At 32.0% G+C, this 142,308-nt stretch overlaps 16 protein-coding genes and 1 pseudogene across 25 annotated transcripts in view; 7 read left to right on the top strand and 10 right to left on the bottom strand.

Annotated features, from left to right (window-relative positions):
• LOC113853674 (nucleoside diphosphate kinase III, chloroplastic/mitochondrial-like) overlaps nt 1-267 on the top strand; it is an 11,068-nt gene extending 10,801 nt beyond the window's left edge. Inside the window, exon 16 of the mRNA XM_027484185.1 lies at nt 1-267. This exon is cut by the window's left edge and continues 196 nt beyond it. The gene's annotated coding sequence lies outside the window, so the exon portion shown is untranslated.
• Nucleotides 268-3,145: 2,878 nt separating this feature from the next.
• LOC113853704 (long chain acyl-CoA synthetase 4-like) lies at nt 3,146-10,226 on the top strand. The gene is made up of 19 exons (XM_027484248.1): nt 3,146-3,297; nt 3,542-3,605; nt 3,691-3,780; nt 4,016-4,072; nt 4,462-4,510; nt 4,897-4,973; nt 5,094-5,133; nt 5,224-5,318; nt 5,654-5,821; nt 6,427-6,537; nt 6,655-6,742; nt 7,189-7,255; nt 7,470-7,545; nt 7,643-7,760; nt 8,023-8,268; nt 8,369-8,508; nt 8,798-8,980; nt 9,432-9,551; nt 10,114-10,226. Exons 1-19 carry the CDS (start codon nt 3,146-3,148, stop codon nt 10,159-10,161), a joined length of 1,989 nt encoding a protein of 662 aa, XP_027340049.1. The 3' UTR covers nt 10,162-10,226.
• A 1,718-nt stretch (nt 10,227-11,944) lies between these two features.
• Nucleotides 11,945-17,243, bottom strand: LOC113853702 (systemin receptor SR160). 2 transcript variants are annotated; one of them, XM_027484246.1, is made up of 7 exons: nt 16,913-17,243; nt 16,655-16,812; nt 16,350-16,567; nt 15,152-15,755; nt 13,045-13,548; nt 12,795-12,952; nt 11,945-12,664 (listed from the first exon to the last, which is right to left on the bottom strand). In XM_027484246.1, exons 1-6 carry the CDS (start codon nt 17,086-17,088, stop codon nt 12,840-12,842), a joined length of 1,773 nt encoding a protein of 590 aa, XP_027340047.1. In that variant the 5' UTR covers nt 17,089-17,243; the 3' UTR covers nt 11,945-12,664; nt 12,795-12,839. The 2 variants fall into 2 exon arrangements, with proteins under 2 accessions (XP_027340047.1, XP_027340048.1); XM_027484247.1 differs by having other exon boundaries at nt 12,482-12,583.
• A 1,154-nt stretch (nt 17,244-18,397) lies between these two features.
• LOC113853854 (endoglucanase 6) lies at nt 18,398-24,100 on the bottom strand. 2 transcript variants are annotated; one of them, XM_027484531.1, is made up of 9 exons: nt 23,605-24,100; nt 23,313-23,521; nt 22,967-23,167; nt 20,671-20,760; nt 20,294-20,458; nt 19,894-20,178; nt 19,436-19,784; nt 19,276-19,344; nt 18,398-19,148 (listed from the first exon to the last, which is right to left on the bottom strand). In XM_027484531.1, the coding sequence occupies exons 1-9, from the start codon at nt 23,810-23,812 to the stop codon at nt 18,850-18,852; spliced, it is 1,875 nt and encodes a 624-aa protein (XP_027340332.1). In that variant the 5' UTR covers nt 23,813-24,100; the 3' UTR covers nt 18,398-18,849. The 2 variants fall into 2 exon arrangements, with proteins under 2 accessions (XP_027340332.1, XP_027340331.1); XM_027484530.1 differs by having other exon boundaries at nt 23,313-23,525; nt 23,609-24,099.
• A 25,015-nt stretch (nt 24,101-49,115) lies between these two features.
• LOC113855756 (ethylene-responsive transcription factor ERF061-like) lies at nt 49,116-50,054 on the top strand. The gene is made up of 2 exons (XM_027487387.1): nt 49,116-49,263; nt 49,396-50,054. The coding sequence occupies exons 1-2, from the start codon at nt 49,116-49,118 to the stop codon at nt 50,052-50,054; spliced, it is 807 nt and encodes a 268-aa protein (XP_027343188.1).
• Nucleotides 50,055-54,050: 3,996 nt separating this feature from the next.
• Nucleotides 54,051-54,649, top strand: LOC113855755 (subtilisin-like protease SBT2.5). The gene is made up of 3 exons (XM_027487386.1): nt 54,051-54,136; nt 54,256-54,403; nt 54,587-54,649. The coding sequence occupies exons 1-3, from the start codon at nt 54,051-54,053 to the stop codon at nt 54,647-54,649; spliced, it is 297 nt and encodes a 98-aa protein (XP_027343187.1).
• Nucleotides 54,650-68,133: 13,484 nt separating this feature from the next.
• LOC113855754 lies at nt 68,134-68,910 on the top strand. The gene is made up of 2 exons (XM_027487385.1): nt 68,134-68,251; nt 68,286-68,910. The coding sequence occupies exon 2, from the start codon at nt 68,308-68,310 to the stop codon at nt 68,908-68,910; it is 603 nt and encodes a 200-aa protein (XP_027343186.1). The 5' UTR covers nt 68,134-68,251; nt 68,286-68,307.
• A 605-nt stretch (nt 68,911-69,515) lies between these two features.
• Nucleotides 69,516-71,751, bottom strand: LOC113856457 (KAT8 regulatory NSL complex subunit 3). The gene is made up of 6 exons (XM_027488275.1): nt 71,536-71,751; nt 71,367-71,428; nt 71,148-71,280; nt 70,974-71,046; nt 70,297-70,362; nt 69,516-70,076 (listed from the first exon to the last, which is right to left on the bottom strand). The coding sequence occupies exons 1-6, from the start codon at nt 71,673-71,675 to the stop codon at nt 69,864-69,866; spliced, it is 687 nt and encodes a 228-aa protein (XP_027344076.1). The 5' UTR covers nt 71,676-71,751; the 3' UTR covers nt 69,516-69,863.
• Nucleotides 71,752-76,458: 4,707 nt separating this feature from the next.
• Nucleotides 76,459-78,873, top strand: LOC113855753 (annotated as a pseudogene).
• Nucleotides 78,874-97,034: 18,161 nt separating this feature from the next.
• LOC113854566 lies at nt 97,035-101,454 on the bottom strand. 3 transcript variants are annotated; one of them, XR_003502780.1, is made up of 4 exons: nt 101,025-101,454; nt 100,892-100,909; nt 99,457-100,803; nt 98,195-99,334 (listed from the first exon to the last, which is right to left on the bottom strand). XR_003502780.1 is itself a non-coding variant. In XM_027485627.1 (3 exons), exons 1-3 carry the CDS (start codon nt 101,374-101,376, stop codon nt 100,649-100,651), a joined length of 525 nt encoding a protein of 174 aa, XP_027341428.1. In that variant the 5' UTR covers nt 101,377-101,454; the 3' UTR covers nt 97,035-100,648. The 3 variants fall into 3 exon arrangements, 2 of the variants coding, with proteins under 2 accessions (XP_027341428.1, XP_027341429.1); XM_027485627.1 differs by having other exon boundaries at nt 97,035-100,803; XM_027485628.1 differs by lacking the exon at nt 98,195-99,334 and having other exon boundaries at nt 100,642-100,798; nt 101,025-101,452.
• LOC113854564 (probable WRKY transcription factor 41) lies at nt 98,487-100,353 on the top strand. The gene is made up of 3 exons (XM_027485625.1): nt 98,487-99,145; nt 99,254-99,382; nt 99,486-100,353. Exons 1-3 carry the CDS (start codon nt 98,811-98,813, stop codon nt 100,111-100,113), a joined length of 1,092 nt encoding a protein of 363 aa, XP_027341426.1. The 5' UTR covers nt 98,487-98,810; the 3' UTR covers nt 100,114-100,353.
• Nucleotides 101,455-103,795: 2,341 nt separating the features above from the next.
• On the bottom strand, nt 103,796-104,933 carry LOC113854565. Its single transcript, XM_027485626.1, has one exon. The coding sequence runs from the start codon at nt 104,801-104,803 to the stop codon at nt 104,159-104,161; it is 645 nt and encodes a 214-aa protein (XP_027341427.1). The 5' UTR covers nt 104,804-104,933; the 3' UTR covers nt 103,796-104,158.
• Nucleotides 104,934-107,087: 2,154 nt separating this feature from the next.
• LOC113854562 (probable GABA transporter 2) lies at nt 107,088-113,567 on the bottom strand. The gene is made up of 7 exons (XM_027485622.1): nt 113,324-113,567; nt 112,979-113,209; nt 110,629-110,726; nt 109,068-109,254; nt 108,397-108,527; nt 108,082-108,318; nt 107,088-107,760 (listed from the first exon to the last, which is right to left on the bottom strand). The coding sequence occupies exons 1-7, from the start codon at nt 113,397-113,399 to the stop codon at nt 107,371-107,373; spliced, it is 1,350 nt and encodes a 449-aa protein (XP_027341423.1). The 5' UTR covers nt 113,400-113,567; the 3' UTR covers nt 107,088-107,370.
• A 1,958-nt stretch (nt 113,568-115,525) lies between these two features.
• Nucleotides 115,526-117,726, bottom strand: LOC113854561 (high mobility group B protein 6-like). Its single transcript, XM_027485621.1, has 9 exons — nt 117,346-117,726; nt 117,138-117,257; nt 116,787-117,058; nt 116,596-116,701; nt 116,419-116,484; nt 116,143-116,313; nt 115,953-116,053; nt 115,771-115,855; nt 115,526-115,683 (listed from the first exon to the last, which is right to left on the bottom strand). Exons 1-9 carry the CDS (start codon nt 117,724-117,726, stop codon nt 115,546-115,548), a joined length of 1,440 nt encoding a protein of 479 aa, XP_027341422.1. The 3' UTR covers nt 115,526-115,545.
• Nucleotides 117,727-118,559: 833 nt separating this feature from the next.
• LOC113854563 (protein trichome birefringence-like 23) lies at nt 118,560-122,816 on the bottom strand. The gene is made up of 3 exons (XM_027485624.1): nt 122,296-122,816; nt 121,847-122,124; nt 118,560-119,790 (listed from the first exon to the last, which is right to left on the bottom strand). Exons 1-3 carry the CDS (start codon nt 122,585-122,587, stop codon nt 119,017-119,019), a joined length of 1,344 nt encoding a protein of 447 aa, XP_027341425.1. The 5' UTR covers nt 122,588-122,816; the 3' UTR covers nt 118,560-119,016.
• Nucleotides 122,817-124,774: 1,958 nt separating this feature from the next.
• LOC113854560 (COP1-interactive protein 1) lies at nt 124,775-130,780 on the bottom strand. 6 transcript variants are annotated; one of them, XM_027485620.1, is made up of 7 exons: nt 130,681-130,780; nt 130,442-130,558; nt 130,260-130,337; nt 129,858-129,924; nt 128,474-128,647; nt 126,742-128,322; nt 125,002-126,357 (listed from the first exon to the last, which is right to left on the bottom strand). In XM_027485620.1, exons 5-7 carry the CDS (start codon nt 128,565-128,567, stop codon nt 125,186-125,188), a joined length of 2,847 nt encoding a protein of 948 aa, XP_027341421.1. In that variant the 5' UTR covers nt 128,568-128,647; nt 129,858-129,924; nt 130,260-130,337; nt 130,442-130,558; nt 130,681-130,780; the 3' UTR covers nt 125,002-125,185. The 6 variants fall into 6 exon arrangements, with proteins under 6 accessions (XP_027341419.1, XP_027341417.1, XP_027341416.1 ...); XM_027485616.1 differs by having other exon boundaries at nt 124,947-128,322; XM_027485619.1 differs by lacking the exon at nt 130,681-130,780 and having other exon boundaries at nt 125,070-125,918; nt 126,087-128,322; nt 130,442-130,647.
• Nucleotides 130,781-135,051: 4,271 nt separating this feature from the next.
• Nucleotides 135,052-140,251, bottom strand: LOC113855752 (COP1-interactive protein 1-like). The gene is made up of 4 exons (XM_027487383.1): nt 140,127-140,251; nt 137,385-137,564; nt 136,561-137,156; nt 135,052-136,422 (listed from the first exon to the last, which is right to left on the bottom strand). The coding sequence occupies exons 2-4, from the start codon at nt 137,473-137,475 to the stop codon at nt 135,052-135,054; spliced, it is 2,058 nt and encodes a 685-aa protein (XP_027343184.1). The 5' UTR covers nt 137,476-137,564; nt 140,127-140,251.
• Between the last annotated feature and the right edge of the window lie 2,057 nt (nt 140,252-142,308).

Raw genomic sequence — 142,308 nt, 5'->3', positions numbered from 1 at the left:
TAAACGGCAATACTGAACTCTAGAAGCCTCAAATAAGCGCGATTGAGAATAGTACACTACACTAGATACATTTCACTCTAATAGGAATTCCATTATTTTATTAGTCTGGTGAAGACAACCTGTGACATGATTTTGTTAGATGATTATGCCTTTTAAGTCAAAATTGGTCAACTGTCTTTTTTAAAAGAAATAAGGATCATTCCTTCGTCTTGTAAAAAGAAAACAAAATTGATAATTTAAAATAAATGTATTGGTATGAGTTGGCAGCAATGATGCGTTGATGATGTAACAAAAATAAAACGAAAATGCTCAACATTACAAAAATCATTTTATGAAGTCTAATACAAATCAAGGTAGCACGATTTATATTGAAATTGATTTTTTTTTCTATTTTGACTTTTCGATCTTTTTTTTTTTTTTACGAAAATGATTATTTACACACATCCAAATTGCATCAGATCTCGCGTTGCATCCTTCAAATTGATTTATTTGTCCTTTTAATTAGAAATAATATCTAAGAAACAATTAAGAGGGATATGTTATTATTTTAAAAATATGTATTGATAAAGCATGATACAGTTGGTAAATAGTTGAGTTTTTTAAAAACGTTGATTAGGTCTCATTCTTGATCACGTGTATGAAAGTACTTTATTAAAAGATGTAAATTTCACTTTGTTGCTCGCTATGCTTTGAAGGAATTCATTTTCTACTGTTGATTAAAGTTCTTAAGGCATGCAATATATTTTTTCAATTAAAGAGGTAGGAAATGTGATAAATAATTCAAATCTAACTTGTTCCTCTGCTTAGGTGTATTTTAGATAATAATTTTTGTATGAACACAATATTTACAAATAGAATACAATAAAAATTTAAATAGATTAAAATAATTAGAATAATTGCTGCACAATTCAAACACCTTTGTATTGTGCGTTATTTAATATCCATAAATGTTAGATAAAAGTATGCACAATTTATTTTGTGTTATGAAACATACAAGACAAGATTTTGATACTTTTTATTAAATGTTTCAATATTTAGTACTTTTACTAATTAGTTACGTCGTTCTTACCTTGTATAATATTTTTTTCCAAATAATTCCTCTTATAATACTTTCAAAGTGTCATATGCACATATAAATTATAATTTTAGTCATACATACAGAAACGTAAAATTTAAGTAAATTTTATTGACTGGACATGAAACAATGATGTTTTTTTGGTATTACGGCTAGAAAAACTACATCTCAAGTTTCTATTTTGGTATTGAATGAGGTTTCCTTTAAATCATAACACTAATAATAACAGTTTTTGGTCCAACACTAATAATATATTAAAAATATCCTGGGTAGAAAAGGTTTAACAAGTTTAAGATATGGGTATGCGCTTTCAATTTTGTGTTTTTGACCCAAAAAGGTAACACACAGATACTTAGAAGCTGTTATTTAAAGAATAATATCAGCGATATACTTTTTTTAATATATATTTTATTATTAGTTAAAATTTGTTAAAAACTATAAAAATTATGTGCCTTTTGCCTTTTCTCACTTTTAAATTAATACTTTTTTCATATTTTTGTTTTGGTTTTTAATAAATTTTAGTCAATAATAAAAAGTATGTTAGTAACATTTCTTTTTTTCTAAATTATTACTGTAACATAAAAATAAATATAAGTTTTTATGATTAAACTTTCTTAAGTCTAAATTATCACGTTTTTCTTTGTAATTGGTTTTGATTTTATTGTTTAGGACTTTTCATTAACTTGTTTATATATTATATGGGATAGTGCTAAAACTACTTACAAACGATGTCCTTGTTCTTACGAAAAAGTGAACATGACACTAGGTACAATTTATTGTTTGTGAATAAGTGTATTCGTTAATTAGTAATAAAAAGAATTTTTATATATCTTATTTTAATTAATTAAGAAAAAATTATAGATTTAATATAATAAATAAAAATATTTATCATGAAGTGAGAAAAACACAGCTTCCATGCAAAACGAAGTACGTGTGAGAATTATTTCATTCTACAAGAGATTAAATTTATAATATAAGAATGAATCCTAAATGATACTAAAACAAATATTATTTAAACAAAAAGTATAAAAACTTAGTATATTAAAATTTATTGATATTTATTTTAAAATAATTAATATCATATATAATAACATTTAATGACAAATAAATATGTATTAATATTGTTGAGAAACTCATTGATAAACAGGCCGTTGTGAATGTGGGTATCAGTTCCCAAATATTATTTAAGAAATTAAAAGATAATTATTCATCCTTAAATACTTAATAAATATTAAAGGCCTAAAATTGAGTAACTCTGTACATTCGCACATATTCATCCTTACACTTTAATTTTGTCACTTCTCTAGTTCTCTTATGTGCACCGTAAAATTTGTATAGCATTATTTTAGCAAACATCAACTTAAAATTCTAAGCAAAATAATTTAAATTAAAAAATTAAATATAGGGATTTTTAATGTATATAGCTAATATATTTTCAAAATATAATACACCATGTAAAAAACAGTAAATGTTTAAATAATTTTTGAGATAAAAAGTTTTGATATGTGCTTGAATTAAATTAGTTTATATTTTGTATTTAAAAGTTCATAATATAAAACCTATTGACAGAGTTTTAAAAAAATATTAATTTTTTTATTTAACACCGGATATGTTATTTATGTTAAAAATTGTTTATTTTATTATTCTGATTAAAACAAAATTGAATACATGATAATATTAATCAAACCCCTTCCCTCTCCCACACGCCATTGCCGCGCGCACCTTTCTGAATGCAAATAGATAGTTGTTTTCTTTTTCTCCGATGAAAATTAGAAAAAATAAAAGCCAAATTTGTATGAACGGATTAATTTCTACCTATTTTTAATAAATATAAGAATGGATATAGTTAAGATATTAAAAAATTGAAATTGAAATTAAAAAATTAAAAAAGAAAGAGTATATGGAAACGAGTAACTAACTAGCTAGTTCACGGAGGAAAATATGTGTAATGATCTGAAATTGTTGACCAATAAAAGCGGTCTCATACGTAACGAGTTTTGATTGAGGTTGCGAGTGAGAAGAGAAGAGAACAAAAGAGAAGCAGTGTCACCATCCCCTTGTTAGTGAGGGATGGCAGAAAAGAGGTTCATCGTTGAGGTTGAGAAAGCCAGAGAAGGCACTGATGATAAGCCTTCAATCGGTCCTGTTTATCGCAGTCTCTTTGCCACTGATCCACTTCCTCCTCACATTCAAGGCCTTGATACCTGCTGGGATGTTTTCAGGTTTATATGCATGCACCATGCACCATGCACCATGCATATTCATTTTTGTTTGTTTCATGCACAATGCTTACCAATCACAATGTTCTCTTCTTTTCTTAATCTTGTTAATATTTATTGTTATAACACAACCCAACACCAACGGTGTCAATCACATGTTCCACGTCCATTCAATGCTTCTAACCGGAGAGAATCCGGATCCGTTATTTCATTTTATTTCTGAGTGCTTTTGTGTTTATATATACAGGATTGCTGCTGAGAAATACCCAACAAGGCCGATGCTTGGTCGCCGTGAAGTCGTGGATGGGAATGTAAACTCTCTTTTCTCACTCTCACATTTGTCATTTTGCACATGTATTTCCTCTTCTGAAATTGAATTGTCACACCCTTTTGTAGCCTGGAAAATACAAATGGCAAACTTACCAAGAAGTGTACGACTTGGTGGTAAAAGTTGGAAATTCCATCCGAGCTTGTGGTTATGGGGAGGTAAGTTTCCTTTGTATGCTTGGTAATGCAATGTTGGATTCTTACTACATAATGTGTTGTTCCCTTGTTTTGCTTTTTGTTTATTTGCGATTCACATTGATGTGCTTGGTAATGCACTTAGATATCTTCATGAATAGCTTGGTCATGAATCCCTTTGATATTTTACTTTTCATATTAGTATCTTTTCTTGAAGTTTGTGTATTTAAGCTTAATTTTACATAATGCTGGCTTTCAGGGAGTAAAATGTGGTATGTATGGTGCCAATTGCCCGGAGTGGATTATGAGCATGGAGGTACAATTTATTTTGAGTTTCTTTTCTTTTATGTTGTCTTTTGTCCATATTAGTTTTCTTTCTGCTCTGTTCTATGGAAGTTACTATTGTATTCATATTTTGATCTTTGCCTGTTCCTTTGTGTTGTATTATTTTTACTGTATTGTTATTATGATAGTTGTAGTCTGTTTGTGATCATGTTTGAAGGAGAATAAGGATTATTTTTTTTTAAACTTTGATTTATGACTTCTATCCATTGAATGTTTGCTAACTTCCACACAAAGTTTATTTTCTATTATTTGGTACTCTATATTATATGGTTGGTGGGTACCTAGTCGTGATCATTTTTATGTTGCTAAACTAGCGTATATCCTCTCAATATTTTCTGACATATTTAAACATAATTGCAGGCCTGCAATGCTCATGGACTTTATTGTGTTCCTTTATATGATACCTTAGGTATGTGCAAGGCTTCTCTAGCATGTTTCTACACTATGATGATGGATTGACTCAACCACGTATTGAATTTTGTTTTCCTTTTAGTACATAAAATTTTCGAACACCAATCATCTCAAAAGTTTAATTATTAAGTGAAGGAACATGAATGGTTTTTATATCTAACACAACTATTAACACGAGTCCTTCAGGCTTGAAGTGTTTATTTTGGAAAGAACAAAAAGTCTCATCGAACACACATATTGACAATCCGTTATAGGTTACAACTGAAGTTTCTTAGATCCTTTTCAGCACTTTACCATAAATATTTTCCGTCCTATTATTTTTAATATTTGTTTTTCTAATGTTAATTATAGTGGGTTTTGACACTGATATATATGACTTATTAGGTGCTGGGGCTGTGGAGTTCATTATATGCCATGCAGAGATCTCAATTGCATTTGCCGAAGAAAAGAAAATAGCTGAGGTTCACGTCTAATGAAATTATCCATGTTGTAATATTGTTAAGAAGGATTAGAAATTGTGTAGTACAATTTTCTCTACTAGTCAATCTAATAATCCATATAATATCTTTGAAACTTTTCAGCTGTTGAAGGCATTTCCAAATGCAGCAAAACATCTTAAGAGTAAGTTTCATTGATTCTCTCCATTCTTTGTTAAAATATGCATTCATTTGGAAACAAGGAATCACCTTTATCTATTTATTTATTTTGTAGCAATCGTGAGCTTTGGAAATGTTATTCCTGAACAAAAGCAAGAGATTGAAAAGTTTGGGTTGACAATATACTCATGGGATGAATTTTTACAATTGGTGGGTTATTCATGTGACATATTACTCTTCTCTTACTATTAGTTTTTAATTTTCACTTAAGACATTCTCCGCTATAATTCCTTGGCTCCATCTACAATTACTCTTCAACACACAAAAAAATGTTATAATGGTGTACTAGTGGCATATGTGGTAAATATTAATGACAAAAAATAAGGATGATTTCTTGTAAATATTCCATTCAGTTCAAAATGTGTAGATACACTTACATTATTTAACTTTCTAACTCTCACCTAAGAGAAGAGAAAGGAAAGCAATGTGGTTTTATGGATATTTTGGGTTGAATGGTTGATTCGAGTTTTTGATGTCTAGAGCAGGGTCATGAGAAGAGTTTTGATCTTCCCGTGAAAAAGAAAAGTGACATATGTACGATAATGTATACGAGTGGAACTACTGGTGACCCCAAGGGAGTGATGATATCCAATGAGAGCATTATTACACTCTTGGCTGGGATTCAGCAAGTGCTGGGAAGTTGCAATGAAGAAGTAAGTACTTTTCTCTCACAACTCATCAATCTTACTTTCAAGGGTACACTTGTATAAAGAACTACTAAACTGCAATTCTTTTCCTTTAGTTATGCTTATTGGTTTTTTTAATTAAGCTTAACTATATTTATAGTTCTTTTATTTTAACATACGTGTAGTTTTAATTTTTTTTAGCTAATTAAGTTTCTTTACTTATAAAATTGCGCAAATTTAATTGATTTGATGATATTTTTTTTTTACTTAAAGCACTCAAATTCTCAATTTTTTTTTTACTTTTAAACATTTAAAATTATTTCATATAATAAATTTATCATAAATCCCTCAAATATTTGAAAAAATTAATAATATAAGGTTTTTATGTAAAATAAAATGAATGGAAGGACCAAATCTGTACAGTTTTAAAATGGTATGACTTAATTGGCTAAAAAATTAGAAAAATCAAAATCACATTAAAGTAAAAAAAAAGACAAAATTAAGCCTTTAAATTATTTATGAAGCACCAAATTTTTTTTATTGCTCTAGAAATCTTTTCAGCTTTAGGATAATGAATATTTAGCTATGCTATCTTTGGCTTTCTTAATTACCCCCATTTTCCCTGGTTGCAGCTGCATGAAAACGATGTATACATATCATACCTTCCTCTTGCACATATCTTTGATAGAATCGTTGAGGAGGCAATGATATGGCATGGGGCCTCCATAGGTTTCTGGCGTGGGGTAAGTGTGTCTGCTAAAATCTTTCATCACTGAATCATGGCATTATATGATTATCTCAAGAAAAGTCAAACTTTGTATTTGATAATAATTTGAATAAAGTTCATGCAATGGCTGCAGGATGTCAAATTGTTATTGGAAGACACTGCGGAGCTAAAACCAACTATTTTTTGTGCTGTTCCCCGTGTGCTTGATAGAGTGTACACAGGTAAACTTTTAACATTGTTGAGACAGTTCAGTAATATTACTAAAATCATACGGATTGATGATCAAAGAGTGTTTGGCAGAACTTAGAGGATATTATAAAAATAGTTTATGACTTTGGTAAACTTTTTTCAGTAAACTTATTCGTGCAGTTAATTAAAATAAGCTCTTTTTAGCGTGTGCTAATAAATTTAATGGTCAAATTTATCGTATAAATCTCTAATACAATAAAGTTTATTGAACATGTGCTTGATTAAAAACTGTTAGCTAAAGGCCTCCAAAATATGATTTCAGGAAGGATAAAACAACTTTCTAAATTGTTCTTAGTAATTGGTGTGACCTTTTGCATTAATTCCTTATCTCTTTTTCATCTTTTTGAAGAATTTCTCCTCTCGTCACAAAAATAAGAAAGGGGTGTATTAAAAATCTCAATCTCCATCTGATATACAGGTTTGACACAAAAGATTTCTTCAGGGGGCTTCGTAAAACAGACCATGTTCAATTTCGCCTACTCATAGTAAGTAACATGTTTCTGTATATCTCTGCTGTCTTGGCTAAAACCAACCATTCCCTGTCAGGGGCTCTCTGTAAGATATGGGTTCCTATGTCAATCAAATCACACAAAAAATCTGTGTTATATTGTTATTTTTAAGTTAAATACCGATATTATTGTTGTCCCACAGTACGGCTTTCAATATTCTGATATCATGATCATCATTATTATTTTGTAGCAAGTTGCATAACATGAAGAAAGGGCAATCACATGAAGCGGCATCTCCACTATTTGACAAAGTTGTATTTAGTAAGGTGGTGTAACATCTTTAATTTTAATTCCCACCCCCCTCGTTACGAACTGCAACTATAACAAAATTTCTGACTAATATTCTTTTTGCACCATGATCAGGTAAAGCAAGGTTTAGGGGGTAATGTACGTATTATTTTGTCTGGTGCAGCACCTCTATCTAAACATGTGGAAGGTTTCTTGCGTGTGGTGACTTGCGCACATATCCTACAAGGATATGGTATGCTCTCGTTAAAAAATTTGAACAATCTCGTCCACACTATAACATCTTTTCTTTTCAAAATCTTTTTAATTCATAGAAGATTGATCTTGTTAATGTAGGATTTCAGCTAAGTTATAGCTTTGTCCAAAGCACTTCAAACAATTGAACTTGTTTACCCTTGCTTATATTCCTTTTACTTATCTCATAAAGATATATTGCATTACCAATGTACATTACGTATATGGACTTGATTAATGTGCATTTATTAAAATGATAATAGGTCTAACTGAAACCTGTGCGGGATCATTTGTCTCATTGCCAAACGAAAAGGACATGCTTGGTACGGTGGGCCCTCCTATACCATATGTGGATGTGTGTCTGGAATCTATTCCTGAAATGGAATATGATGCGCTTGGAAGCACGCCAAGAGGAGAAATCTGTATAAGGGGAAGTACTGTGTTTTCAGGGTACTATAAACGTGAAGACCTCACCAAAGAGGCTATGGTCGATGGATGGTTCCATACAGGTTTGTTCATTTATGTTTATTGTTTTCCAAACTTCAGATAATATATGGTTCTATGTTGGCTGCATGGTCAAATTCTATTCATGCATTATCTATTAAACAGGTGATATTGGAGAGTGGCAACCTAATGGAACCATGAAAATCATTGATCGAAAGAAGAACATATTTAAGCTTTCACAAGGAGAATATGTTGCTGTTGAAAACCTGGAGAATATTTATGTTCAAGTTTCTGCTGTTGAATCTGTATGTCTTGTGAATCCTTTTTATGGTTTTGAAGCCCTTTCTTTTAATAAATTTGTTTGCCTTCAAACAGACAGAAAAATATGAGGAAGACGATTTGTTGTTCATATAAAAAGGAGGAAAAGATTATATTTGCTCTACTATTGTAGTAATGCCCAGATTTTTGAATGATATAAAAAGGTTTAGTTTAGAGCAAATATAGTAATAAAGGGTTTTGGTTTCAGCTTCTTTTCATGAGCAGACAATGTTCTGTAACATGTTGATATTACCTTTTTTTCCTCCTCTGTCTCAGATATGGATCTACGGAAATAGTTTCGAGTCCTTCCTTGTTGCTGTTGTTAACCCCGACAAGCAAGAGCTTGAAAAATGGGCAGAAGAGAATGGTATAACCATGGACTACAATTCTCTCTGTGAAGATTCTAAGGCAAAAGGTTACATAATTGGAGAGCTCACGAAGATTGCAAGGGATAAAAAGGTCTATTTAGTTTCAGTCTTTTGATGTTTCTCTAATTTGTTATATTATAGTACAATATATATAACTTGATGAATTTGATTCTCAGAAAATTCACAGTAGGATTGAAATTTCACATCTTGATAAAATTTCACATTAATCTGAAGTGTTCTATACCATCAAAATTATATATAATCAGCAATTCAGCATACATTATTTGCTTTTCAAGCAAAAGATAACATCTACAATTTGATCAGATACTTCTTTTCTTATATTTTTAATTTTGATTTGAAATATTACTACAGTTACTTATATTTGAATAGTTGGATGGATGAAAAACATTTTGTATAGGGTGACTGAGTGTTGTGTAAAGTGATATTCCAATAGCAATTGATCCCTACCTTCTATGTGGCTGTATGTATATATGTACATCACCTGAAGCATTATGGAATGCTGATTATTATTATTTTGGCAGTTGAAAGGTTTTGAGCTTATAAAAGCTGTTCATCTTGACCCAGTTCCATTTGACATGGAACGTGACCTTATCACTCCAACATTTAAGAAGAAGAGGCCCCAGTTGCTTAAATACTACCAGGTATAAATTATCAAATACTCTGGATTGCTTTATGCTTAATATGCCATGCAAAAAAGATGAAAAATAGCATTCAATTTCCATTGGATTCATTGACTGGACTAATAACTCTGATCAGACCAGTATGGTAACTGAAACCTCAACACGATATCTGAGCTCCTATGTATATGGTCATGTGTATATATATAGAAGTTCATCACAAACGCATGTGAAATAGGACAATTGGACGTGGTAATTGAATTGTAAGCAATTCTGAATGTCAGATGTGACCGCTTAAATACACATGCATGCATTAGGATTTGACTTTTAATTTGAAATGAGTTATGAGAGGTAACTCAAATCAAGGGTAAATAATAGATATCCTAATGCTTATGCATTATGCAGAAATAATAGGACATTCGAATTGGTGTAGGGAACTAGTGATTAGGCTCTAAGTAGTTGCCAAAATAAATATCTTTCTGATTCCATTCCACCCTTCAATTTGTCAATTTCATTGCCGGTTTGCCCATTCAATTGTTAATTTCTTTTGCAAATTTTGGTATTGACTTCACTTTTTTGTGCACAGAATGTCATTGACGGAATGTACAAGACAGGAAACAAATCCAGCTCCTGAGATATCCTTTGAGAGGTCGCGTCATGGAGGCATTTCCCGCTACAAATTCAAACGTTTATTCTGTTCACAATATTTAATATGAATTTTATTTATACTTTTATTCCTGGAACGTATTTTTGTGATAAACCAAAATATATTTCACGATAGGCGAAGCAGAAAAAAAATAATAAATCCGTAATTATAGGTATTCATTCTAAAGTTATGGTGGCGCTTACGGTGGACCTCATAAAAATTGATCCTCCAAAACCAAAATCGTAGATCTAATAATAATTTTTATTTTTATAGTGTAAAGTGCTTAACGCCCAAATTAGAAATATTTTTTAATTTTTATAAAAATAAAATTCTTTTAAAAATTCAAACAAACATAATCTTAATCTTTTAATACATTTTATTTATTCGAAAATCCCTTTAAAATCAAATTGGAGAAGTCAAACCTGTTTATCTCCTTCGGCAACGAAATCCGGTCCTCCTCTTCTCTACTCCCACTAAAAGATAATGTGTAAAAGAGAAAGAGTTATAAATATTCATGCATTAAAGGAAGCACAAAAAAAAAATGATGAGAATCATTGTGTGAACCACCGCTATCCCTTGTGACCGACGAACACGAAGAACTGTCATCAAACCCCCGCTGTGCTATCCACCACCATGAAAGTTGGTGTAGTACTCGACGGAGACGTCGAACAGATCGATTGCCACTCTTTCCGTCGAGAAGCTTGCCGTAGTAACTTCTACGTTGTTGACGTATACGAAGTGCTTGATCCTTCGGGCACTTCGCGGCACGGTGGTAGACACGAAGAACACTCTCCTTGCGGCGGCGACTCTCAATTGAAGATGCCAACGATAAAGCTATGCAACCGAAGAGGGAAAGGATTGAAGTGCAAATTATTTAATTAGGTGTATCGATATACCAACAAGTAGGTGTTTCAATCTCATTAGATAAAATGGGCCACCCGTGGGGGCTGTAATTATCCTGCATGATGTCTGCGAAATCGCATTAGATAGAATGAACTTTCTGTTGATGTAGCAGCAGTGTCGTTATTGTATGAATGCTATAACTGCTAAATACTTACATTCGCGATACACAACATTCAGTTCAAGAATTGAGATTTGAGGGATACGTATCAAATGGGTGTATTTTTTTTGTCCAGAATCGCTGCTAGAATTACACGAATCGTAAGTATCGATCCTGAATTGCAATTATCGTGTGTGGCACACGATTCAGCCATGAACCAAGTCGCGCACCAAACGAGTCGGTTAGCACGACCCGGTTCACTAAAACTCAAACTTTTAAAAACACTTTTAATGCAAAAATTACTATTTCCACTTGATATTCCCTATGCGATACTCACCTTACAAGACCCATTTTTTTATATTAAAAGAAAATCTTTATTTTCTCCGTCCCCGAACGTTGTGCTTCTTTTCTCCGCCCTTCTCTTGATTTAATGTTTTTTACTTCATATTTTTAATAGTCCCCTCAAGTTCTTTCTCATTCCCACGCTCTGCCCCTCTCACTCCCCTGCCTCTTCAACTGTTCCTATTTTATAATTATCTTCTAATTTTTTGGTTAAAAAGACTATAAAATGTCATTACATAAATGTATTTAATTTTTTTATATTAAAATATTTTTATTATATTTTTAACAATAATCATGAATCTTACGATTCACGATACAACTTAATTTACGAGGTATTCCAATTCACAATTCAAATCTCTGTTTAACTACCATGCCTACGTCCACAAGTCGAGTCGTAAAAAAATCATTTGAAAACTGAAACAAAATACGAACAATTCCTCTTGATTTCCCTAAAATACTGATACCACGAAAAGGGATAACATGATTTACCAATTCATGTTTAGCTTGGAGTCACAAGCACGTAGCATTGGACTGCCCTCCGTAATCGCACTTAAGAAATTTTGCTAAACAAAGCATAAAAATTCGGACAACCAGTATCATTCTTGTCAAAACACAACTGTATAGTGGTGAATTCTGATTAGCTGAGTATGAAGAAAACACAAGATTCTGTTTCTCTCAATCTCTCGTCTAGTGTTCCTTCTGGTCTAACTAACCCCCAAGATACACCTCCTATCCGAGTACCCTAATACAATCCCATAAAGTGTCAGCTTACTCAAGACGTGCTTAGTTAATGCCTCCCTCCAAGTAAGACCGCCCTGATGACTGCAATCATTTTTACTTAGAAACCTACAGAAACAATGTTTCACGTGCTATGTGACACACCCAAGAAAAAAATCCATGTGTCAGCCAAATTATATTACTAAAAACGCTTCTTTATCCACATTGCACATCTACATGTAAGCCAAACTAAGTTGGAGCCAAGGCCCGCCATCACATTCGAATTCTCCATCAGAAACACGATTCAGCTTTCACCTCGTGCAGTTGAGTTGCACCTTTTATTTTGGTGAGCTGTACTTATGAAACATTAAATTACATCGGACTTGGGCTATGAAATCCTAAAGCCATATCTATTCATATCGCGTGCCTTCCCTACAAATCAACAAAGTGCACATACCCAGCATAAATGGGAAAGATATCATTCAAAGAAAATCAAAGTAAAATAATATTTTAACATTAACCACAATTAAGGAAAAAAAGAGAGAAATGAACAAAAAATTACCAAAGCCATCAGTGCACACAATTATATGGAAGGAGATTTCTCCATTCAATCCAATTCTTTCTCAAATATTGAATTGCCACTCTCACTACTAGATGCAAGAGGCAAAGACGTAAACTGCAATGCAAGTAACTCATCCCTGCTATACTTCAATCTTTGATCTATGCCAAAATAAATGAAAAATTAAAATAATACAATGATATGAAAGAGTTAAAACTAGCAACTTAAACATTAGAAGGTAATTAGCAATTACCTATAAAAAATGGAGATATGAGAATTTGATCTTTCTTCTTAGCCATTTGCATAATCCTGGAGGTTAATCGAGATGGAGAAGAATGATTGAGTCCATTTTTGTCTAAAGGAAATACAGTAACAAGTTCATGCCTGACTTCAACTTGGGGATGATTTCTACAGAACGACATGATAGTGTCGTTAGTTAGGAGCCAACAACCTCTGAGGTCCAGCAATTTCAGAGTTTCAGGAACCTTAAATATATCAAGCCCGTAATTTGTCAATACCGCATCACAGATACTAAGATTTGTCAATTTAGGAATTGATGATAAATAGTAAAGTGAGATGTCTGCCAGTGAAACACTTTTAAGAGATAAATATCTCAGCTCTTGGAAACTTGACAAAGGGTATAAAGCTTTGTCCCGAACTTGCGTATGCTCCAAATTCAACCTTTCTAATTTAAGATTTTGCAAAGCCACTAGAGAGAGCGGGGAATCCATGTCAGTCTTTCCTTGGTGTATAAAACCTGAGTCCAAAATACAGATAGGAAGCTTAAAAAATATTAAAACTACAAGCAGAAAACAGAGAGATATAATATAGACAAAATGAGAGAATGATGCAGTAATATAGTATTTTGATGAATTTATTATTTAGGCATTTGGAAAAACAAATACACAAGAAAATAACAATTTATTAAACTGAAATAATCCACTATTATAACATTTAATTAAAAGCATAATCAGTGAAAATATGCATGAAGTTTTAGAAACAGCTTGATCAATTATTAAAGTAATTAAGTAAGATGAGAAATTAAGAACATTTTCTTATTTGAGATGTTTTCTGCTTTCACAAACCATTACAAAAAGATACTTTATTTTGTTTCCTATAATTGTAAGTGGCAATAGAAAACATTTTCTGAAAACAAATAAGCCCTAAATTAGCAATTCATGTGCAATAATTATGAAAGAACTTAGGGATTTTAATATTGAAATTATATAAAACTGGTCAACAATAACAGCGATAATGGAGTGACGAAAGACCTTCCTGGAAGATGAGTCTTCTCAAGCCTAAGCAAATGCCAAATTAGCAAGCCTAACCCCCCTCATATGCTACCACCCTTTTTGTAATCACCCCACAAAGTCACACATTCTCTGTAACAAAGAACCACACACACCCATACATTCTCTCCACAACTAACAACTTAGGTAATGATGAGAGGGTAGTGCCTGCATCCTATGCCAATTGTCCCACTGATTTGTGCCTCCTAGAATAGCCGTGAGTGAATAATCTTGGGACTAGCAGTTTTGGGCTGTACTGAACAGTCTTTGTTCCTGGAATGGTCCTGGGCAGTAGATCTTACAAATTATGAGGGAAGTTTTATCCAAATAGCAATTCCTTGCAAAAGCTCTGACTAGTACCAAACCCTACATTTACAGTTCAATAAATATCCCATGCCTCAGCATGACACTACAATAGTACAAACCCTTTAGCTTATGTCAACCACTAAATTCTCTTAATATGGAATGCATCTTGTTGCTACTGCGACAGTCTCTTATTAATTGCATTTCTTGATTTCTAGGACCAGAACCAACTATTTAAATCTATTGTGGAAACAACCAACACAAGTCACTTGATTCTACAAGGTAACTTTAATACAGGACAAAATATTGGAAAATAAGCAGTCCTCCCTGACATATTAATGCAGGACATACAAGATAAGTTGAATAACTGGCTTAATAAAGGATAAGGTTTACTCTTCATGAAAGTAAGGTTTGAAACAACTTCTAGATCAGATCATCAGTGTATAAACAAATGTTAATCTAAAATAAACTAAAACAGAAGAAGAAAGAATAGTTAGCCTCATATGTTAATGTCTGCAAGCACAAATCTTATTGTTCTCCCCAAAAAATGCAAAAAAGGAAAACAGTGATAAATGCAGACAGATTTTAAAGCAGTCTAACATAGACATTTCCTAGTGAGGAGCAGCTCAGTGGTAAAGTAGAACGGCTCACCCAATGGCTGAAGAAATAGCAGGATTTAACTAGAGTAGCATCTATATCAGCCACTGCAGTTACAACACATGAATTTATAAATCACAATAGCAACAACTATGTCAAGTAATCAAATACCTTTAACGTTTGTATTGCTCAGGTCAACATCTTTCAATGACGGCATCATACTGATAAATGAGATGGCAGTGTCATCCACTTGTGTCTGAGATAATGACAGAATTTCAAGATTGGGAACATGTCCATCTAAAATGCCTAATCCAGCAGAACTAACCCTGGTACAACTCAGATTCAGACTTTTCAAGTTTCCACCAACACATGCAATCATCTCAACAGAATCATCCCCTATCATGCATGAGCTGAGATTGAGATGTTCTATTACTTTCATTTTCATTAAGAAGAATAATTTGCAAAGGTTGGAATGGGCGACATCCAGAAAGGATAGGAAACTTGTATTTGCATATAATAAGGCTTCAGCTTCATTCAGGAATGTGGCCCCAGAGAGAATAAGCTTTGCCAAGGGAGCTTTATTATCCTCAAGTATAGAATCAATAGTACAGTTACTCATGTTCAGGCATTCAAGAGACAATAAATTAGGCAATTTTGTGACACTGGTCCAAGCAAGATTTAGATAGGTTAACTTTGGGAACGAATTGAGAACAGCAGCACCTTCATTTGATATTTTACTACCCCAGAGATCAATATATTGTAGCCTTTTCAGTACCTAAGAGAACGGCGTTTAAAAGGAAACAGTAAAGGATATATAAAAAATATATATAAAAATATTTACAACTAGAGAACTAAACACAGACCATAAGCAAAACACACACACTAAAATTACAATATATAGAGCTCCCAATCGAAACAAACAACAATGTCAAACAATGAATTCAAGCCAGTCATTTGAGAAATAGATGCTAACTGAACCCAATTATATATGAATGGAGCCATAACTAATCAGCAACAATAGGAAGCAATTAATAATGATTTCACCAAGAAGTTATTACAAATTTAGAATCGGAACATGAGCAACGACGTTAACAAAAACAGTCTTGGAAATAAAAATCAATGGTGTAGCAAACAATGCCTTGCTTTAGGCATAAACTCTACAAGAAAAGGGTTTAGATCCATTAACAATAGCATAAGAATTGACACAATCACAACATCTAACAAATTTCATAAAAATAATACAATTACAAGAAGGTAGTCAAGTGGTATACATCTTCATCAATGTAAAACAAAACATACTGTAATTTTAACATGATTTGGAAAAGTAGAAATCCTTAGTTGATGCAGTATAAAGTTGAAAAGGGAATACCTGTAAGGAAATCAATGACATGTCATCTACAGGCAACCCACCCAAGTCAAGAAGAGCCAAGTTTTTAAGAGAAGCGAGAAGCTTGACTCCTTTGGCTGTGACGCTTGTTTCTGAAATGTGCAACTTTTCCAGATTAGGAATGGAAAGAATGTGGTTAATTCCAGCATCATTAACCTTGAAGCATCTCGAGAGATCCAACTCTTGAAGGCTAGTCATTCCTAAAAGCCAATTAAGCATCACGAAGGTGAGTGATCTAATATCGTAAATGGTTATATAAATCCAATATCAGTTACAGAGGAAGCTACCTGTAATAGGCCAAATAGCAGAAGTGGTGATTCGACGATGACAATCGGAAAGGTTCAAGTAGCGCAAGTGCCGAAATGCTCCCAAATAAGCCATCCACTCAGCATCCACGGAGTTGTCGCCTTTCAAATCAACCTCTTCGGCGCTGTGTTTGAAAACCCTAACACAAACGGAGAAAACAACAATGTGAACGGCACAGAGAGAGTGATGTTGAAAATAAGGGAAGAGAGTAGAGAGAGGGGGAGAGAGAGAGTACTAACTCGAGGAGGGAGGGGTTGAGGAGGCGGCGAGCGATGAGGCGGCGGAGGAGAGCGTCGGCGAGAGGAGAAGGTAAGCGATGGAGAGTGTGCCTCTGCATCCGCCACTTCTCAACGCTTTCTCTGCTCTCACACGCCGACTCTAAGCAAAGTGCAACCAATTGGCTTTCGCTCTTCATCTTCCACTCTATTGCTCTAACTTCTGAAACCGGAGATCGAGACTAAATGAAATCAAATGGAATTATGCTGAGTCTGACTTTTGATTCTGATTTGGCTAAAGTCGGTTCATGATGTTGAAGACGAACCTTCCTTCTTTCTTTTGCCTTCTCTATCCTTTTTTTATTTTTATTTTTTGTCAAGAATAAGCTTTTCTTTCAAAAACCAAAAACAATACTTCACTTGGGCCTCGCCTTGCATTTTTTGAGCCTAAACATAAGCAGAATATAAGCGCCCACGTTTTACGGAAAACCATTTGGGCTTATTCTAAAATAGGATATATACATATTATATACATGTGTCTGTAATTTCAACTCCTAAATTCATTGACCCAAAAATGGAATTCCAAAATGACAGGATAAAAAATATATAATAGTACATGAAAACCACCGGACAATTATTTCAGAAGTATGTTTGTAGCTGCAGCCCGCCGGTAACAGAACCAATTAATTTTATTCGGAGAAAGAATACTATTGCAAAATTAGGGATCGAAATGACCAAATCTTATAAATTGAGGGGCTAAAGTTAAAATTTTCTCATATAAAATGTCTTATTTTACATATTTACGCATTAATTATATGTTAAAATTTATTTATTTATAATAACACAATTTTGTTTATATTCTGCAATGAACAAAATCAAATTTATTATGCATTTATAGTACACAATATAACATTAAAGTGCCCGTGCATCATACGTCTAGTATTATTTTTAGTTACACAATTTGAAATGCTATCCCTTCTGTGTCCGTCTCAATTCAAATAGCGTTTTATGTTATATTGTGTAATACTAGAGTAAGAAAGTATTTCTTTTTTTTAATAATATTGGAGATGGCCTTAAAAGAGAGACAGAGCATCTGCTAAGCAAGTATTGTTATTTTTAAGAAAGTTTATTATCATTATTATTTTGGAGATGGCCTCGTAAAATCTAACCCTGGAACCTAAAATGACCAACAAATAATAACCTTTCTGAGATTGGACAGGACAATGAGCGACTAAAAGTTTGAAAGACTTTATACGCCGCCCTTGACCCTTGTTTTTGGCCACTTATTTTGTGGGCTATGTGAGATTATGGTTGCATTTAACATTACCCTTGGAATAGGATACGAACAGAGCGCATGTTAGAATTTATATTTACACATCACAGTCTGCATTAGACTTCACATTCGCATATACCACTAGCCTGAAAATTTTCAAATATTCAATTAACAATAATATACTTGCAATCACCAAATTCGCAAATTAGCAATGCACAGCACAAGGACATAATAATATTGCACAAACTGTTATCTGTAGAAAGTACAAAATGCTGCAAAGCTTACAACATCAAACACAGAAAAGACATCCAAAGCTGTTGAAAAATACAAGTGATGACTCTTCTCTGAAATATTGAGAAGTTCATATTTTTTTAACTTCTCAACAACGCTCTTTCGCTGTCTGTCTTGTATCACACTGTATATAAGTTGTAAAGCGGAGAAGAAAGAGGATGAGCACTGCCTTTGTCTCTTCACTCCTTTCTGCTCCGATCCTTCCATCTTATATAATCTACCTATTTTGATCTAACCTAATAAAATTCAAAATACACAAGAGACGAAGAAGATTTGACACTAAAATATAAAAGGGAAACATAAAGAAGCTCTCCTCACTGCACATTTGTATGGCTAGACAGTCTTACACAATACAGTAGTAAACCATTCCCATCTCTTTAGGCCATATTGATCGTTCTTAGGCCAATACATAGTTTGCGACCGAGACATCGGCTTGTGAAGCAGAATGGATGTAGACAAATTCGAGGCTTTTACCTGCTGATAATGAGTTAATCCATGATGGGAATGTGTATGAATCACCGGACTTCGTGAGGCCCCAGATTGGACCATAAAGCTTGGATATTGAAAGATTGATAGAATTTAGACTCTTGTTAGATTTGTTAGTCACCACTGTTGAGTATCTGTAATAAGTTCTTCCATCGGCAACCCATGAGGTGGTCATTTTCTGCTCAACGGAAATTGGGCCTGACCATGAAGCTGAAAGAGAAATTCACCGGTTAGATTTTGATCTCAACATCTCATTTTATTCTTGCAGTTCAAATATATCGAGGTAATCAACCAAACTATATACAATGTGCAAGTGAAGTTACTTGACAAACAGTACCTGGAGTTGGAGTTATTTTGGGATTGGGGGATGGTTGAGGCTTGGTAACAGGGTTCGGAACGGGAACAACTGTAAATAAGAAATCAAACCTGATTACTATATTATCAATAGAAAATTTTACCAGGAGAGGGGTAGAAAGTGAGAATAATGATGACAATACCTGGAAGGAGCTGGTTGTAACCACCATGACCTCCACTTAGTCGTGCTAGAATACCAATAAGAGGGGCATTGTTATAGGTTGCTGGCTCTGTTTGCTCATAATTATCTCTTTCATCAGCGAAGTCATCATATGCATCAGGTCCTCCAACCAAAGCACCAGTAAGTAGGTTGGGATCGCTCCTTTTGCTGCTAAACCAAGTAGCATAACCTCCACGGCAGCTGACAAATGAAGGGTTAACCTTGATCGAGACAATGGATGAACCACGGTGGTGAACTCTTTGGGGGAAGTTGCTTCCATAGCCCACCATGTAACTTGTGGCTCTTGGGTTCTCCCCAAGAATGTAGTCCACCTGAAGATTAAACAGGTAAAGTTCAAACCCTGTTGATACTTTTAATGATTGAAACATCAAAGTTTTAATTGAATGAAAGAAAATGAATGCAGGAGATGGAATTAATTACCTGAGAGTTTGCAAGAGAGAGAAGCTCAGCAGGGGGAACATTGCCTGAAGAGCACCTCAAGTATTTACCAGATGAAGCAAGGTAGTCAGAGTAGACAGTGGCTAAAAATGAGGCACTTGTGACAAACTGCATGTTGTTCCATCTCTGGCGGAAGATGAGACCACCAGGAGTTTTCTGAACATTGCGAGCACCCTTTCCAAGGCATGAACACATGAAAGACTCAGCCTTCTGCTGATATCTCTCCAACACTGGTGCATGATGACCTGCTTTGCCTTGCATTAGGAACTTTGAGGAAGAAACATGGAAATCTGCTTAGCCACTATTCACTAATGTTGGATATTACATTCTATAATAAAAGAGGCTAACCAATGTTTGATTTTAACTTTTTCATAAGTGTTACCTTGGCAACTAATGTCTGAACCCCAGCATACTTGACATCCCAACCAAATTCAGTCATGCTCCAACCAGTTCCACCCATGGAGTCACCATTTCTTCCAAGGTAATCCAAGTAATATTGATTGTTAGATGCTTGATACAACCAAGCAGCAGCCCAGAGCAATTCATCCTGTGCATACAATTACCAACACTCAATTAATTGCCACTTTTGATTTCCTTTATCACGAATTGATTGTTAATTCAAGCAATACTTATTCGTGCACATCAATTTCTCCAATTGGGAAATTTTTGTATTTTTTCAGATTTAATCGTGATGGGGGCAAATTGTTCAAATTTTTTTTTGTCGAGGGCAAATTGTTCAATTGAACAAGACAAACTTACATTGTAGCCACTGATGGATCTGTAGTACTTCTGTGCAACCGTAATGCTGCCGTCATATTTGCCTCTGTATTTATCCGCAAAATCAAATAACTGAAATGAATCAAACCCATTGTCAGCTGAGCAGGTGACAGTGGAAATGGAATGGAGGAGTCAATCGTGTACTATTACTTGCATTAAATAAACTATTTTTCTATAAAAAAAATTAATAAATAAATAAAAATTATTAGATAATATTCAATATTATTAATATATTGAATATAATAAATTTTATACTTTTTAATAAAAATTTATATATGAACTTTTATTATATGTTTATACTAAAAAATTTTGATAAATTAATTAGCCTTGTGCTAAGTTGGTGAGCATTTATTAAATCAACTTCTTGGTATCTTCATTTATTGGATGCAACTAGAATACAAGATCGAAGAGGGATCAGATTCAGATCTTGGACGACAGTATTTACTATAGGGCCTTACTGAGATCAGAATTTCGGAGGCATCTTTCTTCATCTATCCAACAGTAATAAATGAATTATTAAATGCAACATGTTTTTCACCTATCCGGAACAGTGACAGAAACAGGAGAGGGATCGAGAAACCAGTCAAAGAGTAGAGTAAAAGGTAGCACGACAGCGGAAAAAGAGCTCCAATGTTAACTGTAATACTAGCAAAACCCGATACACATTGATGGCTGATGGTCGTAAAATAAATGCATGCAACCAAACAACCAAAGAGTGTAATTTCACCCAAAAGTAGGAAAGAGGAGTGTCGAATAGCACTGACACTGTAACCACGTGACATGGCATAATGGCAAATAACGAAGTTTGATTTTTGTGTGATGAGAATCCCTTCAAGAGGAAGGCTAGGATCTTAATCTGTACGATTGAGAAGGGTCTACCGTGACAAAAGGGTAAGAGTGTCCCTTGGGAAATCCACGAGAGACCCGGCCACTCGTTCTTTATTTTAGGATCTATGTTCTCGTTTAGACATAACAACCGAATTTATTTTAGGACCACAGCCATTATTAATAAGGAGAGGAAAAAAAAAAGAAAAAAAAATAAAGAAATCCGCTACTTTGGTTATTATAAGAAAAAGAATTTAGAGTGAGTTTTTGCTTCAGTCAAGAAAAACTATGGGGGCTAAAGGAAAAAAAAGTTGGGAAAATATTAGGAAGTGTACAAAAAGTATTTTCATGGGTCCCAAAAATATTAAATATTATCTTCGTTCTATTGCCTTTTTAGTACACGAATAAGTCATAGTGTTTCGGAGATATGTTAGAGCAAAATAAATTTAATCTTATATTCAGTACATTTTAATAAAGTGAAATTATAAGAGTTAAAAACAATATATTATAATTTCATATAAAAAGAAAGGCATTCCGAATAGCTCTAACAAAAAATGTATAACTTTCAAGTCTACTTATAAAAAACAACTATCAGTATTTTTTAAAAATATAAAAAATAAATACTCAATTTTAAGATATTAATTGTTAGATTTTTTTTATACCCTTAGTTATTATAAAATTTATGTTAACAAGATATTCACGTTTTATTTATATAAGTAGACACATTCATTGAAAATAAATATTTTTAGTAAAAAATTAATAAAAATTTAAAAATATTAATATTAACCTCTAAGATTAATTTTAATTACAAGATTTATTATTAAAATTATTTAATACATTAACAAGATAAAAATTTAATACTCTTTTCACTTTTGATTACTTAAAATTAACGTTTTATAAACAAAAAAAGCAGAAAAAAAATATTTTGAGGAGATAAAACGTAGCTTATTTATTATACTAGAGTGAGTAGGAGTAATAATTAGGACAAAGGAATGACGCTTTAACTTATTTTTACTAGTTTTTCCGGCAAAGTTTGGGCAATTGCATAAATGCCGCTCTAACCTATGCGGCCCAACTTGCTCGCAATAACGACTCTGACAAAAGAGCCGTAAGTGTAACTGCCTATTAACTCCAACCGTTTCAGTTTCACTCACATATGCAACAACTCATGTGCACCACGCATCAGCGTTTGTCCCCTCTCTACAACGCCCCCTTTCACTGTGTTAAGTTTTCACATTCCATTATCGCATAACTCCACTTCTTTGTCTCCATCTTTCTTCATTAGTAGTAAGTATTTAGTAGTTAAAAAATAGTAAATAAGTAATCAAATTTTCTATCATGATAAAATAACCAGTTGTTATCTCAAAATCTTAATATATTTAATGTTTTTTATCATTTGTATTTTTACGCATATTAATAAAAAGATAAATAAATAAAGCGTAAAAGTGTGTACCTGATATGCATGGCGAAGGAGTTCGGCGGAATAGGCAGGGTTAGAGTGTCGGAAAACAATGGAGGCTGCGGCCATGGCGGCGGCAGTTTCTCCGGCGAGATCCGACCCGGGATTGCTTGGATCGATCTTGTAAGCATGACGGTCAGTGGTCATGTCCTCTGGCCTTTGCCAACAGTAATGGTCAGTGTTCCCGTCTCCCACCTAATTATCAAAAAGCCACAACAACATTCTTTATTCATAAATTACACATTATTTAACTTAAGAGCAAATTAAAATAGTAGTCTTAGTATTAAAGAAAAATTAACCCCCAACAGAATAAAATAGTAAAGAAAATAAAAAAAGGTACCTCTCCGTAGAGCACATTGGGTTGAGGGTGAGCTTTGATGAAGTAGTCAGTACCCCATTTGACAGCTTCCATGGCATGACTAAGTTCACCACTAGCAGCCATTTGCTTGCCGTATTCTATGATGCTCCATGACATCATCGTCACGGTGAATGCCATGGGTAGACCGAACTTCACATTGTCCCCTGCATCATAGTACCCTCCAACTAGATCTACCTGCAATTTAACATTAACATTAACATTAGCATATGAACATATGCAGAGAATTTAAGTGAAGAAACAATGTAAGAGAAACTTACCCCGCTTGCCTTGCCGTCTTGCAAACCAGAATGAGCTCTCCATGTTACTCTCTGGTTATGGGGAAGATAACCAGATCTCTGTGCTTCAAAGAAGAGAATGCTCTTACTCAGAGCTTGCCCGTAGTCATGTCCACCATAGGCAAAAGGAGGGCACACAAGAAGAAGCAGAGGAAGCAAGCAAATCACTCTCACAACCTTTTCCATGGAATATTAATCAATGTGAACTCTGTTGGGATTCCTTCAGTTCACAGAGGAAAAGAAAAAGCGCAATGCCGATAGTTTTAGCAGCTGAAACTTCTACTGATCCCACTAAATTAGGAGGGAATCCTTGCGGAAAAAGAGAGAGAGAGAGAGAAAGAGAGAGTACGGGGATTGGAAATGAGGAGCTCGAGGCTCTATATATTAAGAAGAGGGAGCAAAAAGGGAAGGTATCAAAAACCCAGAAATTGCACTGATTTTATTAAAAATTTAAATTTATTATTTGTTTTTCGATTTTGAAGTGGCTGCAATGCAAACGTTTCGGATGAGAATGGGACAATGTCATGTGCCCTTACAGAATACAAGTCGGTGAGGTTTAAAAGTATTTCTATTTGGTTCAAATAAAATTACTGTTCTCTGTTAAAAGAAATAAATAAATAAAGAATGCTTTGACTTACTGAATGGAGATTCAGCGGGAGTAGTGTGTGATTGTGACTCTGCCTTTATTTTATTTCAAATTTTTTAGACAATTTCTACTTCAACTATTTGTTCACAGCATTTCTAGGAAAATCTTGTGCAGTTAAAATACGAATGCTTGTTTTATGGGGGAAACAACCAGAGAGATTAGAGGTAGTCTATTTTATGGTCACATCATACTATATGTCTCAAAGTACACGGTAATACTTACTAATTAACTAGCAATATTCAGCACCAGCGTCGTGAATCCAGCAAAGTCATTCACTGATTCTGTTTTGGTAGAAAATAATACCATGTCGACACGTGTAACTTTGCAGAGGAATCGTATGCTGAAAATCTGGTAGGAAACAACAATTCTTCAATTGACACAGCGAAGAGGGTAAATAACTCTGCCATCAGTAAATTCTTAAGTAGGCACATTCTGAGTTTTTTTTTTTTTTTTCTAGCCCCTTAAATACCTTTTAAAATATACACTTAGTTGTGGAAATGGAAGGCATACATCTGTTAGGTAAAATAAAAAATTTATAATACTTCACTCTTAATTATATTTGTATCTACTCATTCATTTCAGTTGCAGATGCACACAATGAAATAATTATGGGTTTTCTACTGGGTGGTATAAAATTAGGAAGTTTGAAAATAAAAAATATTCAGTAAAAATATTTGAAAAAAGTAAAATTTAATCAAAACTTTTATTTCTAAATCCTTATCAAGTGCTTTAATTAATCACGCACGCTGGTTAGACAGTAAGGATTGCACCCAATAACCCAGAGTTGTATTCTATATGGTCCACAACGAGAGCCACATGGGTTACAAAGTTACGTGTTGCCCATTGGTTTAGTTACGGAGAAAAGTGTAAACAATGTTTGACCGGAACCCATTCCCATTTGTCAGCGTTATTAACTTCGTGCCTACCAAGTTTGGTTTAAATGGAACCCCCCATGTTCTTTCGATTTGATTGTTCATTGCTCAATGCGTGGGAAAAAGAGTTTCCGTAATTTACGTGCTGTAGTCCAGAATCCATGCTATCTAATTATCGATTAGTCCTTATTTTTAATTTTTCTTGGATGACTTATTGGTAAACTAAGAAATAAAATGCTCTGGTTCCCAATGAGCGGATATTCTCTTATGCTGCTGTTTCTTAATAAAATTACTGAAATTATCTTTAAAGTGACACAACCTTAACTTCTAGAAAATTGAATGAACGAGAGCATGTTTGGATTATTTCAGTTTCAGAGTTGCAATTTTGAATACAGGTATGCGGTGGTTGCAGCATTGCATTGCTAGGATTTTTCGTGACACATGCACATGATAATTATTTTGATAAGCTATTATTCCATGTTTTTATATTATTGCAAAAAACGTGTTTGCAGTAGGAGTCAAAACATGAGAATGTATACGGATAATTAAGAGTGGGAAATGGTAATGCAAGACGTGGAAGTAAGATGTAAAATAATATTCACATAAGAGAAGAGATGGGATGCGATTGACTCGCAGGTAACAAGGATAGTGAAGTAGTTGCACAACCAACTGTAAACGGAATGATTGATATTCAGCGGGTTCATATGGTGTCTCCTTGAACATCATCGCAGAGGATGGACCTGTACCCAGGATTCGAAAGCCCGACAACCCGACAACCGACACTCTCAGCTATTTTATTTTTATATCTATAATTATTTCTGTATTGCCACCGACACCATCTCCAGAGTTAAAATAGGCCAAAACATTGTAAGAATAATTGTTTTGCATAACCATATTAATATAATCCCATTTTTATCGATAATTTCGGTAAAAAAAAATTCATTTTTATCGAATTATTGTTATCACAATGAGGAGCGAACTGTAATTTAGACAAACTTTAATTGCAGCAATGTTGAAATTTCAAAGTTTTCATTGGCATGCACGAAATTCTTGACCCCACCATCACCGTCAACTCAAAATTTTCTTTTTGTGTTAGAATTATTAAAAAAAAAAATCATAGCTAAGTACAATTATGATTAGACTAGGATAATTTGGTAGGCATGCAGGAAAGAAATAAACTTACGAAGGTAAGGGTAATTGCTCATTTATATCATTCATTTTTAAATTTTGGTGTGGACACATTATATCAAAGATGAAAAAATTTCTAAAATATAAATATAAGTATCATAGCATCGCTGTGTGGTTTTAAATGAATGTAAATATCACGACACCCTACTTAAATATTAACCATTTTTGTTCCTGTTTTATTTAAATTAATTTTGATCTCGTACTTTTTGAAAATAAAGTGGCCCATTTCTTGCAAACGTACAAGATGCATTTTTCAATCAAATCAATTTCAGTTTAAAAGAATAGAATTATACTTTGAACTTACTTTACCGCTATAGGTTGAGCTGAATCACTTGGCACTAGGGTTGCTTTCCTTCATTAGTGCTTATTTTGATTTTGAAAACTTTAATAATTGGAGGGGGAAAAAAGAGTTAAAAGAAAAGTGTTTTCCAGTATTAATTTTAATTATTAAAACAAATAAAAAATAATGGTGCTAGAAAATGACGAACGACGATGCGGTCAAAACACAAAAGGGTTGTCCCCATGTCAGAGCGCTTTATTCCAACCGCAATCAACGGCCTCCGCCGAAAAAGAGATAAAATCTCTGTTTCACACACACACTCACTCTTCGGTCTCCATGAACTTTTCTTTTTCCTCTCTCTCTTTTTATTTTCTTTATTTTTTAAAATACTTTTTAAAAAGCTTTTAACTTAGAAAAATAGACTGACAAAAGAACCTTCACACGTCATACATAAGTCAAAGAGGCAAGTACCCGGAATGACTGACTCGCGCCTGTTTTGAGACGCTCACCAGCCACATTTCCCACCGTGCAACACCTGTTATATTTCATTATTTCCCATTCCAAAAGTAAGAGGGTGTTGATTTTTTTATTATTATTAGTATATTTTGTCAATTATTACAAAATTATAATATTATTGTTTATTTTCAAAATTAATACTCTTTACTTTCAAGTACTTGTAAAAATAAAAAAATAAAAAGTTTTTCTACTTCTTTTTTCTTTGGTGCACCGTGCTGTTGCTCGTCACTCTTTACAAGATCGTGCAGTTACTGTAGGGTCCGTACATTTTGCTTTAACAGTTAAGCTAAAGTTCAATTTTAGATTAATTTTTAATAAATATTTATAAAAGATAAAAACAATAAAGTAAAATAAATAAAATTTTATTCATTGGTCAAAATTAACTTATATTTTTTAGAGGCTTTTTATTTAATTTTTTCAAAACCTAAAATATATAAATTGACTTTAACTATTAGGCTTATGTATATAATACATTATGGTCAATAAATCAAAGTACCGCTTGCATTGTCAAGGTTAGTAAAACTACAAATTCGAGGCAACTTGAAAGGGTTCATATTACAAACTCCATGACTCCATAAACCGGACGAAGAGATCATTCTTTGTTTATAGTGGAAAAATCACTGTTGGTAGAAACCCTAACATTATGTCCCCAAATTAAGTCTCGAGTCTTTTCTTTCTTTGCCTTTAGTTGAGTGCGTTAGGTCACCTTTGGAAATTTTGGCACTCACCCCTGACTTTGCACTAGACGATAGACGCGACATCTTATTTTTTAGTAGTATAGCTGCCTTCCACACACAAATTGTTGTACACTTTTTCATTTGGAGCTTATAGAAATTAGAGCTCATCAAGAGTTCAAATGTCTAATTGCTTAACAACTAAATGATCAAGGTTGTAAGCCTAATTTAGCTAGTGGGATAATCAACTACGTTAATGTTGCACTTTGGTAGACCAAGTCCTATTCGAGATCCTTTCAAAGTGAAATTTGATTTTGCAAACTAAATTCATATTCATCCATAGACATGATAGAATGCATTAACAGTTTGCCCCACACAAGACGCCTCAAGAAGAGTGACAAATTAGGCAATTTGAGGAATTCGAATCCTATATAAACATATTTTCGTGATGTATATAAATTCATCAATGGAACCTGGCCAGAATTTTCTGTGCCCTTGATCAACATATTGATTATGTGAGCATAATTTTATGCAACCTTAACCGAGAGTTTTGAAATCATACGGACCGTGCAGTTAAGTGAAGTGCCAATAATAGTTGTAGTTTACAAGTAGAAGACAATATTAACGAGATATGACGATGGATTAGATGGCATGCGCAGAGCAAAACGTGGTCCAACACAGAGTATGGCTTCTTGTTTCTCCAATTTCAGATAATAACAGAGCCAGAGTTAAAGGAAAGAGTAGGTGCATCTACATATATAGGTGAAAAAGTAACAGTTACATGTACAGAAAACTAACATTTAGCTACCCAAAAGTAATCAGACAAAAAATCAAAATAAATAAATAAAAACTCAGATCTGCTTACCTTAATTTAGAGTCAGTTTTCTCGGCGTAGATAGGCTATTAAATGTATTAACAATACCCTTATACTTTTATTTCCCTCGTGCCTTGTATTTGTTTGATTTAGCTGTGATTTTAGATTTATTAATCACAACTTTACTCATATTTATATTTTTTATTTTAACCTAAATGAAATTAAGAGAAAGTTCATTTCCTCGAATATTGCACTTGACTTTTTATGCAAACAATAAATTTGACTTTCAATATTATGGCTAAAATTCTAAGTAAGGGAGAAGAAGATTTTCTTTTTGATTTCATATGATTTAATTTTTGCAATGGACAAAACTTGTGTGCAATGTTCTAAGTGTTTTTAGTGTTGTTTTTTAATTACAGTTAAATTCTTACTTCAATAACCTGAATAATAAAAATGAACATACTAGCATTAAAAGTTGATGCACATTAATAGGTGAAACTTCAATTTTTATTGAAGGGCAATAATAACAGTAACTTTTGTCCCTTGCAATCTCAATTTGTGGTTCTTGACGAATAACTAGATTTTTTTTTTATTTCAATGGCTATGTATGTGATTTGGGTGATTATAAAATTATTTTTATGAATAAAGAATTGAAAAATAATTATAACATGATATAAAAAAGTTTGGAAAATAATTTTGATACGAAGTAAAGTAACATAATGATTATTACACATGGAAGGAAGTTGACTACTAATGAAATATCTTGAATTCCTAAACCCTTGTTTCAATTGAATTCACTGATTAAAACAATGTTTGTTTGCTGATTAAGAAAAAAGAAAAATGAATTACATCGTAGATAGTAGATATCTATGTAATCCGCAAGCAATAGGAAACAGAAGCATTGCCTTTGACGCGTGCTATAAGAGCTCAAGCCTTCAACACAAAGGTTAAAAGTGTGGGGCTTTCTCCTCACGCCGATTATCAGCGTGCCACTGGGAACCAACAGTTAACTTTTTCAAGATTTTAAAATATACCAAACTGCGATGACAATTTAATTCCTAAAATTAAATTTAAATATTTTTAAAATATTAAAAAAACATATCTATTATATTAAAATTATAAAAATATAATAAATATTTTGTTAATGTTTTATTATTATTATTATTAGTTGCTCTTAGGATTGAAATTAATATTTTTTATTAAATAGTAATTAGGTGCATGAAATGAAGAAATTATTTGGGCCCACTAAAGATCATATTAAAATGTTGTAAAGAAGCAAATGCCCGAAGAAGATCTTAAAACCATAGGGAGACTATAGTGATATAAGTTGGGAGCTTTAACGGGAACAAGGGACCCATTTATCTCCTCACCTTCCGAACAATGAAATAAATAACCTTCGCTATAATTTCTTTATGATACCATGCCGCATTTTTTCTGCATTAATATCATCCCTTTTCAGTTCATGTGAAAAGAACCAATATACACCATAACATTTATAACAACTAAAATTAATATTTCAACGTGTCTTATGTTGTGTATATAAATTAGAGATGATTCTTATTCATATATACATTCAAATCTAACAAATTCTTACATTTTAATAGTTTTTAAGCATTTTTTTTAGTTCAATTTCTTTTTCGGGTACTTTGCGTGTAATTACTGTAGCAAATCAAGGTGAGGAGCTTAGGAAAATAAAGTCAGAATATTTTTTAAAAAAATAATTTACCTGCATATATCATACTATTTGAGCACTATTTTACCAATTTTAAATTAATTTGAAGTGAGTCACGAAATTGAAAGACTACTGTTGAGATTGAAGTACACATAACCCAAGAAAAATCTTTTCTTCGAGAAAATAACCTAACCTCCTACTTGTAAATCATAAAACCCTGCAAAATATATTAAAAATTATTTGATTATGTGGGATCATTTTTTAATTATGGTTTTTTTCAAATAAAATTACAAAAACATGACATTTTTTTATAAAATTACGTAAATATAGTGTATATTAAAAATGTTAATGACGATTTTAAGGCATAAAAAAATAAAATCTGACAAATTAAACTCGTTATTGACAATTTTACAGTATAAAAACAAAATTTGACAAAATAAAGTTACCATTATTAAGTTTAGGAAAAAAAAGTAAATATGACTGGTAAAAATTACCAGTCATATTATCCTAAACCCTAAAAATTACCAGTGACAACTTTATATTGTCAAAAAAAAATTCACTATTTTAAACTCGTCAATGATGACTTTTTACCAATGTAAATTTTTAAAAAATGTTATAAAATATCATTGGTGATTTTTATTTGGTGGGGCTATAAATACTAATATCTCCGTTCATTGCAATTTGTCCTACAATCATTTGAAGTTCTTAGAGAGTGTGTGTGAAGCTTGTGCCTTTATGAAAAGAAAAAATGAGTGTGTTTATTGTAATTTATTTTAACGGTGAGATTATACTAAATACGAGTGAAGGTGTGTCATTTGCATGCAAGAAATCAACATGTGTGTATATTCCATATAATGTATCATTTGAATATTTAAAGTGTTGGCTTTGTCAATATGTTCATGAAGTTTTATTTCCAAAAACAGTAGAAAGTGTTCTTTATCGATGTCCAGTGTCAATATTTAGCGGTTTTATAAAATATTATTCAATTCCAATAACCAAAGATGATGATGTTCAACAAATGTTTCAGATACATCAACAACGTCATCTTCCAAGTGGTACGATTGAGTTGTATGTTATTTTCAAAATTAATAAGGTTGAATAAGAATTTGCTATGGTACTAGAGAACAACAGCCAAAGTGATGACTATGACTTTAAAAGAGATAATCAAAGTGATGAGGATCTTAATGATGATGCTGATGAAGAGGAGCCCCATATGTGTGGGTAACATCCTTTTGGCGAGCCACCTTTCATGCGTGAATTATATCTTGATGTTATGAATGCTTCTGAGTTTCAAGAGTATACAAACTTAGGTATGTAAAATTTGTAATTATGTTAGTGAGATTAATTTTAGTTTTGTTAATTAGTTTATGTTTGCTATTGGTAAGTAACACAGAGATAGATGGTGAATTATATATTGGAAGGCAATTTAGTGACAAAGAAGCTGTTAAAAAACAGTAAAGCATTACAGTATATCAAAAGGAGTGGAGTGAAGTACAAAGTGTTAGAGTCAAAATCAAATACTTTTTATTGCAAGTGTATAAGATATGGCTTAGATTGCAGGTGGTTTTTTCAAGCTAGTTTTAGGAAGGAGTATTTTTGGGAAATCCAAAAATATAATGGTCCACATACTTGTACTGTTGGAATCATTTCTCAAGATCACAAAAAGTTAGATACAGACACAATTGTAGAATGTATAAAGTCAATGGTAGAATTTGATCCTTCTTTTAAAATTAAAGTAGTGATTGAAAAAATTCAGTCTCAAATTAGATACACGATAAGTTATCAGAAAACTTGGTTGACGAAACAAAAGGCAATTAAAAAAGTATTTGGTCAGTAGGAATCCTTATTCGAGGCTTTGCCGCAACGGTGCGTAGCAATGTGTGATGTTATTCGAGGATCTATTGTGAAATTAGATGTTGTAGAGACTTATCGCAAAGATGAAATGATTCCTAATGTTCAAATACTACAACGAGTGTTTTGAAGTTTTGGTCCTTACATTAGAGCATTTTGACATTATAAGCCACTTGTGCAGGTTGATGAGACTCATTTATATGACAAATACAAGAGAGTTCTACTAGTGACTGTTACACAAGATGGAAATCAGAATATACTGTCGATTGCATTTGCTGTTGTTGAGGGTGAAACAGCGGATGGTTAGAGTTTTTCCTTGAAAATTTACGAAAATACATTGTTATCAAAGATGGTGTTGGCATAATTTCTGATCGTCACGAGTCAATTATAGCAGCAATAAGAAGAAGCAATGGTTAGTGGGAACCTCCAAGAGCATTCTACATGTATTGTATCAGGCACATTGCTGCAAATTTCTTGTGAAGATTCAAGGCTCCTAACTTACATAAACTTGTTGTTCGTATGGGTAATTTACCTCATTTCCTTATTTAAAGTAATATAATGTACTTGTTTTTAGATGGCATTGTTTATGCTTATGAAATTTGAATTTGTTTTTACAAGTTACTCAAGAACCGAGCATGAATTTAATATTCATTATGAGTGAATAAGGGAGCGTGGACAAATTTATATAGACTGGCTTAATGAAATTTTATGAGAAAAATAGGTTTAAGCATTTGATCACAGACATCGATGAAGTCATATGACGATAAATCTCGTTGAATGCATTAATTATGTATTGAAAGGTGCCCACAATTTGCCTATTACAACACTTAATCGAGCCACTTACTTCCAATTGGCACACTTATTTGCACGTAAAGGGAGTGAGGCTTATGCACGTAAGAATGCTGAACATTTGTTCTTAGAAAATATAACAAGTTGTCTTCGATCAAACAAGCATGGCTCAAAAAACTTTCGTGTCACTCAATTGGATAGACACAATAAGGCTTTTCATGTTCAAGATTTATTTAACAACCAAGAATATAAAGTTCATCTAAGATAAAATTACTGTGATTGTAGAAACATCCAAACTGATAATTGTTGCTTGTTGTAGTCAAAACATTGACTCGCGTGCTTATGTGAATGAAATGTGCAAAGTCTACAAGAAGGAATTCGGGGTTGTTGGGAATGAATCGAAGTGGCGCAAATATTGAGGTCCAAAGTTTTGTGCTAACCCCACCTTAAAGCGTCGTCCAAAATTAACTCATTTTCTTAACAAAATGGACAAGCGACAAATGTGGTGGCCACATGCTATAGTTTTTGTCAAGGCAAAAACCATAGTCGAAGCAAAATGTGTGTATTTCAGTCTTCCAACGCAATATTCCACAAGTGCATTTACAAGTGAACTATTTATTTGTATATGACAAAGTTGAGAAATTCGATCAAAGCTAGTGTATTGTAAAATACATATTCATAATTATTATTATTTAAATTATAATTATTTAAAATACAATAAATAATTATTAAAAAATGTAGTAATTACTTGTTATTAATTATTTTAAATTAATTCTCAGATTTTATTAAATTATTTTGTTTATGTAAATTATTAATTACTAATTAATTTATTTATTATAAATTATCCTAACTCATATCATATAAAACTAAAATAATTTATTACTAAATTAACCTAACTAATTTTACAGAAAAATTACTTTATATATATATATATATATAAATACACATTAAAATACATTAAATAAAATTATAAAACTTACATTGAAATTTTAAATTTGCTGAAAAATATGTTTTCTTGAATAAACAGTTGAGTCTTTCACCATTTTTTTTCTAAATTTTTTTATTTATTTCCTACTCTCTCTCTCTCACAGCCTTCTTCTTCTTCACCAAAAAGGATCCTGTTTTCTAATTTTGGTTCTCTCACATAGCCTTCTTCTTCTTCACCAAAAAGGCTCATATTTTCTAATTTTAGTTCCTCTTACACGCATTGAGCATCAACTCAAGTGGCAATATATAAAGAGCAATATACGATCTTCATTGCTACAGTTATCTGCACAAAATGGTAGATGAAGTCAAAACTCGCTGATGGAATCCCTGCCATGTTTTTATGCATTGCAGTATCTACAGTTTGCTTAAAAATGCCGTTGGCAAGGTTAGTCCTTGACCATCGTCAAAATCACCATTTACAGTTTTACAGAAACCTAAAACTATAGCGTGCATCCCTACCATGATTCTATTTATATTAAAATTACCATTGGTATTTTGTGAAGACTTGAAACTACAGTTTACGTCTCTGCCATGGTGTTGTTCATGATAAAATTACCATTTGTATTTCTTTTTTTCCATATTCCGGTAACACTACGAGAAATACTATATTTTTGAACTTCTTTTATTAATATATCATATTCAGATAACTTTTCTGACTACGTCTCCCTAAATTGTTTATTTTAATATGTTACTTTTGGAGAAAAAAATCTCTTTTTTTAAATAGAAACTCATGAAATTTATTTTAAAAGTATTTAAAAGTCGTAAAATTTTATTGAGAAATAAATAAATAAATATCTATTATATAAAAATAAAAAAATATAATGAATTTTTTTAATGAAAAATAATTAACTTTGAATATTTAAAAATTAAAATCAATCATGAGGCAATATATTAATGTTTTTAAATTTAATTTTCTATTTATTTATTATTTTATAATTTTAAGTTAAGGACTAATTTTTTACTTTTATCCATATTAAGAAAGAGAGAGGTGCATTGTATATAAAATGTCAAAGTGATTAGCCTTTATATTTTATTATTGTTACTAATTTTATAATTTAACCAAGACAATAAATATGCTCTATTTTTTTAATTTAATTACCTCAATAAATATGTTATAGCTGTCTCCCTGATAATCAGGGTTAAATTATTTCCATAGGAGAATTAAGTTTCATATTGGGCACATTTTATGTCTTTGAAAATAGTACTGTAAAGAAGGAGCAATCAACTTTAAATTAATTTCATTACTATATGTAAAAAACTATTACTTTGTCCTTCAATACATTTTTATACATTTTTTATTATATAAGTCTCATTCAATTTTCATTTAATTATAAAAAATATATTAAAACAATGTGAGTCTTGGTAACATTCCTCGTACATGATATTATGCACGTAAAAGAAATTTCTAGCTCTGATTCATTTACCTATTATGAACTTTATACGGGCAGATTTTACCTTTTTTAAGATGAAAAATGAAAAAATTTGTGAGAATTTATTTATTCTTAATTCAAATTAAGCATTTTATAAATGTAATTAATTACATGTCTTTTGAATTAAAAGAGCCAAACTCGACTATTTGTCTCAATCGTAATGTCCTTGAGGCTCAACTTTATTAAGGTGAATAAATACCAGTCAATTGTCAACAGGTTATATATAAGTTTAAGTTAGCTGTTTAGCAATTTAGACTTACAATTATTTTATTTATATATTTTCAATTGATTGTGAAGCTATTAATATGAAGTTTTTTTTTTATTTAACAATTTTACCTCTTTTACTAAATTTATTGACATGATAATTAATAAACACAAGTCCAAGTCACTTCTGCTATTGATACTTTATAACGAGAATTTGAATAAAAGAATAGTAAAATTAATTCCGTCATAATATTTTTAAAAAGTGATTTGAAAAATTAGTGATAATTTTCGTTTTCATATTTTTAAATGATGTGTAGTTTTTTTTATTTTTAATATTTCAATTACTTTTATTTAACGCTTTAAATTTTTTAATTGTTCAAATTAAATCTTTTATATGAAAATTTTATTTAATAAATAAGAAAAATATGATAGTTGTTAATATATATATATATATATATATATATATATATATATATATATATATATAAATGTATTGTATACCTTAACTAGATCTTAGTATGGGACGCGTGCAAGGAAGGGTTCACTATAACTGTAAGTATTATACCTTAGGTTTGCCTAGTCTGGTGGTATACACAACAAAAGGTCCAATTATAAGTACAACTAACAAAACGGGTTTACTTAATTACTCCTAATAGAATGTAAGATTTACATTTTAAATTCAAATTAAATTTAAGTTTTTTATAGATAATTCAATTAAATTTGATGTAAGTTAAGCTGATAAAAAAAATTAAAATATGACATTTTTTTAAAATCCGAATTAGATGTAAGATTTTTGTTTTCGTGATATACTAGAATTAACCCCGAATCATGTTGGTCCGAATGGGTCTTTTACCGCATTTTGTGAATTCTATCTGTCAAAACTGAATGATGATCTTTATTGATTCTGATATGATATATTTATACACAAGGCTGTGCACTATTTCTAAAATATATCTACTGAGGTATCTGCTACCTAAATATATGCTATTTACACTTAGAAATATCTTATACACAACTAATGATTACAAAACTCACGGCCAATCACATATTTGATAACAATCAAAGATATGGCAACCAACTTAACGATATAACAGCTAATTAGAGATAATATCTAATTCATATATTTCTCCACAATATCAGCACAACACCCCCCTCAAGTTGGAGCATGCAGATCTTGGATGCCCAACTTGTCCAAAAAAGAATCAAAGTGTCGTTTGCCTAATGCCTTGGTAAAGATGTCAGCAAGTTGATCATGTGTAGACACATGTTGAGTGGCAAGACTGCCTTTTAAAACTTCATCCCTCAAGTAATGACAGTCTATTTCGATGTGTTTAGTGCGTTCATGAAAAACGGGATTGGCAGCAATGTGTAAAGCGGCCTGACTATCACAATAAAGTTGCATGGGACGTGGGTGAGCCACCCCAAGAGAATGCAGAAGCGCTTTCAACCATTTGAGTTCACAAGTAGTAGTTGCCATAGAGCAATATTCTGCTTCAGCAGATGAGCGAGACACAGTGTGCTGCTTCTTGGTCTTCCAAGATATGGGAGAATTACCTAGGAACACAAGCCATCCAGAGAGAGAACGTCGAGTTAAAGGGCAACTAGCCCAATCCGAATCACACCAAGCATAAAGTTGAAGGTCGCAATCAGCACGCAACAGAATACCTTGCCTAGGATTACTTTTGAGATATCGTACAACCCGAAGAGCAGCTTCCCAATGGATTTGCAGGGGTGTTTGCATAAACTGAGCAAGTATATGAACACAATAAGAGAGTTCAGGCCTAGTAACTGTGAGGTAGATCAATCGCCCCACTAAGCGACGATATTGTTCTGGGTTAGACAAAGGAGCACCTGTGGCCAAGGCAAGTTGATGATTTTGATCCAAAGGGAAACAAACAGGTTTAGCTCCAAGTAAACCAGTTTCTGTGATGATGTCAAGTGCATATTTGCGTTGACACAAGAAAATTCCAGTAGGATTACGAGCTACTTCGATCCCCAAGAAATATTTTAAAGATCCAAGATCTTTCATGTGAAAACAAGTATTCAAGTAGGTTTTGAAAGATTGAATAGCTTTACCATCATTCCCGGAGATAATAAGATCATCAACATAAACCAAGACATTAAGTTGAACATCATCGCGACATAATGTAAAGAGGGAATAATCAGAGTAAGATTGAGTGAAACCATATTGTTTAAGGGCACCTGCCAACTTAGCAAACCAGCAACGAGGGGCTTGCTTTAACCCATATAATGATTTGTGCAATCGACAAACTTGGGTAGGTTCTGGAGATCGAAAACCAGGAGGCATCTTCATATACACCTCTTCATCAAGATCACCATGTAGGAAAGCATTATTTACATCCATTTGATGAAGCTCCCATTGCTTGGCAGCTGCAACAGCAAGTAGCGTTCTAACTGTAGCCATTTTTGCCACAGGTGCAAATGTTTCTTGATAATCTAGGCCTTTAACCTGATTATTTCCCAAAATCACAAGTATGGCCTTGTATCGTTCAATAGACCCATTTGAATGATATTTGATTTGATATATCCATTTGCACCCGATGGCCCTCTTTCCTAGAGGGAGGGTTTGCACACTCCAAGTCCCATTATTTTCGAGAGCTTGAATTTCTTGCTGCATGACATCACGCCACTGTGGGCTTTTAACAGCTTTAGCAAAGGTTTTTAGCTCTGTTCCTGCAGTTATAGCTGCTAAAAAATGTCTGTGGGGTAAAGAGAATTTTTCACAGCTTACATAGTGAGCCAAAGGGTATGGCGTACCTGAGGAGGATGACGGAGGGGTGGAACTAGTAGAGGGGCTTTTATGATGAACAGTGTTGGTCACATAGTCTCGTAGCCTAGTAGATGGCATTTTGATGCGATGACCACGTCCCAATAATTCAGCAGTGTCAGCGTCTATTGCTCCACCCCTGGGCACAGTAGTCCCGTGATCCTCATGATCATTGGAAGTTGAGGAAACTGTGCTTTGAGAAGACAATGGGGCAGTGACATTTGTGGTATCTTCAAATGAAGGAGGAGACTCATATACTTCACAGTTAGCATCAATTTGTTCATCATTATCGCAAGACTGGGAAAAGTCACTTGGTAGATTGGGAGTAGGGTTGTGCCTTAAGTTTGTCAGGTAGGGAAATTGATCTTCACAAAATATTGCATCTCTTGACACCAAGAAGATTCCTAACTCCAAGTCATACATTCTCTATCCTTTCTTTCCATGAGGGTACCCCACAAAAACGCATTTCCTGCTGCGAGTTGCAAACTTATCTCCCTTGTGATCTTGGTTGTGCACATAACACAAGCACCCAATGACTCGCAAGTGTGCCAGGGAAGGTGGTTTTCCAAACAACATCTCACAAGGAGTCTTACCATCCAAAAGCAGAGTAGGGGTTCGATTTATCAAGTGACAGGCAGCTAACACACATTCTCCCCAAAACTCAATGGGAAAATTGGCTTGAAAACGCAATGCACGAGCCACGTTGAGAATATATCTGTGCTTGCGCTCCACTTTGCCATTCTGCTGTGGTGTTCCAGTGCATGAGGTCTCATGAATAATCCCATGATCATGAAAGTAATTTTTCATGCATGTAAATTCGGTCCCGTTGTCACTACGAACAGTTTTTATTTTTCTATCAAATTGTCGTTCTACCATTTTGAAGAATTGATCCAGAAATTTGGAAACCTCCTTTTTATCAGTAAGCAAATAAATCCATACAGCTCTGGAAAAATCATCAACAATGGTTAGAAAATATTTAGCACCGCAAAAGGAAGGAGTTCGATAAGGGCCCCACAAATCACAATGAATTAACTGAAAAATTTCAGCAGCTCTATTTTCACTAATAGGAAAATGTTCTCGAGATTGTTTGGCTCTAAGACATATCTCACAAGCCTTATTACATATATCATTATTTCTACTTGATTCCACATTTGAAAGTAATTTCACAGCTCCAAAAGATGCATGTCCCAGCCGCTTATGCCACAAATCCAAGGTCAGGTCATTCTTGGTCTTCATAGCTGCAGTTGTGACCTGTTCTTGAAGATAATAAAGCCCCTCTCTTTGCTCACCCGCTCCAATCACCATCTTCGAAATGCAGTCCTGTATGACACAAGATTCATCAGTAAATTGGACTATGCAGCTGTTCTGTTTGGTTAATTTTGACACTGAAATGAGATTGCAATTTAATCTTGGCACATAAAGCACATTTGTTAGCTTTAGTGTGCCATTAACCACAACTGTTCCTGCTTTTGTAGCCACTGTTTGATCTCCATTAGGCAATCCCATAGAGCAATCCACAATGTTGCATACATCAGTAAAACATTCCAATTGAGCAGTCATATGATGAGAAGCCCCCGAGTCAATAATCCATGAAAAAATTGGACGCTTACCATTGAATTTCTCAGCTGGTCCTAGTTTGGCAGTATTCAAAAAACTGACCAGTATTTGCCATTGCTCACTAGTAAGCCCACTGATGGCAGTAGGAGGTGTGTTTTGCCCTTCATTATTTTCTATAGAGTCGGACATGACTGCTTGTGTCGCAAGAGCTTTGGGAGCCTCCCCTCGTCCTCTTCCACCTGCATGCTTTTGTCCAGGTTTGCCTCATCCTCCTCCTCTTCCTGAACCTCGAGGACGCTCTCCCCACCATTCGGGATAGCCTATGATTTGAAAGCAACTTTCAGAGTCATGCCCCGATCGATTACAATGAATGCATATTCCTGTCTTTCCTTCGTTTTTGTCCTTGTAACGCGATCCACCTTGCACAACAAAGGCCATCACTTCTCCCTTTTCATCTCTACTATGAGCAACTATGCGCACTCTTTCCTCTTGCACCAAAGTAGAATACACTTTGTTCAGTGTTGGCAGCGATTCCTGTGCTAGAAGATTGGACCTCACTGTTCCATAGACAGTTTCATCTAATCCCATAAGAAACTGATGCACTTTCTCCTCTTCACGTTTCTTTTCCAGCACAGAGCCAAGGTTGCATGTACATAGACCACATTTGCAGCTGGGTATCTGCTCAAAATTTCCCAGTTCTTCCCACAGTTTCTTTAGTTTTCCATAGTAGGTCACTATGGTCAACCCTCTCTGTTTGCATTCAACCAGTTCAACTTTAAGTTGCTGAATGCGTGGTCCATTCATAATAGAAAATCGTTCCTTGATGTCCTCCCACAAATCTTGTGCCACCTCCATATGGGAGATGGTTGATCGTAAGGAAGGTTCAATAGTGTTCATGATCCAGGAGACCAGCAAAGAATTATTGGTCCACCAGTCTTCAATATCTGCAGAATCCTCTTTAGGTCGCTCAAGTGTTCCATTTATAAAGCCAAATTTTTTTCTAGCTCTCAAAGTTGTTCTAAGTGATTGTGCCCACTCATCATAGTTTTCTCCTTTTCAGCTGCACTTGTGTGATTAAACTTTCAGGATTGTCACTGGAGGTTATATCATAAGGAGAAATCGTTTTCCTCATGAGTGCTCCACTATCAGCTTTCACTTCCTTTTCTTCATTAGTTTTCACCTTTCCGTCCTCTCCAGCCATTTCAATCAAATAGACTAGGAGAGTATCAATTTCAGTTTTGTCTCTGATACCATGTCAAAACTGAATGATGATCTTTATTGATTCTAATATGATATATTTATACACAAGGTTGTGCACTATTTCTAAAATATATCCACTGAGGTATCTGCTACCTAAATATATGCTATTTACACTTAGAAATATCTTATACACAACTAGTGATTACAAAACTCACGGCCAATTACAGATTTGATAACAATCAAAGATATGGCAACCAACTTAACGATATAACAGCTAATTAGAGATAATATCTAATTCATATATTTTTCCACAATATCAGCACAATATCTAATTCATATATTTCTCCACAATATCAGCCCAACACTATCTGCAAGGATAAGAACCCCATTCCATTTCCATTTTGATTGTGAAGGTTTCCCCATGGGTCAATGGCCTCCTTTTGTGTCCCTAAACAAAAGGACCTAAAAACAACATAACATGACACTTTATAGTTTTATAATTCAAGCATGTCCATTATTTTAAAAATATTTTGGGAGGGATGGTTATCATTATCTACCTTCCCCATGTCCAATGAGAATTTTTTAAAATGTATTACCCTTCTTTTGACAATGATTTCTTTATGATATACTGAAGCGACTTGTATGTTTTGACCAATTAGGCGGTTAAATCGACGAGCAATAACTGTTAACTGTGGGATCGATCTCTGTGCATCAACCGCTTAACAAGGGAAATGTTCTTGTTTAAATAATAAAATTGCTTAAGAAACGTTGTGGCTTGAAGTGCTTAGGAAGCCCATTGCTTCCATTGGAAAGAATGACGAATGGAGTCTTCCGTAATCCTCCTTAAATGGGACTCCAAATTAATAAGAGAATAGACCCAAGATTTTAAATTTATCAGTGCTTCCCTTTCTTGGGGGGATATATAGTATTGAAGCTTTAACAAGTTGAAGACGCAATAAAAGAAAGAAAGTAAAAAAGAAGGTAAGATATGATAGGATTACGATTCTTAGAGAGATTCGAAGTTGGAAGTATGGAAAAAATTCAATGTAGTTGGAATACTGAATCTCCAAAAGCCGACACCAAAATCCTAACGCCCAAAGGTCCCCACTAACCGTAATGAAGGCTCCGTCTTTTCTGCAATCAAACTGCAACTTCCCTTCCATTCCCACCATTCATTTCATGTGATGTACCATTTTTCATCAACCCTCTTTGGTAACACTTCAGTTGTTAATGCCTCATCACCATGGCCCATAAAGAGACCATTAAAGACCGTGCTTACATTCTTTTCCTATTTTTATATCTCAGGTCAATCACAATTTCCACTTTTTAAAATTAATCAAACAATTATTAATTATGGGAAGATATAATATATCACAAAGATTTTCTTTGCACATTGATGCATAATAATTACTATTTAAATTTTAATAATCATTTAACCACTGAAAAACAAAACAAAACAATTATATATTCTATAAGAGAAAAAAGCTAAAATATTGTTCCCCCAGAAACAAACAAAATAATGCTATCTTATAAATAACAACCTAGATTCTCATTACATAAGTTTTGTAGGATTTTTAACTTCAAGTGTGAATACTATTTATTTGGCTTAACTTGTTTACGAAGAACTTGCTTAATTAAAATGTTTAATTAAGAGTTTATTCAATTAAAAAAACTTATCAAATAATTTATTCTATAAGAACATAGTTTAACAAGTTTTTTTATATGTTAAGCTCATAAAAACAATTTATGTTTTCTAATTAGCTTTTATCAACTTTATTTTGATACGTTTCACTTTAAATTTATCGAAACAAGTTTAAAGTTTTTTTTAAATCATAAGCCACTTTCATAAGTTTAATCAAGTACTTGCAATTTTTTAACTTAAAGTAATATTTATCTGAAAAGTTAATTTTAAATAAAGTTTGTTTATATTTTTCCAAATGCTCTAGAGCTATTGAGTATAGTTATTAAAATAAAATTGAATTGATTAGTTAAATCGAGAATTAATGAGAGGTAACTAGTTCAATCAGTTTTAAAAATTGGTAGAGTATAAAATTAATCAATAAGTGGTCAAATCAGTTTAGAAATGGTAAAATTTGGGGAAAACCGGTATTGAAAATCAGTTTAAACAAATTACTTTGTATTCCTTTTTTTTTTTTTAATTATTCTAAATATTTTAAAAATAATTAAAGATGTATATATGATATACACCTTTAAATTATTCGTATTTAATCATTTATTCGTGATTTTTTTATTTTATAAAATATGCAATATGACCATTTTATACTAATTTAAAATTTTAGATAACTTATTTTTTTATAATTTGTTTATTATTCTATTATTAGTATATTATATAATATTAAAATTTATATTTGACTATTATCAGTTTAAATCCAACTGAATCAATAAACTGTAAAATTGTGCCTTCAGTGATTTAATGACCACTTCAATTTTAAAATATTAATATTTAGTAAAAACAGATAAGCATGCAGAGTGAACACTGTTAGTGTTTTGACGGAAGCCTTGAAATACACTTGTAAAAGATATTATGAGAAGTATCCTATAGTAAGAAAGTGCAATAACAATCTTTGACACTCAAAATGAGTTAACCCATAACTTATTAAAACATAGGATTTGAACTATGTATTTTAGGTCTTGATTAATATTAGACCTTGTTTAGTTTGTCTCATTAAATTTTTGATGGAGTTCATAAGACCTAAGATTAAGCTTCTGCATTGTAGCTTAAATAATAATTGAATTTTTTAATCGATCAACCTTCTCTCAAGCATGTGGAAGCTTATAATTTAGCAATTCATTAACTGGTTAATGAACTCAATTTTAGTTCGAAATCATCGCTGCAAGTTCTAACTTAGATAATTACCATATAAAGTTAGATAATAGGTTATGCTTAACTAGCTGTATGCATACAGAGGAGGCTCATGTGTCTGCATCGATAGAGTGATCAATTTTATTTTATTTTAATTTATCTATAATTGATACTTTTATGTGTAGATTTATTCGTAGATTTGCTGGATGCCTTTTTAACAAGATATCAAAGCTTCTTTACTAAAGGGCTCTGCCATGCTTTGATTTTTCTTTGATTGTATTATCTGCCAAATTCATGCATGGATCTATCAAACCTCTATTGCATGAAATAAGCTATTAAATCAAAGAACAAATTATAATTTATTGAAAGAAGTATTTTCAAATCAATTTTTTCAATCATTTGTTTGAAGTATTATATGGTGAAATACTTTGATGATTTATTAGCTTAATCAATTTTTGAATTCTCTCATCACACATATTGTGATCTCGGCATAAATTGCAAAAAAATATGAAATAATATTCATAAAAAATATTATTAAAATCACACACACATTTGCGGTAAGGGTTATAATTCATTACCAACTCTCTATAAACAATTTATAAATTAATAAATAAATACTTAATTAAACTATGTATCCATACATATTGCTATCACACAATCAATTTCAGCGACTGAGTTTGCAAAACAGGCAAGGCAATGGGAATTGACGAAGTGGAACCCAATTATGTATAAAAGGGACTTTGTAAGAATTAAAGCAGCAATGGAAAAGGAGAAGGAATTTGGGTTGAGGGTAAGCTAACAACAAAACAAACTAGAGTCTAGAAGTATTATCGTGTACAACATCTGCTGCTTCCAACATATCTCATCATCAACGAATCTATTTCATCATAACAACCTAACACATCCCTTCCATAACCAATCAAAGCCAAGCACCGAAAACAAAGTGCACCTTATATAGATAATCAAACAAAGCACCATTTCCCTTCCATTAAACGGATTTCAGTGAATTTATCAGCTCTAGAGTTTTAAATTGGCATATTTATTTGTAGAAACTTTATTAATGACTAAAATACAAATATCGGTTTTTTGTACGATTATGTTGTGAAATAGAAAAAAAAAAGACTTTATTTTAAATTGTGAAATTTACAGTAACGTTTTAAAAACCAGCCAGTATACACATTCGACAACTGCGCAGTGAAAACCTCACTGGTTTCAAAAATTTCTGAAATTCGAGGTAAACTAATTTTGTAATTTTTAAGAAAATTAAATATGTATTACTCAAATTAATTCTGGTTGATTGATTATTTTAAAGTAGTTTATTTAGAAATAAAATAGATTTTTTATCCGTCTCAGTGGGTGGATAAAATGGGATTCCGTCGGCGGATTTGTAACCGTAAAATGTTACGCTTAGAAGAATACGACAAAATAAGCAGTGGCAGGAGAATACGATAAGAATGTCTCATCATGTTGGCGAATCGTAGCCGTCAGTTAATCCGCAATTAGCGTTAAAAATGTGGGGCCAAACGGGGGGAGTGATCGTGATGAACGATGATTTCGTGGGCGCCATTTAAGGGGAGGTGATAATCGTGGGCCTATCATGGACAGGCACTTACCACATCGTCATGTGAGTGCTCGTGCGCTCCTGCCATTGTCCTGTGGGACCCTCCACGTGATGCTTCGACCTCACTTCCTCGCTGTGCACGTGCTCCTTCATTCCCCACCCCATGCTACATGTTCATACACCAGACACGTTGCTACTCTAACTACTCATCACCCCCAAAATCCTTTCATTAATTTCATTGCATAAAATTTTTCCAATTTTTTGTATCAAAGTATCATTAAGTTTTTCTAAATGGTTTATGTGTTATGTTAAATATTTTTTTCAATAATATATATATATATATATATATATTTAAGAATGGTGGATGATTAATAAGTGCATAATTATTCAGTAAATTTTTAATTCACGTTTATTTATGTAATTTTTTAAATACGTTTATGAATTATTTATGCATACAAATTTAATTATTTTATAAATACAAATTATAAATAATTTTTTATTTACGGAGAAGACTTAGGTTTTTCTCACTACTTTTATTAAATTTAAAATTTTGAAATTATTACAATTTCTCAAATTAACATGTCTTATGTAAAAATAGTATTTTATTAATATAAAAATGTAAAATATAGCAATCTTGTACATACATAATGGTATTTTTTTAAAACAAATTAATACCAGTGAAAAGGTCTCAAACATTGATTATATTAAAATTGTGAAAATATTTGATTAGAAGTTTTATAACCATTTATCATCATCTTAATAATATTACATTACCAAAATATTGGGTCAACGGATTTTACTTTTGACAAAAAAAATGTGTATTATATATCTCTCTCTATATATAAAATAAAATTTGAACTTCTTGGTCTTACTAAACACCATCATATGACTGTTAAATAAATAAATACAGTTATTAATGGATTTATCATGATTAATTTTAAAATTTATTAATTAAATTTGAGAATTTGTCTGACACAACTATATTATATCATTCAATAATACGAGAATAAATTTAATAAAATGTGACTCTTAATTTTTAAATTATAGCATTTTTAAAAAGTGTTTTAAATGATAATATCTTTAGGAATTGTTTACTTTTTATTGAACTGTGTATCTTTTCTGTGTTAAACAAATATTTTTGTAATCCAATTTTAATTTTACATTTTAATCTTTTTATATATTTTTTTAAAAGATGTATTCTTTAACTTAATTTTGCTTAATATAATAAAATATTTATTATTTAAAAAAGTATTAGTTTTACTAAATTTAATACGTAGTTTAATAATAGTAATAAGAATAACAAACGTGACGCCTATCTGGTATAAAAATGTGGATACAATTGAAAGGAGTACAGATAAGGGTATCTAAATGGATTGTGCCATTCGTTTGGTATGGTTGAGTGAGTTTGATTAGATATATCAATTCAATGCATTTTAAGGACAGAAAAAATTATGATTTATACAAATAAAAAAAAAAACATGAATAGTAGAGGAGACATTCTTTCTTTGTGTCACTGATTTAAAACCCAAGATAAATAGAATTTAACACTGAAATGCTCATTGTACTGTTAATTCAATCATTAAAGTATAAAATTGAGTTAAATTTAGTCCGATTTTAAAAAAAATGTGGTTTGATGTTCAGAACATTTGAAAACGTTATGGTAAAGTCAGTCCGAAGAGAGTTGGAATCATAAACAAGGTAACGCTCGTCTAAGACGTTAGTTCATGACAATATATTGAAATCTGTTTAAATAAAATTTGAGAAAAATATTAAGAGGCTACTTTAAAAAAAAATAAAAGATGAAGAACAATATAACCACGAGTTTATGCAACTAAAACATGGCCATTATGCTCTTAATAAGCTTTTATATATATATATATATACAATAACGGTCCATTACAGCGACAACAGTATAATAAAGAATGTAACTCATGAACATGCCCAGTGGCTACATATTTTATTTTCAAAATCTATGACCTAGTGGGGATAAGCCCAGCAGTGCCCAGTATCACATAAGCATTTCTCACGGCCCATCAACATGCCCAATGGACAAAAATAAGAATTGAAAAAAAGGTAGAATTCTTCTATCAATCCTGTCACTTGAAATTAATAATTAAGACACATGGACATTGTTCTAAAGGAGCATCTTTGTGCCAGCTCTTAAAAAATAACAAAAATTACCCTACAAGAACCAGTTTTAAAATCGTATTATTAACCAAACTAATTTTAGATCAAAATTTTTAAAGAGACAAAGACTAAATTTTAATATTTTGTAGGATTTAAAATATTTCCGACCCTATTGTGTTTGATTAAGTGATCGGATCTTATAATATTAGAATAATATTTATATTACCTGATCAAATATCCTAAAATATATAATAAATTAAAAACAGATATTAAGATTGTATTATAATACTCATTTTTTAAGAAAAAGATATTTCTTATAGTTCTCCCGTAATAAAAAAACTAAAATATTTATTTATTTTTTCATCATTTTCTTTGTATTTAATTATTAAAAACCAATCAGGAGTACAAGTGTTTACTATGTTATTAAAACACCTCCATCATTAATTCACCAGAGACATCGTCAGATTCTGAACACTAAAAAGTAGAATCAACGGTACACATATGATCACGTCCTTAGAGTTAATACACTAATCAATCGCTGTGAGCTAATCACATGGATATGGATACAGTGCAGGAGTTAAAGAAAGAGAACTGCATCGCATGCAGTACTATTTTTAATACCATAATAATATACGTACATCTAAAATGTTCAAAGATTTACGTTTTCTCTTTCCCTAAAAATTAAGTGTTGATGGAGGATGAGGTCCTATCTATAACAATGAATGCATGTTTTCTGTTTCACCATATATTTTGTTTCTATATCAATGCAGGTTTGTCATAACCACGTAATTGCCTTTTGCTGGCACCTAGAAAAGTAAAACACATGACCGCAGAGGTAATCGGTACGAAGAGATTTTGTGAGGTCATTGGTCCAAGGCCTTATAAGCTATATGTACCTCCTTTTCTCAGTGGTTTTCGACACCTAAAAAGCTCTAAACCATTATTTTCTCCAGTCCCATTAATTATCGGTTCCATCATTTAAACCTCAAAAGTCCAAATCCTACGCAACGTTATATATTAATTATTTTTATTATTTATCTTATATGTGTGGAGTTTTTTTTTATCATTCTATTTTAATATTCAAAAGATATCATCCAACAACTATAATTTAAAGTTCGCTCCCCCTTTTCCTTGTTGAAAGTAAAATTTAACCAATTTATAAATACTTTGCTATCTTAACATTTTAAATATTTGATATTTCTTTTAGAGCATAATGTTTTTTATTTTTGAAAAAATTGGGGGACCTCAAGTTTATTCATGAGCGGACAGTCTACAGTAAGAGTATAAATGGATATAGATATTCATTTCTTGGTTTTCAGTTATAAAAATGGAAATCCAATCACCCAAACCCTAACCTGGCCATGTTATATACTTAACTTCAATTAATCTAATTTTAATATTTTTCACTTATGACATGGTCGAGCCCTCTTCGGTTTAGAATTCATAATTTTTTTCTCATTTAAAATTCAATTGCATTAGGTCATTCATAAAACCTATAACATATAACTCATGAGTCGAGGGCCCCTATCTCCACAAGACCACAACTCCGCCTTCGTTGACACCTTTTGTCTCTCCTCCATTCACAAGCATTACGTCGATGATGGTGAGCATCCATCGCCCAATGGGCGAGAGAAGCAGAGAGTGAGGCTCACTCATGGTTCCCGTCGAACATTGCGTCATGGCTCTCTTAAACTAACAACACATTATTTTCTTCTTCCGATGCTTCTTCTATCTCGTGCTCTCTTCATGTTTCTTCAACTAATAACTATCTTGTTCTGTTGCTCTTAAGCAAGAGTAACCTCTACTCTTCCTTCATTCTACATATCATTCATCCTTTGCTCTTCCTTGGGAGAAAAAATCACCTCTCAAGTCGATGAAACAACGGAAGCAACGCAAGAAAGAAACGCAGAACATGCTGGTGTTGATAACGGGTCATGTTTATTATTATCAGACATGAACGGATCAAACACTCTCCACTCCACTTTCTCTCATTACCCCCCATCAAATTCCACTACTACTGTTACCAGCAGTTCTATGCCTTCAGGCTCTTTCGGGTGTTCAGTGTACCACCGCCAAAGAGATATTCTAGAAAAGTTGTATGAAGAAAGCAAGTTGAATGGTTCTTTAGTTCCCAATTCCTCGAAAAAAGGGTACAGGGGAGTGAGACAGAGACAGTGGGGAAAATGGGTGGCAGAGATTAGAGTTCCTCAGAACAGAATGAGGGTGTGGTTGGGCACTCACGACACTCCTGAAGCTGCAGCTTATGCGTACGATCGTGCCGCTTATAAACTCCGAGGTGAATACGCGCGTTTAAATTTCCCTCATGGATTTGGAGATGAATCCACGAGTTTGAGTGCTTTGAAGAGCTCAGTGGATGCTAAAATTCAAGCCATGTGTCAAACGATGAAGAGGGACAAGTCCAAGACTCGCGCTACCCAGAAGCTGTAATTGCCAAAGATAGAGTCTTTTTCTTCATCTTCGTTGCCGACAATCTTCTGTGATGATTGGGTGAACGAGATTTCCTGTTTGGAAGGGTTTTCCTCGGCCTTTGATCCTGATTTGGTTTGCGAATAAAACGAAGCATGTTAGTTACTCTTCTTCATTACTAAGTGTAGCAGAATAAAAGGTTGTAATGTTTTTGTTTTTCTGGTTACCACGCGGCACGTGAGTGATGAAGAGTGTAGTGTAAATGTAGTTTAATTATCTTGATTATGGTTAGAGTGTGTGTGTGTGTGTTAGCTACTTAGTTTCGAGCTCTTTCTTTAGTTCAAACGGCGACAGATTCGTTAGCTTTTTAAGAGATCGGGATCCTCTCACTTTTTTGCGCGAACATAACTCTCGTAACATTACTCTCATTCCGTATTTTTTCATTTTTACTTAAGCAAATTATTTTTTTTCAAACGAAAATACAAAAATAGTACCACATATTTTAGGCATGTTTTAACAAATTTAAACTTATAAAAGCTTAAATTAACATGTTAAATTTTATTAAATAAAAAACTAAGAATATATTTATATATTAATTATTACATAAAAAACTAAATATAATATGTACGTTACACTCTCTTTCTCTGTAATAATTTTTATTTTTGTTAATCTATTCTAAAATTTGAAGATAAAAATTGTTACATTCTTTTATTATTTTATATAAAATTTTAAATTTTTTTTAGAAAATATTTGTTTATATAAAACTTATAATATTTAATAAATTTAAAATAAATATATTTTGAAATTATTATTTTGATTAGTGCTGGTTACAAAGTTAAGTTAAAATATTTTTTTAAATTTAAATTTAAATACATTTATTTTATAATATATATATATATAGTTTCGATTTAAGAGCAAAAACTTAAACATGATGATGATAAAACTTAAAATATATTGAAAACTTGATAAAACTTAAAAGTATGGTGAGACTTCTTGTACAATCTTTCAAAGAAATTGAAATCTTACAATGAAAATTTTTAAGAGATTTTTCTTAAAACTATTGAGGTTGGTAATTTGCTCGTGTCTTCAAATGAGGTAGAGCTTACAATTTATAGAATAAAAAACTCCTATTCTAAGATTTCTTTTGATAATAAATTATTCTTTTGTCATTTTTTTTATTTTTGTCAAATCTCCTTTCGTTTTTGTCAAATCTTTTTTTTTTGTCAAGTCTTCTTCTTCTTTTGTCAATTTTTTTTTTTTTTGTCAAATCTCCTTTTGCTTTTGTCTAATCTTGTTACAGAAAGATTTCATAGCAATTATCTTCGTTGTCAAAGTAGCTATAGTCATCATCTCCTGTTGGATTAAGGCTTCTCTTGTTATCTTTGTCAGAGGATATACTGGTAACCTTTAAATATATATATATATAATACGTGTAGAGACTACTAAGTTATTTATACACGTATTTAGAATCCTAAATAAGGTAATCTTCTCAGGCATGTCCAACTAACACAGAAATTTAGAATCGTCTTTTTTTTTTTTTTTTTTTTTGGGGTCTGAAGAGAGATTTAGAATTTTGAATGCCATATTCGTGCAGCCATGCCAATATTGTTCAGTTTCAGAATGGGCTAAAATATTTGTCAACATGATATGTTAGGCCCAAATCATCTCTTTCATATTGGTTGGGCTTCAGGCTTATTATTGATGAAAAAAGAAATTGAGATTTCTGGTACTGTGTTACATCAAGTTATTGAGAGTTAATAGCAAAAAAAGTTGTTGAGAGTGAAATTATAAAAAGAAAGCTGTTTGGAAAAATCTTATGCAGTATCCTTTTGTTAAACATAAAAATATTAAGACAAGAAATCAATTTTAGCTACGTAATTCACGGTAGATAGAGAAACATTTGCAAGCAATTTTAACTTAAGCGAATATGACCCATTACTTTTTCTGTTTAAGTGACGATGCAGTTGCATAACTCCTTCTCAGCTACAATTCTTCTTTATTTCTATGAATATGTAGTGAGCTCGGAGCATGTGAATTCCACTTCAGTCATGTCTCCTTTCTTCCTCTTCATCAAAAAGCCTCTCCATTAAGCCCCACCACTCCTCTTGCTTCCCCTACTCCACCATTTGCTCAGCAACTTCTACTGCAAGTTTAGCCTCATCTTCTACAACTTTCACCTCCTCCTCGCATCGGGGTTGACAATATTGGTACAGTCTACCTCTACCGCCTCGTGACTTTGCCATGGAGGACTTCTACGATGACCTCACCTCCTTCTACGCTATGAAGGTAGTGGACAAGGAAGTCGTGTGCCAAATTCACCTAAGCGAGAGTAACTTTCAAATATTCTTTTGTGAGTTACGTGCCATGTAATTTTTGGGACAGAATCCTGCAATTCCCGCGTCCCACCATCAGGGAGAAAGAGTGGTACTAAACTTAAAGACAAACATTAATCCCTCAATTTGAAATTATTTATATTGTTGTGAAATTTCTTGAATATTTAAGTAAATAACAATAGTTATGAGTATTATTTTAAAAATTAGCTAATACTTTGTTAGTTATTTAAAGTGATAAATATTTTAAGATAAACTAAAATAGATGAAAGACATTGAAAATGATATGAAAAGAGTTATAATTAAAGACAGATTTGCAAGTAAAATACACATTATGTATTATGCATGTTTTTTTTAAAGTGAATTAATCATATTTATGTTTAATTTGGATAATTTTGTAATAAATATTTATAAAAGAAGAAAAAAGTAAAGTAGATTGGAGTTATTTTAAAATAAAAATATACAACTAAACCTTTTAAAAAAATTGTTAATGTAAATGAGACATTTTTAAAGTATGAGAAGAAAATTATCAACAGATATTAGTTTAAGTGGCAAACGACTTGTTATTATTTAAGTAAGATCTTAGGTTTGAGTTTTTATACATGTATAAAATCTCTAGTGGTAGATTCGCCTACCACATCTAGATGTACAATCCAGATTAGATTCAAATTAAACCATAAAAAAAATAAAATTAAAACATTTACTTAAAATGAATAAAAATAAGAAAGTGGTAAAGTGATACTTTTTTAAAAGAAAATAATACAGGTTAAATCAGTAAAGCAAATTTACTATAAAAAATTATCATGTTGAGTAACCTCATTATTAATTGTCAATAGAAAATTTATCATTTCATTATGCAAGGCTGTATACATCTTGACATGAGAAAGGATAAGTAAAAAAGGAAAAAAAAATGATAAATATTTTAAATAATGTGATTAAGAAAAAGATGCAGTATCATATCTAATTCAGTTTGAATTTAAAGAAATAGTTATTTATTTTTTAAAAGTATATAAAATGTATTAACAAAACAAATTATAATTATTTCAAAATAAATTAAACTACGCATCCACTAAAATAAAATAAAAACCCAAGTTTTGACTTTCATGCACCAACGCGTTAGGTGCTTTTCTTTTGTCGTTTGCCAATACACTGTACATGTGCAAGTTATGACCCAAGTGTGAACGATGGTGCTTCATTAATCATCGTGGAGGTGTTAAAGAGTAAATTACTTTTCTCTAGCTTTAAAGGGCACCACCAGAATCAGAGTCTGGCTTCTATTACTCAATTACAAATGAAGGAAACAATTATAATTTCTAATTATTTCTTGAAATTGTAGAAATTAAATATTTAAATTTTTAATAGTTTAAAAACCTCTTATTAATTTTTTATTTAGCATGACATTTATTTTAGTTCTTTAGTGTAAAAAGGCATTAAAAAGAAAATACAAAATAATAAAATAAATATTCTAAAAACTTTTGTGAAATGGAAAAAGTTACTTCTTAGGCCTTAGCCCTTACGTTAAATTAAAACCAACGTGGGCCTCTTTTGTTTTTCTCTATTATTGTTGCTGTTTGGAAAGACATTCAGCCTTCAGTAGTATAAATAGCGAGCTAGTGGAGCAGAAGACTGTCATTGCGAATATATCATTCCACTCAAATTAACAACAAAGATAAGAGAGAAATTCTTGATGGGTAGGCAGGGTAGCACACAAGGTGAGTCCCACTTTGTCTTCATGAGCTATGATCCTGAATACGAGCGACTTCGAGCTGATCGGTCTGTTCTCATTTCTCCTTAATTAATTTGCTTTTTTTATACTAGAGAGAATATCTGGTTTAATTAAACCATTTTCTTACATAGCATTCATTTTAATATATGGTTTTGTTCTTGCTTAGAACCAAGGGAGGGGCACATGAGCTTGATTTGTACCTTAGTAGAAAGCATGATGAGTTGTTAGCAAGCACCCTAGAGCCAGGGAGCTACAAGAAGACATCTTCTTTGGTCATTGTTGATGGGTTTGTAGTGGAAATCACCGAGGATCAAGTATATATATATATATATATCACAGCCCCTCAATTTTTCTTCTACATTATATGATTCCCATCTTTCTCTTTCTTTCATTTTTTTCTTTTCGTTTCTGTTTCATATAATACTTACACATGTGGCATCTTTAATGTTTTCGTTTATTTGTGTAACGTGTTTTAATTTGTGGACATTTTCAAACAGGCCAATGTGCTCAGATCTGCAAAAGGGGTGAGGATTGTGGAGAAAAATGAAGAAGTAGTATAGGGCATAGCATATGATATCAATGTTTAGAGGAGAAAAGTCCAAAGGTTTTGGAAGCATAATCTAGTGTAACTTTCCCGCTCTTGAAGTTTCTGATCATGTGTGTAATTTGTTACGAAGATACATGAGAACTCTCAAGGTGAGAAGGATATCAATGTTAGGGGAAACCAATTTAGTGTTGATTATCAAATGTTTTTTATTTTGTTAAAACATGTTGGGCATAATGACGCACAGAAGTTTAGTGGTTATCGTCTATACCAGACTATCGTATGCATCCTCACTAAAAAAACCATTTATTGATAAAAAATGTGAAGTATTAGGATTGTGTTAGTTAACATAATTTTTTTTAATAAAAATGAAATTATTAATATAAATTTTAAAAGTTTATACTAATAATAATATGATGTACTATGTTAATATTTGATAAATTGATGATATATATCAATGTTTTATGCCATCAAAATTATTTGTTAGCGTAATAATATTATTATTGTTATTATTATAAACTCATAATGCACATCATAACTATTGAATTTTTGTTTTAAGACATGTACTAATAAAAGCTAATCTAATATTAAATTATCCATAACTATAATCTCTTTAGTGTCTATTTGAAAACAACTCTGATAAATTGTATAAAATATTTTTGTATTTTTATATATACACACATTTTTAAAATACACCTAAATTAAATAGAAAGAACTTAAAAATATTCCCCTTAACGATATCGAAAAACATTTTCGTTCTAAAGTTAAAGACAATATATTCAGGCCATCGGGTTCAGATATATTATAAGATACTCAAACGAAAGGAAAAAAAAAAGTACTAAAGTGTTGTTTAAATATTTAGTGTTATGCTATGACAATAAATTCTCTAAAGAAAAAAAAAAGGTGAGATATGTTGAGAGGTTTCATTTGCGTAATGATATAGATATATGGCTCTTTTGATGCAAAATCACGCAGATCTACATATAAATGTGCAGTACATATATACACACACCCAAGCAAGAAAAAATCAGTCATCCATTGGTTTTCTGTTCTATTGCAGTCTATTGCTAATTCTGCATAATTCTATGTCAGGCAAAGGGAGTGTGAATTAACCCTCTGTGAGTAATAATAAGATTAAGAAAGAAAGAAAAACACAAAAGTGGTACCTAATATGGCGGAACAGGGGTAACAACTGCAGCAGACAACCTTTTTCTGGATCCGGAAAAAGGTTAATTCATTGTTGAGTTTCATTACTGATAAATTTTTTAAAAAAATTAAAGAAAATTTAGCAGCAGTACGGCTAGGAGTTAAGAATAACATTATTTTTTGGTCGCAATGACAAAACATTTTTGATTCCCTGTCATACCAAAGTCGGGATCCAATTTTCTTCAAACATTTTTTTTACATTATATTTTTGGTCAATTATTTTAACCTCATTAAAGGCAATATTAGTTGGTTTATATTTTCTGTCCACCAAGGGCCCAATGAACGGGCTCAGGCCCACATACAAATGCAAATTAAAGCAAGGAGCGAAACAAAAAAATCAGAGCATCATGGTTTTTTAATACAAGAAAAAAAAATCAGTTTTTGAAAATAACGAATAAAATTAAAAAATCTCTCAGGTTTTCTTCGTTTTAGCATTTTGTTTTTCAAATAAAGAAAAGACGCTAAGATTCCTTTCATAATTTTGGGTAATGCGAGCATATACTATGGAACGAACAGAAAGACTAAAAATTACAAGTACAAACTCCCAAGTGGCGGCCAAGATTGGCAATTAAGGTAATAAATTTACTTGCTGTTTTCGACAAAGGCTGGAGTATGGGTCAGATCATTCACATGCGATGCAAGCATCACGTTTCACAAGCTATACCCATTTGCCCCCACTCCCCACTACACCATTAGTTTAGGACTTAGGTTTAGGTCTTCTTTCCAGGTTGAATCCTCATGTCCTATGCATACAAGTTCTTAAGATTTTCCTTTTCTTTTCCACAGAGAATACCCGAATGACGCATGGTAGGGGCCCCTTTTATTCATAGTGTTAGCTTACTCACAAAAAACCCCTCCCCACTTTATCCGATGTAGCAGCATTTAACGTGTATAGCATCTGTCTCTATCCTCGATAGTACAAACTATCAGGGGGCCAGGGCCCTGCAGCCTGCCCTACGCCCTCCCATACTTTAAGGATTATTCAATTAATAATCAACAAACTGGTTTTTATTTATTACGTTGATATTTCCTAAATTTAGGTCAAATTACATACACTTTTTTTTTTATCCATACAACAACTTTTAAAATTTATATAATAATATGATAATGTATACATCCGACTTTTTCTTACTGGCAGAGGACTTTGATTCTTTATTGTAATTGGGTGGTCTAGAACTATAGCCTCCGCACTTTGATTCTTATTATTTATACTCTGTTATGTGTTAGAATTTTATAATTTACGAATTGTGTAAATTAACTTATCAATTACCATTGTAAAAGGTGTAAAATTAAAACATAAAGGAGTAAAAGGAAATGATAAAAGTAAAATATTGAAGAAAAATAACTGAATTGGAATTGTGGAATTTTAATAATGCAAAAATTTTGAGTACGGGTGTATGGATAAAAGTTGTAACCTCATACTATGAAATAAAATCTCTGTTTATAGATATAATTCAAACTAATTATCTAAAACACGTTAATTTAAAAACACAATCACCTAAAATACGATATTACATTGTTCTTACACGTTATTTATAATCTGTGTTATGTGGCTTGATTTTTAACGACTAGTAACGGTTGCTAAACTCCTCCCAACGCATTTAATCTTTTTTTTTACACATAAATTCATAATTTTTTGATACACTTATTACTTGAACTTAAATGCTTTTATATTTAAAACATTATAACTATCCGTGATGAAGTAACTTTTAACTAATTTTGAAAAACACATTAAAATATTTTCTTTTGATTAATTTTGACACTTTTAAGTTTTGCATTATTTATCAATAATCTTTCATAATAAAATTTGTCAAATTTTTTCAAAATGTTAACTTTTTGACCGAAAGCCAGTCTTCTTTTATCATCCCTTATTTTATGAAAACTTATGAAAAAGTAAGAGAGTTTTATGATCACCTCATATCAATTTTTAATCGAAACAGAGCCATAATTTTTTAAGAAGAAATTTTGAACAAAATATTTCAAATATATCTTAACAATGTAAAGCTTTTTATTTAGACTATGTATCATTGTAACTTAGAAAATTCTCAATTTTTTTAAAACAATAACGTACGTTATCAAACTAAGAGAACAAAGTCAATCTACCAAGAATAACCTTTTAAAATTTTAAACAATGAGCAATTCAAAATACAAATTATAATATATATTAAATTAGTTTTTGATTTAAGATTACATACCCATAACTAATCCTTCATCTATCTCAAATTTGATGTGTCTTTTGTATACAAAAAGATGAGAGGATAATCGCAAAAGATGAGAGTGTTCTGCTCTCTGTCTGAAAAGTTATCAGAAGTTACAAAAGTGATCGTGTGTCAAGGTTAGTGCCTGATGGGATAACATATAACCGACTTTCCAGATGAGACCAAGAACCTCTCAATGGGCTTATTTAATAACCTGACCCATCATGATTTATTAAAAGTATAACCCAAAGTAATATTATCCATTAATTAGTCAATAATAAAAATATAATTAAATAATAATTGATATTATAAATTATAAAAAATTGATTATGTCAATCCATAATAATAATAATCTAACAATTTCCTTCTTGGATGACATAAATCAATATATGTGTCACTTATAAAATTGCAGAAAATATCATATCAATATATCACTATATGAATATTATTTGACCAAAAATGCAGAGAATATAAGCCATGAAAGTGTAAATAAAATATCTGATAGGGATATCATATATGTGTCACGTACTTATACTTCATATGAAGGGTGATGAATATAAAGAAATGCATAACATTTTTTTCAATTTAAAATGCAATTTCAATGAATGGTCCAAGCATTTAGAAATGTTATATATGAGATATGACAATAAAATGACGTCGTCTCAAACATACCTCACAATGATTAAAGTAAAAAAAATAAAAAATTCAGACTCCCACTAACCCAAAATATCAAAAGATTCAACTACACCTATGTGGGCTACATGACTTTTGAAGATTCCAACATTTAAGCCTTTGGTTAGTGGATCAATCAACATCTTCTGTGGAGATGTGCACAATCTTAGACTGAAATTCTGAAACCTTCTCTCTAAAAAACAGATATTTTATGTCAAAGTACTTTGTACGAGAAGAGCTTTTGTTATTTTGAGAGAAGTGTACAACGGCAGAATTATCGCAATATAACACAAGTGGCCTAGATATACTCTCAATAAGTTGGAGTTTAGAAATCAAGTTCTTGAGGCACATGGCTTGGCAATTAGCTTTGTAGCAAGCGATATATTCTACTTCCATGCTAGAGGTAGCTGTAAGAGTTTGTTTCACACTCTTCCAAGAAATAGTTCCTCTTGCCATCATGAAGATACAGCCGGATGTAGATTTTTGATCATCAGGACAACCTATAAAATTAAAATCAGAATAACTAATGACCTGAACTTGATCAAACTTCTTATAGGTCAACATGTGATCTCTTGTGCCCTGCAACTACCTTATGACCTTCTTCGCGGCTCTCCAATGACCCAAACCTGGGTCGCTCAAGTATCTTCCTAAAGCATTGACAGCAAAAGCAATGTCAGGACGAGTGCAAACTTGAGCATACATTAAACTGCCAATAGCGGAAGCATATGAGACTTTCTTCATTTCAGCTCTTTCATTATCATTTTGAGGACATTGAGATTTAGAAAGTTTGTCTTCCTTTTGAATAGGTGCAGCACATGGGGAACAAAAATACATGTTAAACCGTTTGAAGATTCTATCAATGTATCCTTTCTAAGACAATCCAAGGACACCACGTGACCTATTACGATAAATTTGTATGCCTAGAACAACAGAGGCATTGTCTCAGTCAAAAGTTTAACATAACTACTTGCCAAAAGAATATCATCAACATAAAGCACAAGAATGATGAAATTTCTCCCACTAGTTTTCCTTGAAGCATTGATCTGAAGCATTTTCCTTGAAACCAAGGAAATTGAGCACCTGATCAAATTTTAAGTACCATTGTCTAGATGCCTGCTTCAATCCATAAATGAATTTCTTAAGTTTGCAAACTAAGTGTTCTTTGCCAATTTCAGCAAAGCCATCAGGCTGAACCATATAGACATCTTCATGTAAATCTCCATTTAAGAATGTTGTTTTCACATTCATCTGGTGAAGTTCTAAATCAAAGTGCGCCACCAAAGCCATAACAACTCGGAAAGCATCTTTAGTAGATACCGGTGAGAAAGTTTCTTTATAGTCAATGCCCTCCCTCTGACTATAGCCTTTGGCTACTAGTCTAGCTTTGTACCTTTCAATTTCACCATTTGGATTACGTTTGGTCTTAAAGACCCATTTGCATCCAAATGGTTTGCAACCAACTGGTAACTCAACAAGATTTCAAACACCATTGTGTGTCATAGAGGCTAATTCATCATGCATGGCATTTAGCCAATCAAAAGCATGAGAGCAAGAGATGGCCTCTTCAAAAGAAATAGGATCATCAGCATCATTGAAATTGAATTCATGTTCCTGGAGATAACTAATGTAATCATCAGGTATCGAAGACCTGCGCGCTCTTTGAGATCTTCTCAAAGGAACCTCTTCAATAAGGTCATCTCATTCCTGTTCATTCATAAAAGGAGCTACTATATCTTCGTCTTGATCATTTTGATCAGGAACAATAGGAACGACAATATTTGATGGCATAGGAATTGTAACCCTGTCCTCCCTAAGGATGATTGGCTGTGTTGTTTGACTCTCACTATCTAAGACATCTTCAAAGAATACAACACGATTGGATTCAATAACTCGAGTAGAGTGAGAAGGACAATAGAATCTGCTGCCACGAGAACCAATGCAATAGCCAATGAAAAAATCACTGATAGTTTTTGGATCAAGCTTCTTCAACTAAGGATTATAAGGTCTTATCTCTGCCTTACAACCCCATACATGTATATGGTTCAAGGTCGGCTTCTTTCCAGTCATGAGCTCACAAGGAGTCTTAGGTACAGATTTGCTGGGTACTTGATTGAGAATGTACACAACAGTCCTTAAGGCATCTCTCCAAAGAAAGACTGGTAGGGAGGAATGGCTCAACATACATCTCACCATGTCAAGAAGTGTCTTATTCCTTCTCTCTGCAACTTCATTTTGCTCAAGTGTACCTGACATAGTATATTGGACTTCAATGCTGTTCTTCAAGGTATCTTGCAAAAGGTCCAAGGTTTCTACCTGTTTCATTATATCTTCCATAATATTCTCCTCCTTTGTCAGACCTTACACATTTGATCTTCTTTCCCGTTTTCAATTCAACAACAACTTTAAAAGATTCAAAGGCATTTAGAGATCCAGATTTCTCCTGAAGGAGTTCTATCCATCTAAACTTGGAGAAATCATCAATAAATGTGATAAAGTACCTATATCCACCCAAAGTAGCAGGTGTCATAGGCCCACACATATCAGTGTGAATCAACTGTAACACATCATCACACCTGCCAGAAGTTTTGTTTCTGACTTTGGCAGAGAACTTGCCTTTAATGCAATTAATACAAGTGTCAAAATCAGAAAAGTCTAGATTATGAAGAATGCCTTCTTTGATTAATCTTTGCATCTGAGGCTTAGAAATATGCCCTAGATGTCTATGCCATAACATAGAAGAGTTCTCATCAATCCTACCACGTTTTTGTCCAATAACAGAATTAGCAATCATGTTACTCAAGGTTAACATATATAGCCCATCACACATAACTCCAAAAACGACAACAATGGAATTGAAAGAAACAACTAGTTTTCCATTACTGAAAGTAAAAGAATAACCATCCTTATCCAAGGCAGAAACTGAAATCAAATTTCTTCTAATGGAAGGTACATAAACAACATCCTTTAATACCAAAACATGTTCAGAAGGTAAACATAAAGAAACTACTCCTATGTCTTTCACAGCTGCTCTAGTTCCATCTCCCATGATAATCTTGGATTCTGCATCATTGGGCTTCCTCAAGCTTGTGAATCCCTTGCTTCTCAAGTTTCTTCTTCAAGAAAAAACAATCATCCACTTTGTGACCATACTTCTTGCAGTATTTGTAGCTTCCTTTAAAGGAATTCTTCTTGGGTCCCAAGTTGACAGGTGCTTTCCCTTTTTTATCTCTCTTAACATGAGTTTCAAAACGAGGCTTTCCCTTATAACCTCCTTTTGTCTTATTCTTAACACCAGAAGAGGAAGTAGCAAACTGAATAGTGTGAGACTTGGTCTTCTTCATATTTTCTTCTTCTTGAGTGACAATGGCAATCACGTCATCTATCTTCCATTCTAGCTGCTTATATGCATGGTAAGATGTCTTCAACATGTCAAACTGAGAGGGGAGAGAATCCAGAATCTTCCAAATTAAATAGTCATCACCAATATCCACTTTCAGTGCTTTTAGTTTGTTATAATAATGGACCTGTTTCATCATATGCTCATGTACTCCACTGACACCATCATACATGGTCTTCTCAAGTAAAGACAAGTACTGACCCTTTACTACTTTGTCATAGGTTTAAAATTTATCCCCAACAGATTTCAAAAAATCTTTAGCATTATTGCTTTCTTGGATATTCTGCCTGATAGGCTTCTCCATGGTATACTTCATGACCATGAGACAGACCCTATTATAGTGTTTCTGCTTCTCTCGAGAGGTCTTTTGGGTAGTAGTGGATTTAGTAGTGAGAGCTGGAGGCTCATTTTCTCTTAAGGCTAAGTCTATGTTGGTGATAGCAAGGTAGAGATCCAAGGACTCTTTCCAACCCTCATAGTTTGTCCCATTTAGTGTTTTGACCGAAGTCAATTGCATAGGCAAAGAGGCTGGAATCAAACAAGATAAGGAATCATTTAATATGCATGATTAGTCATGCAAAAGAGAGTTAAATGATCATGTATTCATAACAAGAATATGTCTTAACAATAAAATTTCTCAATTATTATAGTTCTGCCTAAGGGTCCCTAACTATAATAAATAAGAAATTTTATAACAATATAACACACAAGCTTATGACACTAGAAAACTAACATCGATAGGATATTAGAAAATAACTGAAACAAGCAAAATAGAAATGCATTGTATTTACATGTCAATCACATCAATAATAATATATCGATAGGATATAATTATTAATAATACACCATTAAATTGATAATGAAATAAATCATATATTTTAAATATATTCTGTATAATTGTAATCCACGATAGGTCGATCAAGATCACACAAAATGACAATAATTATCATGCTCAAATATCATAAAAAATTTATAATGCCGTAAAAGTGTATATTAATTAACATCAATAGGCATGCTTTAATACATATAGGGATCCAACAAATTAAATTTCTTGTGCAACATGTTAATAGGGAGATTACATAACATAATAATGTCAGATACAGGATTATATCATGCATAAAATTTCAGACCCAAATGCTAAAAATACAACATAAATTAATCAATTTAAAATTTTAATTAATTAACAATAATAAATATTTGTAGTATTTTAAAATCTGAAAAAAATATCAAATTAATAGAAGATGTGAATTGGATAATTATAAAAGGATTAGAATTCATTCGGATTAAAGAAAATCTCGTAGGAACGGGAGCCAATGATAAATACTTTGAAATAGCTTATAGAAATATTGTATCAGTATCAAGACAAGTCTAATGCGAGTAATTGCATCAATCCCATCCATGAAATTTTCGGGAGAGTCACTCGCCAGAACATAGGATTCTATATAGCAACAATATGTTATTCCACTTGGATTTTATTTCTATTTTAATTTTAATTTTATTTTTATGAACTTTTATATTTTTACGTCTTTATTTGACATAACATTATTGTTTATGGAGATTCTTACCTACGACACTTCTTTATATGCCAATAAAACCAATGATTACTTCAAGATTTATGGACAGATGGTAATAGTGCAGTTTTCAATTTTTTTTTCGGTACTAATCGATATTAATAACATTCTAAATTTTGTTAAAGAGTTTTAGCGGAAAGAAAAATTTATCTTCAATGGAAGCAAGATTCAATATCGACGTAAAAAATTTTAATTACCAGAATTAAATCCGACAAAAGATTGATTATTAGCGAAAGACACAAATCTCCAAATTAAGTTCGTAGAAATTTTATATCTCTTATTTGAAAGGGATTACGACTATGTTTATGTTCATAAAAAAAACTGAAATCAATTTTTCATACTATTCCATTATCAAGAATTTAAGAGAAACTTTTGGTTAGGATTTCAAACAAATTACAAAATACATAGAAGCAACTATAATTCATACCTTAACTTGGTTTAAGATTACATACCCAAAACTAATTCTTCATCCATCTCGAATTTGATGTGTCTCTGGTATACGAAAAGATGAGAGGATAATCGCAAGAGATGAGAATGTTCTGCTCTCTGTTTGGAAAGTTATCAGAAGTTACAAAAGTGATCGTGTGTCAAAGTTAGTACTTGGTAGGATAACATATAACCGATTTCTCAGATAAGACTAGAGACCTCTCAATAGGTTTATTTAATAACCCGACTTATTACGGTTTATTAAAAGTATAACCCAAAGTAATATTATTCATTAATTGGTCAATAATAAAAATATAATTAAATAATAATTAATATTATAAATTATAAATAATTGATTATGTTAATCCATAATAATAATAATCTAACATAACCACCTAGGACAGTTATCATAGTATGTATATTTTACTTCCAGAAACTTTCTTACCATATGTGTCATCTTGATATTTAATTTGTAATTGAGATTAATTTGGTCACACCTTTTAATTATGTTCAATAATTTGAAATCAATTCTATCAAAAATAATTTTACTCAACGTATAAAACAAATAAGCACTAATTGACTGTCGAAATTATGTGGTTTTATAAGAGTTTCTTCTTTTTCTTTTAATTATTTTAATTCACAAACACTTCTATAAAATTTAATTCGTGTTCATCGATCATGCGTTTTTCAAGAAAAAATAAATACAAATTGTCCAAACAAAATGCAAGTGCAAATTAACATGATGGTTAACGGATGTGCATGGATATTGAAAGCACTAATCATTGGTCTCCTACGAAATAGAGATCAAAGAAATGGATTTTCTTTTTCAGTGAAAATTTCACATGCCTGGAAAGCGATCAACAAAGAAAATATTTTTTCAACAAAAACCTCTCGACATTTTTTAAAAACTATTTTAAAGAAAAGTTAATTCAAATAGATATCTTGTTTGTCAAGTTCACTGTCCAAAGGTAAGCGAATGACACAAAGAATGAGGAAAATTTACAAAAGCCAGTCAACAGAAGTATAACTTTTCATTGTTCTAATAATTTGCAATTGGTCTCTATGCTGAGTCACCGCTTTGCCTCAAAAATCTGTCAGATCTATGGTGATCACACTTATATAAGTAGGATCGCCTTAGTCCGATCAAATCTGAGCAGTTCAAAAAAATAAATTAATTAAAATAACTAATTGAATTGGTTTTGTTTAATTATATTTCTAAGTTTAAATCAAATAAAGTCAAATTTTTTTATTTTATTTATATATCACAAGTCTGTAAGCTAATTTGCATTTATGTTTTACCAAAATTAATCGATCCAAATTAAGAAGGTTAATGAGTAAGGTATTATAGTATGTATTCATATGTTTGTGTTTTAATACTTGTCTTCACTCTTGTCTCAATATAAATAGTAACTTTAATTTTCATATATGTAATCTTTGGATATTCGCATAATCATACCCTTGTTTATTTAAGAAAAAAAATATTTATATAATTTTACATAAATAATATAATAATACAAAAAATTAATATGTAATTATCAAACAAAGTCTAAATATAAAAAAAATAAATATTTAAATAACACAAATATTAAATGTATCTTAATACTTCAATTTTTTAAATTAAAATATTTAAAAACTATAAATACTAAACAAATATAATTTTTAAGATCTTTTAAAACAACTAACTCATAAATTTAAGTCTTATATAAACACTTTCTAAAACTTGAAAAAAAAATATTAGTTAATTATTTATTATAAAGTTAAAATAATATAAATAATTAGACTATTTAATTTTTCATTAAAATTAAAGTCTTCAAATAACTTAAAATAAAAATGATAATAAATATAATAATATAGTACTTATCCCAATACTTGTTTTAAAAATATATATATACCTAGTTTATGCTCGTGTATATAATAATTTTAAATTCTATACTTTTACTCTTTAGATACCAACATATTCATACTTACATTTATTATCTACGCTTATTCAAAAAAATAAATATTTATAAAAAAAGCATACTTATATAACTTTACGCAAGTAAAACAATACTACAAAAATTAAATATATAATTGTTAAACAAAATATAAGTATCAATTAAAAAATATTGATATTTTGTTAGGAATAAAATAGTTTGGCTTAAAATAGTTCTTGCTTTATTTTTACCCTTTTTTCTTGTAATTTCTGTATCATGGCCAATTTACGAGCAATCTCGTTCTTGTGACTCGTACATATCTTCTAAACCTGCGGTAAGCAATTAATTAATTTACATCATGTGCCTCCGCGTTTTGCCACATGCGTCCTTTCTTACTTCTAATATCTTCTTTATCCTCTAATCTGAGCATGATATGTGACTAAAATGTAGCACTTCCTCTCATGATAGTATTCTTTTAACTTGCTAAAATGTTATCTTTTTTTAACCATAATGACAAGCAATGGAAATAGGTGATTCAATTCCCAATTTTGCAAATTCAAGGAAGAAAGTAATTGAAACTGATTTCTGAAAGTCTTTCAAGTTATACACTTGTGTTTTGTTTTCATTCTTAGACTTGGCAAGGTACACTGCGCTATAGTAATGCTATTGCCCATCAATAAACGAGTTTTAAAAGACAATGAGTAGAGCGTATATATAAGTGAAATTTCTATGCATTGAGTCCTATACGGGTATTTGAAACTATAACTGCGTCGTCAAATCTTATATTTAATAATGAAAATTTTAACTTCAATTTTTGGATTTCATTTAAATAACTAACAATAATAAATTTAATTAAAATAATATTACACTTTTATATCTTCAATGTGCTTATTTTTAATAAAAATATATTACTTTTAAATGCTTGAATTCAATCCTAAAGATTAAAGTTAACAAAAAAATTTCATAATAACAACACAAGATTAAATAATAACAAAAAAATACGCTATAAAATTAAACGAACCAAGTTTTGGTGATAATTTTTCCAACCACATGCAACTATGCAAGCAAAATAGGTTTCCAGAAATTGGACTAACCAAACATGTTATTAAATCATGCAATCAAACCTCCTACACAATATTAATTTGAATATTGGATCTCCAACAAATAAACTTTGATTTCTTATAAGGTTATTAAGACAGCATTATGTTACAAATGGGGTAGTTAAAAATTGTTAATTAGAAGTTTGGGTTAGTTTTTCAACATCGAAAATTTCTCTTTTAAGATAGTTTTGATTTGATGGCTACTTCCCCTGGAGTTTATTTATAAGAAGGATCAAGCAAATAAGAGGCTTAATTTCAATACCGAAGTTTTGAGATATTTAAAACACTTGTCTAACTACAAATTAATCATTAAGATTATGATTCTAATAATACAAGTATAAATGGAGAAGATTTAAATTGTAAATTTAAGTTGTAAAACTTTGTTAGCTCTAATTACAAAGTCCATAATTTTCAATACGTTAGATAAAAGTGTTTAAGAACATTTTTTGTGCTGGCGAATAACCAACAGACAAGGAAAATAAAAGTTCTAAAAAATTTTGAGATAAATTTCTATTTACACCCTCTAAGGTTTTTGTTCAATGCCTCTCCTTTTTATTTAATTACTTTAACCTCCCATAATTAATATATAAGAAATCAAAGGTGATTTGTGTAATAAAAATAGTATGTAATATTATTTTGTTACATAAATTTAGAGAGATCTGTGTAGTATTTAAAGAAAAATAATATCAAGTAGAATTTTAGTAAACCTCAACAATATAAATATAATTTATTCAAACTTTTAATAGCCAATATGGCATATGAGCTGTTTACCAAAAACGAAAAAAAAAAATGCAAAATGCCATATTGGCTTTTCTTTTCTTGGTCCACAAATTGAGTGGGAACTTATTCAACGTGTCTGTGATCTACGATGCTAATGCCATGAAATTAGGTCCTTTCTTTCGCTTGATTTATTTAATTTTTATATGTTTTGGAAGAACGCAGAGAATAAGTTCCGTTCTCTGATTGTTGCTAAAATGATAAGACGACTTTTATTCAGGCCATATTTCAAAAAGCATAATTGAATGCTTATTTTATTTCTCCACTACAGAGGGAGGGAGGAGCCCCAGTCCCTCCTCGCAATGCCCATAAAAGGCCTTCAATACGCACCATGCAACTGCAAGGAAACAAATCAGAAGTGAGTAATTTTTGTTTTGTGGGGTCAAACAGAAGTGAGTAAGATCAACTATTCCAATGGCTTCTGCTCAGTGTCAGAAACCCAATACTACTGTTGAAGTGTGCCAACCTAAATGCCAGAACAAACCCAATACTAAAGTTGAAGCCTGCCAACCCAAAAGCCAACATAGCTCGTTCGGCCAAAAAGTTTCTGAGATAACTAGCAAGGCTTTCAAGGGGCACCACACCCGTCATGCCAGCAACCAAAATCAACTTCAATGCTTTAGCCAAAATCAGATTGAGTCACATGGCCACAATGGCTCCAAAACCGAGAGTCACTTCTGTGGCCAAACTCAGACCCAGCATGACAAAAAACATGGTGTCTCCAAAACCCAGATCACAGTTACCATGGTCCAAGCACAAATTACCCATACCGACCAAGACCCTTCTGCTTATGGTACGACTACAAGTTGCTTTGGGGCTCATGCCAAGAAGAATGGAGAGCTCAACAATAAGAAAGAAAGGAACTTGTTCCAGAGGATTAAGAATGGCATATCCCGCCACAGCAATAATGAAGGAAGTAGCAGCAGCAGTGACAGTGAGAGTGACGATGAGAAGTGCCCAAAGACAAAGGCAGGTGCACTTAAATGCACAAGTGTTCTCCATTCTCCTAAAATATAATCACTCGGAAACTAAAATTTTGCATATTAAATGCATGCATGCTGGGTTAGAACAAGTATTTTGTTTCATTGATGACTCGTTTTACTTCTCTGTTTTTAATTGCGTCTGCAGAATTGATGATATGAGAGGCTGGCAAGCCGGGCGCAACTAGAAGAGCTTGCTCAACGAAAGGAAGAACATGCTTACAAATAAAATGCCCTGTGATTTGATAATGCTATTCTTGAACCCAAAATAGTTGGAGGAAATAAATTCCAACATTTCACTTGGCTGTTTACATTATGACCAATAATGTATCTTGAAGTTTACCTACTTTTACTGGTCTGTTCTACGGCAGGATCTTAAAGTTACCCTGTTAATGAATGTGTGTTTGGATTAGAGTTTGTAAAACTGAGTAAACTTGATTTGCGTAATTGATTTTAATAAAAAGTGTTCAAGTGAATTGATTTGTGTTTGGGAACATTTTCAAGTTATTTATAAGTACAATGAACGTTTTTGTAGTGTTAATGATATGAGGATATTTTGGTCAATGCACCTTCAACTGCATTTTCCATCATTGCAATAACAAGAATATTGCTTTTGTGGTTAGACAATACCATACTTTTGATGTAAAATCAATTTCGCTTCAAAATTGATAAACCTGTTGGCACAAATTTCAAACTTCAGTTATGGCATGAAACATGATTCTCTAGGATAAAAATGCCTATCCAAACAAGTGCTAACATGGACACATGAAACTGCTATTAGCTAAACTAACACAAGTAGGTTAATCAATTCTGTCAGCGAGAAATGAATGCATGTCTATTCTACTGGAATGAAAAGAAAAAACAAATCCCAAAATAAAATTACAGCCCACCTACAAGAACAAGACATAGATAACTATCAAGCAAGATGCAACAAACTGTATATACAAATCTTGATACACTACAGAGCGCAACATATGGTAGGGGCATACATCATCCTTCAAGGGTACTGGAAATGTAAGTGGCAATGGTCCGCACAGCAACATCTTCAGCTTCATGTTGGGTGGAATTGTTTGCTTGCAGGTGCTTCTTAGCAATCTTGAAAGAGTGGTCGCCACCATCAATGACATGTAGCTCATTGGGTGCTTTCATCTTCTGCCTAGTGGCTTGTAACTTGTCAAGTGGACACAGAGCATCCTTGCTGCCCTGCACAAGACACACACAAAAGACTAGAATTAGGAGAGATATATTAACACTAGCACAATACAAACAATCTATGCGGGCATGAAAGATGACCATACTGATAAAAATTGAAAAATTAGACGGTTCATTCAACAAATCAACAGACTGTGAAACTGGAGTATTATGACTTCAAGACTACAGCAGACCACAACGGTTATTGACAAATTAGAAAAGAAAAAGTTACCTGTACAAACATTGTAGGAACTGTTAGCTGTAACAATGTTTCATCTCTGACCGCACCATTGATTCCCTGGAACATGCCAAGTAAATTAATGTAATTCTTAGTTAAGTAATTTAAAATCTTTACTTTAGTCGTAATGTTTACTGTTACACGAAGACACCCCCAGAAAACCAATTCATCAACTATAATGGCTCATGTGGCATGCCAAGAATTGCCCAAACAGAAGAAAACCAAGTCTCACAAGTGCAAATGATACAGCGAGCCAGGAAGAAATGAAAAGGAAATATTCAAAGGAGTAGCACAGTAAGGATTATTGGTTTTAGAGCTCCATGCCACATGCTCCAAGGACGACGAGTTTATCAACTAAGTGAGCAAACTAGCTGCCAAGCATAAGGCCAAAATGCCATATGAAGTGAAATGCCAGAGAAGGGCATATTTAGAGATTCATGAGTAAACTATAATTAGCAGCAAAAGGGACAATTGGATGTTGAATTATCAAGAAAACCACAAGTGAGGCAAGGAGAACGCCCTAAGATAAACAAATAGTTCAAAACCACCTTCAGTACTTCAACTCCAAGGGAAAAGGGGCAAACAACCACGCGCAATCAGTTTATCTTGTAGTGCAAAGATTGGCATGATATATATATATATATATATATATATATATAAGAACATCAAACCTTCAATGGGTAGCCCAAGCATACTACAGCAGAAACATTAATGTCTTCCATGCTAGCCACCATGCAGCCAACTCTACAACAAAATAAACACGATATACATCATATCACAAACATCTCGTTTCTAATAATCTTAATTAGGACCTTCCCAGTCCAAAATTAAAAATTACAACATACCTTGACCCCATTGATTTGCCTGCAAGTATGAGGGGGTGACCAGGGTACTTAGTTTCAGTTTCCTTGACAATATTTGAGTGAAACTCCACCAGTTTTTCTGCCTTAGGAGGAGCCTTCTTTTTCCCCGACATGTCTAGCAAATGCAAAACCCATTAAATTCATCTCAGAGTAAACACATACATTAGACAACACAAGGAATTTAGTAAGAAACAAACTCACAAGGATAATCAAAAGTGACAACATCAACAGCGTGCAGTGCCTCCTTCAACATATTCTTCCACCTATTTAACCCCATTTTTTAATTTTCAAAATTAAAATTAAAATCCACCTAGTTGTGTGGAAGGAGCGACAAGTAGTTTAAAGCTTTAACAAAAGAGAGAAACGTGACCTTTGCATCCAATCAGAAGAGGAAGGAGCGCCAGCACCATGAGCGAAGATCACTACCGGTGACAACTTTTGAAGCGTTGAAGCTTCAACCTCGCCGTCTTTGCTATCACGACGTCGCTTTGCGGGAGGTAACGAATCCATGCCTTCGCAATGCAAAATTCCCCAAAATAAAAAACGCTTTTGTTGTAATCTTAACCCTATCCCACTTAATCTCACTCCCCCCCGCCACTAATTACCCATTTTCGCGCCAAATGTTAGGAGAGAGAGAGAGAGAGAGAGCCGTATAAACCTTCATGTTTCGGAAAATATTTTTAAGAAAATCATCATTTTTTAATTTTTCTCAACAAATATGTAATGAATCACTTTAATATAAACTATGTTGAATATCTACTTAATTAATTATTTTGTGGAAATATTATATTAAATGTTTATTTAACTAGGTTCAAATAATTTAATTTTATTATAATTTTTTAAAATTATGAAAATTGTTGATCACTGGCAAATAATTTTAAACATTAGTTTCGTAAACAAACGACCGATTTTAAACAGCTTTAAAATATGTCTTCAGATATGTAATTATGTCAGTGTCAAAACAAGTAGAGGTGAATTTATCATAAATTGAAAAATAAAAAAAGAAGAAGATTGAAGCGGTCACTTTGAAACAAGTGTTTACTTGCTATATTATAAACAGGCCAAGTCATTATGGATTTTCATAGTGTTTATTTGTTTGAGTTTGATTATGATGATTATGACACCTGCTCTTTTAAGTATAAAGGATAGGATATTTTTTTTCCCACAAATTTCGAATACGTTTAATGGAATTATTTCTTGTTTTCTCTCAACTTACAGTTGCAGTGAATGATAGGTAAATAATATATAAACTTAGTTCTTCTGGATCGCACGAGCATCCTAGTATTTATTTATAGTGATAAAGGGATAACAAAAATTATTACTTTTAATTTTGAATAATATTTTTTTACATGTATTTATGTAAAATTAAATAAAACAAATAAGTGATAAAATAATTTATGCATTATTAAATACAGCACCAAGTTTTTAATTTTAAAAAAAGAAAGCTAACTTTATCTTCGATTCTAAAATACTCTTTTGCAGGCATAATAAGATCCCACATTAAATCAGTTCTTAATCTGAATAGAAAACCATGCGTTGATAGCCATTCTTAATCTAATTTTTAAAGGAGAATATTTAATAGTAGCATGATTTCATTTGAGATCAGTAAATAAACAATTTCTCTTTTCTCATGAATAAACTCAAACACCTTCCCTTACTTGGTTAGTTTTTATCCTGTTAAAAATAGTAGCAAATATATTCGTTCTAAATAGCAACACTGGAATTTAAAACTGGTGACTTTGGCAAACAAAAGCATTATAACAAAATTTATCTAACCAAATATTTAACTTCACCCTCATAAGAAAAGAGAGAGGGACCATAGAAGGACCGTAGAAGATAATGGATCCGGATCCTCTGCAATGTTGGCGGGAACTGCAGGGAGTGTAGTGCGTTTTTGCTTAAGCGACAAAATTCGCTTAAGCGAATTTGAATCAATTTTGCTTAAGCTTGGAAGAAGGCTTAAGCGAATAGAGAAAGGGCTTGACAGCGCGCCCAAGCGAGTCACAAGAAAGCAAAATCATGTCTCGCTTAAGCCCCTACTTTCGCTTAAGCGATTTTAATTTAGCTTAAGCCCTTCCAAGAGAAAATAATTAAACCTAAGCGAAAATGGACCAGAGAGGCATGTATTTCAAGCACTCTTTTCGCTTAAGCGGAACCTAAATCGCTTCAGCAATTATAAATTAGCTTAAGCCTTGACAAGCGATTTTAATTAATATTAAGTGAATTTCAGGCAGAGAGCAATGATTCAAACATAGAAAATAGCTTAAGCGAATTTAAATTGGCTTAAGCGAATACTTTCAGGGCTTGAGCCCAGATTTGAATTTTTCAGAATATGTGAGCTTAAGCGAATATATCAGAAGTTGAAAAAAATTATGTAGACATAGACAGCATGTAACAAAATGTCTTAAGCGGAGATTAAGTGGCTTAAGCGAATAGTGGCAAGGCTTGAGCCAAAAATTTAATTTCCTTGCGTATCTATATTCGCTTAAGCGATTTCATGGGCTTAAGCGAATAAATAAGAAAATGCAAACATTTTGCAGTAACAGACAACATGCAAGGGGGCTAAATACACTGGATTACATCTGTTCTTCAACATACATCTTCCACAAAACCAATTTATAATGACTTTGGCACGATTGTGAATAAATATTAAAATTCATCAATGAAAAAGTATAGAATTCAGCATTGGGAAAGTAAAGAGAAAATGTATTACATAACAGAAAATGTTTAGGCATTGATATCCATTACAATAAAATCATGGGTCTCCTATATTATCCTCTTCTTGCATTGGTTGTGGCCCATCTCCCTCATCATGTCTCCCTTCTTCCTCTAAGTTTTGATGTTGTTGTACATCTCCCTCTTGATGATTGTCAATGTCCTCATTGGCTCCTTCATCTGGATGTGATACATGATCTTCTGGAGTTTCTTCTTGAGCTGGAAAGATAGGGTTGTCTCCAGGCCACGATACAGTCGTTGCAAAAAGCTCTGGTGTTGGCCATGGAAAAGCAGATGGTTCACCATGATGTTGATGTAGAGTGAACCTGTGGAAAGAGAAAATCAGGCATAGTTGCATAATTGATTAGATATATTAAAATATTAAATGAGAAAATGGCTAACTTGTAGAATGACTCATTCAACTGAGTGTAAGCGCGATTGGTTGCTGCCAATTGTTGCTCTATGTGGGTTAGATGGCATAAGACACTTGAATCCGTTTGTGGCATGTCAGGCATGAATGGTTGTGTTGGCTGTGATGTAAGTGGTACAGATGAGGAGGGTTGAGAGGAAGGTCCTGCAGGCTGTTCCAATTGATTGGTGCAATAATTTCTGATGAACTGGGAATTGATTGGTTTCTTCAAACTGATAGTTTGAGCGGCGCTCTCTGGAATGATAACGCTTTAGGAAGCACATAAAGCAGTGATGAGTGCTGGAAATCCCAAAGGTTTTGTTGCTGATGCAGTAGAGGAGGTGTTGGAAATAACAAATTGGTGCAGCTCATCTAAAATGATTGCTGCAATGTCAACGGATATCCTTTGCATGATACTGTATATGAGATATGCTCGAGGCATCCGAAGATCTGAGGTGTGTGTGGTTGGGGCAATGTTAGCAAAGAGAAATGATGTCCAGATTTGGGCCAAAGTATTCAGAGATTGTCTTTTGAACCTCATTGGCTTCCCAGCAGCATTTGTTTCATATGATTTTCCAGGGATGCATAAGGTCTCAGCTACCCTATGATCCAAAAAACCTGAGAATCGCTTTCAGCGTTGCTTGTATTGGCATAGCTCCCCTTCTTCTAAGGTCAAAGGGTTGCCTAACAAGGCTGAAATTGCATCTCTATCATAAGCAACTGGGTGCCTTCGAACCCAAGATCTCCTTTCTGACCTTTCTGGTATCAATGGCCAAGCATTTGCATAAAACTCTTTGACGATTACGTCATTAATTTGGTTGGGGAGATTTGCTAAGAATTCCCATTTTCTTCTCCTAACCTCTTGCATAAATTCTTTATACTCTCCTTCTTGTAAAGCTACCTTTCTCTCAGGTAGCAATTCTCTAGCCTGTAAGTCAATAAATCTCTGAGCCTTGGCCCTGGTTTTGAACCTATATCTATCCCATGATATGACTTCTGTTTGTGTTTGTGTTTGAGTTTGAGGTGGTGAATGTTCATGTTGATCAATAGGTTCATCACGCTGTTGTGAAGTTTGGCCAACTTCTGGTCTCTGCCTCTTTCTTTGAGGAATGGATTTTTTTGGTGCCATCCTGCAATCGAAACCAGAATAGAAATTTCAGTTAAAATCGCTTAAGCCTAATGTGTCGCTTAAGCAAAATTATGTCACCCAAGACCTCCTTTCTCATTTGCATTTATTCACTTAAGCTGACATATTCGCTTAAGTGACTCATTTTTGCTTAAGCGTAAATGAGTCGCTTAAGCGAAAAATACAGACAGACAGCAAGGTAAGCTCAAAGTGACATTTTATCCAACAAAAATATTTTCAATCAGCCCAACATTAAAATAAAAGTTAAAAAATGCATCTCTTTTAATATAAATGAAACAAGGGTTATATACCCATACAAAAGTTCACAAATAACACGAAGGGGAAGACCCCATAATACAATGGAAGAAATGTAAATGAAACATAGTAATAGGAGAGATACAATGGTTTAGGGTTTAGGTTTTGTACCTGAGGAAACAATTTTCTGGACGGTTTGAAGCTGTGGACTACAGGACAGAGGCTTGCTTAGCTTAAGTGAGTAACAGAGAGTTAAAATGCAGAAATGAAAGGAAAGGAAAGGAGGAGATTCAATCTTATGTAAAACCAACAGTCGCATAAATCGCTTAAGCGGATATTTCGCTTAAGCGATAATTCACTTAAGCGATAGTATAAGCGATAGTTATCGCTTAAGTGAATTATCGCTTAAGCGAATTACCTAGCGACGTCTCGCTTAAGTGAATATGGAGGCTTAAGCGAGTTTTACAGAAGAATTGGCGCCAAATATAATGTATTGGCGTATTTCTTAAGAAAAAGGCTTTTCCTAATGTTAAAAATGATGAAACACTGAGTAGATGATGTTCTTAGAAGCTTTGATAAAGGAAGTTCCCTGGTGAGGGGGTATTTTGACAAGTTCATATCATTTGCTCGCCATTTTGGGAAACTTTTTGACAAATATCATTTTCAAAGAGATAAGGCGTAAATAAGGTACACCTTTACTCCATAATATTTTTAATGCATATGATTACAAAAATGAATATAGCTCATCTTTATTATTATGTTATTGGAGTATAGAGATAGTCACAAAGATGGATGTCCCAACGAAACCAAGTGTCGGATTAGAGTTTTAGAGTCTTGAACAAGCATGGCAATTTTGGTGTGAATATGGAAGGCTAACAAGATTTGGAGTGAGGAAACAATACTTTAATAAGCGAAAGAGAGATGGTGTCATTACGGGTTGCAGATATGTTTGTTGCAAAGAGGGGCATCGAAAAGAAGATAAAAGGGATTCACAAGTGACAAAGCATCGACAAGAAACTAGAACTGAATGTCTTTCCAGAATAGCATTGTCTTTGGCAAACAATAATAAATATGTCATTCATCAATTTGTTGAGGAGCATAATCACCCGTTACAATTGCCAGAAACAACACACATGCTTGCTTCTCATCGTAATATAACTGACGTCCAAGCTCATGAAATTGATTTAGCTGAGGCATCCGGAGAAGGCGTCATTTCAACTAATGAGCACACTTGCTGGACACCAAGCTAATGTTGGGTATACTCGCCTAGACGCAAAAAATTACTTGAAGGCAAAGAGACAAAGGGGATGGTATACGGAGAAGTCGGTTGTTTAATGCAATATTTTCAGCGACAATTACTAGACAACCCATCTTTTTTTCATGCGTACCAAATGGATGCAGAGGAGCAAATCACAAATGTTTTTTGGCCGGATGCAAAGATGGTAATTGATTATGGGTTTTTTGGTGAAGTTGTATCACTAGACACTACATATTGCACCAATCGAGCTAATAGGCCTCTAGCATTGTTTTCCGGTTTTAAACATTATAGAGGCGTTGTTATCTTTGGAGCAACTTTTTTGTATGATGAAATAGCTGAATCATTTCAATGGTTGTTCGAGACATTCTTGGAAGCACACAACAACAAAAAACCTCAAACTCTTTTTACAGACCAAGACCAAGCAATGGCAAAGGCACTTGTCCAAGTAATGCCTGAGACACATCATGCTTTATGCACGTGGCACTTAATGTAAAATGGAATCAAACATTTGTAGAATTTGATGAAAGGAGGGAGTCATTTCTTAAGAGATTTGAAACGATGCATATATGACTTTGATACTGCAATTGACTTTGAGGAGGCTTGGATAAGGTTGATTACAGAATACAATGTTCAAGAACATACTTGGATTACTTTACTGTATGCTATAAAGGAGAAATGGGCATCATGTTATCTCAAGGATTATTTAACCCTTGGAATGCGTAGCACTCAGTTAAGTGAAAGTTTAAATTCTGACTTCAAGGCATGTATGAGACCTGCTGTTGACATCAAGCAATTCTTTGAACACTTTGAACGGGTGGTTGAAGACAAACGTTACAACGAGCTCAAGTGTGAGTATGACTCTCGTCACAAACTAGCCATGTTGCGATATGAGGTATCACCAATACTAATACAAATGGCTAAGGTTTACACACATGTAGTGTATAATTTATTTCAACAAGAGTTTGCTCAATTCTTAACTTGTTGCATATCGCAAAGGATTGAAACTCCTCCTTTGATTGAATATGTAATTACTAAAGTCAATCAACAAAGATCATGGACAGTTACATTTGATCGTTCCTCAACTACTATCAATTGCTCTTGTAAAAAGTTTGAAACATTTGGTTTACTTTGTTGTCATGCTTTGAAAGTGTTTGAAGCCAATGATGTAAAGGTTGTTCCTGACAAGTACATACTAAAGAGATGGACAACACAAGGACGCTGTGGTATTATTCACAATGTAAAAGGAATACCAGTGGAAGGAAATCCTACATTGAGTACTACATGCAGATACCGACACCTAGCATGCAAAATGATTAGGTTGGCCTCTGAAGTTTCTAGTTCACAAGAATATTGTCAATTAGTGGATGATAGTATTAATACTTTAATTAGTCAAATCACAAAGCTTCGCTTACAACCACAAGATAATGACAACAATAACAATGATGGTGTTGATAGGGTCAATATTCATGGTATACAACCTAAGGGATTCAAGCACAGACCTACTACTAAGAGGAAAGGGTGTAAAAGATTCAAAAGTTGGGTTGAGCTACAAGCAAAAAAGAAAAAGAACAAAAGGCCAACTTTAGGTCAATCAACATCTCGGGTACTTTGTTATAATGACTTTTATTGTCCATTAATGCATTTATTTTAACTTCTTTGTTGTAACCATATCATAAATTTCACTGTCCTTAAATGTTTAGGAATATCAACCAATGCTCTGTGATGAATTTCAAGTACATTGTTCAGCACCTCCATATTATGATCTCCCTCAAACATTAGTCAATCAATTAAGTTTCACAGATTTGTTGAAGGTAAGAATATTCAACTTTCATCCATTCTTGTTTTCTTTCATCCATTCTTGTTCATTATGTGTCTTCTTATATCTCTTTTAATTTTGTAGGAACAACTTGATGATACCAATACTTCAATCCTTGATCAAATTTGATGATGCAATTGGCAAAAGTTCTTTTGTTTCTAAGCTAAATTTGTATGTATAAATTATTTTTGGTGGAAGATGTATGTTGAAGAACAGATGTAATCCAGTGTATTTAGCCTCTTTGCATGTTGTCTGTTACTGCAAAATGTTTGCATTTTCTTATTTATTCGCTTAAGCCCATGAAATCGCTTAAGCAAATATAGATACGCTGGGAAATTAAATTTTTGGCTCAAGCCTTGCCACCATTCGCTTAAGCCACTTAATCTCCGCTTAAGCCATTTTGTTACATGATGTCTATGTCTGCATAATTTTTCAATTTCTGATATATTCGCTTAAGCTCACATATTCGCTTTCAAATCTGGGCTTAAGCCCTGCAAGTATTCGCTTAAGCTATTTTCTATGTTTGAATCATTGCTCTTTGCCTGAAATTCGCTTAATATTAATTAAAATTGCTTGTCAGGGCTTAAGCTAATTTATAATCGCTTAAGCAATTTAGGTTCCGCTTAAGCGAAAAGAGTGCTTGAAATACATGCCTCTCTAGTCCATTTTCGCTTAGGTTTAATTGTTTTCGCTTGGAAGAGCTTAAGCTAAATTAAAATCGCTTAAGCGAAAGTAGGGGCTTAAGCGAGACATGATTTTGCTTTCTTGTGACTCGCTTGGGCGCGCTGTCAAGCCCTTTCTCTATTCGTTTAAGCCTTCTTCCAAGCTTAAGCAAAATTGATTCAAATTCGCTTAAGCGAATTTTGTCGCTTAAGCGAAAACGCACTGCGTTCCCTACAATTCCCGCCAACACTGCAGAGGATCCGGATCCAAAAGATAATGGGTGATTTTCTTTGTTTTTGTGTGTAGCCGTTATTAATTAGCCAAAGTGCACATAGGTTAGACGTGAAACACATGGAATGGCGAAACCATCGTATTGAAGGAAGAGGCGATCTGTAGAGAGTGGGATGTAAAGTGAAAGACAGAAAAACAGTGACAAGACGCAATGAATGTCAAACAGCAATTGTATTTAGATTAGCGCTCATGGGATTTAAGATAACGTTGAGATGCCCTTCAGCCCTCCATGCTGCTATATTCTCTGTTACTGTCCTTCAAGGTTGCTCCAGGCCATCCAATCCTGTCTGTAAATTATTCTAACCAATGGATGCTCCAGATCGATTGCGTGCATCAATCTTCTTCACATCAGAACCTGCATGCCTCTACGATTTGTAGATAGCAAAGGGTCTTATCTTACCACAAAACTTGTAAGTGCTAAGATATGGAGACCCCACACAATAAAAGTCAATGGGTTGCACGTTTTTAAACAGCTTCTATTCTTGTGCATTATAAAAAGGGCTTCTATTGAAGGAATAAGGCAAGGCAATAAGAGAAAAATGTAATCAATGGAGGGTTGGTTGTTCACTCTCCCTCAAAGGCTTCTCGCTAGAACCATCCAAATCATTTGAGCGAGAGGCCATTGGGGAGAGTAAATGAGCTGTCCCTTGTGCAAAGCACAAATCATAGGAGTTATGGCCTCACTGTCAATAAGTAGTCATCCTGTTTCTCACCTTCAACGGTTCATAATCACATCACATTTGGCTTCATTTCCATGCACTTTTGGAGCCCAATATTGATTTTTTATATGGCCAATTGGTAGCGTTCATTGCTCAATCTCCTTGCTGAAATTGGATAATACTTGTTACACATAAATTTCCTTAAAGGAGAAAATTTTAGATGCTGTGTACTTCTTTGAGGTTTGTTCCTTGTCCGTTTTGCTCATATTTCTTTAACTATAGTGACTTGCTTCCTCACATTATTCTTAAAAAATAATTCTAAATCTTTTTAAGAATACAAGAATGTAATGAACACATGACTATTCTAATCACCAGACAAGTGTGCTTAATTTAGGACATATTCAATATTTTTTACTTTTTTAATCTAAAATTTAAAAGAACATAATTTTTTACGTAAAAATTTGATTTATTCAAATTATATTTGTTTAATTTATATAACTTTTAAAGATTTATCCAACCAAATACTCACAGAATTTTAAAAAAAAATCAAAATTTAAACTTTTTTAATTTTTGCTATTTTTTTTGCATTTTAATATTTTTATTTTTTTATTATTTTATTATTTTTTTTCATTGCTTGATTATATAATAATAGAATATTAAAAGTGACGACATCATGTTAATTAAGATTTAATTGATATTTTTTTATTATTAAAAAATTAATAATATTCTTTTTGTATTAGCATGAATGTCTACATCACCTTTGTGCAATTTATATTCTGATTTTTTTTATAAGCATTTATATTCTGAATTTTAAATGAGTTTAGTTAAATATATCTCAAAATTATATGAAAGACATATATAAAAGAGACTTTAAAAGAAAATTTCATTTTGTAGGTAATAAATAACATATACATCTCCCTTGTCATCTAGAAATTTTACAATATTTTCAATTTTTTTTTTCAGTTCAATTAAGCTTCTATGCAACAAGCGCTCGGTTAGTTTAGTTCAGTTAAGAAAAACAAATTAACAAAATTAAAATTAATAAATTGGTTTATTTTTTATAAAAAATAAAAAACTATAAAATATGTAAATTGTTTAAACTAAAAGTGTAAAAATTACATTTAAAAAATCATTAAAAGGATAAAAAAATTAATTTAGTTTAATTTTTTTAACAAGTGATATCAACGACATGCTAGTTTTGTTTTGTTTATTGAGTTTGTTATATATATATATATATATATATATATATATATATATATATATAATTTTAAAAAAGTAAAGAGGAATTCAGGCAGATTAATTTCAACTTTAAAATTATAATAAAAATTTGACTTTATAATTTAAATAATAATCTTTTAATCAAAATGAAATTGTATTATGTTTATAACTAAAATAAAATAGGAAGAGAATTTAGAATTACAGTCATTGGGAGATAAAGAGGTAAAATGATTTAATTATTTTTATTATTTTAACTTTATAATAAATAATTAACTAATTTTTTTTAAAAAAATATTGGAGAGTGTCAGTATAAGATTCTAAAGTTTATAAATAGATTGTTTCAAAAAATTTTAAAGATTATGTGTGTTTAATTTTATTTATAGTTTTTAAATACTCTAATTTAGAAGGCTAATAAATTAATATACACTTAAGACTTGTGATCTTTGAATAGACTTTGTTTAACAATTACGTATAATTATATAAACATTTTTTATGGGATATGATCTATTGACATTAGGTGTAAGTCTAAAAGACTTGCACCAGATCCCAACTGTATAAATTAATAATCTAACAGTTGAAAAGTTATCTGTTGTTTGACCAAAGCAATAAAGTACAAGCGTGTATAAAGAAGTAATTTTTTAAACTTTAGATTATTGATTTGTATGATTGAGATTTTGTGTCAATGAATCCTATCCCATTCTTTATAAGTGTTTATTTTTTTAGACAAGCGCAAATAATAGGTACATGTATAGGTATATAGGTACTTAAAGTGTATATGTATAAAATTTAAAGTTATTATACATGCAGGTATGGAGCTAGGGGGTATATGTATTTTTTTTTTTAAATGTGTGTATGAGAATGGGTAGTATAATACCTTACCTATTTGTAGTCATTTGGAGATTCTAATTCTAATAAAGAGGTAAAATAGTCTAACTATTTCTATTATTTTGACTTTACAATAAATAATTAACTAATATTTTTTTTTAAGTTTTAGAGAGTGTTAGTACAAGACTCTAAAGTTTATGAATTTGTTATTTCAAAAGATCTTAAAGATTATGTGTGTTTAATTCTGCTTATGGTTTTTAAGTACGTTAGTTTAAAAAGCTTATGTATTTCTTGAGAAAGATGCATCTCAATAAAGCCAATGGACAGGAAAAGGAGAAAAACGTATTCTGTTATTTTTATTGATCTTGAAGTTGAGATACAAAGTTTTCTTATATAAGCCAACAACTAAATGACTAATAAAAGCAATATTTAAAATATATTGTAATACCCCATCTCAAATTGAACTATGTATATCATATAGGTTCAATTTGGATACAATGTTTTGAAAAGGAATTGATGGTAAAGCTTTAGTAAAAACATCAATAATCTGAGATGAGGATGAAATAGGAAATAATTGAAGTGGACCAGATTGAAGTTTCTCTCGAGTAACATTGCAGTTAATCTCTATATGCTCCGTACACTCATGGAAGGTTGAATTTTTGGCAATATGAATGGCAAAGTTATTGGCATAATTTGAAAATCGTCAAGTATGTAACTAATCCATTGCAGCTCACACGATAAATGAGAAAGGGCTCAATACTCAACTTCAGAGGATGATCTAGAAATGGTGGATTGTTTCTTCAACTTCCAAGATACCAAGGCTGGACCAAGAAAAACACAGTAGCTAGAAATGGACCAACGAGATTTATTAATAGTTTGCCTAATCTGAATCAGCAAAAGCAGCAACTTTGAGATCAGATTGAGAGAAGAAGAACAATCCTTTGGAAGGAGATCCTTTTAAATATCTTAAAATTATGGTAGTTGTGTCAAAATGAGCTGTCATAGGATTTGAAACAAACTGACTAAGTTATTGGACAGCAAAAGAAATATCAGGTCTTGTTGTAGTTAAATATAGCAACCGACCAATAAGTCTTCTATAGGCAGAGGCATTTGAATAAAGAGGTTCCATATTAGCAGAGAGTTTAACAAAGGGGTCTAAAGGTGTAGAAATAGGTCTGCAAGCTAATAGACCAGCATCTTCAAGCAGTTTCAAAGTATATTTTCTTTAATTGATAACCAAACCAGATTTAGATCTTGAAATTTCAAGACCCAAGAAATATCACAGGTGACCAAGGTCTTTTATTTTAAATTCATGATCTAAAAACCTTTTTATGCAAGTAATTTCAGTCATGTCATTTCAACCAAGCACAATGTCATCAACATATACTAGAAGTGTTGTGAAAGATTTCTCATAAAGCTTGGTGAATAAAGAATAATCTGAGGCACATGTTTATAATTTTGAGAAATAAGAATAGTAGATAATTTTACATACCATTGGCAGCTAGCTTGTTTCAAGCCATATAAAGACTTATGAAGTCTACAAATCTTGGAGGTTGAAACATATGAGAGACCAAGAGGAAGTTTCATGTATACTTCTTTATAAAGGTCACCATGAAGAAAAACATTATTCACATCCAGTTGTTTAAGAAACCAACCTTTAGTAGCAGCAATTGCAAGCAAAATGCGAACAGCGGTGAGCTTTGCTACAAGAGAAAAAGTGTCAAAGTAATCAATTCTTTCCATATATGTATATCCTTTTGCAACTAATCATGTCTTATGTCGATCAATTGAACCATCTACTTTGTATTAAATTTTGTAAACCCATTTACAACCTATGGGTTGTTTACCATAAGGTAAATCAACAATGGACCAAGTACCAGTTTGAGCAAGAGCATCTAATTCAGCCTTCATAGCATTACGCCAATATTCATCGTTGCAAGCTTGTTGATATGTAGTTGGTTCATAATTTTTAATGATATTAAAAAAAATGTTTGCTAATGAGGGGAACACTTGGAATAACTAAATACAAAGGATAAAGGATAGGCAACTTTAGAAGAATTAGTTGTTGTAATATAGGAAAAATAATGACAATGGTAATCCTTTAAATAAGTTGGAATGCGCTTAGAGTGAGAGGATCTTTTTAGAATGACTTATGAGGGTTCAAATTTTGTAATAGGCTGAAAGGAAGCTCTCATAGATGGAGTGGAATCTATCACAGGTGGAAAATAATCATTAATGATACTATCATGAAGGTTTAATCTAAGTGGAGTAGCTGTTGAAGAAGAATCGAAGCTATGGATGAAGGGAAACACATTCTCATAAAAAAGAACATTTCTGCTAGTAAAAATTTGATGAGATAATAGATCATATAGAAGATATCCTTTTGTGCCATCCTTATAACCCAAAAATACTGATTGTCGAGCTCTTGCATCAAACTTTGTTCTTTGTGTTTCAAGTGTACTGGTATAGGCAAGGCAGCCAAAGGCTTTTAGATGAATTAAACTAGGAGGTTCATCATAAAGAAGTTCATAAGGACTCTTATTTCCAAGTAAAGTTGAAGGAATCTTGTTAATGAGGTGAACAATATGTTTGACAGCGAAAGACCACATGGTTTTCTGTGTATGGGCTTAATGAAAAGAGCTCTTACAGCATTGAGAATATATTGATGTTTTCTCTCAACTACTCCATTTTGTTGGGGTGTCTCAACACAAGAGGTATAGTGATAGATTCCTTTATTGAGATAAAATTAAGGCATGATAAATTTTGTTCTATTGTCACTCCTAATACACTTAAGTTTTCTTTTGAATTGAGTTTCTATCATAGCAATAAATTGTTGAATATGCAGTCTAACCTCAAATTTTGTTTTTAGGAGAATAATCCAAGTAAATATAGTGAAATCATCAACCACAGTCAAGAAAAAATTGTGTCTCAAAATAGATGTAGTAGAATATGCCCCCATATATCAACATGAATCAAGTCAAAAGCATTATTGGTATGAGTTTCATTGGAAGAAAAAGACAATTTTCATTGTCTAGCTAAATGACATATATCATAAGGAGCAATTTTATTATATGGAATAAAGGGAAACATATTGCATAGAAGTCTAAATTTGTTATCAGCAACATGTCCTAATCTGAAATGCCATAAGGCACTCTCATCTAGATGGCATGAATTACAATTATTCAAAGTTGGAAGCAAAACATATTGATTGGTAGTGTAAAATACAAAAAGATCCTTGAACAATTTAGCTGAACCAATCCTCTTCTTGGAGTAAATCTGTCGTATTATGCAAGAATTATGATAAAAAGTGAGAGAACATTGTAAAGATTTAGTAAGTTTGCTCACAGAAACAAGATTTACTTGGAAGGCTGACACATAAAAAACATCATGCAAAATTAAATCATTGGAAATTTTAACAGTGCCAGATATGTTTGTAAGGACTTTTGGACCATTAGGAAGAGTAATAGCAACAGGTTTAATGGAATGATAGCTAGTAAAATTTTCAAGAATGAAAGTGATATGATCATTGGCACCTGTATCTAAGAGCCAATAATTGGAATGTTTACCTACTGCATTTATTAGACTTTCCTTTTGCACTATATTTGTTGCATGTGTAGAACCATTTTTAGATTTTTTGTAGAAGCTGCAAAATATCTTGATATTGCTCATGAGTGAAAGTAATATTGTTATTTCCAGTGTTGGTTCTGTTGTCATATGTGTCTTGAGTTGAATGAGTAAAATCTTCATAAGTCGCATTTATCTTTGTATTTTTGCTTTTGTAACCTGGAGGAAAATCATGTTTGTAAAAACATATGTCTTGAGTTGAATGAGTAAAATCCTCATAAGCCGCATTTATCTTTGTATTTTTGCTTTTGCAACCTGGAGGAAAACCATGTTTGTAAAAACAAATATCAATAGTGTAATTATTCCTACCACAATGTGAGTAAATTCGCTCATTGTTGTTGTTGTACTGGTTTCTTCCTCTGTCTCTTCCTCTGCCTTGTCCATAATGTTGTGGTGATCGTTCTGAATTAGCAGCCAATGCCTTTGATTTCAAGGTGATGTTATTGCCTCATATATTCATATGTCTTTCTTGCTGTATTACTTAGGAAAAAACCTTGGTAATAGGGGGTAAGGGATCAAAAAGCATTAAAGGGGAGGATGTAATTCATCCCTTGAGAAACCGAATAACATGATCTTGATGCCTATAGATTTTAACCGTATTTATCATTCCATAAGAACATGGTATAATACATTTGCATTGAAGGGGAGGATGTAATTCATCCCACATAACTTTCAATTGAGTGAAGTAATGAGTCACAATTTATGTACCTTGGTGATATTTGTAAATATCTTTTCTCTCTTCTTTTCATTGAGATGCATCTTTCTCAAGATGGTATCTAGAGCTAACATGTTTCTGCAAGATTACATTCCCCTTCTTCAAGATTCATTTATTCATCTAACGATCATGGCAAATTCAAGAACACCGACACATCAATTTGCATATTATAATACCAATTCTTTGAATCCTTATTATCTCAACAATAATGAAAACACAGCTGTGGTGCTTGTTAATCCTCTTCTAAATGGTAAGAATTACCATTCTTGAGTTCAGTTGATGAAGCTTACTCTAAGATCAAAGAATAAGTTAAAGTTCATCGATGGAAGTTTTAAAGAATCTTCAAAATCTGATCCTATGTATCTAGTATGGGAGAGATGTAATCTCGCTGTTGTATCATGGTTGCAACATTCCATTTCAGATTCAATTCTTCCTTCTATTGCTTGTATAGATAAAGCCTATGAGATATGGAAAGACCTAAAAGATCATTTTTCTCAAGGAGATATATTCAAGATCTCTGGTACCATCTTGAGAAAGATGCATCTCAATGAAAAGAAGAGAGAAAAGATACAAAGCCAATGAACAAGAAAAGGAGAAAAATGTATTATGTTACTTTTACTAATTTTGAAGTTGAGATACAGAGTTTTTTTATATAAGTCAGCAACTAAATAACTAATAAAAGTAACTGACAATTAATAAAAGCAAGATTTTAAATTTATTATAATAATATTAAGATACACTTAACACTTGTGATATTTAAATATTTATTTATTTTTATCTATGTTTGAACTTTGTTTTACACTATGTATTAGATGTTTGTATTATTATGTTACATTTATAAAATTATATAAGCATATTTTTTTATAAGAATTTTTTTTAGATAAACACGAGTATAATTATTTGGATATCTAGAAGATATATGTATGAAAATTAAAATTACTATCCTTACAAATATAAAATTGAGTATAAGTATTTTTATTTTATTTTTTGCTAAAAAAAGGGGCTAACAGCCTAGGAAACAATAGAAAAAAACTAGAGACCCAACCTAGGGGTCTAAGTGCCTAATGAATCAAGGCAAAGAAAAGGACAAAGGGAAGGGAAAGCATAATCAATACAAGAAGAAATTGAGTCTTCAAGGCCTAACTTGGCTAAATGGTCATTAGCTTCTCTATAAGCATGAATAAACCTAACAAATTGAATAGGTTTTACAGCATTTCTAATACTAGAAATCAAGTGATATAAAGGGTGAGTGTGAGCTTGAACGTTAAGAATGAGAGATAGAGCCTCTTTAGAATCACTTTCTATCCAAATAATTTGGATTTTTTCATGGACAACAAGTTCTAGCCCTACCAGGATACTCCACAACTCAGCTTCTATTGGGGAGCAAGGGTCCAATTTCCTGCAGAAACCTAAAATGAATTGTCCTTTATCATCTCTTATTAGGCCCCCACAAGCAGCTTCATTAATCTTAGAAATAGCACCATCAACATTAAGCTTCCATTGATGAGCAAAGGGAGGAGTCCATTTCACTCTAGGTTGATTAGTTACCTGCTTGAAAAATGTACCAGTCAGGTTACCCTGGCTGCCAACAAAAGCCTGAAAATCAGCAAAAATATTTTGAATAAGAACCTGTGGCTGGGCAGAATAATTATTAAAAATAAAGTTATTCCTCTCTTTCCACAAGTGCCAAACAATTATTCCAAACAAACTTCTGCACTTAGAGAACAGACTAAACTTTTTATTAGACAGATTAAGCACTAGCGAGTCATTAATTCCTCTACTAAAGAAATCAACCAATTGATCAGAAAAGATAAAAAATTCTCAAACATCTTTTGCATAAAAGCAGTCTCTAACCACATGCATGATAGATTCCTCAACCTCATTACATCTAGCACAGAGAGAAGAAGAAGACATACCTCAATGACATCTTTCCAGATTGGTAAGAAGTTTATGGTGAGCAAGTTTCCACAGAAAAAATCTAGTTTTGAGTAGACCTTCCCATTTCTAAACAACATTAAACAAGTTTTGGTAATTAGTAGAAACAGTACCAGAAACAGATAATAAGGAATAAGCAGATTTTAGGGAAAATATACCATTATTTGTTAAATTCTAAAATATCGAATCAGGCCCATTAGAGATCAAAGAAGGCTTAATGTTTGCCACTGCTTCACAAACCCGACTAGGAAGAATTTAATAAAGGCTCACCCAGTCCCAATCTCCATTCTTAAAAAACAAAGTAATAGGAGCTCCTTGATCTATATCAGATATAGGGACCAAGCTATAATTAGACAGAACACCAATCTTATTACACCAATTATCAGACCAAAATTTAGCAGTCATCCCATCCCCAATATGCCAACCAAGCCCTTGAGAAGAGGCCTGCCAAACAGAAACTAAACTGTTCTATAAATGGGAGTCTTTTGAACCATTTCTAATTATATGATGTTGACTAATTTTAAATTTATACTTGGTACAAAGGACCTGGACCCATAAGGCAGAAGGGGATGTAAAAATCCTCCACCAGAGTTTCATTAGATAAGCCTTGTTCAGAAGATGTAAGTCTTTCAACCCAAGCCCTCCTTTAGATTTAGGTTTACAAATTGTTTTCCAACTAACTAAATGACATTTTCTAGCCCCTAATGAGCCCCAAATAAAATACTTATAAATTTTGTTAATTTCCTGACAAACAGCAGATGTGATTAGTTGAGTTTGCATTGCATAACTTGGAATACTCATGAGAACAGATTGAACAAGGATGACTCTACCTGCCATAGAAAGAGAGTTCATTTTTTAGAGGGAGAGTGTTTTCCTAATTTTGTTCAAAAGATATGAGTAATGTGTCTTAGGAGGTCTGCGGTGAGAAATAGGTATACCAAGGTACCTACCAAAACTATTGGTAACAGGGATACCTAGGCTGTTACTAATAGCTTGAGAAAGGGCAGGGTTATTATGAGCAGAGAACATCAGAGAAGATTTATTAATATTGATTTTATGTCCAGAAGACAAACAAAATTCTTGAAGCACAGAATTGATAACATTGGCTTGATCTATTGTGGCTTTAGCTATAAGAATGATGTCATCAGCAAAAAATCAGTGTGAAATTTTGGGACCTTGCCTATTAAAGGAAAAAGGAAGTCATTCCTCACTATCAATTTTGTCTTTAATAAGATGAGCTAATCTTTCAATGCAGAGAACAAAAAGATAAGGGGAAGGGGATCCCTTTGCCTAATGCCCCTAGAGGGCTTGAAAGGACTAGTAACAGAATTATTTCAATTAATGGTTATTGATGAAGAAGAGATGCAATGATTAATCACATCTACTAGATTGGGACTTAATCCTATTTTTTGAAGAGTATCAATAATAAAAGGCCACCTAAGGCTGTCATAAGCTTTTTCAAGATCTAATTTAATTATTATAAACCTATATTTGCTTTTGATCTTATGAAAAGAATGAAATAATTCTTGAAGGACTAGGACATTGTCTATACCCTGCCTCCCAGGGATAAAACTAGTTTGGGTACTAGAAATCAGGTGGGAAAAAGTTGTTCTAATTTTGTTAGCAGTAAACTTTGTTATTATTTTGTATCTAACATTACATAAGGATATTGATCTGAATTGGTTTATATAAACAAGGTTCTCAACTTTGGGAATCAAGGTAATCCTGGTATCATTGACAGCAACTACCTTAGTAGATTATTAAAAACCTCATTAACAAGATTAAGCAAAAAAGGAGCAAGATTATGCCACTGATTTTTAAAGAAAAGGGCATGTAAACCATCAGGCCCGGGAGATTTAAAATTTCCAATGCTAAATAAGGAATTCGTAACTTCATTTATTGATATGGCAGCGTCTAAACTAACCCTGTCAGAGTCTCTTAAAGGAGGGAAAGATGTACGCGTAATCAAACCAAGAGAGTGAAAACAAGGATCAGAGTACAGATTTCTAAAATAGTTGAGCTAAAGATTTCAGGTTTTCAATATTAAACTCCCATTGATCAGACTCATTTTTCAGAGCTTCTATAATATATTTTTTTCTATGACTGATAGCTGCTCTATGAAAAAATTTAGTGTTTCTATCACCTAATTTAAGCCAAGATGACCTGTAGTGATGATACCAAAAAGTTTCTTCAAAATTTAAAATTTTTTAGTAATCCTGCCAAAAAGATTTCATTAGTTTATGAAGATATGAGTTGTCACCCTGAGTTAGTTTCCTATGTATGCCCTCAATTCTACAGAAAATACGTTTCTTTTGATTGAAAATATTACCGAAAACATTTTTATTCCAATGGGATATGTTCTTCGTAAATCTGCTCACATTTTCTGCCCAAGAAGAAGAAGGGCTCCAGGAACTATTAACTTGATTACTAAAGTCTGGGTGAGAGATCCAGGGAGCAAAAAATTTAAAATTATTATAAGACTCCATTGTATCACCCTTAGTCCTAATTTTGAGCTAGAGACCTACATGGTCAGATTTTAAAATAGGTAGATGAACCACAGAACTGTTAGGGAAATACTTATTCCAATTATCATTAATAACAACCCTATCTATTCTCTCTTTTAAAGTGCCTCTATTCTAGTAAAGGGATTGCCCTTAAACCCTAGGTTATACAGATGGCATTCATTCAAACAAGTAGCAAATTTTTTCATCTGGTACAAATTAGCATTATTGCCCCCAATTTTCTCTATATTGTAAAGCACAATATTAAAATCTCCAGCAAGACACCAAGGGAGATTGATGGTTTTGCTAAATTCAACTAGTTCCATCCAACATTCAGTTTTAAGCTTATCTATGGGTCTCATATAGATAGTAGAGAGTATCCATTCCTTATTATCAGAATTTCTAATCTTCAAATGAATAGCAAATCTAGACTTTGCCATAAAAGTAGCCCTAATGTTTCTAGTATTCCAAAGACACCATATACCTCCAGAGAAACCCACAGCCTCTACCTTCTCAGACCCAGTTAAATTGATTTTTTTAATGACTTGGTCAGCTTTTTCATTACTAATCCTAGGTTCAAGTAAGGCAACAAGATCTAGTTTATAAAAATTTACCAAATTATTCACTAATCTAGCAAACATTCTACCCCCAGCTCCCCTACAATTCCAGAAAAGGAAATTCATAATCACTAACCACAGAAAATTTAAAAAGCATCCTTAGGATGCAAAGGAACTAACATACTGGAATCTAGTTTTGAACTATTAGTTAGACATTCAGAATTACTAAAAGAATTATTCTTTATTATATCTATATCCATAATAGGTGAATGGTCTGGTGGTTTACTTTTTGTATCTTTATCAATGAGATTATGAGAGTTCCAACAGTTACCTAAACTAACCCCTAGAAGATCTTGAATTGAACCTTTTTTTCTGAGAACAACTGACTTTTAGCTTTCTCCATATTCTTCATTAAAAAGAAAATGTCCTTTTCCCTATCATTTTTTAAAATCATAATATTGAGTCTTAGAGATAACTAAGTTCTGGTTTTTAGGGTGAGGATCCTCCCTAGATTCATCATTAGTTTTAGAGAGTTTTACATGTTGATTTGATTGGGCTAATTTCTTAGTTTGATTAGGAAGAAGAAGAGTCTTTGAGCCACATTTTCTTAAAAGTTTGGGCTTACTAAGGTTACCCTTAACAGTTATATCCTTTCTATTCTCCAAGTTTTGGTTCCCTGTTACAGCTTCATGTTCATCAAACATGTCACAAATTTCACTAGCCACATTAACACCTAACACATCAAAACGAGATCTAGATTGAGAATCCTTGACTTTACCACTTGGGATAGGGGAGTTATTGTTCCTAAACATACTTGGTTTTCTTCTAATAGGCTTCTTGACTAACATCCAGGGGCCAAATTTGCCCTTAATTTCCCTAGATTGATCATCTTGACTAGTGGTGTGTAAAAATTGATTACTGGGCAAGTGTACCCGTTATCAGAGTAATATTATGAAAAATAGAGAACCAAGTGTCGTATCCACAGGGATTATTATTAAGAATTACTTCCTTAATTATGCAATTGTTAATGAATATGAGAAATAAATTTTTGTTGATAAAATTACTAAAAATAGAAGAATAATAAATTAAAAGGAACATATTTCTTATGATAATAAATTATAGAAAAGTATGACTAAAGGTATTTAATGGAAATAGACGAGTATCTAGATTGTAAATCCTCCTAAGTGTCCAAATAACTAAAATTCTTCTTCAACTACTTAGTTCCAAACCCTTATCGCTGCAGGAAATTCTGAATTAAATCAATACTTTTCTCAAGGATAATGATTCTTAATTCTCGGTTGATCAATCAGAATCTCTTTCTTAATTAATACCCCTAGGTTGCACTAAGTTCATTATGAATTCTATGATTAGGGTTAATCCTAATACAGAAAACTTACGTCTTTCTATCTCTAGAAAAATATTCAAGTCCTTTTAATTGAGCAATGTTAATTTCATGCAGGAATTTTACTCAAATTCAAACAAAAAAATAAGATGGAAGACAATTGATACTACTCAATTAAACCCAAGAGAAAAGAAAATGAAATAGCATTAGAAGAATTCCAGAAAATTTGGTCAATTAGGATTCATTACGTCTAGATACTCAAAGGAAAATTAGAACCTAAACATCTTGAAACTAAAATTACAAAAGAGATGAATTAAAACGCTTGATCCATCTTCCAGCCGTCTCTGAGTCTTTCTTCTCCTCCAAACAGTGTCCCCTAGGTTTCTGTGCCAAGTTCCCTTTTATATGAGTGGCCCAACTGCTCATCTTCTCACAAAAATTTAAATTCTGACGCACGTTAAAAGTACACGGCCATGTACTTTGATCGTGTACATCTCTGGTTTTGATAATACACTTCAATTGACGCGACCACTGAGATACACGCTCATATATACGGGCGTGTACTTGCCCATGTATATCTCTGGTTTTTTGTGTGTTTCAATTCCCAATATCTTTTAAGCTGTCACTTTTTTATCATTTTTCTTGAAATATGAATAAAATGAACTTAATAATAATAAATTCTCTCAATGAATAGCTCAAAAGTCTCAATTATCATTCATGAATTATAATGTAGGACCAAGTATAGAAAACATTCATCAACTAGATTGGGTATTCATTCTTGTGTCAATAGTTCCATATTCTTTTTCAACATTTTCATTTGTTAAAGACGCAGAAGCCTCTGCAACAGAAGGTTTGAAGTTTTGATTAGCATTAAAGTTCTCACTACATGAATCCATTCTGTGACCATATTTACCACAGGAAAAACAAATAAGATGTAATCCCTCATACTCAACCCTAAAATCATGTCCTAGGACTTTAAAGGAGGAGACAAGTTTTTGGTTGAGATCTAATTCTACACACATTCTGGCAAATTTTCTTCTAGAAACTAAGGATATGTGTGGGTCTATTTTTAACATGGTCCCTAAATAGATTCCTACTTGCCACAAAAAAAATTTATTGTAAAGTTCTAAAGGTAGATCAGGGATACGTATCCAAACTGCTATCTTTTTCAGGTTATATTCTTTCGGCCTAAATAGGGGTCTCCACCTCTGGACCAAGAGGTAATGATCCAAGATCAACCAAGGACCTTCAAACAGAGCAAATTCATAGTCGTCTAGATTATCAAACTTTACTAGGTAATAATTATTGTTTAGATCTAAGATAGTTAGGTTTCCATTCTTACCCCAAAGTGCCCCCAGTTTCTGATTTAAAAAATTATAACTTGTAGATTTCCCTAAAAGTTTTATTATTAAGGTAAATTTCCACGGTGAGCACCATTGCTCATAATCCTCAAGAGGGATTTTAATCTTAGGGCATAAATCCTGAACATCGTTGACAGTTAAAGCATTCACCTCATCTTCTAAGGGAATATCTAAATCTTCCATCACAGATCTAAGTATTTTATCATTACCTAGTTCCATTATTATGTCTTTTGCTGCAAGAACCTTATCCTTATAAGACATATGAGTAGGAGAACATGGATTAGAAAGAACCTGATTGGTGAGCAAAACAGGGCGCCGATCTTCTTTGCATGTCGTGAGTAAAGGCCATATGAGGATCCATAGCCATCACTTTAACTTTCTTCGTACTACGGGTCATGAGATCTACCTCTTCTGTAGAGCGCTTCTCAGCCTCTGACCTCGCCATAAGTACCTCTTTCATGCGTCGAGATAAATGAGGGCAAGAACCCTCATTAGCTTCAGACAACGCCTCTGATGTGGTCGTTTCTGTCGCGATGGCAGATTAGAGAAAAAAGGAAAAAAAACGGGTAAGGAACCCTACCAAAAGAAAAGAGGGATGAGTCTCTCTCCACTTGGACAAGATAGCATCTTGAACACAATTTTCTATTTACTGTTCGATTCTCAAATTATGATGATGTAACAGAAAAAGTATGAGTATTTTTTTAAAACACTAATATTGAGACAAATAATATAGTACCTGTCTATTAATTTTGATAAAGCATAAATGGAAATCAACTTATAGACTTATGATATCTAAATTAAAAATATTATATAAATGAGATATTAGTGAAAATATTAAAAATATTTTTTTGATTAAAAAAGATTATTAATGTTCTTTCCTTAAAATATTTAACTTTTATTCTTTAATGTAATTTTTAATAATAATGTTTTCTTTATTAATTTCTTCACCCGTACAATAGACTATAAAAGTCACTTGCCTTCATCTTTTGGGAATTTTCATGAGTGCTCAGACCTGATAAGGCATCTTTGATAATGTGAAGATATGAGTTTGGCGGTTAAATGCCCTGACTCGCAAACCAACTAACTGGAGTGCTGATGATACCCTTTGAAGAAGTCAGATATCTTCGCAGGTTCTGTGGCACTGAATGGGAGGCCATGATTCATAATAAATGCGCAAATTAAGGTTTCTCTTGTGTTGCTTAGCTTTGTGGTTTGCTTTCAAGTTTTGAGAGCAAGCTTTTATATGTATGTAGGAAGGCTTTGATTGGGTTCAAGTAACACCGTTGTTTCGTTTTGTTAACATACATTTTTATTTGAATTTGGATGTTCTTATTTGAGTTGAGGAAGATTAATGTAATGTAAAAATAGAAAGATAATAGAAGTGTAAAGTTACTAAACCTTGAAAGAAGGTCAAAGAATAATGTCAACTCCACATTTATTTTTGAGGTGTATGATATTGAAAGAAAAGAAAGATAAAAATAAAAAATATGATACAATAAAAGTACTTATAATTAGGGGAGGTAATGATTAATGAAGATTCCTTTGTAGGAACAGGGAATTGGAAGGCGTATGAAACCCAGCGTGATTCATCCACGCTATTCTATGAATAAGAGGTGATGCACTAATCTAATTTATGAGATTGATCTGCGTAAGCTATGGCAGCTACGTTGGTGCTAATTGATGGATAAAGTTTCTTCCAATTTTAGCAACCCAAGTACAACAAAGGTGCATCTACAACTACACAAAGGTGGGGGACAGGGATCCCCTGCAGTTTAGATCCAACGGCTCAAACTTTTTTATAAGCGTTCATAATTTTGCTTTTATATTAAATAAAAATTTTGAACACTTGAGATCATCAGTGCTCGGAAACTTTCAATTGCAGACATCCTTACTCTATTAAAGCCAAGGTGGGAATGCATGAGTTTCCAAAATATCTAGCTCCTTTTATTCAAAGACAATGATGCATCCCAATGTTGACTTTAAAGTAACACTAGAAATATGACATTCGTGTGAAAACAGCATCGAGTTTCTACGAAAGCATCATTTTCTATTTTAACAATGAAATTAAATACCTAAAAGAAACTTGAAACAGATGTAATCAAATTAAATAATGGGTAATTGTTGAGTTGAAATTTATGCTTCCATGCTTTAACCGGGCTACCTGCATGGACTTGGATTAGTTAGCTCTGAGCCACACCCTTGTTGATAGCAATATAAATAATAAATGATAGTTCTTTTGAAATTATTGAAGTCTGACTAGTTAAATAATTGAGCCCATATATTTTACTAAACAAATAAATTTAAGCTTAAGTTTATATTTAATTGTATGAATTTTTAGTTTTATAAAATATTTATTTTAATTCTTAACATTATATAGATTTTTCATTTTAGTGTTCTTTTATTTTTTAAATAGCATTTTGTATTAAAAAGAATTAAGACAACGTTTAGTGCAATAAATGTTTTAATATTTTTGAAACAATGTCACGGAAACTTTTACTTTCATGTTCGTGAGAAGAGAATAAAAATATTTCTGAAGGATAAAAGATTCTTCAAAATGTTAATTTGTGAGTCAGTGAAAATAATATTTTCTCACCTTCATATATAGGAACAAAACTTTTTTGTGGTACATAATTGACTATAAATTTACTACTTTTTTTTTTTTTTTTTGCAATTGATCGTAAACATGTTATTCCAAGCAAAGTTAGATAATACCAAATAAATTTTACAATTTTTTAGGGAAATTTATTTTTAGGTATCTTGTTTCCAAAAAAGTTCTTTATTTAGGAATGAGAGTTTTTCTATATGAAACACTACCAAATGAGAATGAGAAGTTATAAAATTGAGAATTAAACTGAAAATTTTATAAAATAAAATATTATAGCGATAGAAAAATACAATTTCAGAAATTAAAAGTTAAATTTGATGAAAATTTTTATAACACAATTTTTAATGCTTAATGTAAAGTATGATATTAGCAATTTAAACTCAATTGGTTTTATTTAAGTTAAGAGTTAGTTCATATTACATATAGGACATCAGGTTTTACATAAATATATAGCTTTTGAGTTTAATTTTAATATTTAATACAATTTAACAGTCAATATTCATCCGTTTTCCTAAATATCCTGTTTGAAAGAGATTTTTAGATTTTTATTCTACTTAATAATTTTTTAAAATATTAAATTAATAAATTCAACGATTAAATCACGATAAAATTATGTCAAAGTTTAGATAAATCAAAAAGTATTTATAGGCACACAATGTTATAACTAACGTTTACTTTTTCTTTTTTTTTTTGAAAAACTATATTATACACTAATTTAAAGTTGATGAAGTATCAAGAAGTTTTAAAATTATATAAAATTTTATAGAATTGATTTAATTAACGAGAACACTAAAACCGTTTGAATATTTTTATTTTTACTTTTAGGAAAACCGTTTCAATTAGAGAAACTCACCGTTAACTAAAACTGCTCCATCAACTGTTGTTTTTGAGACTTAACAGTGCTCAAATGAAGACTGCAGAATGCCGATGGTGAGAAGAGTCGATAGCAGAAAGTATCTCTCTAATCATCAATCTATTTTATGTTGACTTAGAAAAAGAGTGAGCAAAAATCAACCGAGAAATTGAGTAGATGGTAACAACCATAAGTCACGTAAGCAGTCTTCTATGTTTCTTTCTTTCTTTTTGGTAATAAAATAATAATAATAGTAACTAGTAAAGGACCAAAGCACCCACGCAGACCGAGTTTTGAAAATTCTATGGTTCCTCTCTTCATTCGAACTCTTCAATAAAATCATGCCTCGGAAGAACATGGGCCTATCATCAACCAATAATCACTTATCTAGCTGAAGTGGACTTGGTCAGCATCCTTATTCATCACACTATACACTGACCATATACTGGTCTTAGCTGAAAAACTCGCTTTCTCAGTCAAACTTTGACATTCAACCCTCCAATACTCCTTCCTATCATTTGCTCCCTTATTTGCAACTCAAAAAGGAAGCGCTAGTAGTACCCTTTAAATACAAGACCTTCAACTTCTTCATTCAGCAAAAAATCACCTTAGCTCACTAAGATTTGCTGCTTTAGACTCGCTCCTGCTTTCTCTTGTCTGCTCCAACATCAAACCATTCTATCTTAAGAAACCCATTTGAAATTTCAAGTCTCGTTCTGGCTATTTCCATGTTCACAGCTTACTATACTTCACCAATTAAAGGGTCTCCTAAACTTCTTCAATTTTCAACTCTGCTGCAGAGTAAGAAACTATTGGTTTTAGATACAAGTGCATTTCCAGAGTAGAAATGATGCTCTCGAGCATGAGATAGATACCAAGCACCATTGTCTTCAGTCAATTCTTATAAACAATACAAAATGGAGAATGAGTGGAACTGGGAGCAGAACACACTCATCAATGAGCTAATTCAGGGGATGGAGGTGGCAAGGAAGTTGAAGGCAGACTTGAGGGAACCGTATTCGGTTGAAACTAGAGATTTGCTGGTGCAGAGGATATTATCTTCTTATGAAAAGGCTCTGCTTATTTTAAGATACAATGCATCAACTTCCAAGTTGCAGTCTATGAATCAAGCAACAGCAACTTTGTTACCAGAGTCCCCAATATCTGTCAATGAAAGTCCTCAGAGGGAAGATGTTGATGGGGTAAAAGAAATGAAGGATCACCAGGAAATTAAACACGATTCAAAGAAAAGGTGAATTTTATTAGACAGATTTGGCAGCAGGTTTCTGCCACAGAAATATCAGCTATGTCTGGTTATGCTGAAGTTCCTAATAGTTTTTTTTTTTTTAAATGATTTCAGAAAGATAATGCCCAAATGGATGGACCAAGTAAGAGTCAGCTGTGAGAGTGGTCTTGAAGGATCGCATGAAGATGGCTACAACTGGAGAAAATATGGTCAAAAAGACATCCTCGGTGCCAAATATCCCAGGTGAGGGGACTTCCCTCAATCCTGCTTTAGAAAAGAATCACAAGAATTTTTAATGTTAATAAAATTGCCTTTACCTAATCAACAACTATTGTGACATTTGCAGAAGTTACTACAGGTGCACCTTCCGCAACACTCAGGGCTGTTGGGCCACAAAGCAAGTACAGAGATCAGATGAAGATCCCACCATCTTTGACATAACTTACAGAGGAAAGCATACCTGTTCTCAGGGAAACAATGCCATTCTGGCACCTGAGTCACCAGACAAACAAGAGAAAGCACAAAGTTATAATACTGATATTCACAATGCACATCCATCACAAGAAAACCTTACAAGGTTCAGAAACATCTTGGCTGTCGACACGAATAAACAGGAAAATGGAGAAATGGCATATCCTTTTACTTTCCCTTCAGCTTCATTTGGATGCATGACACAAGACAACCACAGCTTGATTCCTTCGGCCCTAGAGAACGAGTCCTTCTTGAGCAGCCTATACCAAACACACCTGTTAGCTCCAACAACACCAGAATCAAACTATTTCCCATCTCCAACTTTCCAGATGAATGAGTTTGATGGGATCTATAACAAGCCACATTTGGAATCAGATATCAACGAGATCATTTCCACCAACACATCAGCAACCAATTCTCCGATTCCCGATTTCAATTTCTCACTTGATCCAGCGGAAATTGATCCGAATTTCCCCTTTAATACCCCAGGATTTTTCTGCTGATTGGACAACTTCAGATAGCAGTAGAATTGTGGAATAATAAATCAGCAATGGTAGCACTTATAATGTCTTTGTAGTTAATATTAGAATTACAATTTTGGCACTGTTTAACAGTATCTACTTTCAGCAATGGTGCGCCAAATTTGTATCGGCACATCCTACAAGCCACCCCTTTAGTAGAAGAGCACAGCAGTCACAAAGAGTAACTAACAAATTCAAATTAAGTTAGAAGATTACATCAACTCAAAAAAAGAAAAAAAAAAACTATCAAAAGAGAGTTTTTAGAATTTAGAAAACAACATTGAAATTTGAAGGGCAAGCCATTGTTAACAAATTGCACACGAAAATTAGATCTTCTGACCAAAGCTTTGTAAGATTTCATTCCAATTGACGAATTACCACACAAAATCCAGCACTTAAACCCGTTTTATTTACAAAACAGCCCAGAGGCTGCATTGATAAAATACTACCAACAGTGACAATAGAAAAACATCAAATATCAAACCTGCATCCCCTCCTCTTCCTCGTTAGGAGTGGATTATATATTTTCATTTTGTTTTGAATTTTTTCCAACTTTCCTGAGACCCTCTCTCAGACCCATCACAATGAACAAGTTAGTGAGAGTGAGAAGCGACTCAGCCCCACCATGCAACCAATCCACATTAGACAAAGAAGTCCCATACTGCACCTTCGCTGTCATAACATCCAAACACAAATCACATATTCATTACCTATGCCTATCAAATTGGACTTCAATTTCCAGCAAGTTAGTAAAACTCACCATAAATCCCAGCTGGTACTGCTCAGTCGTGCCATAAAAGCAAGTTTCAAAACAGAGCAAATCAGCCAAGTTTATATTTTTACGTATCTAGTAAAAGAATTGCAGCAAAAGAAAAGAGAGGAGAAAAACTGACTTGTTGCCCCAACAAATGCAAGCAAAAAGTAGAAGCCGAAGAGAGTAAGGTTTGGAGCAGTCTTGGATTTGGTTATGAAGTACAAGAAAGCGATGTAGGGAAACAAGGAAAACGCAAATAGCTGAGGAGCAATGCTTTCTGAATCAATGGTGGGTGCCCATGCATCAACCGCTAATGGCAATGGCAACCCACACACAATCCCCCTTCTTTTTCTGTGACTCTTCAATTCCCTCCTTCTTCTGAGGTTTACTGCATAGTAATGTTGCACTTCCACAAAGCTTGTTGAAGGGTTAATAAAATTGGGGGTTTTACAGAGGGACACAAGGCCCAAGTTGATAGTTGCACCTCCCATTTCACAGTTCTTCGATCGTCCCTCAACTTTCTCGTAACAATCTCATCTCTTGATGCAACATTTCGACCGTTCAATTTCTCACGCTGTTACCCAAACGGGCTGGGCCCTTATGGACCACTCGAGAGTCAAGACTATTTGATTAATACAGTGGCCCAATTACGTCAGAAAAAGAAAGCCAAGGTTGTGGAAAGACAGTATGATTGTGAGTAAAGTTAGAGGTTTATTATTATTATTATTATTATTATTATTATTATTATTATGAAATTAAGTATAGTTAAAGGCGAGTCTTGGGTATATTCATTCTCAGCTGTCTACATGAGTTGACATCCATAAATGATTCAACTTATAGTAAATCAGGTTGGTTGTGTATTAAACAAATCAAATTCTAAGTTCTGTATGAACAGCGATCTATATTTATTGTGTGTACGGCTTATGTCAGGTTTACTGTATAAGTGTGACATTTGGTTTACAATTTGGTTCAGCTAAAACCATGTGTTGTTTGAATTAATTAAATTGTCCACTATGACCCGTTAACCTAGCTAAAACAAATAGGGATCCTGATTTTTTTTTAATGCGAATATGAGGGTTATGTTGCTTTATTTTTGTTTAAATAATTTTTTTATTTAAATAAAAATATAAAAACACAAAAATATGAGAGTCATATAACAAGAGAAAATCCTTTTTCAACAAGTTATCGTATCACAGCTGTTCAATCTAACCGAAGGTACGACTGTCAAAGTTCTAATATTGTGTTTAGTTTAACCAGTTCTCGTATTATTGTGTGTTTTTTTTTTTTTATTATTGTATAGAAGTATTTATTGCTGCATCTATATCTATAATATTTTAAATTAAACTTTTTCCATTACTGCTAATATAGAATTCATGTACGTTCCATGTCGTCGTTACAGAAAGGCACCCATTGCCCACCGACAAAGTGGTAATTAATAAACCAACCTACCCTCATTGTGATTATGCATTGTGACTCTCAAGATGGATTTGAATTTTCTTATATTATTGAATGGTTATGTTAAAAATTTGCAACTTTTATTAATTTTAATTAATGAAGTTTATTATTAATTAACATAGGCTTTCGTTTGATAAAAATTATCCCTATTTTTTTAACACGATTGCATCATATTACTTATTAACATGAAAGCATCTAAATTTTTCTAGTTTCCTCAACTTTATTCATACCTGATAGAGTTAGACCAGTTTATTAAAAGATAAATATTTTAAATTTTTCATCCATAATTTATGTAATAAAGTTAATATTAAATTTTGACATACATGTTTTGAAATCAAAATTTTAATTTTAATTAAAAATACATATAATACGATACTTAAATTTTATCCTTTATTAACCTTAGTATCTGTCAACAACATGAGCGAATTGTTTATTTGTTAAAACAATTGAGATATTTAACACGAAGCAAAATATACAAAAATAATAAAATCAGGACGCGATAAAGTGAAAAGCGCATAGAAGTAAAAGAAAACATTAAAACTAAATAGTTGTTGACACCAAAAACATTGAGCTTAATTGATATACGGTAGATTTGCATTCTTTCAATCGAACAATTGTAGTTAGCAAACTTCCACTTAAAATATTTTGAGAGTTAAGAACTTATAAAAGGAACATGATCTTAATCAATATTGAATTGTATTTGGGTTCAGTTATTTTGGTTAGTTGAGCTGATATAATCCATTGACTATATTACGGTAAGAAATTCAAACCTTAATAAAAATATCAAGATTATGTGTATGAAAATCAAAAATTCATTTTTCTAACACACGGCATTGCTATTATTAAAAAGGAAATTGTATTTATATAAAAATTATGTACAAAATATGATACAATAAAGAGGAATAATAAAAAAAATTGTACAAAGAATATACCTCTAATTAAAATAGGAAGCTAGAGTACACTCTGAAGTTTAATTCAAATCAACTACCTCAAGGAAAAAATAATTAGACACCCCAAGAAATCTTTTATTTTGAATTCTTGTGAATGCGTATGTGTAATAAATAAACCGTGCTACCGTGTAATAAAGATGTGACGAAGTATTGATTATTAATTAAATTTGAAGGAATTTTTAAAAAAATCATTAAATGCAAAGTATTTTCAAAATATAAAAGGGAAAAGAAATTGATTTAAATGTTTAATACTTGTCTTTTAAAAAATATATATTTTTTTTCAGATCCATTACCACGTCTGCGATTATTATCGTCAAGTTTTAGTTTTAAAAATTAAAATCACTGTTATCTCAACAATTACAAACTGGTTGATGTCCAGGTAAAGGTAAGTTTATAAAGAGGGAATGTGAAATCAGGTTTCAGTAAAGTTTATATACATATATCTTTATAATATAAAGCGAGTAAGTGAACTGATCGTAATTATATTTTTTTCTTTTACCAATTCTTTTTTGATTCTTACTAATGCATTCACCGATTACAGAAGTCCAAACCTTCGTAGTTGAAAAACCACTTCGACCGCGAGCCATTGGCCACAAATGGATGCACCATCCCCGGCAGGACCACCCATTTATCTAATCTAAATTAAAACTATACAAATCATTTCGTCAAACATAATTGTCAAGTTACATATTCCCACACGATCCGAGGATTCAACGTTGCCATGTAAAATAAAAATTAAGGAATTGCATCGTGAATCATTAAAAAACATATAATAAAATGAGAAACCCACTGTACATGTGCTGATTCCTATGTTATGACATGCAATAACAAAAATTATTATTATCATCTAAAGTCTAAGCCATTTATGTTAAGCACACGAAACACCAATGGTGGGCGTTGCCGTAAAACGCTCGGAAGCTGACTTTCTGACGAAGGAAGTTATCTCCGGCGAAAACCCACCGATCTCAATCTCTGGAAGTTCGGGGATTGTGGAGAGAGCGGGCTCAGACTTATCATAAACCACGTAGAAACGATCTTTGGAATATTTCTCAGCCACTTGAAAACTACTATCACTATGGCTACTACTAGAAATCCTTAATTTGTTGCCGGACTTGAAAACAAAGCGAAGAAGTTTCTGGAAGGGTCGAGAGATCTTGAAAGTCTTGTTGTTGTTGTTGCTGGAGAGAGGTTGAGGTTGAGGTTGAGGTTGAAGTGAGAGATAACGTTCAGGTACATGAGGCATGGAAAGGGTTCTATTTATAGGGGAATTAGCTATTGCTGAGTCTAATTGGCGTTTGAAGGAGTTGAGCTCGTAGGAATCATATAGCGTGCTACCACAATCCCACATATTTCTTTTATTTGATGAAGAGGAACACCTTGGCACCTTTGAAAATTGCTTATGCTTGTCTTTTACGGATTTCTCCATGTTTGATATAAGTAGCTGAGCTATTTGTACCCTACAGAGCTTGTGATGAAAACAGTGACTTCTTAATTTTCTTAAGGGTAATACCATATAGGAGGAGGAGATTTGAGAGAGATGGATGGGGCATATAGATGACTAAACAGAGAAGAGAGTTAGAGAGAGTGACGTTTGATCACTTTTGTGTGATGGTTTCTGAAGGATCAAACGCGTTAGTTATGACTTTGTGACTTGAAAACTGAAAAGTGTATGTTTATAAGGGTTTCACGTCCCGCAGATATTGACCACCATTACCATTAAATCCGTGAGGGAACTTCTCGATCATTTTTCCATTTGGGATGCCAGCACTATTATGTTGTGCTAGCTGCTTGCTTAATATTGGGCAAATGTATATTAAAGTACAGGTAAGCTTCATATCTAGAAAAACTTCTTCTATTAAAAAAAGATCGTGAATTTAATTAATTGGAGGATTCAAAACAATTAAAAATAAAGATACATAAATGAGAAGAAGTGGGAAAAGGTAGGACACTGAGACGTGGAATAAAAGTGGCCCCTTGAATCATGTGTGTGTACAATGATCGTATGTACCCATTCACACACACACTTGGCTAAGTGCGATGAGACACAATCATGAAGTAAAGGTTTGAGTTAGCTTAATTAATCGTCCATTTAATTATATTAAATTAATAATCATGTGGATGTGGTGGCCTTGCTAATACATTAAATCAGGTGCTTCTCCATGAAGACCGTAATAGTTGATCGCTTTTATAAACCATAATTATTTTCTTATATATATACGCCGATGGTATCGTTGCAGGATTTCAACGATGCACTGTTTTTTGTGCCTCTCATTCTTCAATTAATAAACGTAAAAGAATGGCAAATCATGAGTTGTATTCTTTTGTTCATTATATTGAAACACAAATTGTTCTACACTTGTGTAATAATGCATTTTCATGATAACTTGGTTGGAATTGTTTGCTAAAATTTGTTGGAATTAGTTTGTTTAAATGTATTAAATTAATACATAAACTTTAATTATTCACCGTTATACTTTTTAACTAAGATTACCTGCCGGTAGATTTGTGTAGTTGGAAGCTGATATGTACAACGTAACAACTAAGGAAGCTGGAATACGCAATTGAGGAAAGTGGAAAGATATAAAAGTCATGGTTATCAGTTTCCTGTTTTACACATTCACACTTTAGACAGAGACAGTTCAAAGTGGCTGATCTACTCGTGATAATTATGGCATGGAATAGTATAACTTTAATTGGAAGTTTGACTCGGATAGATAAGCCTGAATAATATAACTTTGAGTTAATCGTATTCATCTGGTCACTTGTTCATTGATTATATACAAGACAAAACAAGATCCACGATATGAATTAATTATTGGATATTGTTCATTCTATATACATCTAAAGAATGTTCCCACGATCTATTCATTTGTTGAAATATTCAGATTTTAATTACTTCAAATAGCTGCAAAAGCTAAGTAAAGTATTTTTGTGGACATATACAGCTAAGTTTTATTTCCTAACGAGGGTGTAGACAAGAAAGTATAGTGAAGCTGAATATTTAAAATTTAAGAATGACTTGTGAGGAAATTGAGAAAATGTTATCGATTTAACTTATGCATTGAAATAATTTAATTTTAAAGTTAAACTTTGACATATTTAAAAAATATATAACTCAATTTTTCATTTAATTTTCATATATTGCTAATGTAAAAGATTTTATACTGTCATCTTGTTAGAAATCATTCTATACGAGACTTTTAAAATAATTATTACAAGAATTAATAGTTTTTAGTTATGTGATATAATCTATAGTTGAATGATAATATAATTTTTTTACAAAGTCATTTATGATTTATTTTTATAACTTTATGAATTTAATATTTAACAAATGTTTTTATGCTAAAAAGTAATATTAAAAATTTTTTGTCCATGAAAGATAACTTAAAAATAAAAGGGTGAATTCTCTAATGATAGAGAGACGGTAGGAATTCTTAAAGAAGGTTGATGATTACTCAATTAAAGAATAACTACTTTTGAAAATTAGAATTAATAAGTGAAAGAAAAACTAAATAAAATTACAACTATTTTTATGATACATATATAAAGTTTTAATTAGCCATGAAGGTGCTCAGTATATCATTAGCCATGATTTTATTTTATGTTCTAAGGGGTAAGTATATCATGGGCTCAGATACATAAAGGTACATATTAAAGAAAAAAAACATTTGTCTTTAAATTTTATATAAATAAAAAATATATTTTTCAATATTAAATTTTTTTTTTTAATTCCATAATCGATGTGCTAACATGTGGACAAAACTTGAAAGAGAAAGGACTCTTTGATTTTTTTTTTAAATTTTGTTTACTATTTTTTAATAATCATAACAAATTTTTTTTCATGTTCTGAAGAACCAAAAGTACAACCCATACAACATTAACCTAAACTCCAGTTGTTGCTTGCTATGGAACTTACCGATTACAAGTTCTTACGTGCTGATCTTAGTAATTATAGCATCAGCACAACACATATGCTGGGGACAGTGTTTTCTATCTTTCTGCTGTCACCCATTTTACAAATGGAAATAACTTTTTGTGGTATTCCTTATCCTTTCGCCCCTGATTTATGCAAACATTTGCTTAATCCACAACATCACTGCCAAACAGCTTAAATTGATGGGCATCAAGAACCAATTTCCTTATGGAAGAGAATGCACCCATGATTCCTGCACCCGAGAATATCACCATAATTGAGATGTTGATCCAATATATTAAGGATGATTTTGGAGGCTTGTATGTCATGTTGTAGAGCAGCATAGGCAGAACGAAATCCAAAGGTATGAAACCAATTGCACCAACCACACCATTGATGTCTCCAAAAAATGGCAGCATAGCTGCCAAAAACCCACAGAATATCATGTAAATTGTTCGAAGAATTATGCGAGGAATAAGATTTCTTTTCGAAAATATCCCCTGCCTCACATCAGCTGATTTCTTTTCCATTATCTCATAAGCAACTTGAGAATAAACCTGTGATATGTTAGGACAAACTTTATTCATAGTTATTACCAATAAATAAACACATGGTCTTGCTAACCAATGTTAACACTAACTAAAGAATTAATAAATAGATAGTTTATTAGGATGGATTGAAAATTTGGATGAGAGAACATTGATCATACTTTCTAATAAAAACATTTTTTATTTCTTAACCAGTTACCTAAAACACTGTCTAACATTTGTTATAAATAAATAAATATTATTCTTGCTCATGGTCCAAAGGAACAAAAAGGAAAATGAAATCCTTCACATGACAAAACTTAATAATAAGAGAGAAGTTGGCGAGTTTACGAGGCCAATGGCAAAGAGCTGAAGAAGAACAAAGATGATTGCAAGTCCAAGGACCCAAGTTGGAGCCAAAGAAGGGGCATCATCTGGCAGCAGACTCTTCAAAATGTTTGAGTTGGATTTGTTTCCAAATACCCAATATCCAGAAACTGCAGCAGAGTAGAAAGTCACTAAAATTACAGAATAACACATCATAAGGCCTTTTACCATCTTCCCAGTGGCAGGGGGCGCTAGAGTTGCCTGTATTCATAATCACATGGTCAATTTAAGTTCATCAAAATAAAGTATTAGAAATTAGAAATAGGAACACTGAGGTACTTGTATTTCGGGTAATATGCCATTCCCAAATATTGCTGCAATTATGGAGATGGAAGTGAATGCGCTGAAGGCCCTTGCAGACTTCTTAGGTTCCAAGGAATAGTCCCTTGGAGGGGCATTTCTGGAAGTACCTGCAAAATTATTGTTTGCTTAAATCATTGGATGTTTTCTAGTATTTTTAATTGAACTATAGGTACCAAACTATGACTATTTGAACATAAAAGTATTGACTACATTAATCCTTGAGTTAAGCTTGTGAAAAATGAAAAATAAACTTTTAGCATTAGTCAAGGTGTTAACTTCCAATTGTACTTTTATTGTCTAATTAGCAGCAATTTCTGATTTGTCACCAAGCAAAGGATCCTTGCTCAAGGACTAGACTTCAATGTACGGCTACTGCACAAATTGCAATTGTGTGTACACTAAATGACATTTAGAATGTATTTCTGATAAACAATTTAATTAAACAAATATTCAACAGGAACTTATTATATAAGAGTTTATTATAGATGAATTAAAAGGAAATTATTTTGTTAAGTTTCTTTTTTAAAACTTTTGAAATAAACTATAAAAGAACTCATAAATAAGCTACTTAATAAGTTTCATATAAGCTTTGTGGTGGCAAAATGGGTGATTGTTTGTAGTTAAAATATAATGAGTTGGTAATATACCTGCATGGATACAGGCACCAACCACCAGGACCGTGTAGCCAAGGCTGAGAAGCAGCGAACACAAGTTGATGTGTCGCAAGGAATGGAAAGAAGGAAGCTGAGACAAAACTATCATCACAACTGTCACCATTGCTATAAACTCGTACAATTTCAGGGGTCCATGAGGTGAAATATTGGAGTACATGATCTTCCATAATAGAACAAAAAGCAAAAAACAAATAATTAATTTCTCAGAGTAAAAATTAAAAAATAAAATATTGTAGCCAAGGCCATTTACTTGGCACTAATATTTAATATTCTAAATCATTAGATTCTTAAACAATTCTGCAGCAAAAGCAAAATAAATGTATGATATTTTGGCAATATAAACTGTCCAAAGGACTTCAAATCTGAATTCCACATACTCCCGCAATAAATTCTAGCTTTGACTATCTTCAAGCATAAGATAAAAACAAAAAGAATCAAAGTTAATGTATATCCTTACAATTTCATCCAGGACGCTTGAAATTTTGCAATTGTTTTAAGGCTTTTAATTTAAATTTGTATTTGAGATTATGTGTTATTATTATCATTCTCATAATGTTACCTTATTCTAAATTACTAAATATAATTATTTTATTTGAATGTGTAGTTATTTTGAATTAATAAATAAATCGTTAGTGAATATGTTTGGCAATCTTTTTTTACATAATAATAAAGTATTAAAACTTCCTTTCTTCCAAAAACATTTAAACCTAATCCAAAAATGGCCCAAATGATTATTATAAACTTATCCTTTCATGCCAAAAAAGTCAAATCATTTGAGTGCAAACTCTCCCTCTTGAACCAAAATTTCTACGTAGAATGCGTGACCCAACAACACACAATTACCTTTGCACCATACTAATCCTTAGCCTAGCTTGCGGAAAGCGTCCAATCATTTGATATTGATTTTGAATTCTATCATTGTTTTCTTTTTTCACAACACTCCACCATTTTCACATTGACATACCCTCTTGGCCATTTTATGTTTGTAACCAGTTCTCACTCGCTACTACAACTCATCAATTTGGCTATATTAGATTTTAAGTTTAAAATTTTGTATACGTGAAAATTTTGTTGCAAATAAATTCTGAGTGGAAATTTCCCTAACTACTCAATTTCTAAACACTTTACAAGGTACCTACTTATTTGTGCTTTAAAGTTTGGATCAGTTCAACAACGTGCAAGTTAAGAATACTTCAAAAACATTCCAAATGGTTACGGCTTGTATAGAAGAATTTCAATTATCAACCACCCTATTAACAAGTGGAAAATATTAATCATTGATGGGAGCAAACGAAATTCAGAATCACAATATAATAACAGAGCGTAGTTGATTATCCAGAGTGATTATGAGCATAAATGCTAGAATTTTAGGGAGATGCTTTCATTGATGTCATTATCATAGCAAGTCTTTATATTTTCATTATGGCTCTTGATTGGAAAATGACAGGAAATCAACCACAAATGAAGCAAAAACAAGAAAGAGTGGTACAAATTTAATAGATAAGAATAATAAATATTCAAGTGCTGAGCAAACCTCAATGCATTCTGCTGCAAGCAAGATTGCCCCTACTCCAACTCCAGTGTTGATTGCCGTTTGAATAAAGATGACAAAATAGAACATCCTTCCCGACCCTATAATAAACGACGGCAACAACGCTGGGTCACACACATCTTACCAATTTCAAAGAGTGGATCTTTTCTTGCTAATCAAAAGGTCATTAGGTCATGTGCATAACATATCATGCACATAGCTTGTCATGTTATATGAAAAGGAAATGTTATATTAAGTTGAAATATTGTGTTTTTTTTTTTATCAGAGAACAATAACAGTCTCCTAAAAAACCTTATTAATTTATGTTCTATTTTTTATTTTATACAAAATAAAAATTGTCTCAGTAAAGATAGCTAGCAATTAGACAAATCTGAGCTTCAAAATGTGTAATGTTTTGCACATTATATTCTAGTAAAAGTCTGTAGTTAGAAATTAGTCTTTAAATACTTAGAGAACACATATAATAATAATAATAAAAAATAGCTAGCAAGCATGAAACACTTATAAGACACCACAACAAACATTAATATGACCATTTTTGAAAAATTATAAAAAACACCATGACTAAAATATAATGTGAAAATTAATATAATATTAATCTAAAACAGAAATTTCAAATTAAAATAAATTTATATTTCATTAATGAGTTTCAATTGTTTCAAGTATAATAAAATATTTGTCATATTATTATTCCTGCAAATATTTATAGAAAAGTTTTAAAATAATTAAAAAATATTGGTTAAAAGTATTTTAAAATATGAGATATTTCATGATAATTATTTTGAAGGAAAATATTCCATGGCCGTTAAAAATTGTACAAGGTGTGGTCAGTGGTTCTTCCATCTAATGGCCCTTATTTAATTTTAAGTTTTTATAGTTGGACAATTTTAATCGCTACAGCGTTATAGATAATAAGAAGTTGTATAGAATATTTTTTATTAAAATTATTAATTCAATAAATTAACATTATAAAATGTTACAATTTTTAATAAAAATATGTAAAACGTTAGACAAATAAAAAAAATGTTTATAATTGATGATAAAGTTGCGGTCAGTTTGGGAATCAGAATTGTTTGTAATTGCTTTGCAGCTCAAATCCCATTTTGAAATTTGAAATACCGTTGTTGGCAGGTCAATAGTCACTAGTTAATGATGGAGTAGACTGTAGACTTGTCTTGTATGCAGAATAATTTATAACTTCAATTTTATAAAAGATAAGAAAAAAAATGTTTGAAAATTGTTGTTTGAGTTGAGCTTCCACTTTTATTTTATACAGAAAATTCAATCTTATCCAAAAAATATATATCTTAGCAAAACTATTATGAGAAGCAGCCACAAATGCGGGCCACATAATTTGTTAGCATAGCGGAAGTAAATTAAGCAGATAATGCACCAGCTAACAGGGGAAGCAAGTTCCAGGAAGATTGGTTTCAAAACATTGTTTTGTCTTTAAAAATTACAACAAAAAATTGATTATGTTTTTAGTTTAATTTTTATTTTTACTATTAAATTCTCTATTTTTTTTATTATTACGAATTATGCCTATTATTAATCATCTTAAATCAAAATTATTAAAACATATTTCTATCTAAAATATCTTCATAAAACAAACTTATGTAATTATTTTTAACCATTTTCTACTTAAAAAGGCAAATTTATTAATTATATTTCACATATAATTAGGGAAAGTTATATTTAAAAAATTTAAATTTTGTATTTCAAAAAATATTTTTAATTTAATCACTTTTTTACTTTTAAATTTAATTTGTATCTTCTTTAAAAAACTGTATCTTAAATATGTCAAAAAAATTCCAATAATTCAAGCAAAAAATAATAATAAAGATTTGAATTTTTTTTCTAATCTTCATAAAATGAACTTAAAGTCTTAAACTCATCAATTAAAATCTTGCGCACAATTTAAATCAGTTTTTTACTTTGAAACTTCAACCACACAACAAATTAACTTTTTTAAATTTTAATCATAGTTTTTATCTTTAAACCTTCAAAGTTATTTAATTTTAAATTTATTATAAAACTCTAACTACTTGAATAAAACATTATTATCAAAAATTAAAAAAAATCAATTATAATAATTAAAAAAAACCTCAAACTGAATTATCTCTTATAAACAAAATACTTAAGTTCAATATAATAAAAAAAAATTTGAAAGAAAGAATATTAAAAAATTAAATCATATAAATCATAATATAAACAGAAAAACAAAATTAAGCCAGCCTAAAAGCATGATAACTTAAAAGCTTTGAAGAGGAAACAAAAACATATTTTATTATATTTTAATGTTCAACACTAACCATGGTTGCATAGTAATCACCTAAGACATCAGCGGCGAGTTCACGGAAGCGAATGTGGCGGCGACCGGACTTTTCGCAGTGATCAAGCACTTTAGACATTAGGTAGTAAGAATAGAACGTCACCACTCCCATCATCGTCAAGCACAAGAACCCAAGCCCCCACCCCAATCCTCTGAACGCATACGGCAGCGTTAATATCGTTGGCCCAACGATCGCCGTCGTTAAGTGAAACCCCGCATGCCACCATTCACCTATATCATCATCATCATCATTCATACCATATATTCATTTGATGTGCACATCTGATTCAAGAAAACAGAAATTCATTTAAATTGATTCATAATAACAAAACTATTGATTATTACCTTTGGATTGGAGAACGAAAGTAGCTCCAGCGTCATCCTCTTCCCCATGGTTTTTTCCCTTGGGTGGCTCTGCCATCGATGGTTGGTGATGTTGTTGCGGTTCAGTAAGATAAAAAAGGAAAATCAATATGGTTAACTGCACTAATTAATGTGTAAGAAAATATTGGTTTGCCTCCCAAAACGTTAAGTTAGGGGGGAGAGACCGAAGCATGCGGCTAGTGGAATCTTCCTACGACTGAGCCTCATAAAATTAGGTGTAGTGGGATTGTTTTATATACGAATCCACGCGATGCTTAACAGTGTTTGTGTTTTAATTTAGTGAAATAACTCGCGTATAAACTTAATGGTTGCGTATATTTTTTTAATTTATTTTAATAACCTTTTATTACGTAATTTGTATAATAATATTTAATTAAGCGCACTTAGACTTGTTTTGTGTTTACACTTCCACTTCGATTTCCAAATGTGTCGTTTTTCAAATTCAAAATAAGTAGACCCGACAGCGTGCTAAGAGCATCAATCGCGGTCTGTCCAAGTTGATGAACAGGGGAATGATTCTTTGTTGATGGCATTCTTATTTGAGTTCATAGTTTTGGAAAACTTAAAAGCTAATGTGTTAAATAAATGAAAAGCTTTAGAAAAAGAAATTCGAGATGGGACAGGGGTGGCAGATGAAAGCAAATTACTACTAATTGTGGGGATCGTGTTTAGTTAAAAAGTTTTGAAGAGAGTTATATAATATAACATAATGGAATGAAATACGAAGATATGAAATAGATTTGTCACTCCATTTTGAAATTGTCAGACGTAAAAAATGTCATTTCATGCCTAATTTGAGGGAACAAAATTTTGAAGCTTTTGAAGGGCTAATCTTTCCAACGTAATGGAATTTAGACATCAATTTCCACTACGGGTTCATTGTCATTTCCTGCCTTGCCAGCTTTCCTCGTTCATGTAAAACATCGCTACATTATCATTCGTAATATTAACTTATAATTTATTAATAGTGAGAGTTTGACAACTTATTCAGTGAGTTTTCATAGAGCCAATTCATTAAATAATATAAAAGTACATTCAACGAAGGTCTAGAAAAATAACTTCTTCTTTGAAAAATGTTTCATCATAGTCTAAAGGGACACTTACAGGCAGTTTTTTTTTTAGGATGCATTTATACATATAGATTTCTTGTTATAATTCCTTTTATAAAATTTCTTGTTAGTTTTTTTTTTTGTTTCAATTATTTCTTTATAAATATACTTTAAAAGAGTAAGACAACGAATTATAAAAATTAGAAATAGTAATAAGCCAGTGAGAAATTCAATGATTAATAATGATATTTAAAAAAATAAAAAACGATATAACAGAAGTTCTCTTTTATGCAAATTCCGCCGAATAATATATATATATATAAACATTAACTTAGTGTTGATATTTTTTTTTTATTGTTTGTTAAAATGTCCAATATTATTCTTATTTTTTTTATTTATAAATGACAGGAAATCCTAAAAGTAAATAATAATAGTATTTAATATTTTTAAAAAAAGAATGGCATAAAATAATTATATAAGAAAATATTTAATTGATATTAAAATATCATCTTCTTTAAAATTCTTTTTTTTTTTTTCATTTCATATTTTATTTCTTGACTATTACTGATGTGGTTCTTTTTTCTACAAAATCAATTAATTGATTTCCTTCATTGAATAATGGAGAGAGATAATACTTTCATTAACATTTAATTAATAAAAGTGGTTATTTGCATTAATGAAAAAAATAAAAGTCTTAACTTTTTAAAATGATTATGTTATTATTAAATAAAATTTTAATCTTGACCAAATAATTATGTTATTATTAAAGATGTTGACAATTTGAAAGTCCAAAATGGTTATATACTTTATAAAAAGTCATCGAATGATTTTTTATTTCTTTGTCATACGTTTAAATTTTAATTCCTAAATATAATTTATATATAACTTGAGTGACCGCAGCAGAAATAACGGCGACGGAAATAAATAGAACTGAGTATTTTCATTTATTCAATTATTAGGATTCTAGAAATTAACTAAACATTATAATTGATAAATTCAGCTTCCAATTCAAGATAAGATACATTTCTACTACAGCTAGAAAATCAAAGCATTGACTCAACTCAATAAGATAACTAAATATTAGGTGTTCAATACAATTTTGAACATGCCGCCGAAGGGGATTTATTTTCTTCACTATTCTTTGGCATTATGGTCCTGCTCCTGGTCTGCAGCTATGGATTTGTTGTTGTATTCCTCCAATTCCTTCTTGTATGCATCCATTGCTTCAGATGCTTTTCCATTCCACAATTGTCTATCTTCCTCGCTCAGTTCCTATACCCAAATTGTAATGAAATTAAGAATGGATTGCTTAACCACAACATAAATTAAACGTGAAGCTACTATAATAATACACATTACCTTCCACTTCAAAGAAACAAGTGCATTAAGGGTTGATGTGGTGATTCCTGTTCGTTCCTCTTGTAAATTTCTCCTTGCTTCTTTGCTGCATGGAACAAAGTTTTAATTTGTTACATCTCCAAAACACTAGATAATGCATGAACATATACCTCTTACAATTTAGTGTAACTTGTTATAATCACCTGAATAGGATGAATGAGGATGGAGGCCTCCTAGGCCTGTTTGGATCAACATTCTTATCTTCCTTGGTTTGTTTCTTCTTTTGTTGATTCTTTTTTGTTTTCTGCACCAAGCTAGGGTGGATTAACAGTTGCAGCGATAAAGAAGGGTCTGAATAGGAACAACAAAACAGACAAGTAAAGGGAAAAGAACCTTGATCATATTTTCAGTTTTCTCCTTCTTCTTCAGCAGTTGCAATGCTTCCTGTTTCTGAAGTTTCATATTCTCCTCCTCTTCTTTCATGAGTTGAGTAGCCTCCTCATCTTTTTTCTGTTTATAAGCCTCCATATCTTGGTTATACTTCTCCTTGTTTTTCTTTGCCATCTGAGAGTTCAAAAAAATAAAAAATAATTTTTAAGCCTATAAATGAATGAGGAGGATAAGGTTACCATCAAATACACAAGAGATCAAAAGAGCAAAAACAAAAACCTCTTCATAAGGCCTCCTTTGTTGTTCTGTCATGTTTTTCCATTCTTCAGCTGTGATCTTAGGAACCTGAAAACGAGAAAAGCAACACATAAAATAATGTTATTTCCGGTTATTATAAATGAAGTCAAAGATCACACACAGACAATAAATTTGTGCTCTAAATTTGTGCTCTATTACCTCCAAGAAATTCTTGTTCTCAGCTAGAAGAGCTGCTCGCCTATCATTAGTAAACAAGAAATAAGCTGAAACGGGGTGCTTTGGTTTCAATGGATCCTTCTCCTTCCTGTGAAAACGTAAGTAAAAGAACATCAGTATCCACATCTCATGAAGAGGGAGTAAAAATGGGGTAAATTAAATCTATAATTTACTTGTTTTTCTTGGTCTCTTTTTCTGCCTCTTGTTTGAATTGCATATACTGTTCAAGCAATTCCATGGCAGTCTTTTGCTTCTGCTCTTCTTCCAACAGCTTCATTGCTTCACTCTCACGTTTTTCCTTCGCAATTACTTGCAAATAAGCTTCTTTTTCAGCATGGTATTTCTCCTCATAAGGCTTCTTCTCTTCTTCACTAATTGACTTCCATTTAGCCCCCAGCATGTTTGATATGTCCTTAAATTCTGCCTCTGAGTTCCCCTTCTTAATCTGCACCACACCAACCCATCAATACCATTGAATTTAGCTAAATAAAAACTCAATTACCCCGAAGGATTCCCTTTCGTACCTCATTCCATTGGTCTTTGCACCATAAAATGTAAGGTGGAGAAGGCCTTTTTTTCTCAGAGCACCCATTCTTTTTCTTATCCTTCTTTTTAGGTTCATTATCTTTCAACACAGGCAAATTCTACACAAAAAGAGAAGCGACCTTGTGAACAAACAACATAATTTGAAAAGAGGAATTATAAGAACTAATAAACTCAAGCTCAACTCACCATGGTAGGCTTAAACTCCTTCAACTTCTGCAACTTTTTCAGCTCAATGTGAAGCTTCTCTTGCGCCCGCTCACGGCTTTCGAGCTCTTCCTCCTTCAGCTTGAGAGCCTCATCTTTGGCCTTTAAAAGCTCTTCAGTCTTCTCCTTCTCAAGGCGCAATTGCTGCAGCTTTTCCTGCATCTCTAGCAACTCTTTCTCGAAAGATTGTTGTTTCTTTGAGGCAACACGAGCCTTATCAGGTGGTGAAATTGGTGTTGTAGAGGACTCAGAAACCTTCCCAGCTAAGATGTTGGCCTCGTTTGTTGATGGGGTTTTTTTCTCCTTCAGGACTCTTCTGCCCCTTGACCTCTTCGTAGGTACTTCAGCAACCGTGTCAGCCATTGAAAACACAGAAGAAAAAAAATAGAGAGAAATGAAGCAGTGACTGAGTGAGTGTGTATTATTTCCTATAGATAAGAGCGCGATCTTTTATAGGAGATGATAAGGAGAAATGGTGCAACGGTCTTTTTTTTCAAATTTGAAAGGGAGTGTGTCATTCTGGGAGTGATTCTTTATGATTTGACCGTTGGTGATTTCTTACCCAAAGTGGTCAGAAAAAAAAGGTAATTTTTTAACCCCCCGAGTTTTGCTTATATCCTCTTAATATAATCAATAAATTATATATAAATTTTTATTAAAAATTATAAAATTCAATGCAATTCAATATCTTAACAGTATTAAATGTTACAATTTTTTATAAAAAATTACCATTATAATTTTTTATCTTATGTAATATTGCATGTGTTAGAAAAATTTATTTCATAATATTTTTATTACTTTATAATGTAAATATTAAATAAAAATATTTATTTATTATTGTGTTGAAAACAGAAAATATATTAAATATTTTTTCATTTAGTAAATAAAAAATCTATAAAAAAATAAAAAGAATTAAAAAAAAAATCTAACATAGGTATATTCTTACCTAAAGCGGATTACCATGTGAGGGGCAAGTTTGAATTTTTAAATATCCACGTAATGAACAATTAACGGCTCTGAATTTTTCCTGAGTTAAAAAAAATTAAAAAAGAAAAACATGTATAAATGGAAAATGCATTTTTGAAAGGAATGGCTGTTGGGGGAAAAACCAAATGTAATTTATTTGGTACACATCTTGGAATGTGGCCCAATATATTTGGGTGAATTCCAAAGCTGCAAACACAATTATACAACGTAAAATTCATCCAACCGGATTGAATATGGTGGATAATTTAACATATTTATTGAATTATGAATAAATAAATAAAGAAATGTATAAAATAATCTCTAAAATTTTTCTTTCTTATCCAACAATCATCCTCAAATCTAATTGAATTAATTTTTGAAGACAACCCATCGTTTATACATGCCAATAGAAAATGAAACACAGTCAAACTATAGTTGCCTCAAATAACCTGTGTTGACCCCGTTACACAAAGAAAATATGCCCATTCACTTCCGTATCAAAATTAGCTTCAAACTGATATTTAGAATCCCTTGTGCTACATTCAACTTGTTAGCCTCCAATCTCCATCGCACGTGTCTGTATGAATATGAATATGAATATTAAGAATCATAGTATATGTGAGTAACAATTCACCAAATATTCACAACTTCTGTGAGGGAACTGTAAGGGGCATTTGACTGATGTTCTTAACCATTGACAATCATTTCCATTATTATATCATTCCAAGAGTCTATTGGCCCAGGTAAACACCAATGCAAACAATCATTCTGAACATTAGCATTTTGGCCCTTGGCAAATGGGTGAAATTGCCTATATGGACCAGGATGTCCATCAGGCCTCAATTGTGAAAGTAGTGCAAAATCCACAAGCTTAAAATTCACTCCATTTCTTGAAGCTTCAGAAGCTGCCTTTCTAAACTCCTCTAACTCAATTTCACGAAGAATCTTGTTCAAGTACTTCATTTCCATCTCACCTTCTTTAATCGGTGCTGTTCTGTTGCATGTTCCACCACTAAACCACTCCCCATTTTCAAAATGATCAGGTGTGAATGTCCTGTAAAAAATCAACCCTTTGTGATTGGAAGACATGATGAAGTTCATGACGAATTTCAAGGCTTTGCGATAAGCAAAGTTAAAGCCCAGCTCTGTCAGGTTCCTTTTAGGACAGGAGTGGCAGCCCAATATAGTGTTGTTCTCGTGGTAGATAGCAGATTTGAGAAACCATTTCCCAGTTGAAAAAATGATGTAATCAAAGTTGTAGTACTTATCCGTCCATTTATTATCCAGTTTGTCAAGATATAGCTCAACTTCAGATGATGAAACACCATTTATGTCTTCAAAAATAGCTGCTTCCACAAGGAATGGTGACCAGATAACTGACAAACTGAAGTTGTATGAGGGAAAGTGCCAGCTTTTGGACTTGTATTCCTCATCGTGGTAGACTAAGACAGGTTGTTCTACCTGAAGGACAAAACAGTTCAAGTGAATCACTCTCTTCCCTTCCAACGGTTCCTGAGAGTTATTACAGTATATAGGCCATCGTAATTTCCAAAACACAATAAGCTCCAAACTGTTGTGATAAGATTTTGTAGTGGTGAAAATTAAATTTATTTAAAACAAAACAAATCAAGCGACGAACACAACTGTACCATGGAATAGAAATAAGACATATTGACTTGATTGACAGTGCTCACATTTGCATCACAGAGGAGTGCAAGTGCTTACATTTCATTGAAGTACTTGGAGTAAAGATCATCCAGGGTTCAATACTCATACCATGAATTTGCTCAACTAAATGAATAATTGTGCTTTTGTAGTGCATAATTATAAATTTGTTATATCATATATGATTAATTTCATAACTACACATGCTTCAATTGGCAGTCCAAACAGGTGGTTACAAAGTCCACATAAATTGATAACAGGCAGTCAACCAATTAAGAAGTGAATTTGGAAACCTAATGTAGACACAGGAAGGTGAGAAATGAGTTTAACACTGCACAAGAAGAAAGGAAAGGAAGTGAAATAACCCTGGGAACAAAATCTCATAAGTCATGAACTTAAAACAAATGCACATCTCTGCCTATGGTTTTGTTGTCGGTCCTAAGCTCAAGTATAGGAAGAATTGTGTTAGGCCTTCAGCTGAGGGAGACCAGTGAGGAAATTTGATTTATGGTCTTTAGCCTTGTGAAAGATAGTAGAGAGAGCCAAAAAAACCTTGGAGAAAGTCATCAAAAGTGATCTTATGATAAATAATATCTCTAAAAATATAGTTTTTGAATACTCAGAAGGAGTGTTTTCCGGCCTATAGTGATCTTACCCGATTCAAATAGGATTGTCTCTAGTGGAGGATACCTGTAGGTGGTCTAAACAAAAAGAATATAGTTTTTGACTGAGTCAAGTGACTTCATATGATCCATGTAACCAACCTCATCTAATGGGATAAAACATTGTTGTTGTTGTTGTAAAGTTGAAACAGAAATGAGAACAGGTTGCAGATGTTATGAGCTTGGGCTTGAAGTAGACTAACTGAAACTACATTTGCATGGACTTCTTTAAATCAATTACCAAATCCAGCTTGTTTATACCATTAGCCATATTACCCACTAGCCATTGCCAGTCCATTTTTCTTTTTAATTTGTTGTTGACATCTTCTACAAGTATCTTTTATCATAAATCTTTTCACTATGAACCTTATGACTAATCATTCCAATAAAAGTTCAAATCAATTGACCATCAAATCTTGTAAACTAAAATGATGCTATTCTCAATTACTTCAGAGCTGAAAACAATCCTTTCAAATAATTTTATAGTATTTAAATCTCTGCTCCTCAAGCCACTGCTACAAAGCTAAGAAATAAAAACAATGACTTTACAATCCACATGCTAAATCATAGGTTGGTGACTAAAAGTACTGGATAAATATATAACTACTAACTACTAAGTATTTGGGCCTATTCCATCATTTGTTTATGCAAACAAGCGCACCTAAACAAAAGCTTTCCCTCAAACACAACGACATTTTCTTGATTTTATTGTTTGAAATGTTTGGCATTGAAACCAAAAAACAAGATCTGGTCCAACACATGGTCAGGGAAAAAAACATATGCACAAAAGTCAGTTGTCTGATATCATCATAGAAACATTCACAAAAAATCAGACAAAAGGGAAAACAACATTTTGGCCTAATGATATGCTTTGTCCATCATGAAGAATAAAATAAAATAAGAGAAAGAACAAGAATTTTGTTAACTTCATCCTTCAAAATTGAATTTAAGCATCTAAAAATAGTAAATTTCTTTATTAAAAAAGAATACATATATTACATTGAAGATATACAAGTATAATACATATATTTCTTTTCAATAAAATATTATTATTATCGGTTGTTTAAAAACTCAACCCTAATCCTGATGGCTAAAATTTTATACTTTCCTAATGATAATAGCAAACTATTGAAGTCAGTAAGCAGAATTATAGCAAACTATTGAAATCAGTAAGCAGAATCATTACATACCTTGGAAAGAATACACAGCAATGACTGCACATGGTTGCGGGAAATGGAATCGCCAATGAGTGCCCACGCTTTAGCACGCATCATGTTGAGAAACCTTTGTGGATCAAACTGGGGCAAATCACAGTCTCTGGGAGCCCACCTCCAATACAGAAACTCTCGATCGGGCCTTCCATTTTTCAAGCAATCTTGATGAGATTCGATAAGGTTGCAGCTTTCGTTGGTATAAACAGGGCCCAATGGGTTCCGCACCCAATCCCCACTAAAATAATCACATTTCTCTGCATTTAAATAAGTTCAAGTTACAACATTGCACTAACTACCCATATCATAACCCAATTAATCAATTTTACTATGTATGCAACATACATAGCCGTTCATGATTACAGTCACAGATCTAAACGCAAGTGTGCATTTTTGTTGATAAAAACCCAACAGAGAGTGACACTCACCTGAGTCAGTGCGGGACACTTGATCTTCATCAGTTTCGGGAATATGTTCTGGGACAGGTGGCGGTTCAGGAACATGTTGTGAAAGAGGTGAATTAAGAGGTGGGTATTGGGGCTGTGGTAATGTGACTTTATCAGGAAAAGGGGATTCCAAAACAGGGGAAATCTGTGGGGACAGGGAGTGAAAGAAGAGGATGCGGAAAGCGAGGCCAAGGAAGAAGAAGGTAAGAAGGAATTTGAGGAAGAGACTTTTGTGGTTGAAGGGAAACTTGTGTTTGAAATAATCCAACCTCATTTTTCTGACTAATTGGTTGTGTTGGACAAACAGGGTACTAAATAATCTTTGAATCCATGTTTTTGTGATGTGTTCGCAGGTTATTGAGTATTGGGTGGTGGTTTTGAGCTAACAAAACTGAGTATGAAATGCAACACAGAGTAAGTCAAATGTGGCACTGCTTCCTAGACCCATGTGACCGACTCATAATACTACAGCAGTTTTTACGAGCAGACAAGATTCTCTACATGTTATTGCTACTTTTCCATTTTTTTTAATTAATAACTTAAGGCCACTCTTTTTCAGCTTCAGATGCACCATTATTGTTAATCTAATCCACACACACGTATAGAATATTATATTTCTATGTCACTGTCGCAAAATTAAATTTTAATTTTTTTAGTTTAGCAATTTTTTGCTGGAGACCAATCCTTCACTCTTCATATATCATAAATTCAAAATTCTTATTTTCATAAAAAAATATCTTAACACTTAGGAACTACTTAAATAAATGTATTAAAGAATAAAATAAGTTAGACTAAATTAAATTTTATAAAATTTAAGTTCAGTTTTTTTTTTTGTATTTAAATTTAAAGTTAAGACTTTGCCTGTTTATTTAATATACATTTTTTTAAGTCTAACTTTACATTTTTTTTAAGTCTAAAATTTCATTTTATAATAAAATATTTTAAAATATAATTACAACCATACCACTAAATAGGTTGATTAGTCTCAATGTTGAAATATACAATGTATTTTAACTTTTAAATAAATTATAAATGTATGATTCCAAAACAACATAGTTAAATGTTAATGCAATAATGTTATTACTATTGTGCTAGTATTTGTGTTTTTTCTTAAATAAGTTGATTTGTTAAGACTAACAAATCTTTTAAATGGTCTAAAAAGCTTTTATAGGTTTTTTTCAAAAAACTTGACTTGATTAATAATTTCTTACCTGATTTAAGTATACTGTGGATTGAGCTAGGCTCCATGAATGGTAAGTTTGTAGGCTACAATATAATATAATATAATGTGATGTAATGTAATGTAATGTAATTTAAAAATAAAAAATAGTGTCATTGTTTAATTTGAGAGTAAATTCAATTGTTTTAAATGTTTTTTATTTAAAATTAGTATTTTATTTAAAAAAATATTAAAAAAAATATTAAAGGCAACGTTAATTATTATGTTAAATTTTTAATTAAAAATAACACTAAAATGGATAATACTAAAGTTAATTTTCTTACACTTTTAAAATATATATTAAATGATATATGATTAAAATTTGTATAATAAAATTATATTGAATATTATATAATTCAATTTATCAATATTATTTATTATTTTATTAATTTTTTATTGCATCAACCGTAGAAAATTTGTGCATTTTATAATCCTGAGAGACAGGCGCGTGGCTCCACCGCGCCTATTATACTAATGGCTAATTATTGACTAATGAACAACTCTCCACTCATGTGATCATGAGATGATGATAACAATCCACCATCATTCCGATTGATAAACCTTATGTCGGTGAGAATTTTATATTTATTTTAATATTAATGATCTCTAACTGCGAATCACGATTTATTATTATTGAAGTCCTTTCTTTGATGTGCAAAATAATGTTGAGTGGGACTTAAAACTTCATGTATTTATAGTCACGAAGGGCCAATATTAAATGTAACTGAAAAATTACACACAGTGGATGTGTAATTTAGCACTATTAATTTTAAAAATAATTATATTAAATAATGACAATAAATAATTTAATACCTAATTACATTAACACCCAGAAAACCCCTTAGACTTTACATGAAATCTAACATCTAGCTAGCTAACAAAGAGGGAGGACCATATATGCTAAAATTTGAAGATAGAGCAATGAGTTTGAATTTTTTATAGACAGAGGACAAAAAAGTAGAAATACTTTGTTTATTGGACCCTATGTTTGGAAGGGTGGATAGCAACCCAAAAAATGGAGGTTTTCGACTGTTTGGAACCTACGTGGAAGGAACGTGATATTACCCATTTAACCTTCATTTCTCTTTTACTTTTATTTTTTACTTGCTCAAATTAAGTAATACTCTTTTTATTTTATTTATTTAAATAATAATCTATTATTAATTTCTTACTCTTTATTTACCATCCAAATAAAATTAATTATTATATAAAAAATATAAAAACTACTTAAGACACACTTTAAGAGTAAGGTAAACGCTATCCACCGCTTTTAAAGTATCGGTGAAGAAAGTAAAATGATAAATTATTAAATGGAAGTATTTATTGTATTAAAAATACAAAAAGATGTTGAAAAATGCAAGCTTCAAATATAAATTTGATATTCAGTTGAAGGCGTGGAAATGGCAAAACAAGAAGACAAACCAACCATGGTAAACTGCTATTATATGTCGAACAATCAGGAAAAAAAACTATTGTAACATTATTCAATTCAAAATCAAGAGAAGAACAAAACCTATACGATGCTCCTGCTACACCGGACAAATTGAATTCTAAACACGCAAATGTTTGAAAAAAGGATGACAAAAGAATTAATTCACATGAAAAAAAATGAGCTAATCATCACCATAACAAACCTAATTGGACAAGCAGGATTTATGCTGCTCTCTGCCCTCTGCGAGTCTTGGATAGAATGTCCTTTAGATAATCATAACGACTGCGGTGATAATCAATCCACAAACACAGTTGCCTAATGACCTCCCTCTTCTCCTCCCCCAAGTCCAACATACCCTCTTCTTTCTCTTTCATCATTTTCTCTAGTTCTCCAACTGTCTTCTTAAGTTGAACAACAGTTGTTGTCAGATTCACCTTCTCCGACTCCTCCTTGCTTGCCTTTGCCTCTAGCTTCTCAACACTCTTCCTCAAAGCCAATTCCTGTGCACTTTTACCCTGCAGCTGCTCCAACAAGTTGCTTTTCTGTTTCTTTAACTGCTGTTTTTCCTTATTCATCTCCCTGATAGTGTCTTTTGCAACCTCAAGCTCATGTGAGATGTTTGAGATACAGTCATCGTAATTTCTACAGTCATCAGAAATTTTCAAGCTTACGGCTTCTATGCCAGTCATGACACTGTTCACGGAGTCTTTAATGTTAGAGACAATTTCAGCAAAAGCTTCATTGTTGGAAGTTATTATTGCTGACAAACCAGCATTCCTGTCCTCAAGTGCTCTCTGATCTTGCTGAAACTTTTCTTCTGTCTTTCGAAAGCTGTCTTCTTTCTCACTTAGCAATTGTTCCGTGACCCTGAGCTTCTGGTTTGACAAACGAAGCTTAACCTCAAGCATCCGGACATTCTCAAGCAAAGTACTGATTTCATCTCCCTTCTCTTCTACGTCTCTTTTCAGGTGTTCTACTGTATGTTCCAAATCAGCTACCATCTGATTTTTCGACTCAATGCCTTCATGAAACTCTCCAGCCATTTCTTCAATCTTCTTCTCTGCAACCCCAAGTTTGACCTTGCATTCCTCAAACAAACTATCAATTTGTTTATATTCTTCATTCAACTTCCGATATGCATCTTCTCGTTCTTCCAACGTTCTCTTAAGATCCACATTTTTGCTTGCTATGTCATTCTTTTCGTTCTCCAACATTATAAGTCTTTCTGCATGTTCTTCTCTAACTTTTTCACAGTGGAGCTCCAATTCTTCTTTCTTTTCCTGTAAGGAAACCAAGTCTTTCTGCAGATTATCAATTTGGGCTGTGAAGGCAATTACATGACCTGAAGCCTCACTCTCTTTTTCGTGAAGCTTTTCCTGTAAAGTAGATAATTCTACCTTTCTCTCAGCCAATGTTTTCTCCAACTCAGTAATTGTGCCCTGCAATCCCAAAATTTTCTCTCTCAGCTCAGTGTTCTCATGGTCTTTAGCTCTCATTTGCTCATCAACTTCACTCTTCTTGTTGTGAATGGAATCCACCTCCAACTTCAGCTTTTCACACTGCTGTTCTAATTCCTCTTTCTCATTCTGCAGGGACGCCAAATCATGGTTAAGATTCTTAATTTGTTCAGTGAAGGCCATTATTTGAGCTGAACCCTCTTCCTCTGCCTTGTTAAGTCTATCCTGGAGAGCAAAGAACTCCGATTCTTTCTCTGCTGATATTTTCTCTAATTGAGCTACTTTGTCACATAGCTCCAACTTCTCCTGTCTTAGACAACTGATCTCATGGCTGTTAGCACTTATTTTCTCTTCATCTTCACTCTTTAGGTTCTTTATAGTGCTCACCTCTGATTCCAAAGCCCTTATCTGCATGGCTAAATTTTCTCTATCTTCAAGAAGTCTCTCTTGTTCCAGGGTTTTTCTGTCAATCTCCTCTTTGAGTGTTTGTATTTGAATCACATTCTCAGAGTTTTCTCGGACTTTTTCCCCCAACTGAACTTCCATGTCAGATTTCTGTTGTTGTAGGGACTCCACTTCCTGCTGCAACACATTCAGTTCATTTCTAATGTTTTTGACTTGAGTTGAAGCTTCGTCACTTTTACAAATTATCTGCTCCTCCAGTTCACTTTTCTGGGCATTCAACGTGTCTATATCAGTCAGCAGATTGTTTATCTGAGATTTCAAATCAGATATTTTAGACTCAGACTCATTGGCAAGATCTTTATATTCCTTCGAGAGAGAAACTAGCAACTCTTCTCGCTCATTGGAATTCGTTTGAATTTCTGAAAGTTGGTTTTTTAGTTCGGCAGTGTGCCTAATTAGCTGTTCCATATATTTTCTCTGTTTTTGTAGTGATTCTACTTCCCGCTCAAGGTCTGTGTTTTTTGCCTCTAGGTCCCTGAGTTGATTTGAGGTTTCTTTCCGATGCCCTTCATGCATCTGAGTGAGGGCCGAAATTGCCCTTTCTCTATCATTAAGTTTCTCCTTTAATTGACTTGATTCAGCTTCCAATTCTTGTATTTTGTTGTGAGCCAGCTGAATCTCGTTTTTCATTTCTTCCTCGCTGACTTTCAGTTTGTGGATTATATTTGTCATTTCCTGTCCTGAATGTTCCAACTGCTGTTTCAGAATAGGAAGTTGACCAGTAACCGACTGTAGCTCTTTCTCAAGGGCTAATTTATCATCTTTCAGTTGATCAACAGTGATTCTCAGGCCTTCAGTAGCCTTCTTTTCCTCGTCAATCTGTTGGAGAGCTGTCTCTTTCTCCGTGGTCAAACTATCTTTTTCTGTCTTTAAGTCTTCCAATCGTTGACTCAGTTCAGCTTCTATTTTACCTGCAACGCCCAGTTGTTTATTTAGTTCAGCATTCTCAACCAAAAGTTTTGATCCTTGAGTGCGTAATGCTTCAGCATCAGTTTTCAAATCCATGTTATTTTTTTCTGCTTCTTGTATCTTGCTCAATGCTGCGAGATATTTCGAATTAAGATCCTCCTTCTCTTCCTGTGTGATAGTCAACTTCCGATTTAAGTCAGCCACTTCAAGTTCTTGCTGCTTATCAGTTGTCTTTTGAAATTCATTTTCCAGTTGTCCATTTTTGTTGTCTTTTTCCTTTGAAGAATGATCCGAATCTGAGTCTGAGCTAGATGAAGAACTCCCCTTTTCTAGCTTGCCCTTAATCCTTTTCCTTAACTCGCCAGTTAGATGATCATATTGTGCATGCAGTGATTGGTATTGATTGTGGAAATCCTCAATCAGTTCAACAAGTGATTCCTTCTTAGAAAGTTCTAATGGGGTTCCACCCTCCTCAAGGTTGTCATCTTTAATAAGTTTCAACAGGCTTTTCACTTTGTCTTCAACTTCTGTAGGAAAAGTAGAAAAAGTTCCAAATCATTTGTTTGACCACCTTAAGGTGATACGCATAAATCATAGAAGTTACTCATCATTATTTTCCATGATATATATTCAGCTGTCATGTTAGTAGCTGAATGTAATCTTGGATAGAGACTGTACCTGCTTTAGTTCCACGAAGCTGCTCTTCTTTATCAGGGTCAATGTGACTTCCCAACAAAGATTTTATAGACTCTCTGAAGCGATGTTTTACCATCTTCTCGACCGATTTTCAACTTCTTAGCCGTACAACGTCAAGATAATCTGTTCCCCATGTTGATTCCAGGAAATCAGGAACTGAAATTTTAACACAATTCTTTCGTATTTGAGCACACTGTAACGAACACAATTTTCTATATGTTTTTTAAGAAAATTTTAAATACATCATTAATGAGAACATATATCTAGCTACTCAAAATTTTATTTATATCCATCATACTTGATAAACAAATATATATTATAGTAGAACAGCTGAAACGTAGAAATAGTCCTGAAAGATACAACCTTGAACATACAAGTCTCTAAATAGTTAGTAAAAACATATTTGGTCTCTAAATCTGCATTTAGTTATTAAGTAAGTCCTTGAATATGTTTTCTGTCAATCAAATTAGTCCCAGAATTCATAATGTAAGGATTCATTTGACTAAAGATTCCCTTGAATACTAGATGTGTATTCTGAGATACTGAGACAATAAGAATAAGCCGCATAATTTCCACCGTTAAAGAATTAATATAACCAAACATGAATCTTTTAAGATTATTTTATCTCTATAACCGTTATTTTGGTCATATTATTTTTTTCTCTCTAACCGTTGTTTTGGTCATAACAGAAAGAGTACATGGGTTCTTTTGTTTTTATAAGGGTGACAAGTATATGGGGTTCATTAAAACGAGCAACTATTATTATTTTGTACATCTCAGATCAGTCCAACTCCGAAATAAATTTCACGTTTTGAAGATGAGAATTGGGGTTGAGGAGTTAGACTATGGGATTAACTGGGGGCATAATCTGAGAGAGAGAGAGGGGGGGGGGGGGGAGAGAGAGAGAGAGAAGGCAAATGTGCAATTGTTTGGGTCCACCATTCACCGTCAAATTCTCAATAAACTAGATGCCATGGCCATCATCACTGAACCAAAAATTGATTCGTTCAGCTTCTCAGAGTTCAAATTTTTCGGGACAAAAAAATGATATTTGATAAGTATTTTTTTTTATAAAAAAAAAGAAGAAAGAAACAGAGCAACTAGTATTCGCCAACAACTATAATCTGGCGCCACGTCAGCAACTCTGGAAATCACCCCGGAAACTTATTGGAATTCAAATAATACAGCTCACCAACCAAACAAGATTATTTTTCTTGATAAATTCAAATTATTCGTCACCGTTAAACAGAAAAACAAAAAAAATCACCTTTGTAATTGTACCAAAGAAAAAATGAAGAAAACAGACAACATCTAGATGTTCAAGATTCGTATAATTGCAACTATTTGAGCAAATAGGATTAGGTACCTGAGATATGGTTTCAGTTTCTCCTCTTCTCTTCAGAATGTGTCAACCTCCAAAAACAAATTTGCAGCTGCCAAAAGATTAAAAAAGAGAGAGAAAATTATCATAAAAGACAAATTAAATTCAAGGCAAGAAACAACATGAGTGAGCTTCAACTTCAACCTTGTATCAGATGATAATAAAATTACCAAAGGCAAATAATAATCATAACACAGATTTTAAATTGCAGCAATAGCTTTCTTTCTTGGTCAGTAACATGGAAACTAATTTACTCTTTTTTTTCCTTGAAAAATCCAAAGCACAGTAAAGACCGAAATCGTGGAAGATCGACATGCTAATATTCGTATACAAATTTAATAACAGAATAAATTATTCAGATTAAAGATCAGAAACGAGTTCCCCTACCTTTTAAAAAGAACAAAAGCGGAAACAGAGAGAAGCACTGTTTCAAAGCAAACAAAGTGATCCGATCGAATCCAAGAGCTGAAAGAAATTGAGAAAACCAAAGAGCTTGAACGAAGAGGCTCAAGAATTGAAGTGATGCAAAAACAAAAGAAAAAACAAGGAATTACTGAATTGACGATTACCTGTAGAAGTGGAAGCAGAGGATCGAAACTCGGAGAGTATCGCAAAGAAAGATGAAAGATTGGAAATACTTAGGAAGAACTCTTCAGTTAATGGAAGAGAAGATAGAGAGCCTAAACCTGAATGGTTTAAGTTTATAAAAATAAAAACTAATTAATCATTTATTTATAAAATGATAATGATGTCAAAAAGTAACTTTGTTTGGATTAGAGCGCCCTAAAGAGATGCCACCACTTTGCACCTTCAAACTTCAGGAATGGAATCTTTGGATTGCCTTTCAGAAGTTTACCCTCTCCTTTCTTCTTTTATTACGACAATGCCACTATTGCCGCGTCGTTTCTCGCGTGAGGACACTTTGAGGAGTGACAACTTGACACTATTTTATAGCATGAAACTCAGATCAATTTTGCCAAAAGTAAGTCGGTGATTTATGTTTTGCACAGTTCAAGATTTAGCAAATGAATTAAGAAGGATTATTTCACACTCCATGCTTCTTTTTTTTAATTATCTCTCTGTACATTGATTTTTTAAATGTTTATCTAAAAATATTTAAAAATTAATAAATGATAATTTTTAATTAAAATAATAATAATTTAATGTTATTGTATATTATATTTTATGATATTTTGTAAAATTGAAACAAATTTTGCAACGCATATTTTATTATTGTGTATTCTTAATTATATGTTAAAAAACATTTCTTAAACTTAAAAATAAATTGTAGTTTTGTAGAGTACTTATTTGAACAAAATTTATGTTCTATTTTAGAAGTAGTGTTATTTATTGACCAAAATTAAAATTTTACTTTAATAAAATAAAATTGCGCTTCAAACTTTTCGTAATAATTTTCCAAAAGCTTATAGGACGTGGAGACGCATATGAGAATCACACTCACACTGTGCGTAGTGATCTTTTCTGGATTTTGATGTTCACAAAGGAAGACTGTTGTTTCCCTTTAATGCCTTTAAACTATAAAATCAAATAGTATATTATTATCAAGTATTTATTATATTTAATACTCTTTTACATAATAAGTGGTTATTATTTTGAGTATTTTTTAATGGTATACTTTTGAAATTTGAAATCTGAAACAAGGAAATAAAGTAAAAGAAAAAACTCTTACACTTTTTTTATAAAAAACTATTTTTTCAGGGTTCTTTTATGTTTTATTTATTTAAAAAAATTCAAGTCTTTTTGTTTTTTTTCCTACTTCTCCCTTTAAAAGAATATAAGCCAAAAATAAGTTAAGTGACAAAATACCTTAATCAAATAATCCCATCTCATTCCTTGATATAAAGTTAGTAAGAAAAATATCCATATCATCTAAATTTTTATAATTAAGAGTATTAAAGATTAGTGTGATATTTTGTAAAATAAAATAAAATATGGTAACTTTATATTATTTTTTCCTAAATTATATAATTACATCTACAAATTATTTCTAGTGATGTTTATGTCAAAACAATTTTACTAATTCACGGTAAATAAATAAATTCAATTTAAAGTAACCACAATATAAAAGATACATTATAATTTATTGGATATTAAAACAAATAATAGTTAAATTGATAAAGTAAATTAGAATATGATGATAATTTTATATTAATAATTATAGTAAGTAAGCCTAATTTATATAAAATTTAATTAGAATGTTTTGTTGTTCACCTTCGTTTTTATATGAGAAATATGATTTTAATATATAAATTACAACAAATCGGAAAAAAAATAAATTGTTCGGTAAAATTAATAGCGACAGCGCATAGGAGGTTTAGATGAACTAAAATTATTATTATTTATTTATAAATTAAATTATATAAATAAATTTAAAAATTTACATAGCATGATTTTATCAACAATTAATAAATATAAACAATTTTACTAATTTATAGAAATTTAATCCTGTAATCATTCAATTAAGTTTTATAGATTTAAGCATGAATAGCTTTTATCATTTATAATAAAAAAATAAATATTTAATAATAAAATATGCACTAATGTTAACGTTTGTCGTGCAAGATGATTCTGCAATAATATGCAACGATAGTTGAATTAAAATAACCTTGTCAAGAAGTTAATATTTATTCGTCTCTGCAAAATAACTCGTGTCATGTTAAACACAAAATAAAATAAAATCGATCTCCTAATAAATTAACAGTTTTTTTAACATCTGAACAAGAGTATATAATAAAAATAAAAACAAATATTTGATATTATTAATATATTAAATCTTATATTTTCAATAAAATTGTATTATATATCTTTATACTATAAAAATGGATAAATTAACTATAATTGTAACTTGAGAATGTCGGTTGTCTCTGATAAAATATAAATTAATTTGCTTTGAATCTGACAAAAATCATAATTTAAAAAGAAAAGAAGAAAGTTGACAGATAGAATTAAAGAAATATCAGGAGTGAAATGGCAGAAAGGAGCATGATATGATGCCACGAAGATCCCGTTTATAGCATGATGTTGAGGTGGATCTGCAGCACGTAGTTGCAGTTGCAGCACCTTTCATGTTTTCTATGGCTGCTTCTTCTTCCCTGCAATTACAACTCACATGACCAATCATTGTAAACTTTTACAGATTTGTATATTATCGTTCTTTTAAAGGACTTTTGAGTCCTTCACCCACTGCTGGGTTCTGTTTCTATCAAACCAGGTTCCTTTCCTTGGTTGCTTTATTTACTTTTGTTTCTCTCTAATTTATGCTGCAATCATATTTATGCATTTGGGTACTCTGTTATTTAAAGAATTTTGCAGATGTGATCATACCCATAAAAATCTTCATATCTGTCTCTTTAATATTATAATTATTCATTTCAATAATTTTATTTTATACTATTTATTTTAATAACTATACTATTTACTTTTAATTGTTTTAATAAACTGGTTTTTTGAAACAGAAGTATGAGTTTAAAATTAACTAAATGCATAAAGTATAATTATCTAGAAGTATTTTTTGTCTACAGAATAAAAGTATTATATAAAAAATATTAACACATTCTTTTATGTAATTTATATTGATTAACTAGTTTAACCATTACTTTTACAAAATATTTTTAATTTAAAAAATTAGTTTAATAGTTTTCAATTTTTAACTAGTTTATCATTTATTTGTATGAAATATAACTTATATATGAAGTTATGTATTATTGGATAATAGTTAGTGTTCTGAAATTTCATCTATTTGGATTTAATATAAAGTTATCAATTTTGAAAAGAAAAGTTGATGTACATATAGAAAAATACATTATTCCTTCACAAGAACATGGACTATAAGATTAGATTAGATCTCTGTATTTTGAAATAAATGTGCAGATTACATACAACATTCAAAGATTGAGATGCTCTGCCGAAGTTAATGTCGGAACTTTTCATCTGAAACATTTTATGTTTAATTATAAACATTTTTTTATTTTTTTAATTATGGCTGTATTTGATAAAGTTAGGAGATAAACTAATTAAAAGACAAACACAAGCTAAAATTTAATTAATTAAATGAAGTTTTTGATAAATTAAAAAATATTTAATAAAATTAACTGTTGAAATATGACAATATTATTCTTAGGAACGATATTCTTGAAAAAAAAGTGTATGTTTGATAATTTTATATAGTTTAAAAATATATTCACAACAAAAATATCCTTAAAAATAAATTAAATTTCAATTTTCCGTTTAACTGCCTATTATCACTGCCCACTGTCCAATTTGTAAGACTTCCATTGTTTTTTGTAAAATAAATTATTCCGACCACTTTCTGTGGATGCGAATGATACTGACAAAAAAAAACCATATATGAAAATAAATTTTGCTTAAAAAATATTTTAAAGCTTAGTGTAAACATAAAAATATTTTGTAACTATCTTAACAGAGAAAGAGGCGGTATATATTAAAGAAGTATTTCAAAATAAGAAATTTATCAGAATTTATTAAAAAAATTTAATTTTTCTTAATTTCTTTCAATAAGTTTTAAAAAGTAGGAAAATAAGTTTGTTAGTTTTTTTAATAAAATTTTTGAGTTAACATCATGACAGAAACTTTCATGTAATAAAAAATTATTAAATAAGTATTTTATTTATTTATTCAAACATATTATAATAATATCTGAATAAAAGAAAATATAAAATGAATAAAAATATATTTTTTGTAATTTAGTTGAATTAAATATAAAATGAATAATACATTTAAAATTTTTGATAAAATAATATATATAAGATATTTAATAATTAGGTAGTCATTAATAAAAAATAAATGTTTTTCAAATTTTTTGTAGTTTAAAAAAATAAAGTTTTAAATCATTTTGTAATTTTAGCTTGGATTCCAAAACAAATGTTACCAGAACATCAATTATTAAAACTTTTAGAATACAAATTACGATGCACATTCATAAGCAAGTATCTTTTCACTTGTACAAACAACAAACCCAGCCTCAGGATTTGTATAGACTGCAGTTGTTTTTACAGTAAAAAAATTATAAAAATTTTACAAATAAAAACAACTTTCCACTGAAAAAATGAATGTGCAATTGGTGCAAAGATCTTTATTTGTTCAGAAAATGGGCATCCCACAAACCAATACATACAATAAGTCTTCTTCCCTCTGTTTTCTAAGTCTTGTTTTTGACCCTCCTACTTTTAGTGACCACATCCTTAAGATAGTTACAACGATCGCGATGAAAATCAACAAGAATACAAAGTTGCCTTATTGCTTCCCTTTTCTTCTCCCCAAGACTAACCAATTCCTCATCCTTTTCTTTCATATTTTTCTCCAATTTTGCAACCTTTTTCTCAAGCTGGCTCACTGCTTTCGTTAGGTTCAGCTTCTCCCCCCCTTCCTTGCTCACCTTTGCTTCTAAGTTCCACACTTTTTCCCTTAACAACACTTCTTGCTCTTCCTTTTTATTCAACGAGTCTTTCAGGTTATCCACATTGTCTTTCAGTTCTCTCACCTCTCCATTCCTTTTATTTACCCAATCCTTGGCAAAATCAACCTCACGCATCATTTTAGAGACACGTGTCATGACATACTCTTTGTGTTCCTCAACCTTCAAATCTAGTTCGATTAGACCAACCAATTCAAACTCATTTGGAAAATACAAAGTCACTTGTGAGGGTGTGGGGTCAGCATCCTCTTTAAGCGCCCTTAGTTCCTCTTCATAAGTAGCAACCTTCTCTCCTAGTACTTTGTTCTCTTCCTCGTACCTCTGCTTTGTCATTTTGCAACTGTTTTTGTTTTCATTATTAACTTGTTCTGCCACGTGGAGCCTCTGGTGCAACAGCCGAATGTTGTCTTCCATTTTCTTTCGGAATTTCTCTGCCAACTCTTCCATTTTCCTTTCCGCCAAACGCTGATTGGACATCAACTTGCTAGAAATAGTCTTGGCTTGCTTGTTTTCCTCACACATTCGTTCAATAGTTTTCTCTTGATCAGATAAGTTAGCATTCAATGTTTCCATCTTAGCTAGGCTTTCTGCATGTTCCTTCTGGCTTCGCTCGTTTTGTTGCTCTAACTTGTTTTTCTGTTCTTGCAGTGTGTCCAACTCGAGTCTCATAGCGTTAACTTTTGCTTTCAAAGCCAAAGCCTCCATGGAAGCTCCATTTTTATTATTTTCGTGTTCCCTCAAAAAACTAGAGATCTCTTCCCCTTTCTTTGTCAGTGATGTTCTCAGTTCACGGTTTCTGTCTTGCAGGGTCTTGTTTTCATCAATTAGTTGTTTGATCTCATAGCTTGTGTTACTTAACTTCTCTTCCAATTCATTTTTCTCGGTGCTTCGAGCTTCCAATTCTAGTTCCAGATCCTTCATCCTTGCAAGAAAACGCTCTTTCTCTTCCTTCATATTCTCTTCAACTGATCTTGTTTCAGCTAAATTTTCATTCAGGTTTTCTATCTGAACCACTAGTTGGGATGTTTCTTCTCCTTTTCTTTCCATCTGAGCTTCTAATTCTTTGTTTTGATTTTCTACAAAGTCCAACTTTTGCTGCATGACATTAATCTGGTTCATCAAGTCCTCCCTTTGGGTTGAGGCTTCATTTTTATCACATTTTATTTTATCTTCCATTTCATTTTTCTGTGTTCGAAGAGATTCTATGTCCAGTTCGAGCTTATCGATCTTTGCCATAAAATTTGCAACGTTGGACTTTGCCTGGTTCTCATTGTTAATGAGTTTTGCCTGCAAATCAGATACCACCCCATTTTCCTCTTTCAATTTCAACTCAAGGTCCATTATTTGGTCATGCAACACAGTGTTCTTGGCGCTTAGTTGTTTAACTTCATGAGTTTGGCTTTCAACTTCAAGTTCAAGATTCCCCTTCTTCTGGTTCAAGTTCTCCATCTCTTTCACCAGTAAAGTTAACTGTTCCTCAAGCTCCGTTGTATAAGGTTCATGTTTAGGGGTGTTATAATGAGATACGTTGTAATGTTCTTTTTCTGACCTTCTCTTATTCCCATCTACTTCTTCTGAGGAAAAGTATTCCGAGTCTGAGTCAGAAGAAGAATCTGAAGTCCTTTTGTTTCTTCTGCGAGAAATTACTTTCCCAAACTCTTCAGTGACACGATCATACAGTGCATAAAGTGACTGGTGCTGGTTGTGTAAGTCCTCAATTAGTCCCACAAGTTGTGTCTCTTTTCTTGAATGTTTGGGGCTCCCATCTTCTGCGCTACGGTTTTTGTTCTTAACAAGCTTCAGGATTTTAGAGATACTGTTGTCAATATCTGCAAGGAACGAGGAAACATAAATTATTTAAAGTTAAAACTAATGAATTCAAATATTTCAACCATCAATTACAAGACGCTGTTAAGTGCAAAGACTATGTTAAGCTTTCTAGTAAGGCTGCAACAATATTTTAAATCAAGTTTTTAAGCATTATATTTCTTAGAATTGGTCTCTTCTTATTATATAGGGTATTCCAATATTTATGTGTGACACAAGTATGAAAGCACCTGTTTTGGTCCTTAGGAGGAGTTCAGCATTTTCATGTTCAACTGGACTTCCAAAGAACTTGACTGATTCCCTTGAGCGCAGATTGTTCATCTTTACTATGGGACAATCAGAATCTATTACATTTAGAAATAAATTCCAATCAAGGAGCTCTCTACTGTCTTAAAAAATGACTAGGAATCCTGAAATTGAGAAATGAAGACAGATACAACAATATGAAGACCCTTTTAAATGATTTATGCACATGGCATTGTAAATATGGATGCAACTGAATAATTGATTACCATGTGATGACAGATTCGGTGCAAAGAAAAGTACAAAAAGGATAGCATCTGTGTCGCCTAAAATTAGTAATATGGATCGTGGAAACAGTGATAGCATTTAAGAATTAAGGCAATAACATATGTAATAGTCACTCAACAGTAAGAAATATTCAATCAACAGGAAATTAGCTACAGTGATCATTGGTAGAAAATTTTTGAAAGAGAAATTTAGGTTATAATTATCCAATATAAGTTAGCTATAGCAGTCAACATTGATGCTTGTTTCTAAGTAAGGCTGGCAAAAAAAAGAAAAAAACAAATTCCGAACCCTATTACCATAAGATAGTTCAAGGTTTTTCAAAAGATTATGTCAGAAGTGTTGGTGCATTGAAGACCTGGATTTTGTTTTAGGGTGATTGAAAGGTTTTGGAATATTTGTTGTACAGGAGTGAATGAAAGTCTCGGTTCAAAAAAGGAAATAAAAAAACATTGGCTAAAAGCCTGAACCAAACAATCACGGTCAATTAAAGAGAATAATTGAGGAGCAAAAATAAAATAAAAATAAATTCAAGTAAATTATCTACTAATTGATAATATGTTCGAAAAAGCTTTTTGTAAATATATAAGAATTCATCTCTTTTTTTTTATTAAAATCTTCAAGTGCGTATTAGATGATATTATTTTTAACAAAATAATTATTTTTAAAAAAATTATGAAGTTATGAAAACTAAGTAATCATTTCTTCCAAATAAACTCATCCAAATATGCATTAATTTATATAGCACCACATCAAGACTTCCTATTCAAATTCACCTATACACTAACTATCTAATTTTTATTTGTATAAAGATTTTTTTTCAATGATTCAATTATGAGCTTAACTGCATTTTAGCTTAGTTTATGCATCACTGTGAAGGGAAAACCATACGTCATCTCTCTTACATATTTTTTAAGTGTACGCTAGTTCTCATTTGCGAGAATTTGTAACATGTAGATGAATTAAAAGAAAAAGTAATTAAAAAGGGGTAAAAAAACTATCGGCTCGTGCACAGTGATCAGTATTCAAATTGCATTTAATTTTTCCTAAGAAGCCAAAAAAGAAACACTATAATAAAAACATAAAACGCATTTAAATCCATTTTACTTCTTCTTACTATTCTATATGTGCTCTTTGAAAACTACAATGATGTTGGCAAACATTAGCATCATTGAAAAATAGTGACGCAGATTCAGTCCCGGATGGTGCAGTGAGTATATTTTACACACTCACTTAAGCGAAAAAAATTTCATTTAAACGAGAGTGTAAAATTTTGTTTGATTGAACCATCTAATTTGCGCCTAAACGGGACTGGATGTGAATCTGAAAAATAGTGGTTCAGTTGTTTGCCCACGAAATGAATTTAGAATCATAAATGTGGCTGACGCAAGTTTGGGCATATGTCAATTTCTTTCATTCATTTGCTAGCAAAACAGGACCATTCAATACCGTATTCACTCTTTTCCATAAAGATAAGCTTGTTCAAACACCTTATTCTGATTTATCGAAAAAACTATGGCCATTTCCAAACTGAAAAGGACCTTAGCATTTCCTTCAAAGTTCGCTGAAGAATTGAAATGAATGCCAGAAAAGCAATAGAAAATACCTGGCAGGCCAATCTGAAAGCACCCATTTATCATATTTTTTATAGGGACAAAAATCAAAGGCCACAAAGTGGAACAGCTAAGAGCTTATATCTCTTAAGCTTACATTTTTTAATCACATTAACGAAATCCACTTAAACGTATTATCATAACACCCGTAACTGATTATAGTAATTGTCACGTATTAAACTCTATGTTCTGGCATCACTTTATTGGTTTTATACAAAGAAAAGAGCTAATAGACAATGACGTTCAATTCAACCTCAAGCCTTAATTTCGGGAATATTTACATCAACAATTGATTGATACTGTTATAGAAAAAATGAAAATCATAGAAAGGCTTAACCAACTAGATACAGGAACTTGTAAAGAAAGGGGGAAAAAGCAACTGCATTGATAAATCAATGTAAACAAACCGTGGCCGAGAAAAATAAAAGAAAAACCATAAAATTTCAGTTATAATAGTAGCTCAATGGAATTTCAGAGAATGCATGTGCAAATTCTATGTATGTGGAGATGGAATATGCAAACAAAGGGTTGAAAACCTAAGCATCCTGGATGCGCAGATAATAAATTCCAACATAATGGTGATTTTGATATAAATATTCATTATTTTGAATCATCTTTCTCATCGCAAATCCTTTCAGCATTACCATGTTCTATCAGATTTATGTTACATGAATCATTCCAAATTAAAATAACAAACAGTTTGATCCTCAGAAAAAAAAAATGCCGCAAATCAAAGGATGCGTTTTCTTCAACAAATGTAAATAACGCAAATCATTAAATAATAGATCTAACACATTCAATTTTTCCCTGATAACGATATAAGAAAACTACCTGGGAATGGAACTTCATAGTTGATATCCACAAACCGAACATGATTAAGAAATAGTGAAAAAGAGAGCAACAAAATAAAAAATGTAGAAGAGTATATTTAAGAAAAAAAAATAAAGAAATAAAAAATGAATCAGAAAGAAAAACCAGTATTGTTATTATTACTGTCCTTCTCTCTGAGGGTGGTGAGGTAATCTTGGCACTTTTTTGGAATAAAATGCCCTTTAAAGATCGAAATTATTACGGTGGAGAATCGCTTGAATATCTCGCGAGTAAGTAACGAGATCTAAAAAAAGCCGCGCTACAAAATCGTCTCAAATATTTCTCAACGGAGGAACAGAGAAAATGAAGGAAGTTACCGTTTAGTTAAAAAAGATAATAGGTAGGATATTATGCTACACATTCTTATACTCACGTTTTAAAAAGTTATATAAACTTAACTTTATACGTGTGTGAATATAAATATTAATCCTGTATCTGTATCTTTTAGGTACTCGTATACCTATCTTGTACTAATTATCGTGCTTGTTTAAAAAAATATTTATAAAAAAAAATATGTTTATATAACTTCACATAAGTTGCATAATAATACAAAAATTTAATATTTAGTTGTGGAATAAGGTACAAACATAGATAAAAAATAAATATTCAAATATCAAAAGTGCTAAATGTATCTTAATATAATAATTTTATAAATTAAAATTTTTAGAAACAATAAACGAAATTAAACATACAAGTTATTTGTTAGTAATAATCCTATCTTGTGTAAAATTCGATCAATCGACAATGTCAAAGTAACAACGAAATAGATATGTGTCCCTTCGTGTGGTATCATTTGGTGACCTCTTGACAGCATTAACAACTAACTCTAATAAATAGCGTTTCATAGTTGTTAGGTTGTAATGAGATAGGAATTAAGAATGATAATAAAGTTAGGACAGAGAAGTTCAAGTACTAACAACGAAAAGTAGATACATAAAGTATATTTTTTAACTTTTGAATTTGAAATTGTAAAAAAAATAATAGATTTGATTAAAATAATAGAATATAATATAATTAATATATATATATATATATATATATATATCAAGACTAATATTTTTAACTCATATACTATACGAAAGTATTTTGTCAAAAATATAAATTTTTAAAAAATTATTTTAATGAATTAAATATTTATAATGTATATAAATTTTAAAAGAAAGAATTTGAATAAAAGATAAATGGTCTCAATAAAATTTTTTAATAAAGAAATATATGTGTATATTAAAAAAATTATACTTTTTATCTAAAGAAAAAATTAACAATAATTTTTTATATTTTATATCTTTTTAAAAACTCCATTCAACGTGAATAAATAGTAAGAATAATATTATTTAGATTTAACAGATTATAAGTGTGCTTGTAATACATATATTGCATAGAAAAATATTATTTTAAATTAAAATATAAAAATAAAATTTAAATATCATCAATAAATAATATGTTTACGATAATAGTAGGTGATTGTAAAATTTATAAAATATTTACAATATATTTATTATTTATTATTCACTTTATAATTTAAATATCAATATGATTTTATTAACAAAAATATTTGTGTAAAAAATATTTTATGTGTGTCATATATAAATAATATTTTTAAAAAAGTCAATGTCATATCAACTATGTAATAATTAAATTGTATTAGTCTAATTAAATTATATAAAATAGTAAATAAATTCTTCTATTAAAATATAAGCCAAAATAAATTTTTTGATTTACTTTATTATTAAATATATTTTTATATTAATTTTATATAACTTCATGTAAGTAATATAATAATACAAAAATTTAATACATAATTGTAGAACATAGTTCAAGCATATATATATATATATATATATATATATATATATATATATATATGCGGTATGAGACAAGTACTTAGATACCCATACACACACCTATCTCTATTAAATTTTGTGGGTACCCATCAAGTACTTTATCCATTGTTATTCCTAGTTTTAGTGCATATTAACAATTTAAAAAAAATCTATTTTAAACTTTCTAAATAAATTATGAGGTATTTTATATAAAAACAAACTAATATAAACATGTACTTATCACGTTTGAAGCTTATCTAGTTTTTTTTTTTTGGGGGGGAGGGTTTTGAATGTATTATGTTTGGTTTTATCATTTTTTT

The sequence above is a fragment of the Abrus precatorius genome, unplaced genomic scaffold (assembly GCF_003935025.1).
Source record: "Abrus precatorius isolate BTA unplaced genomic scaffold, Abrus_2018 Scaffold11, whole genome shotgun sequence".
Lineage (NCBI taxonomy): Eukaryota > Viridiplantae > Streptophyta > Magnoliopsida > Fabales > Fabaceae > Abrus > Abrus precatorius.
This window is presented reverse-complemented; position numbering and strand designations above follow the sequence as displayed.

Excerpts from the sequence above, each read along its gene's own strand:
- LOC113853704 (XM_027484248.1), top strand. The coding sequence starts at position 3,146 with ATGGCAGAAAAGAGGTTCATCGTTGAGGTTGAGAAAGCCAGAGAAGGC. Across the intron at positions 3,606-3,690 it reads GTGAAGTCGTGGATGGGAAT|CCTGGAAAATACAAATGGCA; the intron begins GTAAACTCTCTT and ends ACCCTTTTGTAG. Across the intron at positions 8,269-8,368 it reads CGATGGATGGTTCCATACAG|GTGATATTGGAGAGTGGCAA; the intron begins GTTTGTTCATTT and ends TCTATTAAACAG.
- LOC113853702 (XM_027484246.1), bottom strand. The coding sequence starts at position 17,088 with ATGAAGAGCGAAAGCCAATTGGTTGCACTTTGCTTAGAGTCGGCGTGT. Across the intron at positions 16,813-16,912 it reads CTCAACCCCTCCCTCCTCGA|GGTTTTCAAACACAGCGCCG; the intron begins GTTAGTACTCTC and ends CGTTTGTGTTAG. Across the intron at positions 12,953-13,044 it reads CATATCTCCATTTTTTATAG|ATCAAAGATTGAAGTATAGC; the intron begins GTAATTGCTAAT and ends ATTTTGGCATAG.
- LOC113853854 (XM_027484531.1), bottom strand. The coding sequence starts at position 23,812 with ATGGAAAAGGTTGTGAGAGTGATTTGCTTGCTTCCTCTGCTTCTTCTT. Across the intron at positions 23,168-23,312 it reads CCAATGTGCTCTACGGAGAG|GTGGGAGACGGGAACACTGA; the intron begins GTACCTTTTTTT and ends TTTGATAATTAG. Across the intron at positions 19,785-19,893 it reads TCTCTCTTGCAAACTCTCAG|GTGGACTACATTCTTGGGGA; the intron begins GTAATTAATTCC and ends TTTAATCTTCAG.
- LOC113855756 (XM_027487387.1), top strand. The coding sequence starts at position 49,116 with ATGAGTCGAGGGCCCCTATCTCCACAAGACCACAACTCCGCCTTCGTT. Across the intron at positions 49,264-49,395 it reads GAGAGTGAGGCTCACTCATG|CAAGAGTAACCTCTACTCTT; the intron begins GTTCCCGTCGAA and ends GTTGCTCTTAAG.
- LOC113855755 (XM_027487386.1), top strand. The coding sequence starts at position 54,051 with ATGGGTAGGCAGGGTAGCACACAAGGTGAGTCCCACTTTGTCTTCATG. Across the intron at positions 54,137-54,255 it reads GAGCGACTTCGAGCTGATCG|AACCAAGGGAGGGGCACATG; the intron begins GTCTGTTCTCAT and ends GTTCTTGCTTAG. Across the intron at positions 54,404-54,586 it reads TGGAAATCACCGAGGATCAA|GCCAATGTGCTCAGATCTGC; the intron begins GTATATATATAT and ends ATTTTCAAACAG.
- LOC113855754 (XM_027487385.1), top strand. The coding sequence starts at position 68,308 with ATGGCTTCTGCTCAGTGTCAGAAACCCAATACTACTGTTGAAGTGTGC.
- LOC113856457 (XM_027488275.1), bottom strand. The coding sequence starts at position 71,675 with ATGGATTCGTTACCTCCCGCAAAGCGACGTCGTGATAGCAAAGACGGC. Across the intron at positions 71,429-71,535 it reads TCTTCTGATTGGATGCAAAG|GTGGAAGAATATGTTGAAGG; the intron begins GTCACGTTTCTC and ends GGGGTTAAATAG. Across the intron at positions 70,077-70,296 it reads TTCCTACAATGTTTGTACAG|GGCAGCAAGGATGCTCTGTG; the intron begins GTAACTTTTTCT and ends TGTCTTGTGCAG.
- LOC113854564 (XM_027485625.1), top strand. The coding sequence starts at position 98,811 with ATGGAGAATGAGTGGAACTGGGAGCAGAACACACTCATCAATGAGCTA. Across the intron at positions 99,146-99,253 it reads AAACACGATTCAAAGAAAAG|AAAGATAATGCCCAAATGGA; the intron begins GTGAATTTTATT and ends AAATGATTTCAG. Across the intron at positions 99,383-99,485 it reads CTCGGTGCCAAATATCCCAG|AAGTTACTACAGGTGCACCT; the intron begins GTGAGGGGACTT and ends TGACATTTGCAG.
- LOC113854566 (XM_027485627.1), bottom strand. The coding sequence starts at position 101,376 with ATGGGAGGTGCAACTATCAACTTGGGCCTTGTGTCCCTCTGTAAAACC.
- LOC113854565 (XM_027485626.1), bottom strand. The coding sequence starts at position 104,803 with ATGGTATTACCCTTAAGAAAATTAAGAAGTCACTGTTTTCATCACAAG.
- LOC113854562 (XM_027485622.1), bottom strand. The coding sequence starts at position 113,399 with ATGGCAGAGCCACCCAAGGGAAAAAACCATGGGGAAGAGGATGACGCT. Across the intron at positions 109,255-110,628 it reads TTGCAGCAGAATGCATTGAG|ATCATGTACTCCAATATTTC; the intron begins GTTTGCTCAGCA and ends CTATTATGGAAG. Across the intron at positions 107,761-108,081 it reads AGCTCTTTGCCATTGGCCTC|GTTTATTCTCAAGTTGCTTA; the intron begins GTAAACTCGCCA and ends AACATATCACAG.
- LOC113854561 (XM_027485621.1), bottom strand. The coding sequence starts at position 117,726 with ATGGCTGACACGGTTGCTGAAGTACCTACGAAGAGGTCAAGGGGCAGA. Across the intron at positions 117,059-117,137 it reads GCAAAGACCAATGGAATGAG|ATTAAGAAGGGGAACTCAGA; the intron begins GTACGAAAGGGA and ends GGTGTGGTGCAG. Across the intron at positions 116,314-116,418 it reads AAAGGAGGCCTTATGAAGAG|ATGGCAAAGAAAAACAAGGA; the intron begins GTTTTTGTTTTT and ends TTGAACTCTCAG.
- LOC113854563 (XM_027485624.1), bottom strand. The coding sequence starts at position 122,587 with ATGAGGTTGGATTATTTCAAACACAAGTTTCCCTTCAACCACAAAAGT. Across the intron at positions 122,125-122,295 it reads AGTGTCCCGCACTGACTCAG|AGAAATGTGATTATTTTAGT; the intron begins GTGAGTGTCACT and ends ATTTAAATGCAG. Across the intron at positions 119,791-121,846 it reads TGCTGTGTATTCTTTCCAAG|GTAGAACAACCTGTCTTAGT; the intron begins GTATGTAATGAT and ends TTTGTCCTTCAG.
- LOC113854560 (XM_027485616.1), bottom strand. The coding sequence starts at position 128,567 with ATGGTAAAACATCGCTTCAGAGAGTCTATAAAATCTTTGTTGGGAAGT. Across the intron at positions 128,323-128,473 it reads GCTTCGTGGAACTAAAGCAG|AAGTTGAAGACAAAGTGAAA; the intron begins GTACAGTCTCTA and ends CTTTTCCTACAG.
- LOC113855752 (XM_027487383.1), bottom strand. The coding sequence starts at position 137,475 with ATGAACAATCTGCGCTCAAGGGAATCAGTCAAGTTCTTTGGAAGTCCA. Across the intron at positions 137,157-137,384 it reads CCTCCTAAGGACCAAAACAG|ATATTGACAACAGTATCTCT; the intron begins GTGCTTTCATAC and ends CGTTCCTTGCAG. Across the intron at positions 136,423-136,560 it reads CCAACGTTGCAAATTTTATG|CAAAAGTTGGACTTTGTAGA; the intron begins GCAAAGATCGAT and ends AATGTCATGCAG.